Source organism: Panthera pardus, unplaced genomic scaffold (genome assembly GCF_024362965.1).
Source record: "Panthera pardus isolate Hobbes unplaced genomic scaffold, ASM2436296v1 HiC_scaffold_21, whole genome shotgun sequence".
Lineage (NCBI taxonomy): Eukaryota > Metazoa > Chordata > Mammalia > Carnivora > Felidae > Panthera > Panthera pardus.
The window spans coordinates 51,824,343-51,968,521 of NW_026526777.1; the positions used below are offsets into that span (position 1 = coordinate 51,824,343).

The window sequence follows — 144,179 nt, forward strand, 5'->3', positions numbered from 1 at the left end:
TGAGCACCTGCAAATACAGTCAAGAGGGCAGCACCTGAGGCACATGTCATGGAAAAACTCACCCAGATGACTCAGAGAGGGCCCCTCCAGGGCCAGGTCCTGGCATTACCCCTGTCCCCTGCCTGCCCCCCAGTAACCTTGGAGACACTGAACAAGCTCCCTGCCACGGGTCACCAGAAGCTTCGAGTCTCGAGTCCCTCACCCAACATTGGCATAGGCCCTTTCATTTTCTAGCGTTCCAGGTACTCGAAACCGGACCCATGGACGTCAGAGTAAAAACTGGATGGAGGGCAACTGAGGATGAGAGGGAGGAATCTCTGAGAATTTTCTGCAGGCAGTTTCCCCCTCCATCTCTGCTCTGACAACTCGTGATGGTGCAGTCTTCCTCAACGTCTTAATCGAGCGGCCCAAAGACTGCGTACACCCTCTCCCACCAAGCACGCAGCGATTGATTAGGGCAGCCGGTTGCTTTGTTTGTCCAGATAAGGCATGGGAGCCTTCACCCAGTCTGTCCCAGGGCCTCCCTCCCAGATGCCTTCCACCCCCCCTTCCAAGAAGGCCGCTCCCTTAGGCAACACTGGGCTGTCTTCACAGCAGCCCAAGTTCCCCACCCCCCCCTAAATCCCTGAATCCTCTCAAGTCCCCGGGAACCTGGTGCGTCTGAGAAATGGACTGGGGACCGGCTCTGGAGGAGAGCGGCGCGTCCCGTAGGAGGCGTGTTCCGGAACCGGTGGGGCACCCACACGTAGTGGCGGGGCGGGGGCCGCGGGGGGAGGGCGCGTCGGGGCGGGGGCGCCGAGTCCAAGGGCACCAGCGGTCTGTGGGCCCCGGGCGGGGAGCTGGGGCCGAGCCCAGGCGGCGGGAGAGAGGGCGCGTCTGATTCAGGAAGTTGTGTCTCTGACATCAGGGGCAGGACGGAGTTGGAGCGAAACCTCAGAAATGTGAGGCTCCAGACTCGGGAGGGCAAAGAACGCACAGGGGGCTTTCCTCGCGGTGAGGGCAGGTACGCGCGGCGCCCGGCCCCCACCTACCCCTCAGCGCCGCACCTGGCTCCGCAGGGGGGCGGGCTTCCGCACAGGGACCTTGACCTCCGCCGGGACCCCTGCTGTCAGACGGGCCGCGCCAGACCCCTGCGCCACCGCGCCTGTAGGAAGCCCTCCGGTGGACTGCGAGGTAAGTCTCCAGACTGTGTATGTGTGTCAGACTGTGTGTGTGTGTGTGTCAGACTGTGTGTGTGTGTGTGTGTGTGTGTGTGTGTGTGTGTGTGTGTGTGTGTGTTTTAAGTTGCCCTCTGTTTGGAAGGGAACTTCCCGCTCACTTTCGTTCTTTGCAAGGAGGAGACCAGCCCCAGAGATCAGGGAGATTCCAGGATCGTTTCTAAATAGCCTCTTGGCCCTTCACAACTTCGGTTCTAGTTTGTTTCCCTTCTTGGGAGGATTCTCAGCAGCTTGACATCTGCTTCTGGGCTGAGTCCACATGGGTTGGGGGTGGCGGTTGGGGTGGAGTTCTCTTACTCCAGTTGACAAAGCTGCCGGTAGGAGCTTTGGGACCGGGGACATTCTATTTGCTACTTGAAAAAAAAAGTCAAGGCCTGAAACCCACTAAAACGCACTCACGCTTAGATGTTTCTAAATTATGCTAAGTGAAGCCAAATTTTCAACGGGGCTAAGAAACTGGCCAAAACGAAAATATGGCGTGGAGCCAGGTGTGGAGTGGGAACCTGGCTGCTAGTCTCCAAGCCTCCAGGGGATTTACTGTGACACAGATTGCTTCCTAATTTCTTTGAGTCTCTAAATGGTCCTACTCCCAGCACCCCATCCCCCCCAGACCACCCATGAAGGTAAAGGACACAAAAAGACCTGTTTCCCTAGTATTTCCAAGAGCTTCGCAGGAATACATTGTGTAGTGATTGAGTTAAATAAACTATAGATGTTTTGCTGGTGGGAACAGCAGTCCTGCCTAACCGAAAGGGAAACCGAAGCAGGCAAGAATTGCCCTAATTTCACAAAGAATGCTGGCGGCCCGCATTCTAGCTACCTTGCAGGACTGCTTCTCGGATTCTGTTCAATAAGGAAGGGGAAGGGGGGACAGGAGGTGGTGCCGGTAAATGCACTTGAGCATGTCAGCAGCACCTTCCTTCAAAGCTGGTGCAGTTCATTCACTCAGCTAAAGTTTGGAAGAATCTGAAGCTAATTTGAAGGAGCCCTCATTCTGAAGTCCGGTTGGTAATGGGGAGAGCCTTGAGTTCTAAAGAACAGGTCTGAAAAGTACCACTGATGCGTCTCGTTCCTAACCCTTTTACAAACGGTTTGTCAACTTCCACCCAAAGAGTTCAGCAAGGATCTTACCATCGACCTCCTAGTTTGATGTGCCTTCCCTTTGCCCAGTGCTGGCCAGCTGTGCAGGAAAATCTGATCAAGTCCTTCATTTCTTCTGAAATTCTGGCTCCCCATTCCCACCCAAGATACAATAGAGGAGAGGAATGCATGACAGAACAGATGTTTCTCCAGCCTCCATGCTTTGTCAATATCTAGCCTATAGAATAAAGTCAGAATGATTTCTGCCTGTTTCTCTGAATACTTAACTCAAGGGAATAATGGGCACCCAGCAAGCTAAGTTACTGACCTCATCAAAGAAGGATGAACATCCATTCCCCTCCCCACCCATTCCTGCAGCAGTTTCTGTACCTACTGTGTGATAGGCAGTGTTCCAGGACCTTGGAATCCAAAGATAATGAGATAGTTTCTGCTTTTGAGGACCCACAATCTAGTAAATGCCACGAGACACAGAAACAAATATGGTTCAGAATAATACACATTATAGTAACAGTAGCTACAGAACACTGAAATAACCCAAAGGAGAGAGTGATAAACTCCCCTAGGAATTATCTGGAAGTCAACACTGCAGAAGTGATGGTTGAGCAAGGTGTTGGAAATGATTAGGAGTGATTAGGGAAAGGGTATTTCAGGCAGAGGGAAGAGTATATTCAAAGTCAAGGGCATGTTGGGGGAACTGTGAGTAATGGGACTTACACTACTCTACTAAGGAAGTCGTGGTTTTGGTATTTAAGCAGAGAAAGGGTGTGGTCAGATTTGTGTTTGGAAAGAGAACTAAAGGCCAGATGCAAGCTAGCTTGGAGAGATGGGAGGCAGAGATAAGGAGGACCTCGACTAAGATCATGGCAGCGGGAACTAAAGGAAGGGAATAGATGCTAGTGATGTTTACAAAGTTAGAGTCAAAGTACATCCTGACCAAGTGAACAGGGTAGAGGAGGAGTGAGCGGAAAAGAGGATGATTATAAGGTGTGGAGCTGGGGGTGGGGGGGTGCACTGTGATGTCCAGAATGGAAACCATAGGAACTAAGGGAGCAGTGGACTTGAGAAATGGATTGTGGCAATTAACACTTCACACACATTTAGGACGGATGTACCCAAGAGATGCCCAGGAGGTGCCCAGGAGATTTCTGGTAGGCAGTAGCTATTCAGGTCTGGGGCTCAGGGAGAGATGGAGGCAGCAGGGTGCCTGGGTGGCTCAGGAGATTAAGTGTCCAACTCTTGGTTTCAGCTCAGGTCATGATCTTCCAGCTTGGTGCTTCAAGCCCCACATCAGGCTCTGTGCTGAGGCTGCTTAAGATTCTCTCCCCCTCCCTCTGTCCCTGCCCCTCCCCCACTCACACTCTCTCTCAAAATAAATAAATAAGCATAAAAAAAAAAAAACTAACTATCCCTGACTTGCATAAAAGCAGTGTTGAAGGGTGGCTAAAGGAGCCTGTAATAACGCTATCCGTGAAACCATGTTGACACTGAAGAATCTTGGATTTGGCCAGTACTCACTGGCCTGGAGATACTATTTTTATACCATATGGTGACTTGCTGGTGACTCTCTAGACTTCTAAGGCCTTCCCAGGATGCCTTGCAGGTGATATCTAAAATTCTAAAATGTTGGAGATGACCCTGCATTAGTGGCACACAGATGCATTTAACCAAACAAGTGAATCCCTAGAAATCACTTCATCATATGAAAAATGAACACTTTAGTTCAACTGTGAGATCTGCCAAGACCTCTCCAGAACTCATACCCCAAGTTTAGTAATACACCTATGTGGGAGAGTCCTACCATCATTAAAACAAGAAGGATGACTTTGCCAGAGAAAATTTTAAACCCTTATTGAACAGTACTTGAGGTCTGACTGCCATGGCTCAGATCAGGAAATTATGTGACCCAGTATGGAAGGAAAAAAAAAAAAAAAACCTTGAACTTGGAAGTAGACAGACATGGATTCAATTCTTGTCTTGACCACTTATTAGCTGACCTTGGACAAGTCTTTGAATTTCCCAGCTTCGTTTCCCTTATATTTGAAATGGGAATAATTATTACTCACCAGGGCAAATTGAATCAGAAATCAGAATCAAATTGAAAAAGAAAGTTACATTTATTGTGCTCCATAAATTGCAAGGTTCTATAAAAATGTAAGTTGTTTTATTATTATTACTAATCTTCCCTCTTGAAACTACCAACTTACCCTGGACTGTGTAGGTGTAAGATCTGGGGAGGATCTTCGGCCCAGACTTGCAGCTTTTTAACTGTATGAAATATTTTAAGGCAGCAATTATAAAAGCCTCCTTCCGTCATATGAATGGCATGCATCTACTCTGGCTACTTCTCCTTTTACTCCTTACCTACAGTGGCCAGAGCCCAAAGAAGTGAATGTTTATGCAGGTCGTGCACAGCACAAGGATTCCTGGGAGCTCATGGCTGAAAGCAGCCAGTATTCTATTTACCGGGCCACGGACCTGCCCCGCTTGCACTGGGCCCACTCAGAAAGGAAGCTTTCTTTCCAATCCTCACCAAGGTGCTGGTTAAACCAGCACTGACCCTGAATCTGAGCATCGGTTCATGGCTTGGGTGTATCTGTGGTTTTCTTCTGTCCCGACTAAGGAACCCTAACGTAGTCCCAATACAGTAAAGCCGACACCCAAACTTTCAACTAAACAGACTTCTGAGAAGGGATGGCTGTTGATGAGCAAAAGAAAAAAATAACCACAGGCTCAAAAACTTCAAATGGAAAAACACTTTGAAATAAGCCAGCCCCGCCCCTTACTTCACAAGTGAGCGAACTGATGTTCAGGGAGGTGAAGTGTGTCCCCAGCTCAACAGCTGATTAAGGGAGCGACCAGAACCCAAGCTCTGTCTCTCTCTGTTCAGGAACAGCAGACACTCTCTAGGGTTTCCGTCACCTGGACCTTCTGGACCTCACACTCAGGCACCCAAACACTGGCAGAGATGCAGAATGAAGAGGCTGGAAGGCTAAGCCCTCCCCAAGCAGCCTCCAGCAGGCTCCAGCCACCAGGAGCAGATCTTCCAGAGATGGGGGCGGGTCTCCTCTTTTAAGGCATCTCCGTACCATACCCAACACTTCTGTTTGCTCAACTTCAATCCTTAACGTTTTCTCAAAAATTCCCAAACACCTCTCAAAAAAGGGAGACCGCACTGGGTGTCAAAATTAACTGAAACCCCTTTTGTGTGTCATTAAACTTGTCGTGAGGATGGTTTCAAGACCATCGGACAGGTCAGCACTAAACATCCAATATTGATTTACTCTTTCCCGTTCCATGAGAAAGTCTCCGGGGTGAGTAACAAAAGCTCATGAGACTCATCACGGGCACTGTAAGAGAGAGAAAACAGAGGCAGATAGACTTTTTCCCTCTTTATGCGGCAAGAGGAAAATCAACAGCCAATTCTTTGAAGGGCAGTCCCCAGGGCCACAGACCAGCTCAGGTTTCTGACTTTTCCCCCCACATGGGCTTGAGCCATCCGAGCAGAGCACCGCCTGGGGACATGAGTGGGCCTCAACTAGCCTGGTTCCAAAATGAACCTCACGCAAACACAAGATTTCTTTCTCGGGGCAACTCCCAAGGGGCCACAGCAGTGTCCAAACCAAATCCCAGCCCCTGGCAAAAGACTTGCTCCCACGATTGTAAGCAAGCTGCTCCATGGAGTTTGTTGCTAAGAGATGAAAGAAATCCTAATCATCGCTGTCGTTCTTGGTCAAAATTGAAGATTGTGATTGTAAACCTTTATGAACTTGCCTTTGCTCTTAACCATCTACAGTTTCTTCCCGTTAGGATGCCTTTCAGTTGACTTTTATTCTCCTCAGATACACTCCTGATTTCAAGCTGGATAGGCTTCAGGAAAGTGCATCAGCAACTTCTTTAGTTTCCCAAGCGAGTCACAAAAGAAAAGTGGCAGAAGACAGGGAAAAAATATAACGGCAAGAAGGGTAGTTGCATGTTATAGTATTTTTAGTCTTCACGTTATCCTGAGAAGGTACACAAGTTTAGAGGTGGTGCGGAAGCTGGTTAAGTAAGTTAACCCCTTAACTGGGGTTAAGGTCAGTGAAAGAAGCGATGGAGGACGCAAAGTTGTCTTAGCCGCTGTGTTATGGAAACAGAATGGCACACAGCGGACACGTCTTAGCCTACGTGGCATGCGGCCATGGCCCCCGTGGAAAGAGAAGAGAATGCTTCAGTGCAAGCCAGGAACCTGTTTTTCCCTCTCCAACCTGAGTGAGGACCTGAGTCTGCCCTTCTGGCCCTGGTTTCTAATCTTAGAATCTTCTGCCGCTCCACCAGTGGGACAAAGTGTGGGCTCTCAGAAGCTCTTCTGCTGTAAAAGCCCTGGCCATAGCCTGGAGGCTCCATCGGGCCACTCGTGTCCAGTGGCCTAACATCACCCAGGAACCATATAGGACAAAGTAACCTTCCCGATGATTTGGGACTGGGAGAAAACACGTTCATCCAACCTTTGTCGGTTCCTTCAGATTTCTAGTGTGCATGCTAGGCTCTCAGTAGCCATTTGTTCAACAGTGGTGCTAAGAATTTGAGGCATGCAATTTGACTGTCATGCTACACTCTCCCTCCCCCCCAACCCCCGCCCCCACACCCGGCAGGTTGTTTTATGAGCACATCGCAATTGTTTATTCAACACGATGTGACAAAAAGTAGCAAAGCTGAAAGAGAACACACCGCTCTTAAGGCCAGCCTTGCAGACTTCCCCCATCCATGGAGCCCCTTTCTTGTAAATGACTGAGGCTTGCACCCTCCCTTCTCTCTCTGCCTTCTACTCCTGACCTGAAACTTTCCCTCCCGCCCAAGGCCCACCATCTACTGAGTAGCAATTGCCAGTACAGCACAGCGGTGGTCTAGAGTAAAACCTCCAGGCTCATCACATGTGTGACCCACACTGTCCCAAAATGAAACCTCCTCTGGGAGAGGGGAATACGTTTGCACCCCGCACCGTCCAGACATGACCTGCCCGGTGCTCTCCTGGTTTCTGAATTAGAAACTCAGTTCCTGCTCTGTGGGATACTTGGCCCAGAGCCTTCCCTCATTCAGAAAAAAGACAATGATGTGCTGAGTGCCTTAGGATACTTTGCTGATTTCCAACTACCGTGCTCTTCATAGGTTTTCACAAGGATATTATTGACCCCTCTGAGGAAAAGATGATTTTTACTGTGTTTCCAATGGACAGATGGCACAGATTTTCACAGCTGGCCATGGAAGGAATATCTCATTTCCAGACAGAGGCACTGAGTCTTCCCTCCACCCTGTCTGGGACAAGGGACAGGGACTCAGTCACAGAGCATGTGCCACATGGGGAAGGAGGTCTGATGTTCCTGACTGACATTTTCCAGGAATAAGTCTTCAGTGGTTTAAAAACATTATTCCTGGGGCGCCTGGATGGCTCAGTTCGTAAAGCATCTGACTCTTGATTTCAGCTCAGGTCATGATCTCATGGTTTGTGGGTTTGAGCCCTACGTTGGGGCTGACAGCCTAGAGCCTGCTTCGGATTCTCTCTCTCTCTCTCTCTCTCTCTCTGTCCCGCCCCCACTCACACACGGTCTCTCTCTCCCTCTCTCAAAATGAATAAATAAACTTAAAAAAAAAAAACAACAGTATTCCTTCAATAAGGAATCTCCACCATTGAAATATGTGATCATTCAACATTTGGTATTGTAATGAATGAATAAATACACACTAAAAAAAGAATCAATGCCATTTTATACATCTTAAACAATTAATAATAGGAACTATATCATTGTTTTCCATTTACCATCTATGAGCTTTCAAGAAATTTTGCTTTACCTCCCCACCAAGTTTTTATGAAGGTGAAATTCACATGACATACAATTAACCATTTTATTTTATTTTTCAATATTTATTTATTTATTTATTTATTTTCACTTTAGAGAGAGAGAGTGGGGGAGAGGGGCAGAGAGAGAGAAAGAGAGTGAATCCCAAACAGACTCCACACTGTCAACACAGCCTGAATCAGAGCTCGAACCCACAAACTGGGAGATCATGACGTTAGTCAAAATCAGGAGTTGGTCGCTTAACTGACTGAGCCACCCAGGTGCCCCTCTATTCGTCTGTTGGTAGACATTTGGGTTGTTTCTGTCTTTTGGTGTTGTGAACGTGCATGTACGAGGATTTGTTTGAGTGCCTGTTTTCAGTTGTTTGGGGTACACACCTAGGAGTATAATTGCTGAATCACATGGTTATTTTATGTTTATCATTTTGTTTTTCCTTTTCCCACATTTTGATCAACATCCTTTCTTGATGATAATATGCATATTAAGTAAGCATACTGTCCTATCCCTAGTCTTTTATTTGTTACCTTTGATCTTATGCTTTAATGAAGGATATCAAACTCTGCTCCTTGTTGTCCTAGAGATGAGGTTATTTGTCTGCTTGAGAAAGAAACTGTTTGGACAAACGATAAACTCTCCTTGGTGTGACTGAGTAGGAAGTAACATAACAACAGCAACATTTATGGAGCACAGTCTGCATCGTGCCGGGCATTGCATTAAATGCTTCATCTACTTCCTCTCATTTAGTGTTCAGGACAGTGCACTTACTCTCCTTGTTTTACAGATGAGGAAACTGAGGTCTCTATTGAAAGCTAAGTGCTCTTCGCTTGGCTCCAGAGGGTCATCCATTAGCCTAGTCTACAAAGAAACTCTGCAGCTGTCACCAATAATGAATCGGGAGCTCACAGTCTATTTTGGCAGACGGATAGATAAAGAGGCAATTATGACACAGTGTAGGAAATGCTATGAGAGGTGTCACAACAGGGACCCACAGGACCCAGAGGGAAACCACTTAGCCCAGCTTCAGGTGACAGACTTCCCAGAAGAGATAAGATCAAAGTGTGTTATTTTATGTATAAACTTTTGTGACCCTTGGTAAGGTCTGACCCTCCGCCATCACCCTTGGGCACCACCACTTGGTCATTAAATTCCCACTGCGCGGTCACTGGCACATGGTAGCTGCTCATCAAACACAGGTTAATAAACATGTGCTTCTGCAGCTGGAACATCCAGCCCCTGTCACCCTGTTAACACGACTCCAAAAAGGGCCTGCATTTCAACTCATAGGCTTTCTCAATTCAGATATGGCCCGGGCATCAGAGAAAGAAGGTGAGAAAAGGCCTACAATGGTTTGTGTGGTTCTCTGTGATATCTGCGTGGGCACCATGTACATGAGAAGATGGGAAGGGTGGGGGGAGGGGCGGGAAGTCATGCAAAGGGCATTATGAGGAGATCTTGGCATGCCCAGGTGAGGAGGCCCTAGGGTTGCATGGGATTCTAAAGAAGAAATTAAATGAACCCGGTAAGCCACTTTCTAAAATCAAAATTTGTCCATTCATCTTGAGATTGTATTGTTGCTTCAGAGACTCCTAGCGTATGGCCATGCTGGGTCTCAGCCAGCAGGTACAAGAAACAGCAGCTTCATGGGGAGAGATCTAGACTTGCCCCTCCCCCCGCCCCCAGTTGGTAATTCTCACTCCTCTGTCTTGGAGATCGTCAGTGAGATTTGGCCACCTTCAGTTGCCTTTGGTCAGGCACCTTCAGCTCCTTTTTGCAAAAGGAAAATTGTAAAAAACTCTTAGGAGGCTTGGAGGCCTCGATTTAGAAGGCAGAAACAGTCCCAGTGTGCGTCTAGCTGCATTTCCGTACACATTTCTCAAAAACTCTGTGTGTGTGTGACACTATATACACTAGAGGCCACAGGGAATTTAAAAAAAAAAAACAAAAAACAGCAAGTCCAGATCTACCTTCCATCTAGGAACCTGTGAGCACCTGCGAGCAAATCCTGCCCCTCTCATGCAGACCTGGGAGAAACAGCCTCTTCCCTGGGATTAGAGTCTGTCCTGGGATCTCTGCTCTTGAGGGCCACCAGCTCTTCACCCATCGCCCGGACCACGCCATTCTCAATATTCTGCCACCTCCTCCATCCCTGGCCGGTTGGCTGTCCAGGCTCTGACCCACTTGCCTAAGCTGGAAACCACTGCTTTGGGCTCCACCCACTGCAAGACCTTCCTGTTCCGCACAGATCTCGGTCCTGGACCCCTCAACCTGCTGTAGCCCCACCTGCTATGCCCCTGGATGGTCTGGCCCTGCAGAGGCCTGTGCAAAGCTCATAGGGATACCAGGGCTCCAGTGCCAGTGATGAGTGTGGGCGCCTGGGCCCAGAGGAGATAACACCTTAGCCTTCACACAGGCGTTCTTAATTCTGGTTCTTTTCCATCCTCCAAAATCATAACCAGTCAGTTTGTTAACCATTCGACAAACGCTGAGCACCTACTATGTGCTAACACTGAGCAGTGGGGACTCCTAGAGGAAAAGCTCTCAGATAGAGAGCTCAAATACAGTCACGTGGGAAAGCAGACGTAGCACAGCATCTGTACAGAGTACACGATCATCTCCACTGGTTGTCAGGCAGGTGAGGCAGCAGAGGGGGGAAGACATAGAGATATAGATCTCTATATAAACCAGGATTCCAGAAAAGCCCCCAGGCCACCAGAGCCTCCTTTCTGTCACCCCTCTCCCGCAGGGGCTACACACAGGTCAGTCTTTGCAGTTTAACAGGCCAGAGTGTTCCTCACTGGCTCTACCAGAAATAGCAAGCGGTGCTTTTCAATGCTACACCGTGGCCTGCGTGTCCCTCCGCACCCTTGAACCCCCCACCATTGAATCATTGTGGGGATCACAAGCTCAAATACCTCCAGGGCCTGGTGGACAAAGCTAACACTTATTGAACATTTACTTTGTGCCAGGCACTGTTTTACACGTTATACAGATTATTTAACTCATCCTATTTCCACAGTGGACCTATGAGCCCAATTCTACTCTTACCCTGTTTTTACTGCTGAGGACTTTCTGAGGTCAGACAGCTAGTGAATGGAGGAGGGGCAGACTTCCCTCCAGATGGGTCTATCCAAAAGAGTAGCGCAGGTGGCATGGGGGTGGGGGGAGGATGTGATGTGAAACTAGAAATCCAGTCACTGGTCTCTGGTCACATCTACCTCACGGGCTTCCAGTTTGCAGCCTGTGGCTTGGGTTTGGCCTGCTTGGGCAAAAATCCCACTTGGTTTCCACAAACCTTCTCTATAAATGTTTAGCAGTATTGGGTTGCCTGGGTGGCTCAGTCGGTTAAGTGTCTGGCTCTGGCTCAGGTCATGATCTCACAGTCCGTGGGTTCGAGCCCCGCATCAGGCTCTGTGCTGATAGCTCAGAGCCTGGAACCTGCTTCGGATTCTGTTTGTGTCTCTCTCTCTGCCCCTTCCCCACTCATACTCTGTCTGTCTCTCTCTCTCAAAAATAAACATTTAAAAAAATTAAACATTAGCAGAATTGCTACAGGGGTAGGCTAACTACTAAGTGTGTGTGTGTGTGTGTGTGTGTGTGTGTGTGTGTGTGTAGGGAGAGAGAGATAGAGAGATCCCTTTGAACTTGGGCCAGCTGGAACTGGCTTTGGTTACCTTGTGGCTCCAGATTTGAAATCAGTAGTAGTACCAAATTAAAGAATATGGAAAGGAATAAATTGTGTCTGGAGTAGAGAGTCTGGAGTGGAGAGGGAAGGAGGCCGAAACCCACAAGCCACATCAAGTTTTCTTACACAACAATCTGCCTTCGTGGTTGAACTTGGAAAACAACCCTTGGAGGTCCTTGGGCCCAGCACATCATCGGCCACCCCCAGCGTTGCCCTTGGGCATTCAAGCCATAATAGGTGAGGAGGTGTGGGATGGAGAGAGTAAGTTTCCCAGTAGGCAGCCCTCCTCCTCAGGCCGCAACCCCGAGGAACCCTCACCTTGGGCCAGGCAGCTCGCTGGCATGGCACCCACTGGAGCTTGGAGTGGCTGGCCCGGAAGAGCTCTAAGGGAGGGAGGGCTGGAATGAGTTGTTGGCGTGTTGCCGTGGTAATGGGGGGGGGGGGTTGGAGGCTCCATATCTGGGCCACCTTGATTAGATTCTTTCAAGAGCAGCTGGAATCCCTTTACTCCCATTCTCCCTACATTTTAATCATCCTGTTCTCCCTGTAGGTGCCCACCCTGATCACCCCTTCTGTGAAGCCTTGCCTAGATCTCTCACTGGAATTAACAGCTTCCTCCTGGCTGCTTCCATAACCATGTGTTTGCATTTCCCTTTGGACACTTAACTAGTCATGCTTCGTCGTTCTTCTTTCATGTTCCTCCATTTCCCCAACAAAAAATAAATTCCTTGAGTTCACAGTCTACATCTTTAGTTCAGTTTGGAGTTCCTTACCCAGGTAGTTGGCAGGTTTCTGTTTCTTACTAGGCAGCATTATCTGGGAAAGCCTTAGAACAGAGAGAAGGGCTTCAGGCACCCAGTGGTTACTCAACATACTTGCACTGAGTTGGATCGTCTGCTGCTCCACTGCAGATACTGGAGATGGCAGCTCTTGGCCCCCTCAGCCTCAATTGTGGCAACAACCCAGGCTCAGGGAAGAAAGAAAAAAGCGAGCCAAGGGAGTTCCTCCCTCTAGGAAGAAACAGGGAGAGACCTTTGCAGCAATAACAGTGATGTATGTAGTGAGTGCTACACACACGCATACTCTACTCAGTCGGCTCAGCAACCAGAAATTACCAAACAAAATGGTATCAATTCATGAACACCAAGACGTGTCAGAAAGACATCTAATCAAGGCTTTTCCAGAGCATGGTGGCAGGTCATTACATTCAATATGGTGCCCTGTGAGAACACGTGCAATCTCCATTTGAGGCCAACGATCTTTGGAAGAAAGCTGTCACTGCTATCATCGCTGTTTCTTGGCACTTACAGCCCAACTGGAGGTTCAGAAATAGCCAGTCACCAAAAGAGGCCAGCAGAGTGTGCCGATACTCTGGAATGCCCAGGAGTATCTGGCATGGAAGTACACTCTGAGCTCAGGTTGAAAGAGTTCTCCAGACCCAGAATATTGAAAATCCCGCTGATGGATTTTCTTCGGAGCATCTTCTTCCATCTGACCACAGTGCTGTGTGTGAACCCAGAAATCAGCATGGCAGTCTGGAACAAGCACTGGATATTTAGGGGAAGAAGAATTACCACATCATTCTTGATCATCTGTGAGCCCTTGGGTGTTTAACTTTGGTGGGCCTGATTCCTCATCTATAAAAATGTCCATTTATTAATTCAACAAGTATTTTCCCAAAGCAAACATGTCCCAGATGCTGGGGATGCTGGATGGGAATAGATTCTGTCTAGAAAGGAAGAAAGGTGATTAAATAAACAATTAGCCTCAACCAGGTATGGGCTATGGTAGCAGTGTAAGGACAGTGAGGGGTACTGGGCAGGGGCTCTTACATCAATGAGGTCATGGAAGGTTTCCCAAGGGGACCCATATTTCTCTGAGATGTAAATGAACAGAAGTCAGGAGATTCGGTGGTAGCGTTTGGATTGGGGTTAGGGGAGAGCTGGGGGGTTCCAGACAGAGAAACCTGTAGAGGCCCCAGAGCAAGAGAGGGACCACAAATCTCAGGGAGTCTGAGAGAGTAAACTGCAGAAGTGACGAATTGCCATTATTAGCTCCTCTTTTGTTGCTTTGTAGAAGTTAATGTAGTGAAGACAACATTGCACTGGGGAACCAGATGACTAGAACCTTCTCTGCCCTTGGCCACTAACCAGCTTTGCAATTTTATTTTTTAAGTTTATTTATTTAAGAGAGAGAGAGTATGAGCTGGGATGGAGAAGAGATAGAATCCCAAACAGGCTCAGCACAGAGCCTGACGTGAGGCTCAAACTTACAAAACTGTGACATCATGGTCTGAGCTGAGACCAAGAATCGAATGCTTAACCAACTGAGCCACCTAGGTAGCTCACGAGCTTTGCAATTTTAAACAAATTTTGAACAAATTTCTTCTCCTTAGGTCATTCATCTGTGAAATAGGGTGAGAAACTTCTCCCTTCCTCACATTATGGTAGACCGAGTAAAGAAATGTTTGCAGAAGCCCTTAAAACATTAACATGTGTTATGAGGGCAAGGTCTTCGATCAGACATCCCCCAATCATAAGTAAACGCAAGCCCATCTGGGCATCTGTTAAGACTGGAGAAGTGATTGCATCAGGGTTTTTAGCCTCTGCCTGCATCCTTCCCAAAGGATCACGAGATAAATAGTAGTTTCTTTCCGACTGGGTTGATGATACTTCATTTCAGTTCATAATCAGATTTTGTGTAAGGAGGCAAGAGCGCTATTAATAAAATTTGTGTTTTTAGTTGTAAGGTTTGTGATTCCTGAGCCTGGCTGGTTAGGGCAGAGTGCCCCGAGCCCAGGGGTGGGGGCTTGCTGCTGTATAAACGCCAGCTCAGGCCAAGGCACACTTGGAATTACAAGAGGGATCAGGTTAAGAGTATGTGGCCTCTGAAACAGTGACGCTGCTATGTCTCTTCTGTTCGCCAGCTTTCAGGGCCTCGCTGGCACCTGTTACACCAAACCAATGTTCAGCCTTCCAAGCCCTGTGTAATCTCACCAGCCCTGCCTGTATTACCTCGGTCCTCACTCTTCCTCGGGAGGTTTCTTCACTGCTACCCCAGGCCCAAACTCTGCATGTGCTGGCCTCTGACCTGCACCCTGGCTCCCCATCCTATCCAGCTCACCTCAGCTCCCCTTTTCCCATCCAACCATCCGACCTCAGACTCTGCCGTGCAGCCTCCCACTTAAGTCCCAAGGCAACATTGATTCCTCTCCTTCCTGATCGTGTGTGCACTTTGGCATTTTCTGATATTTACCTTAGCCTCTAACTGCCATGATTATTTTTGAAAATTATACTTGGAAGGGCATTTTCAGTTTATAAAGAACTCTCCTGTATATTGTCTGATTTCCACAGCAAGGCTGAGGGTGATGATGTCAGTGTGATTATTACCTTCCCATCTTAGAAGGGAGGAACCTGTGGTCTGGCCGGGGAGAGGCAGGGACCCGCACTGTCGTCTGGCAGGACCTAACAGCGTTCCATGTTCCATGAACTCTCCCAGGACAGGAACCTTCTTACACTTCTGGGCTCCCCCTCAGCACCAAGTTGACCACATAGTAGTTCCTTAACTAGTGTTTCTTGAAATGAAACCCACGTGCTACTTCAGGAAAAGTAATTCAAATGGCAGGTTTTATTGATGGAAATCGTTGTTGTTAGTTCTATTAGCTTCTTCATATACAAAGAACGATAGCCTGCAGCATGGCTTTTATTATGGTGACCCAGTAAACAGCCTAAGGGAGACTGGCACTCATTCTGTATAAACCTCCCCACCCCCACTCCCAGCCAGGGGTCAGTCACAGGGCAGTCATAGAGGCAGGTACCACTCCCGCAGCTCCCACCAGGCAGCCAGGCCCCACTGCCTCCTGGCAAAGGATGGAATGTGCTTGTCAGAACTCGCTCGGCAGGGTGGACATGCTCGGCTAGCCCTTGAAAAGCAGGGGTCATTTGGGCACACGGGGGATCCAGGTCTCCCAGCACCACTGCACAGCCAGGTGAAAGAGCCCTCTCCCCCCTGGGGGAGAAGGGGTGTGGGGGTGGTATCCATCCATCCATCCACTCTGGGTTGGGGGCAGGAAAACTTCCCAGCATGGGAGCAAATTAAGAATTTCAAGCCACTCGCTACCTGGAAGAATTGAGGTGTGACATTTTTTGCCATGTCCCTACATCTGCCTAGAATGATAGTAATTGTGACTCTAAATATTTGTACAGTTCCTAAGAGCCTAGGGTCATGTTCACATGCATTGTCTGCTTTGACCTCAGGACCCTGCAAGGCGGCTGTCCACTGCTAGTTACTCGTTTCCTTCAGAAAGTATGTGCATGTGACCAAGCCTTCAGAATAGTACCAAAGGAACGAGACAAAAGCCAGTCTCCCAGCTCTGCCCCCAGTGTCCTTCCACAGAGGCAACACATATTATCACTTTCTTGAGTATTTGTCCAGATTTTGCCCCCATTTTAGAGATGAAGAAACTGAGGCCCAAAACAACTGAATGACCTTCTCAAGGATGCACACGAAGTCACAAGTGAGAATGTGAGTTGACTTCTCATACCACAATCTAGGAGCTTCCCCTACACTCTCAGTCTGTCTTCCTCCCAAGAATTCAGCTCATATGCAAACCTACAGGAGCATAAATAAATAAAACCACCTAAAAGTCAAAGCCAGAACTGGAGCCCCACAGGCTCTCCACTGAGGAGCAGAACTGCCTCCTCTACAAGGACCCCTGCCCCCCTCTCTGGCTGCTCTGAGCCGGCTCCTATCCTGGGGAGCCCTCTCCTCCTTTCTCACCAGCAGAGGCATGGCCAAACATTCAGGTCGTTTTGCTCTATCAAAGTGTTTCCACGCAATGGCCTATTTCTTCAAGACCCTGACACTCTGAGAGTTAGTCTGATTTTTTTTTTTTTTTTTTTTTTTTTTTTAATGTATTCTGGGCTGCTTATGGGAGATGAGGCCTAAAAGCTGGTGTGGAGTCTGCAAGCCGCCCCGCCCTGAGGACACAGGTGGAGAGCTCAGAGACAAGGTCTGAGGTCCAGGGTCTCTCCCACCAGTCCTCCGCTCCGTCTTCCGTAAAGCTCTGAGGTCTCCAGGCAAGGATGGAGCAGAGGTGGTGGATGGGGAGGAGGGTGGAGGTGGAGCCAAGGGAAGGGTGTGTCTGTGCGCATGCGCTTGCCGTAGTATCTACTGGCATCCCCCACCCCTGGCCAACAATCGCAGCTTAAGCCAGTGTCTTAAATCCACGCTCCCAAATGACATATTTGTAGCACCTGTAGCCTCCCTTACGGAGGGCATTTCAGGGACGGAGAGAAAGACATTTGGGGACGAGGGCAGGCAAATTGAGAGGATTAGGTGTGGGGTGAAGCCATCGTCGGTTCCAGAATTTCTCTGTAACAGGAGTTTAGGAGTAACAATCTATTTGCACAGAGGCACCCAAGCCGCATTTGATGAGACTTGGAAAATGTCATCTGGATCAAAAGAAGAGGGTGCCACTTGCCTGAGTGTGTGCTCCATAAATATATGAGCAAACTCATACATCCTCTGCATTCACCAAGAATTATTTAGCAAAACTGTACAAAAAAACCCAAAAAACAAAAAACAACAAACAAAAAAAAACAATGATCCCCGTGACATTGGGGATGCAGATTTAAGCCCCTGCAGACAGGAAGTGAAGGTCAGCCCTCCAGGAGTGTTAGTGCCTCTGTATACCCCGCCCTGCGGGCAGGAGCCTGGGGCCCAAAGCCTGGCGAGTCTGAAATATTCCACAGTGTGCATTCCGCAGGGGTGAGTTATGATTGGAATGAGACTATTTCTGCTCACTCCCTCTATGACTCGGCCTTTATGTTTTAAGCCTTAATATTATGGTAAGGTAGCTTTTGACTTTTAATTGCCCTGAACTTCTGTCAGCATCCTATGAAAGGAGAAAATGGAAAGGAAAATAAAATCATATCCGTACTGCTTTTGAGTTGCATCCCTGTGTATTTTTGCCACCCCATTAGTTTTCAACTATTTTAGCCTATAAACTTCTCTTGCCCCACCACCGAGAAAACCGAATCAGTCCGTCATGCAGGTATGGCTGCGAGGTGTGAGAACACTAAGTTCTCTAATATTAAAGAGAATTACGCAGCTTTCGGGCCTATTTTTTGATTGCCACCTGTGTGGGAGACCCCGATTCACACAAGTGCTGGATTGTCTTCCTGCTTTTTCAAGAAACACCCTCTCCCTCGGAGAGGATGTGACGTTTGAGGACTCAAGTGCCTGTTGCCGGGGTCAGCCACAAAGTGCTCCCTTCATCTGGAGGACAGAGAAGGCACCGCCCTCCTCAATGGCCCCGAACTTGAAGATGACCTCAGACCCCAAGCTCACACTTTCCAAAAATAAAACTGTACCTATGTGCTTTACCACACCCACAAAGATTGGCTCCAAAATCGTGTACCAAATAGTTTTGGCAAGTGAAAATGGGAGCTGAGTAAGCCAGGTATTTCACAGTAACTATGGCTACAGGTTTTATTAGCACTAATACCAGGATGTGGTCAGATCAGATATATTCAGGCAGCAAACATGAATGCGGGTGTTGTCAGTGTGTATGCCCGTAAATTCTCCAAACTGGAAACACAGCTCCTAATGACTGATTCAGGAAGGATGGGGCCAGGGTTGGGAGGGTGGAGGGCTGCCTCAGGAAGGGAAGCTCAGGGGTTCTCACTTGAGCTTTAATTCAGCTCTCCAGTCTGATCCTTGCATTTCGATTGCAAGCCTCCCTTCTCAGTGTTCTTTCACATGCCTGGCTATTCTCCACGACAATCTTGAGAGATATCTGGGACAGCTCCTGGCCTCATTTCTCAGATGAGGAGAGGGCTCAGAAAGCCTGACTGGTTCACTCAAGGTCAGAGGGTTGGAAGACAACTGAATCGGGACTAAAACTGGGTCCTCTGGCTCCCAGCTTGATGTTCTCTCCACTGCACCCCTCTGTCGGCCTTTTGTATTGTGCGTGGAACATTTTGAGACGCATTAACTCCTCTTGCAGACAGCCCTCATCCTTATTATTTGTCTGATTAGCCAAAGACCAAGGTCAGTGGATCCAAATGGTGGTTTCAGCTGGAAAGGGCAGCTTTCCTTTTGCCTTTTGTCCTCACCTCTCCTTTTCAAGCCCCCTGCCTCACTCTCCCCTACGTAGACTACCGTGCAAGACTAGGGAACCTAGTCCCTACTCCGGATGCAGTTTGTAGTCTGGGACCCGCAGGCTTTAAATGCAGTGACGGGACTGGGTGAGGCTGGCAGGGTGGGGAAGGCTGTGGGATGGGGGTTAAGGAGGACACACAGGCCCTTCTAAAGCCCCAGCAGGTTGTGGCTACGCAGGAGGATAGGTTGGTGGCCAAATCTGGGGACTAGCTAAAAATTGGTAATTGTACATGAAGTTAGAGGAGGGGAAAAAATAAAATCATAATGAAAGTGCCTATGGGTTGGTTATAGCTCTTGGACTGCCAGCGAGCACTCAAAGGAGTTTTATGCCTTTGGGGTACCCGCTGCCGTATGTGATATCGCATTGTATTCCTTTTCTTACATTTTGGGTCCTATTAAAATGTGAGCTCCCTTGGTGCAGCCACTCTGGAAAGCAGTGTGGAGGTTCCTCAGAAAATTAAAAATAGACCCAGCAATAGCACTGCTAGGAATTTACCCAAGGGATACAGGAGTACTGATGCATAGGGGCACTTGTACCCCAATGTTTATAGCAGCACTCTCAACAATAGCCAAATAATGGAAAGAGCCTAAATGTCCATCAACTGATGAATGGATAAAGAAATTGTGGTTTATATACACAATGGAATACTACGTGGCAATGAGAAAGAATGAAATATGGCCTTTTGTAGCAACGTGGATGGAACTAGAGAGTGTGATGCTAAGTGAAATAAGCCATACAGAGAAAGACAGATACCATATGGTTTCACTCTTATGTGGATCCTGAGAAACTTAACAGAAACCCATGGGGGAGGGGGAAAAAAAAAAAAAAGAGGTTAGAGTGGGAGAGAGCCAAATCATAAGAGACTGTTAAAAACTGAGAACAAACTGAGGGTTGAAGGGGGGTGGGAGGGAGGGGAGGGTGGATGATGGGTATTGAGGAGGGCACCTTTTGGGATGAGCACTGGGTGTTGTATGGAAACCAATTTGACAATAAATTTCATATATTGGAAAAAAAAAAAGGAAACATTCATTAAAAAAAAAAAAAATGTGAGCTCCTTGAAGACCCAGAAGACACCTTAATCAGTCAAGAGTGTACCCATAGGGTGTGACACACATGGCAGGCTTTCAAACATTTGATGGATGACTGATTCGGTAAACACCCCCTCGGCTGAGAAGAGAATGTCCAGAGGTGGAAGGCGTCACCTGAGGATGGCAGCCGTACAGCCTTGTGGTCACGTGCAGGATCCTCTCACACTCAGATAGGACCAGAGTCCAACCTCTTCTGACTTTAGGAGCTCTGTAGCCTTGGGCAAATTACTTAATCCCTGATAGACTCAGTTTTTTCATCTGTGTCCTGAGGATGAAAAGACCCACCTCCAGAGTCGCGGCACTTAGAATATAAGAGACGGTGACTTTTTGATACAACAGATCACCCCGTTTCTGTGAAAGGTGATAAGACATTTTGCCAACCTCTTTTTGCGGCTTTGGCCTCCTAAAGTATCTATGTCAAAAGAGGCCAGTTAAAGAAAAACAAGTGAGCATTCTAGCTGAATGAGCAGGTGAAAGTTGATAGTGATGGACAAAACAAGGCACCCCTAAGAAACTAGATCCAGGAGGTCAGAAAGGCTGAAAGCGGGAGATGCAGCTGGAAATGAATGGAAATCAAATTCTCAAGAAAGCAGGAAGACGGTGAATGTGTCTGCCCCAATTCTTCAGGAATCTAAATCTAACTAAATCTAAAGCTAACTCGCTTTTTAAATCCATTCAGGGAAAAATTGACCAACCTCTGGTTAGAACAAAATAAGTCTTTTCTTTTTTTTTAAGAGAGAAAGAGAGAGAACGCAAGTGGGGGAGGGGTAGAGAGAGAGGGAGACACAGAATCCAAAGCAGGCTCCAGGCTCCGGTCTGTCGGCACAGGGCCTGACGCGGGGCTTGAACCCACCAGCCACAAGATCATGACCTAAGCCGAAGTCAGACACTTAACCGACTGAGCGAGCCACCCAGGCACCTCCAAAATAAGTCTTTAACACAGAGATGTTTTTCACATTTCACACAATATGAATAGTATCATAAACACAGAGCTGCATGGTTCTCAAGGCAATTTAAGGTGCCTGCTGTGTGAAGTGTACTTAGGGCTACATGCTTTGCACACATGATATCTTATTGCTCCCAACAATTCATTCATTCACTCATTCACTCATTCATTCTTTCACTCATCCATTCCACAAATACTTATTGCCAGCCCACTGTCTACCAGGCACTGTGCTAGGTATGGAAGGTAAGATGATGTAGCACAGTGGATAAAAATGTCTAACCCTCTGAGAAATGTGCTAACATCTCTGTTTATAGAAGAAAACACCAAGATCAAAGAACTTAAGTGAATGCCGCCCAGACTCCACACCAGTGGAATCCTCACAGAGGAGGGCAAAATCCTTCTCTGTATGTTTTCTAGTTTAGGAGAAGAAAAATCAGAAAATTCCCTTGTGATCTCAAGGACATGAATATGTAGGAATTTGTTGACTTGCTAACAGGCTGGAGATATGATATTCAATCCATTTAGCACAGTTGGAATTTTCAGAGAATCAGAGAGACAGGACTGCTGGTATCTAATCCTAAGGGGTGACTGAAAAAGACTAATTAGGGGTCTACAGCATGGACCCTTTGGAGACAGTGTAATTAGCCATGAGAAGAGAGAAAAAGAAGGAAAGAGGGAAGAGAAAGAGCAAACGAGAATAAAGGGGCTAAAGATTCCAGGCATTCCCTAACAGAAAGCCAGAGAAAGCCCAAATGAAAACCTTTTTAAACTCTTTTCATTGTTCTTAAATTATTTTCTAATTATTTCCTTGGTATCATCTTTGAGTAGAGAGAGAATTTCTATCTCCCCTGTATTTCCTGGCATCGCTTAATTAATACTTGATTGATTGAAAGATTGACTCATTTGAACCTGGAGTGAAATGGAGCTTTTTAATTGTCTTTTCTGCTGAACCTGAAATAGAGCATATAGTAATTAGGAAAGGATCCCTTGTTATCAGAAAGTCCCAGCTACAATGAGCTCTTTGTAACTAAGCAAAAGGAAAGTAGGTGATAATATAGGAGCTGATAAAGCACACACCCCCACACACATTCCCAACTGCTTTCAGTGATATGAAATTTTCTTGATCATTATTTCCTCCTTAAATGAGTTAGTTGGCTGGAGAATGTGGCTGGATTGTGGGCTAAATGGTGGGTAATTGCCATCAAAGTCTGGCCACAGATGTGACTGATGGTCATGTTTCTATGCTCTTCATTGCTCCTTGTCTCTCTCCCTAATGACCAGGGCTGAGTGATTAACATTTTTTTCAAAATCTCTTTTCCTTTGGGACACTTGGGTTAGCCGGCATGACTTCATTCATTCATTCAACTACATGCCAGTCTCTGAGCATCCAAACAGAATAAGACAGGCAAGGGCCCCATTCTTATTAGGCTCATTTCTAATGCAGGAAGGCAGTCAATAAATGTGTAAATAAAGTGACCAGAGCATCATATATCGAATGAGAAATTTAGGAGTGGGAAACACTACAAAGGCAGTAAGACAGGATGGCGTGGTAGAGGTTGATTGGGGGTTGGGCTTCTTAGTTAAAAAAGCCTCCTGCTGAGGTTATACTTGACTGGAAATGCATTTGAGGTAAGCCCTGAGTGTTATGAAGTGGTCAATCACACCAAGATCTGAGAATAAATGTACCAAAGGGGCAAAGAAGTTCATGAGGGGAGTGGACAGTCCTAAAGTAAGGTGCATCCAGGACCTGTGAGTGAGAAGGGGGTACAAAATGAGATTAGAGGAGGCAGGGCCAGATGAAGGAGGCATTTGTGGGATATGTTAAGGGTTTAGACTTTACTCTGCAGGCCTTGGGAAGCCAGGTGGGGAGTGGAGGTGTGAGGCTGGGGGGTGATATCATCTGGCCTGTGTGAAAAGAGCAGCCTGTAGAGACAGAAGCAGAGAACCAGACACTGGTTGGGCAGCTGTCACATAATCCAGGTGAGAGATGATGTTGACCTCGTCTTGGAATGGGGAGAAGTGACTGGATTGGGCACATATTTTGGAGACAGAGCTCATAGGACCAGCTGATGAAGAAGTGGGGGGTGAAGCAAAAGGGACCTCTTAACCTCCTGGGGCTTCCATAGCAACGCACAAGCTGGGTGGCCTACGCAGGAGAAATGTATCTGTCTCATGTTGTTCTGGAGGTAAGAAGTCTGAAATCAAGAGGTTGGCAAGGTCAGATTCTTCTGAAGGCCACAAAGGAAGGATGGGTTGCAGGCCTCTTTCCTTGGCTTGTAAATGGCCATCTTCTCTCTCTCTCTTCCCGGTGTCTTTCCTCTGTGCATGTCTGTCTCAATGTCCAAACTTCCCCTTTTTATGGAGGACACCAGTCACATTAGATTCTGGGCCCACTTCACTCCAGCCTGACCTCATCTTCACTAATTACATCTGCAACAATGCTGTGTCCGATTAAGGTCACATTCTGAGATACTCGGGGTAAGGACTTCGACGTAAAAACGTGAGGAAGGCGACACAATTCCACCCTTACCTGGGAGAACCACGGATACGGTCAGTCTCCTGCTTAGCCTGAGCATTGAAAGACATCATTCATTCACCAAACATTTATTAGCACCTATTGTGTGATAGACATTGAATGACGGTGTCAGATTACACAGATGAGTATGAATCCCTGCCATACAGGAGCTTGCAGTGAATGTGAGAGAAAAGAGACAACAAGTACCATATATATTAATATATGCATATAAAGTATTATTACATATGACTTCTTGTACTTTTCTGTATTCTTATAATTTTCTCAAAAAAAACCCCAAATAATTATAATATAGTAAGATAAGAACTATGGGAGGATATTGGCCCTGTGAGAACTCAGAAGAGAAAGAAATTGCTGTGGGGAAGCTTGGGAGTAGAGAGCTGATAGTTCCAGAAGGCCCTCCCCCACAGAGGAGGCTTGAGGGACAAGGAGCTCTCCCGTGAATGGACAGAGGGAAGAAGGTGAGAAGACATTCCAGGCAGACAGAACAGCATGTGCCGAAGCATAACAATGGGAGGGAGCAGGAATGTTGGGGAGAATTCTGGAAAATGTAGTAATAAGGGCGGTGGTAGGAGATGAGCCTGGGATGATAGGAGGCGAAGGAGTTATGATTATCCTGCAAGCGATGAAGAGTCAAAGAGGGGCTAAGCAGGGGGACATGACCACTTCCAGACTTTGGAAAGATGAATTGGAGGAAGGAGAAACTGGACAAATGTGACAACAATGGGGACAAAGAAAAGGGCGTCTGAACTTTTCAGGTCCCTTTCTTTTCTTCTCCACCTTTTGTCCTCTGTACTCACTGCCAGGGCTGCCCAGCTTAATCCACACCTCACCTTGGGTGCTCACAGGCCCCTGGGCACCGGCCTCCTCCTCTACTGGGATCAGCCGAGCTCTTCCCCCTTCAGAGCCTTAACCCTGCTGTCCTGCCCCTCAGAAGGCCCTTTCCTAAGCTCTGCACACAACTGGATCCTTGCCATTCTTCAGATCTCCATTCAAAGTCACCTCCACACAGGCCAGGCCAATTATTTCCTTAAAGTACTAACAACATACTTTGCCCTTCTCCTCATGGAAAGTAAATAGCTTGACCACATCTGAGTTATTCATGACTGTATCCACAGTGCCTAGGAACATGGTGCCTAGGACTAGAATATGCTAGGAGCTCATTAAATACACTGGCAGAAGGAAAGAAAGAGGGAGGGAAGAGATGAAGGATGGTTTGGTGTGGGGGTGAGGAAGGAGGCTCGCATCCCACTCTGCCCCATGAGGTGGGATCCATGGAGAGAAAGTGAATAGACTGTATCCACATCCTTATGATGCTGCTTCTGAGTGATGCCTGTGCATATTTTAATTCTGAAATGGTTGCTTTGAAAAAGAAGGATGAGTGGAATAAGTTAGAAAGAATATCTTAGGGCACCTGGGTGGCTCAGTCAGTTAAGTGTCCAACTTTGGCTTAGGTTATGATCTCGTGGTTTGTGAGTTTGACCCCCGCTTTGGGGCTGGAGCCTGGAGCCTGCTTCAGATTCTGTGTCTCCCTCTCTCTCTACCCCTCCCCTACTTGTGCTCTGTCTCTCTTTCTCAAAAATAAATAAACATTAAAAAAAATCTCTTTACTACAGGAAAACTAGAGAAAAGATGGGGAGAGAAATGCCTCTTAAAGGAGACCTATATAGTCAAAGTCATAACTTCAGAACCGTTCCCAATTCTAAAAAGACAGACAAAATCATTATTAGCTGAGGAGCTGAGAGATGTTTCTTTTGGCCAGCCTTTGGTTTGGGGTCGAAAAATAAGGACTCACATTTATCACCAGGCTCAGTTCTGAGAGGCTCTATCTACCTCTACTGATTCACTTAGATTTCACAACAACCTACTATTGTGAACTCCATTTGACAGATGAGAACACTGAGGCCCAGAAAATAACCTTCCCAGTGTGGCACAGTCAGTGGGTAGCAGAGCCAGGATCTGAACACAGGGTATCTGGTCCCAGAACTAGCACTCTGAAGTGCTTGGCTAAACTCCTTTCTGGTCAAAGCTGCAAACTCTCCAGGAGAGTTGTTGACCTCACTGCATATTTGTTATAATCATTACCCCAACGCTACCTTTTTGTTGCTCGTATTAGTCAGGATAGGCTAACAGGTTTAGCCAATAATCTTCAAAATCAATGGCTTTACCCAACAAAGGTTATTTCTCACTTACTCTACTGTTCAGTGTGGTCAGTAGGGGTGTTCTGCTTGTGGTCATTCTGAAACACCTTCTCCTGTACCATCCCAGCGGCCTTGGAGTCCTCTGCTGGGTCCTTTGCACCTAGCCAGCCAGTGAACAAGCAGAGTGAACGTGGAGGATGTTGGGACAGGTTTCAGGAGCCAGGCCCACGTTCCCTCAGCCACAACTCAGTCACCTGGTCCCACGACTATTTAAGGGGGCTGAGAAGGGTAGTCTAGCCTCAGCCCAGGACAAGGATATGGTGGGCATGTTGCCAAGAGCTGCCTTAATGCTTATTCGTGAAGACTTTTGTAAGGGAGACCTTGGCAGGAGGTGATGCTGGGAGTCAGAAGACATTGATTGGGCCCTGATTCCACCAGTTGTCAGCTGTGTGACCTCCAGCAAATCACAGCCCCTTTTGGTCCCACATGCTTTACAAATAAAGTGAGGATACCCAACCAAATGACCCATATCTGGATTCTTCCAGTTCAGAATGTCTATATGATAAAGCATCATTTTATCATTTCTAATAATCATAGTGCCTTAATCATTTTTATATTGATGACCTATGTGTGCCCTTGTTCAAAATTGCACCCATAATTATAACATTGATTCTGAGGAAAAATACTATCTATTTTCTTCTAATACTTAATATCTAGTTACATACCATAAATGTATACGTTGGGGGAAGAAAAGAGCCTCCAACTTTGCATCAGAACTAGGTACTTGAAGCCATTAATTACACTGGGGAAAATACAGATATCTGTTTCATCATGCCTGGAACCACGTTTAAGTTATAAGCACAATTTTCCACTAGCAGATTATTGCTGTGATCTGACCATTTTTGTACAAAACAGTACTTAAATCTGTTAGAAGGCATCTGAGCATGCCAGGTGAGCAAGGGGAGAACCGTCAAGAAAATCTGTATCCAGAGCAGCAGAGTTAATAACTACTGACTGAGGTTCTACTCAGTGCCCTCGCTGCCAGCACACCTTGGTTTCTGAAGTGTGTGACATTATTGTAACCATAGGGCTTTTGCAAGAACTGCAGGGGCAAGGTTTGGGCAGGCAGGGTTGGAGAGGCTGGGACTTAATAAGATGTTCTAAACCTCCAGGAGAAATGGCAGGGAGTCAGGCAGAGACGGATGAGGTTCCCATATTGAAAAAAATAAAACGCGGCAGACTCGGAGACCTGACCAGGGACTAGGGGTGGGCGTGGAAAAGCAGAGCACGGCCTGGGACACTGCCTCATGCCCCTCTGCCCAAGAGTTCTCCCACCGTCCATAGGAGAACGCCCCAGTCAGCCCACCTGTCCCTCCCTCCGCCACCACCCTCGCCCTCATCCCTGCTGCCATTTTCCCTGAACAACTGTAATCTTGCCTCCCACTCTTGTCCCTGCCAGCCTGTCCCCTCTCACCTCAGCAATACTCTTCTTTGCAGAACACATATGGATTATGTCCCCTCGTTTGCTTACCCCCCATGGCTCTTGCAGCATACACCAGCCACTAACACGGCTTACAAGCCCTGTGAGTGTGGGGGCCGCATGCCTCGTGGGCCTCATGTCACCCCACTGTCACCCCCACTCGCTGCTGCTGACTTCAGCCACACTGTCATTTCACGTCCTTTTCAGAAGAAGCAGTGGCTCCAACTGTTTGACTGAGAAAAGGCACAAAACACATATTTCCCTAGAAATACACATACTTCTAGACTTTTGGGGGACACTTTATAACTCATTAGCAACTGAACTCATGGCTTCCAATTTAGAGACACTTCACCTGCAAAGGTAGCTGAGGGTTGAAGAAAAACCTATCAAGCATATTACTTGAAGATGCTTTAAATGAGTTTACTCTATGTTTCAAGACTTTATAGACACCCTGACCATGTGTTGCTCTTGTAATTGACCATGTTTTTGCTCAGATCGTGGTTGAATCCTCCCCACCCAGAGCCCGCCCCACCTCCTTGAAAGCATCATGGGCTTCTCCTCTGTCACACTTCCCGTATGCTATTTTCACACCTGTATGTGGGGTTTTCTGATGAGTGTTTGCTTCCCACACTAGACTTTGAGCACCCGAACAGGGACCCAGTCCGCTTGTTCCCGGTCACCCAGGACCCAACACAGTTCTCAGCATGAAACAGGTGTTCCATACATAGTCGTTGAAGGAATCACTGAGCAGACACCTGCCCTGATTATAATTTCCTTTTCATTTCTTTCCTGTAACCCTCTCTAGACCAAATTGTTTACTCCTTTCCCTGGGCTGTCTTCATGTCCCTTTACACAGAACTTGACCACAGGACTCATCACATTATACTTCTGCTATTTTTCTCTCTCCTCTTTGCTCAACTGGAAAGCGCTCAGGGCTGGTGACATAGTGGGTGTTCAATGAATGTTTACCGCATTGAATTGTGACCTCTGGGAAAGCAGTCTTGGCCCAGATGCTCTGAATACACGAGAGCAAGAGGTAATGCCTAAAGAGGCCCCCCCACAGCAGGCCACCGTGCTGCTGTGCACAAACATAAACCTCATCTCCACCTCCTCTCACCCATGACCCATTCCTTCATTCAACACAAGGCTCCTATGCTGATGCAACAACTTGCTTATACAACAGCTTTTAAACCTGACAATTGTCCAGAAACCGTCAGGCTATTTGTTACAAGCATAAACTCCAGGGCTCACCCTAGATCTACTGCATCAGTGTCTCCAGGAGCAGGGCTCAGGAATCTGCACTTAACTAATGCCCTAGGTGACTCTTAAGCAGCCAGCCTGGCTAGCAGTCCATCCTTGGGTGAAGAGTTAAAGCAACACAGTGATATCCACAGCATGAGGTAGAAAAGTCAATGGAAGCATTTGAGGAAAGGCCAAGGAGAGGTCTTTGCTGCCAACTTTCAATTATAAGACGCCCCCCTCCCCACCCCATGCACACCCTGGAGTCAGCAGCTGAGCAGAGGAATCTTTTAAGGTTCTGAGAGAAACCTGAACCTCCCACCTCACCCTACCCCTTAAAGGAGGCAAAAAAATTGGACCATTTGGAGGTCACTGTGGAGTTGCTCTTAGGGATTTTAACTGGGTACTATCATGATCTTTATCATTAACATTTCTAGAAAGCATCTACTACCCCACAGACACTATTCTACAGCTTTACATGTATTATGTCATCTAACAATCAGGAACAAAGAGAGACTAAATGCAAAGTAGCATGCTCTGCCCCCTGCTGGGGAGCTCCAGAAGGAAAACCAGGCTCTTGGCTCTCAGGGATGGATCAGATCTCTCTGTGGAAAGACCCATCCCTGTACACTTCCAGGGATTCCAAAGCCAGGGAGAGGGGTTGGGCCCACCGAGGGCTAGGTATTTTCCCCAGGCCTTACTTTATGAGATCAATAATCCTCTAGACACCAACAGATTCCCTCAAAGAACCCTTCTCCATCCCTCTTGACGGATGCCAGAGTCTAGAATTACAGCCGCAGACCTGCTGACCGCCATAAGCAGCAAGGTTACCTGTGAAGTTCTCTTCATCTGGATGGGGTGGGGGCCTATGGTTCTTTGATGATGATGATTGGGTATGGAGGTAAGGGAGGGAAAAGGAAAGCTCAAGGCTAGAATTAATCCATTGCTATCTGGAGATAACTCACTATTTCATAGATTATGTTCTATAGTATTTTACAGTTTACAAAATGCATTAAATATATTGAGCTCTTTTAATCCTCACCACATCATTACGAGGGAAGCTCATTAGCTTCATTTTGTAGCTAAGGTTCAGTAACTCACCAAGGTTACACACATTGACCCAGGGCTCAAACCCAGGTCTCCTGACTTTGGGATCATTGTTAGCCATCAACATGGACAGATCGAAGCTTCTTGGGAGAAAGAATGAATGAATGACTCTCTCTCCAGTGAGATACTATGGAGAATATAAAGATGAATAATTTTTGGTTTTAAGGAAACTGAAAGTAACTTTCCCCCCTTCTTTTTCCTCTCACCAGCCCTCATAACAACAATCATCAAACAATCGTGTTTGGTTAATGCCTGTTGTTGGTTTTATAAGAATAGATGAATTATCTTTCAAACAGTGTCAGCAATACTTGAGATCCAACAAAATAATGGTGCCTCCCAGAGAGCATTTCTAAGGCCCGAAGTCTGGCTCCTTTTACAAAACATTCTGTGGAAGCTCAAACTTTTAATTCATACCACCAAGGAGATATTTGATTGTTTCCTGGAAATGCTAACAATGAGAGGCTCATAAATACTAATGAAACAGTATAGATTAGCAGAGCTCAGCAAGTAACCTGGGGGGCCTAGAAGAGAATTCTTAGATTAAAAAATATAAAGAATACCTTTTTAATTGAATTTTCCCCAGACTGGGTTCCCAAATGTTAATGAATACTCTTTTTGGCTATATGGAGAGTAGACTCAAATAAGTACCTTCAGGAATCCAAAAGTGAATTATCGAATTAGCTTTCGCTGGAAAAGAAATCTATTTATTCAAAGGCTATTTTAGGTGTCATAGGATGGACGAGCTTGAGACAAAGGTTGGGAGGGGTAGGAGGGCCTGAGACATTGAGATAAACATAATTCAAATGCATGCTTCTATTTCAGCCAACTAAGCAACCTAAGTTGAAATTTGCTTATTTGTCCTTTATGACATGATTCCTCAATAATAACAACTTCCTTGGAATATACGAGGCCCCATGTTACCAGAAACCATGTCTTTAGCTTTCCTCACTGAATCCTAATACCTAACACAGTGTGGGGCATGTATTAGGTGCTCAATAAATGTTTGTTAAATGGATGAAGAGCTCTCTTAAAACATTTTCCAGCGCTTCTCAGGCCCTTATCTTTTCTTGAAGGGCATCCTACTATTATAAAGACACCAAGGGTGCCTGGGTGGCTCAGTCGGTTAAGCTTCTGACTTCTCAGGTCATGATCTCACAGTTCATGAGTTTGAGCCCCACATCAGGCTCTGTGCTGACAGCACAGAGTCTGGAGCCTGCTCTGGATTTTGTATCTCCCTCTTTCTGTCTCTGCTCCTCCCCCGCTTGTGCTCTTTCTCTCTCTCAGAAATAAACATTTAACAACTTTTTTAAAAAGGAGGAGGAGTCAAGATGGCAGAACAGCATGGAAGTTTTTTTTGTGTCTCACGTCCATGAAATACAGCCAGACCAACACTAAACCGTCCTGCACACCTAGAAAACGGATCTGAGGATTAACACAACAATCTGCACAACCTGAACCACAGAACTCAGCAGGTATGTGGTGCGGAAAGGTGAACTGGGGGAGACAGAAGCTGCGGAGGGCAGGGGGCCACTGTTGTGTGCGGAGAGAGGATGGAGACGGGGGCGGGGGGATACAGGCAAAGCACCCCCCCCCAAAAGCAGCTGGAGAGAAAGTGGAAAAGTGGAAACAGCCACAGGGACTGAACTAAAAAGGCAAAAAGGAGAAAGGAGAGAGGAGAGGGTTTAAATTCCATTAAGACTGTAACAGAGGGAGCGCAGAGGCTGAAATGCCACAGCTCCATACCTGGCGGTGCTCGGGTGGGAAGGGCGAATCCCCAGGAGCAGAGTGGAGTCCGGGGGTCTTCGGGCCACACGGGGAGAGGCGGTTCCCCTGCTGGGAGGACACCTGGTAGAAGCTGTGTGAGTCCCCAAAGGCAAGGCGCCAGTGGACCCGGGAGAACAACCACATTCGCTGGTGCTGGAACAATGTCATTAAGGGTGAAGCCTGGTGCCAGATGCGTGTTGTGATTTTCCATAATCCCCAAAACGCTGCTGCTACACTATCTCGCGAACTTTCTCTGGGGTGGGCTGGCACCCGGCATCAGTCTCTGGGTGTCGGCAGCAGCACGGTCCCGTGAACGTTCCCGGGTGCGGCCAGCACCCAGACGTGGCTCAGTGAGACCCTCCCGCAGACGGGCAGAACGGATCAAAGTCACAGTCCCTCAGAAATAACGGGTTGGGAAAAACAGCCGCATCTGAGACAAAACCCAGGAGGGAGGTGCTGTTTGGTCACGGACAGTGTAAAAGCAGGGAGTAGACAGAAGCCGAAGACAAAGGACGGGTGCGCGATTGCCGATCGGGGAGAGCAGGATTCCGACACGAGACCGGGTAGCTGGGTTACTCCATTGTTACCATTCCCGCTCATGCGCATACGCACCTACAAGGGCCACAACAACCCACCCCAGGAAGCTAAGCAGCGCCATCTAGTGGAGAACAGAGCCGTTACCCTAAGCCCCGCCCAACTGGGCCAACCTCGCTCTTCAGGAACACGGCTCTCCACCTACTTATTTTATGGACTATAAGGCGCTTCATAGTTCGACTTCTAGGGGAAAACAAAGTAATTTGAGTCTTATTTCAGTCTGTTCGCTGGTCCATCTATTCAGTTTTCTTTCTTTTTCTTTTTTCTCTTTTTCATTTCTTCTTTTTCTTTAATACAGAAAAAGAAAAAATTCATTTTTATTTTCAATTTTTATTAAAAATATTTTTCTTTAATTTTTTTCTACTTATTGTTTACTCTTGTGTAAATTTTTCATTTCTATTTTACTTCTATCATTTCATTTTAGTCTACTTCAGTGTATTCATTTTTTCAAATTTTCTAACAATTTCCTTTTTTTTCTTTTCTTTCCCCCTTTTTTTTCTAATCTATCAAGCCACTTTCAACACCGAGAGCAAAACACACCTAGGATCTAGCATCATTTATTCGATTTTTTTTTTGCGTTTGAGTTTTTTTTCCTTTTTTGTTTTAATATTTTTTTATTTTAATTTTTTTACCTCATTAATTCCTTTTCTCCCTTCAAAATGACGAAGTGAAGGAATTCACCACAAAAGAAAGAGCAGGAAGAAACGACAGTCAGGGACTTAATCAACACAGATACAAGCAAGATGTCTGAACCAGAATTTAGAATCACGATAATAAGAATACTAGCTGGAGTTGAAAATAGATTAGAATCCCTTTCTGTGGAGATAAAAGAAGTAAAAACTAGTCAGGATGAAACAAAAAAGGCTATAACTGAGCTGCAATCTCGAATAGATGCCACGGTGGCAAGGATGGATGATGCAGAAGAGAATCAGCAATATAGAGGACAAACTTATGGAGAATAATGAAACAGAAAAAAAGGGGAGATTAAGGCAAAAGAGCACGATTTAAGAATTAGAGAAATGAGGGGCACCTGGGTGTCTCAGTCGGTTAAGCGTCCGACTTCAGCTCAGGTCATGATCTCGCGGTCTGTGAGTTCGAGCCCACGTTGGGCTCTGTGCTGACCGCTCAGAGCCTGGAGCCTGTTTCAGATTCTGTGTCTCCCTCTCTCTCTGACCCTCCCCCGTTCATGCTCTGTCTCTCTCTGTCTCAAAAATAAATAAATGTTAAAAAAAAAATTAAAGAATTAGAGAAATAAGTGACTCACTAAAAAGGAACAACATCAGAATCATAGGAGTCCCAGAAGATGAAGAGAGAGAAATAGGGGTAGAAGGGTTATGTGAGCAAATCATAACAGAAAACTTTCCTAACCTGGGGAAAGACAAACACATCAAAATCCAAGGAGCACAGAGGACTCCCATTAGATTCAACAAAAACTGACCATCAACAAGGCATATCAGAGTCAAATTCACAAAATACTCAGGCAAGGAAAGAATCATGAAAGCAGCAAGGGGAAAAAAGCCCTTAACCTACAAGAGAAGACAGATCAGGTTTGCAGCAGACCTATCCACAGAAACTTGGCAAGCCAGAAAGGAGTGGCAGGATATATTTATTCAATGTGCTGAATCAGAAAAATATGCAGCCAAGACTTCTTTATCCAGCAAGGCTGTCATTCAAAATAGAAGGAGAGATTAAAAGTTTCCCAGCCAAACAAAAGTTAAAGGAGTCAAGTCTGTGACCACTAAACCAGCCCTACAACAAATTTTAAGGGGACTCTCTGAGGGGAGAAAAGATTAAATAAATAAATAAATAAATAAATAAATATAACGACAAAAGCAACAAAGATTAGAAAGGACCAGAGAACACCACCCAAAATTCCAACTCTACAAACAACATAATGGCAATAAATTCATACCTTTCAGTACTCACTCTAAACGTCAATGGACTAAATGCTCCAATCAAAAGGCATAGGGTAACAGAAAGGATAAGAAAATAAGATCCATCTATATGCTGTTTACAAAAGACCCACTTTAGACCTAAAGACACCTTCAGATTGAAAGTAAGGGGATGGAGAACCATCTATCATGCTAATGGTCAACAAAAGAAAGCCAGAGTAGCCATACTTATATCAGACCATCTAGACTTTAAAGTAAAGACTGTATCAAGAAATGAAGAAGGGCACTATATCATAATTAAGGGGTCTGTCCACCAACAATACATGACAATGGTAAACATTTATGTCCCAAATGTGAAAGCACCCAAATATACAAATCAATTAATCACAAACATAAAGAAACTCGTTGACAGTAATACCATAATAGTAGGGGACTTCAACACCCCACTCACAGCAATGGACAGATCATCTAATCAAAAGATCAACAAGGAAAGAATGGCTTTGAATGACACACTGGACCAGATGGACTTAACAGATATCTTCAGAACATTTCATCCTAAAGCAGCAGAATATACATTCTTCTCCAGTGCACATGGAACATTCTCCAGAATAGACCACATACCGGGACACAAATCAACCTTCAGAAAGTACAAAAAGATTGAGATCATACCGTGTATATTTTCAGACCACAACGCTATGAAACTCAAAATCAACCACAAGAAAAAATTTGGAAAGGTAACAAATACTTAGAGACTAAAGAACATCCCACTAAAGAATGAATAGGCTAACCAAGGAGTTAAAGAGGAAATTAAAAAGTTCATGGAAGCCAATGAAAATGATAACACCACAACCCAAAACCTCTGGGATGCAGCAAAGGCAGTCATAAGAGGAAGGTATATAGCAATCCAGGCCTTCCTAAAGAAGGAAGAAAGATCTCAGATATACAACCCAACCTTACGCCTTAAAGAGCTGAAAAAAGAACAGCAAATAAAACCAAAAACCAGCAGAAGACAGGAAATAACAAAGATTAGAGCAGAAATTAATGCTATCAAAACCAAAAAACAAACAAACAAACAAACAAACAAACAAACACCAGTAGAACACATCAATGAAACCAGAAGCTGGTTCTTTGAAAGAATTAACAAAATTGATAAACCACTAGCCAGTTTGATCAAAAAGAAAAAGGAAAGGACACAAATAAATAAAATCAAGACTGAAAGAGGAGAGATCACAACCAACACAGCAGAAATAAAAACAATAATAAGAGAATATTATGAGCAATTATATACCAATAAAATGGGCAATCTGGAAGAAATGGACAAATTCCTAGAAACATATATACTACCAAAACTGAAACAGGAAAAAATAGAAAATTTGAACAGACCCATAACCAGTAAAGAAATTGAATTAGTAATCAAAAATCTCCCAAAAAACAAGAGTCCAGGGCCAGTTGGCTTTCCAGGGGAATTCTTCCAAACATTTAAGGAAGAGTTAACACCTATTCTCTTGAAGCTGTTCCAAAAAATAGAAATGGAAGGAAAACTTCCAAACCCTTTCTATGAAGCCACTATTACCTTGATTCCAAAACCAGACAGAGACCCCACGAAAAAGGAGAACTACAGATCAATTTCCCTGATGAACACGGATGCAAAAATCCTCAACAAGATATTAGTGAACTGGATCCAACAATACATTAAAAAAATTATTCACCACGATCAAGTGGGATTTATACCTGGGATGCAGGGCTGGTTCAATATCTGCAAAATAATCAATGTGATTCATCACATCAATAAAAGAAAGGACAAGAACCATATGATCTCTTGATAGATGCATAGAAAGCATTTGACAAAATACAGCATCCTTTCTTGATAAAAACCTTCAAGAAAGTAGGGACAGAAAGATCATACCTCAAGATCATAAAAGCCATATATGAAAGACCCAATGCTAATATCATCCTCAATGGAGAAAAACAGAGCTTTCCCCCTAAGGTCAGGAACAAGACAGGGAAGTCCACTCTCACTACTGTCATTCAATATAATATTGGAAGTCTTAGCCTCTGCAATCAGACAACACAAAGAAATAAAAGGCATCCAAATCAGCTAGGAGGAGGTCAAACGTTCACTCTTCACAGATGACATGATACTCTATATAAAAACCTAAAATATTCCACCAAAAAACTGCTAGAACAGATTCATTAATTCAGCAAAGTTGCAGGATATAAAATCAATACATAGAAATCAGTTGCATTCCTATACACCAACAATGAAGCAACAGAAAGAGAAATCAAGGAATCAATCCCATTTACAATTGCACCAAAAACCATAAAATACCTAGGAATCAATCTAACCAAAGAGGTGAAAAATATATACACTGAAAACTATAGAAAGCTAATGAAAGAAATTGAAGAAGACACACAAAAAATGGAAAAAGATTCTATGCTCCTGGATAGGAAGAACAAATATTGTTAAAATGTCAATACTACCCAAAGCAATCTACATATTCAGTGTAATCCCTATCAAAACAACACCAGCATTCTTCACAGAGCTAGAACAAATAATCCTAAAATTTGTATGGAACCAGAAAAGACCTCGAATAGCCAAAGCGATCTTGAAAAAGAAAACCAAAGCAGGAGGCATCACAATCCCAGACTTCAAGCTACGCTACAAAGCAGTAATCATCAAGACAGTATGGTACTGTCACAAAACAGACACTCAGATCAATGAAACAGAATAGAGAACCCAGAAATGGACCCACAGATGTATGGCCAACTAATCTTTCACAAAGTAGGAAAGAATATCCAAAGGAATAAAGACAATCTCTTCAGCAGGTGTTGCTGGGAAAACTGGACAGCGACATGCAGAAAAACTAACCTTGACCACTTTCTTACATCATACACAAAAATAAACTCAAAGTGGATGAAAGACCTAAATGTAAGACAGGAAGCCATCAAAATCCTCGAGGAGAAAGCAGGCAAAACCTCCTTGATCTTGGCTGCAGCAACTACTTACTCAACGTGTCTCCAGAGGCAAAGGAAACAAAAGCAAAAATGAACTACTGGGACCTCATCAAAAGGTCCCTGCACAGTGAAGGAAACAATCAGCAAAACTAAAAGGCAACCAACAGAATGGGAGAAGCTATTTGCAAACGACATATCAGATAAAGGGTTAGTATCCAAAATCTATAAAGACCTTATCAAACTCAACACCCAAAAAACAAATAATCCAGTGAAGTAATGGGAAAAAGACATGAATAGACACTTCTCCAAAGAAGACATCCAGATGGCCAACCGACACATGAAAAAATGCTCCACATCACTCATCATCAGGGAAATACAAATCAAAACCACAATGAGATACCACCTCACCCCTGTCAGAATGGTTAAAATTAACAACTCAGGAAACAACAGATGTTGGCAAGGATGCGGAGAAAGAGGATCTCTTTTGCATTGTTGGTGGGAATGCAAGCTGGTGCAGCCACCCTGGAAAACAGTTTGGAGTTTCCTCAAAAAATTAAAAATAGAACTACCCTACTACCCAGCAATTGCACTACTAGGCATTTACCCAAGGGATACAGATGTGCTGTTTTGAAGGGACACGTGCACCCCAATGTTTATAGCAGCACTATCAACAATAGCCAAAGTATGGAAAGAGCCCAAATGGCCATTGATGGATGAATGGATAAAGAAGATGTGGTGTATATATACAATGGAGTATTCCTCGGCAATCAAAAAGAATGAAATTTTGCCATTTGCAACTATGCAGATGGAACTAGAAGGTATTATGCTAAGAGAAATTAGTCAGAGAAAGACAAATATCATATGACTTCACTCCTATGAGGACTTTAAGACACAACAGATGAACATAAGGGAAGGGAAGCAAAAATGATATAAAAACAGGGAGGGGGACAAAACATAAGAGACTCTTAAATATGGAGAACAAACAGAGGGTTACTGAAGGGGTTGTGGGAGGGGGGTATGGGCTAAATGGGTAAAGGGCACTAAGGAATCTACTCCTAAAATCATTGTTGCACTATATGCTAACTAATCTGGATGTAAATTTAAAAAAAAAAAATTTTTAATAAAAATAAATAAAGACCCCAAATAAATACACACCCTATGGAGGCCCTCTCTACCTTGGCCACAATCTACAGTCCTCCCCTCTCCCACCCTGAACCCCAGGCTCACCAGAAGACAGCCTGTTCTCCTGCCATATTCTAGAAGTTTCTCTGCCTAGAATCTTTGAACATCCTTTTACCCATGTTTCCCTGTCAAGGTCCTGCTCATCTTTCAAGGTCCTCCTCAGGTGGCTCTACCTTCATGAAAACTGCCCTAATATTCTCCAAGGGCTCAAAGCCCTTCCTCTCTTTCCCTAGATGAACCCAAAAGTGGGCTCCTAATGCATTTACGTTCCCTGCAGGGACCAGCATGACATCTGACACAGAGTAGTTTGTCAACAAATGTGGTGGTGGTATCTAATGTGAGTCCTAGAAATACGGTATGAGGAGCATTTGGTCCCAGGAAAATATATGTGTGGATCAAATTAGTGAAAAGCCCCCAAAGTCTTCCCTCAAGAGAGCATGGAAATCCCTCCAGATAGGCCAAAAAAAAAAAAAATATGGGGCCAAACAAGGGCTGAAGTAAAAGCAAAGGTGACCACAAAGTAAGAAGGGAAATCCAGAGACCCAAGTGTGTGAGAAGGAGCAAGTCAGTGGATTGGCCTTGATGGCAGGGGGCGGGGAAGATACCCAAGGGTGCTTTTTCTCGACAAAGAGCCTGTGGGCTTGATGGCGTGTGAGCATATCCACGGCACGTGATGTTCCAGGGCTTCTGAGGGGCTCACACGGAGCCTCTGGCAAAGGGGTGTGACTTCTCAGAATGTTTCTCTTTGTTGCGAGTTGAGTTTATGTTCAGGCAGTCATATGCTTTCTATAAACCTCCCCTTGAGCAGGACTGGATTTTTATTGTATGTATCTTCATGCATTTGTGAAGTATCTAACAGTGGGAAATAAATCACTGTGCAGTCTTCTTCCACAACAGATTGGGATAAACGTTTTTAAGTCAATCTGGGGAATAGCCAAGTATTGTAAGATTCTATAAATCCTGGGCTACTTGCCAAAACGGGTTAATTCTGCACAAAGGAATAGGAGGCTCAGAGCGACACCTATGAAGGGCTCGCAACGTGGGGATCTGGAGTCAAACGCCCCAGAATCAGTCAGGTCAGCTCTGCCACTCACTCACTGTGTGACCTCTGCCTCTGTCTCTCCAGCTGTAAAGATGAGGAAAATACCTGTACCTACTTCCTAAGGTCGTAATGAAACAAAATGGGCCAATAGGTGTAGAGTGCCCAGGATGGTGACCGGCATATCAGGGCCATTATATAGCATTACTTCACTTTCAAGGACCAAGCGGTACAGCAGTAGGCACCCGTTTATACAACTGCGTAAAGTGTGTAGATAACGTCCTCAGGGCATGAGCCCAAATGCCAGCAGGCTAGGACTGAGTTCGGGTGGAGTTTGAGTGAACACACAGGCATGTGCGGAACTTACAGAGTGCTATCCAAGGAATTAGACTTCTGTGGACAACCCCTGAGTATAACACACTCCCCAGGAGGGGCCACACATTTATGTCCCAGTGACAGAATGAAACCTGGACTTCATAATGATTGTGAACCTGGGTCCCCAGCAGTTTTCTCCATAAACATCCTGTTCTCTCTTTAAAAACATAACTCATGTGAAAGTGGTTAGAAAAGTATCAAGTAAAACACAAATATAAAGTAACATCATCCTGGTTTTTCTGATTGCCCAGCAGCCTTGGAAGAGAAACTGACCCATTATCCCCAACTCTGGGTGTTTGTGGCACCTCTGTGTGGCCTTAGGCATGTCCCTTCCCCACTCTGGGCCTCAGAGTCTTAATCTTTCAGTGAGAGCATTGGTTGCAATGATCTCTAAGTTCTCCAGCTGAAAATCAACGGGTCTTTGATCTTTGGGTCCCAGACAATGTCTTGTACCAGAAGGCCTCTTGAATTGCCTTGAAACATGTTACCCTCCAAGTCTTGTTTACACATAGGAACCTGTAGATTCCAGAACTGAAGGAGCTTGTAAGGCCTTACACTTGAGAGCTGAGGCTTAAGATACACGTGGAGAGGTGGAGAGGGTACCAGTGGAAGAAGGGCCACTCTGTATAAACAACCGGAACAGTCCCGGCTATAGTTGAGCTGCGGGTGGAAGTATGGACCCCCATCCCAGTTTTTAAACACCATTGCTGAGCAGCCTGCGGGACTCCTTTTCCAATGCCAAGAACAGGCACAGGCAGGGCAGGAGTCTTGGGAATATTCAGCTGGGGGACAGGAAGCAGAGATGAGAGCGATGAGGGAGACGAGGAGAGAAACAGAGGGAACCAGCACATGGTCCCCCACCGCAAAGCTCGGTGAGTCCTCTTTGGGCACAGGAGCGGGATGTGAAGAGGGAGGAGACGGAGCTGGGAAGAGAGCGTGAAGGGACAGTAAAGAAGTCAGGGCTGAGGCAGGACAAGGACTGCTGACCTCATAGCCTGGGGAAGGTCCAGGCCCCTGTGACAGGCGGCAAGACTCAGATATTCCGTCCTGTGCTTAAGCTTCAGTATGTGTGGAAAATGGCACGTGTGTTCACAGAAAGTGAGACACAGCTGTCCTGTGAGGAGTATGGGTTCAACGCCCATCAGATGAGCTGCAGGGAGAAAAGATGGAGAACCGCTCCTACAGAGGCGCCAACCCCTACCCGGAACGCTGAATCCGCACGTTGATTCACGTATCCACCAAATGCTGAGCACACGCGATGAGCCAGGTCTGATACACTATCAATTCTTATCCCCAATAGAGTGTGTACAAGAATAGTGAGTACTTACTTAAATGTGTGCATTTATTTTGTTTACTGGGTTTCAATACAATTTCAGCGAACTCTGGAAATCTTCAATTCCGTCCCTTTTCCTAAGCCTCAAAAATACGTCGTTGTTAAAAATTGTAGACCGTTACCATTGCGTTTCTCTTGAATTGTCTGTTTTGCTCTCTTCAGCTGGTAACAGGTGCATGCCCAAGCCCAGGGCTCGAAGAGGAATAAATTGCAAGTGGACAAGGCTGTCTCAGCTTGAGCCCAGGACTTTCTAGTGAGCTACGAGTTTCCTGTGGCCCCAGCCTAGCCCGGCGCCATGGAGAAGATCAGCTCTTTCTTCAGCATCATTTGGGACACCATCTTGACCAAACACCAACAGGGCCTCTTTAACACCATCTGCCTGGGCATCCTGCTGGGGCTGCCACTACTAGTGGTCATGACATTCATCTTCATCTGTTGCCACTGCTGCTGGAGCCGGCCAGGCAAGAGTGGCCCACAGCCGGAGCGAAACAAAGGGAAGAAGAAAAAGAAGAAGAGGAAGGCCGAGGAAGACCTCTGGATCTCTGCTCAGCCCAAGCTTCTCCAGATGGAAAAGAGGCCATCACTGCCTGTCTAGTTAGGCAGGGAGCAGAGGCGTCCTTCCTCGGGGACTAAGCCACCTTCCAACTACACACGGGCTAGAGAGCAGCAAGGCCCAAAGTGATGCACTCGTGTCCACAGAGGAACTAACCAAGGGACGAACCTCAGGCTGAGCGTCCCCGTGGAGGACACCCCAGAAAGAATATGGACAGTTCTTGGGCACTGTCTTGGCAGCTATGTGTCCGATAACAATGCTCTTTACCACAGACTCAGGCATCCTTTCCACCTGCATCCCGCAAGCTCCATCCACAAAAGTACAAGGAACGTTTGTCCATACATCTTGACACGTCTCCCAAATGCACACACATGCCCACCATGCACACAATAGTGCCCCCACGCACACACATATACACACGCGTGTGAATTCAGGCAACAGGTACCTGGGCAAATATATTCTGTTCATCAAATGGTCATTGACGACCTACTTTGTACAAGTACATCATCTTCTCTCCCAAAAATTTCTCATAGGAAGGCCTGGCCGGATTCGGGCACACGTGCACAATTACATACCCAGATAAGGTACCTGTCCACTGTCTACTCCATACGCCACTCAGGCTAGAGATATGTGTTTTCCTATTCCTATCCCCACACAACCTTTTACTGGAAATCCTCGTATTTGGGCACTCCAGCAATATACAACTGTATCAGGTTGTGCATCGATACAGACACGCCAAGTTCCTGTGTTTCTCACATGGGAGAAAAAGTTTCAAGTGAGGTGGATCAAAATCCATTGAAAGCTGTATCTTGCAACTCATGACAAGGTCCCCATCACCATGGATCAGTATCGAATGCTGTCTAAGACCTCTTTTTGAGACGCTACCCCCAGAACCACTCAGCAAGGTGCCCCTCTCCAAGCACAAACTAACAGCTCTTGGTGGTGACTTCTAGAATGTTCTGGAAACCAAGGATACTCCATTCACTTCCGTGAACTGCAGTTGTGAGCCTGTGCAATGTTTTACAGACGGGAAGGAGATGCTACATCTGACAGACACCTGGCCTAGGGATTTCCTATGTAACCAAAGCTTCTCAGCAGGGAAGGAATTGAGGCAATATCCGGTACAGTCTCACGGAAGGCACACTGGAAACAATTTCATAAGGTTGTAATGGATGTGTGGCATGTTGCAGATGGGATACAGAAGTTACAGAGTTTAAATGAAAGTATAGCAAAGCTATATAGAGGTTTATTAATATTTATCTTGAAGCTCAGGCAAGTGCCTTGCACACAGTAGGTACTCAGAACTGTCTGTGGATGCTGTTGGATACGTGATGATGTTGAGGGCCAACGTGTAATACCTCACCAATCCCCCCGAGTGACCTTCTGTTCTGAGCCCACTAATTGCTCCAACGGATGGAAGTCGGGTATTGAGTGCCTCACAGGCATGCGCAGAACTGACAGTCAGGTTGGCCTGTGCGCCCCGAGATCCCCCCGAGACTGAGTTGAGGCGAGTGTCTCCCCACCAGGCTGAGGTTGGGAGGCCGAGTTAATCCACATATGTGAGGAGATGGTTGGTATTTTGATTGTATTGTGACTGTATGACAAAGATGTATAATTCCCAAATTGGAAGCGGGTTGTGCTCTGAAAGGTCACTTGCAAATCTGCTGGGTAGCTCTCTTGAAATATTTTCCCACAGAAGCAGTTCTAGGAGGCAGTAAAATTGCAATTTAATTAACAATGTAGCTAAACTATGATATCTATAGTAGCAAGAAGCTAAATTCTGCAGGATTGTGTTCATGGCAAAATGTCCTCCGTTTGCTCTCTTGGGCTGCCTGGTACTCACCTGCCCTCCAGGTATTCTCCAGGCCTGTGGGGGCAGGCGTCTCACGGCGACTGCTGCATCCGTCTTCTAACCGGCGACCCTGTGAGGCAGAATTCAGGCCTTCCCATGTTTTAAAACCAGTCGCATCCACCTTCTCACACCAGGTGGCCCCAAATGCCCTGGCTGCTCAGACCCCCTAGTCATAAGCCCCTTCTAGCAGAGAAAGAAGCACTCTCTGGCTGGCTGTCCCCTTGTACACGGACGGCTCGTCATGGAGCAGCTGGCTGTCCCCTTCCCATCACAGGACGATTGCTCATCGCCCCACACCAAATGCACATGCCTCCCCACGCCCTTCCTGCACCCCTAAAACGGATGACCTTGGGGAGACACGGAGCTGACGGCTGAGGCTGGGTGTCAGATGTGATCTAGGAGAAAGGATCGCTCGGATCCGGGACCACACAAATAACATGGTTGCCATGGCAACTGGCTGCTAGCTTGAATTAAGACGGCAGTCAGTCAGTTGTCATTGCCGGGACGAGGCCTCCGTGTCCAGGTGCAGCACCCCACTGTCCCCTAATCAAATGGATTTGAACTACCTCCAGGCGCGAAACACCCAGACGCTCTCTTCTCACTTGTTTCCATAGCCCAGGACTGAGGAGACCCAGATGCTGAATGAGGCTTATGTTTTCCCCACCCCCGCTGCCTCCCTGATAGCCTTCACCAGGGTCCCCCCAACACCATCCAGGGTGCCATAGGCCCCCAAACTTCTGTTGAGTAAGTGGGTCCATGAAAGGAGCCCCGTGAAGTCACTGGAGTCACTCCCTGTTCTTCCCATCATCCTTATCTTCCTCTCCCATGTTTCCTCGTCTCATTCCTGCTTCTCCCGGCACCCCCACCCCGGGTCCACCCCTTATTCCTCTTCACTTTTACTCCTTCTCCCCAACCAGCACAGGCTTGGGGAGGAGTCCCCGGGCCGAGATCTGAACGACTCCAGCCAAACTCATCCACCGTCATCAGAGAAGGCCTCCTCCCCGCTGCTCAATGTATTCTGGTGGCTTTTTTATTTCTTGGGGGGGGGGGGGGGCGGGGGAGTGGGGAATGTAGAGAAAGGGCAGTCACCTTCTCAAGAAGAGTATAAATGGTCCAAGCGGTATAGTGTTTGTCAGAACTTTTTTTCTAGAAAATTCAAACACATGCAAAAGAAAAATTTATTTAAATAAAATATTTGGAAGACAGCAGCGCCTGGCCTCCTTACCTGCTGGCATCAGTTACTTTCTTGACAGTAAATATTTCCCTCTCCCAGACATCACTCAGAAATGACAGAGGCATGGACTCCCGCTAGGACACAAAAGGCCCAGCTGTCCCTGGACACTGTCTTCCCCCTGACAGAGTCATAGGTCAAAGGACCAGGACCAGGCTCTCACATCACTGCCTCCAGAGAGGACACCTCAGAGACTAGACACCCTCGGAGGTGCTGGCTGCAGGAAAAACACTGACGCTCCTTGGCAACTCTTAGAGAGCGTTCCCTTCGATGAGGTCAGTCAATGTCTTCTTAAAGGAAAAGGGAAAATAGCAAAAACTAAGTAGAAATAGACCTCTAAGTTAAATCTAGTATTGGGAAGGGGAGAGATCAGAAGTCTCTATAGTAGCTGCTGGGGGGATAGATACATACATAGTTAGGTACATTCATTGTTAAATACGTAGGTACCTACACACACACATACACACACACACACACACACATACATACGTGTATATACACACATTGTTAGATACATACATGGATACATAGATATGTATTTACATTATTAGATACATAGATGGATAGCCAGATAGGAAGACACACACACACACACACACACACACACACACACACACGTATGTCTGTATAGTATGTATGTATAAAACACATATCTTCTTTTCAAGTGGACAACGGCTTTGCATTGGTTGTGAAATGGAATGATTCAGATGCTCCAGAGTCCTCCCTTGATGCTCAGCTGGCCGTTCAGCAGAAGCCCTGTAGAACAGGGCTGTCCGACAGAGTAGATAAGATGGAAATGTCTCTATCTAACATGGTACCATTAGCCACATGTAGCTATTTAAATTAATTAAAATTCAATAAAATTAAAGGTGCAGTAGCTGAGTCACACCAGCCATAGTTCAAGTGCTCAGTAGCTACACGTGGCTAGCAGCTACCATCCTGCAGAGCACAGATCTAGAGGCTCATGGGGGAAGTGGTCAAACAGGCTGCTAAAACACCGTATTGACTCCATTTCAGCTAGGGCTTAGGAAGACAGGCCTATGGCACACGCTCCCCCTTCGTCTTGTTTCCCCCAAGGTAGGCTGACATTTCTGTAGTTTTAGTTGGTTCCTGGGCTCCCTTCCCCATTGCCACACACTCCATGACAGCCCAAGAAGAGACTCTTCATGCAGGTCTCTGTTCTTTCCAGGACTTCCAAAACTTTCCAGTGTCGACCAGGGACCGTTGTCCAGCAACCAAAGGCAGGGGCAGCCGCTGCCCACCTTGGTTGGGGGGTGTGTGCCAGAGCCAAAGCCACCATCTGCATCTGCTCAGGCTCAGCCCTGCCAGTGGCGGTGTGCCTGTGGACCCAGAGAGTGCTATGCGCATTCTCAACTCACCACAACACTCTGCGCTGGCTCCTTGCCCTTTGATTTTAGTATCTTTCCCAAATTCGAAGTCACAGGATTACAGAACTGGGCGGGGGGGGGGGAGAGTCCCTTCAACACGGCTGTCTGTCCCTGTCATGGGTTCAAAAGGATGTTTTCAAATACCTGTGATCGTTCCTTCGGGAATGGCCCTGCATGCATGTATCTAACTCCCTCTTTGAGGCTACTTATTCCATTAATATTTTTGACTCTTTACCATTTGCCAAGCACACTAGGTGCCAGCAACACAGAGTTGTCCCAGAGGGGCTGCAAAGCTAGCATCCGGACAGCCCGTGGGGGATCACCCAGGAGCCATCTAGAGACTTACAAGGGAAGAAATAAGGACAGGAGGACCCCGTTTGTATTGCCTCCACCCAGAGGGTGCAGCCTGCAGCAGTGATGCAGAGGACAGCCTGGTGAAGGCCACCATGAGTGTGACAGGTCAGGACTCAGGGCTAAGGGCTTCCCGATTCCGATGCTAACTCCAGTACCCACTGGTTAGAGAATTCAGGCTGACGACTTAATCTCCGTAAAGACTTACCAGTATGGTAGAGTTAATGACCATCCCTGTCTCACAGGGACACAGCAGTAACGAGATAAAGCATAAAAAGCATTCAGCATCGGGCCTGGCTTATAGTACATGCTCAGTAAATGTTAGTTGTTGTAATTAAGGGTAGAAGGAAGATAATGAGAGTGTTGTGTCCTCGAAGCCAAAGGAGAAGAAACTTTCAAGAAGAGTCAATAGAGTCAAATGATACAGACAGATCAAATGAGGTAGGGACTGAAAATACTGTGCATTTTCTTTTTTATTTTTTTATTAAAAAATTTTTTTTAATGTTTGTTTATTTTTGAGAGTGAGAGAGACAGAGCACAAGTGGGGTAGGGACAGAGAGAGAGAGAGGGAGACACAGAATCCCAAGCAGGCTCCTGGCTCCGAGCTGTCAGCACAGAGCACGACGTGGGGCTCAAACCCACAGGCCATGAGATCACGACCCGAGCCGAAGTCAGATACTTAACCAACTGAGCCACCCAGGTGCCCCAATACTGTGCATTTTCTATTCCTCCTTGTGTGATGTGGTCCATAATTTCAGCATACACTGCACGGTCTACAGTATTACCAAAACTCCCAATTTGCATTTGTGACGGATGGGGTAGGTACTCACCCCTGCCTCAGCCTCTTCTCCACACCAAGCCACCCTGCGTGACAGCGCCCCCTGGTGGCCAGATCAAGAAAGACTTTGAATCCACATTTTCCCACCTTCCTGGGAGTGTTTCCTTACTGGGCTTCCAACTAAATGGGCTCAGGACTCACTGGGTTTTATGTGATGCTGACAAATATGTCAGGGTCAAAATCGTCATGCCCATTTGACAGATGAGGGATTTTCATAACTCTAAGTCTTAATTGTCATTACAAACAAATTTGGGGTGAAATGTTCCATGTGTTACATCACTGCCTCCAAGAAAGCTTCCCTAACCACGCAAGTCTTCTGGATCACAGTAAGATCAGACTATGTTGCACTGTGGGTGTTCCCGTCTCCCCACCCTTCCCTGCCATCCCCTCATTAGAATAAGCCTTTGTGAGGCCTGAAGAGTGACTACGTCACTCACCACCCTATCTCCAATAACTAGTGCATCCTATATGCTCAATAATGCGTTGACTGGGGGGAAAAGGGAAAGGAAAAGAGATCACTGGGGGGTTTCTCACAAGTGCAGATTCCCAGTCCCTCTGCCCTTCTGACAGATTTGTTAAGTCGAGGGTGAGTCCAGACAACCCGCTCTTCTAACAAGCACTCTATGTAATTGCCAGCGGTCCCTGAACCACACCTTGAGAAATATTAGCTACTCAGAACACAAGAAAATCCTACATTCAAACAAGATTGCAAACTATTGCAGCCCATGACTTCCCCTCTCTGCCTCCTTGAGATCTGTAATCACGCATCACATTAAAGGTTCTAACGGGGACTTTAGTAAAGAAACTAGTATAACTCCACTTACCTCAGAGTTTTCCCAAGTTTATTTGACCACTAAACCTCTTCTTTTAGGAGATCTGGAGGAGCAAGGATTCTGAGGAATATCATTTTGGAAATGCTGCCATGGAGGGTTCATGTACAGCTCAATTCATATCATCCCCAAGGAAACCCTTTCCAAAACATAGATGGATCCCCCTTTACCTTCATTAAGCTTTTCTTTCCCACTCTGCCTTTTCTCCTTTGTCTGTGGGTTAGCTGTAATAATCCCACTGGTGGCTATCCATAGCACATACACCTTAGAGCTGGCTAGGGATACACCTCTATCAGGGGGAAAAAAAGGGGGGGGGGGAGAGAGGGAGGGAGAGAGAGAAGAAAGAAAATCCAAACGTTTTGATTGAAGTTATCAAGACTAGAGATCCAAGCCCTCTTACCATTCCAGAGTGTTATATATATAAGAGTGCTTTCGGTATCTTATTTGATTCTTGCAGGGAGTACCTCGGGGACTGATGTCATTTCCATTTTATAAACGAAGAATATGAGCCCCACAGAAGGTAAGTAACTCACCCAGACCCGAGATGGAAACCAAAGTCTTCAGAATCCCATCCTAGTGGCCCTTCACACACCAGCCATCATGATCCAGCCTAATCGGATTTGGGTTCCTCAAAGACTTGTTAACTTGCGATACCTACTTTGAGTCAGAAACCTTTTGAACACGATCAAGAGCTATGCCCACAAGGCTGTAGAGCACCCAGATGTCTCCTTCAGGTGCTCCACAGCAAGCCTCACCTGCCTCCTTAGCCTTGTCTAATTAAACCTGATTTTCTTCACTTACACAAATAACCATTTCCATTGCATTTTGTTTCCTTCCCTTGTTTAAATAACAACACTGCAATACCAGTGTTTTCTATTTCTGTCATCATACATGCCCTGAAATTGGTCTGCATTATGGAATAAACAGGCATTTATGGGCTAACCTGGGAACTAACTTCTTTATATAACGTGGCAAGTGGAATTCAACCCATTCCACATTTCCCCCACAGAAACAACCGACTAACAGAAGGACTTTGGGAAGTAGATTTAATTACACACTAGGAACTGCCTAAATCTCTTCCAGGGGTGCCCCCTTCACCTTTCATCGTGCCAATGGATCCATCTTCTTGTCTCAGCAACCGGCCAGGTAGACCAGGTCAGGGAACAGAATCTAGGTTTCAGTAGGTAATCTCTTCAAGGTGTTTCCCAGTTACCTGTTTTGTGCATTAGGCCAACAGCAACACTACCTGCACAACCACCAAGCACGGGCTGGATGCTGAGCCGTACCCCATAAGCTGATTCTCCAGGCCGTGTTACCCAGGAAGGAAGAAAAGGAAGAACCTCAGAACACCCCTTCAGAGAGGATTGGAAAATGGCCTTGAAGGGAGATGCTCCCAATGGGACAACACTGCCATCTGCTGGCCTGACTGGGTACAGCATGTCTGCTGCAGAGGGCTGCGGGCCCTGACCAGATTGATCTGCACTCTTTATTGACAGAAACTCCTTCCTGATCCTTTTCACTGCCCTGGTGGAAGACTTAAGGGAATGATTTGGAAATTTTTTTTTAGCAGAGGACTTCTTCCAGCAAATGACTGCGTTTTGCCTAGAGCTTTCCGTTATTTATACTTGTTTCGCCTCCTGCTCTGCTGTTTGTCTTCTCGTCCACGAATTCTCTTTTCATGCACCACACCTGGTCCTTGTTCTTCCTGACATCCCCTCGCTCAGAATCCCTTGAGTCATTCTTAGTCCTTCTCCCTGGCTCATTCAGCATTTTCTGGCTTTACTGATCCTTGAATCCCTGAGAGTTCTAAGTTCAAAGGCAGAGCTTGTGATGCCTTGTGACAAACAAACTCTGGGACCCTGTTCCCGGAGAAAAAACCAGCTCTAAACTCAGCCATGACAGGATTCTTCCCTTGCCTTTACCACCCAGCCCCCTCAGTTCCTGCTGATTCTTCCTCCTAAATATCTCTTTAATCTGTGCCCTCTCCCCCGTCCCACCATTTCTGCCACAGACCAAGAGAACCATTACCTGTTTTCTACTGCAATAGCCCTAACCTGTCTGTGATTCTCCACCCTCTCCTAGGAGCTTCCCTCAACAGCTCCCCACAATTCTCTATCCTGTCTCCAGACAGATATTTTCAAAATGCAAGCTTAACTGTCAGTGTGACTGCAAGATTCAAATACCGCTGAGCGACCTCTGCTGTCCAACTCGTTCATCCTAGCAGAGGTTGTCAGGACTGGTTGCATGTTAGCTTTGAAAGGCTCCAGGCACAGGGCTCAGCTGAGACCCACTGAGGCAGAGTCCCTGGAGGTTAAGCAGGCACTGAGCTGAGGACCAGCACTCACAGGGCCAAGTGTCCCTGCCATCTCTCTAGCCTCCCCATCAATCACTCCTCTCCCTCCCTCACCCACACCACACCCCACCCATTCCCATCCTTGCCACCAAGTTCCCTTTTCCCAAGGTGCGCTGCCCCCCTCAGGCCTCTCTTCTCTCCCTGACACACTCAGACTCTTCCTACCTGACCTAATGCTGATGTCACGTCCTTGACACTTGCTCCACAGTGACAGTCCATACCCCTGTTGTCTCACTCTCGACGTGCTACCGGCTGCCCTGGTTTGTCCCCACGGCTGTCCAACCGTCAGCACCACGCCACGGGCTCCTGGAGGGCAGGGCCTGTGCTCTGTCCATGACCGCTTAGCTAGCAGTTTGCGTGGGACAGAAGACGGCTTGGGAGCTTTAGCACGTGCTTGGTACTTCCGTCCTTGCTTCTGCCCTCTTGCCTGGCTTGCAGCCTGGCCCTGCAGTGACAGACTTTGTCTTCTTTGGTTTGTCCTAAAGGGTAGGGATTGCCCCTTAAGCTTCAAAACCCTGATGGCTCATAATCTGACTCTGAGGAAAACGGCCTCTGCAGAGCAGGTTTGTGCAGGAACCCATTCCCAGGGGCAGGGGCTGCCAGAGCTGGTCTCATTCCAGTGAGGCCAGGCACAGACATTTAGGGCTAGAACGTTCTCCTTGGTCAGATGAACAGCCTTTAAAAATGAGCTCATCCCGACTTCTTCTCTGCCCCATGGAGAACCCTTAAGGGTCAGCTGAAGTTTCCCCTGCCAGTCCTCTGGGCGGCACGGCCCCCACGGCAGTTTCCAGGTCCTAGTAAGTCCTCATCTTGGCCGGTCGTGGAGAAATGCTGCGGTCAGGGGACACAGAGGTGTGTGGGGGGCATCACAGGTCCAGAGCAGAGAGACCAGCAGCAGGCGACCCCTACGCCAGAGCTTACTCCAAGAGTGGTCAATCTGGCGGCAGCCCCAGCCCAGACGACCTACTGAGTCACAAGACCTAAGGATGAGGCCCAGCAACCTGCGCTCTACCCAGCGCGTTTACCAAGCATTCACTAACCCACGTGGGGAATTTTTGCCCGCCACGCACCAGCCCCAGCTCGGAGTCACCCCGAGGTTCGGTCCACTGCGCCCACTGGGTTGAGCGCCAGGCTCCTGAACCGCCAAGGTGAGGGCGGGACTAGTGCAGTTTCTTTGTTTCCGCGGCACCAGTTACTTACAGCAGAAGCTGGCTCCCAACAGGGCTCCGTCAGCTTTTGTGGAATCAATGAGAGTGAACGAATGAATGACAGTCCACACGCCGTCTGGCTTGCTCACCTCTGTGTCTCACCTGTGTCCCCCTCCCCCCACCCAGGGCACAGCACACACCCTGGCGAGAAGCAGGCAGACACACACTCTCACCGAATTCCTGTTTAGACCGCCCTCACCAGATCTAGCAGCACTGCGGCACGGTGCGTATGGGGGGGGGGGGGGCGCGGGTGGTGCTGAAAGCCTACAAGGGGGACATAACCCGTTTGGGGAGTACAGCTTGGCCTTCGGCCGGAGGTTAAAGCCTGGACAGCCTGAGGCAGTGAACAACTCCCCGGGCCTGGGGCGGCGCTGAAGCTTTTAGGGCACATGCCTCCGCTCCCACTCATCTCATCTCTCCGGGTTCCAAATACCACGATTCGCCGTCTCGCAAGTATGAAACGGCAGGCCGACCGCATTCCGTGTGATGCACAAGTTGTACCTTCACATGCACTTGGGTTGAATTTAGAATTCAGGCGCACTGATGTGAGTTAAATAACACAAGGCAAATTTTTTAAAAACCAGGTGGTGTTGTTTTTTTTTCTTGAATCAGAATGTAAGTTACTTTTAATAATGATCACTGACTTCACTACAGAGAAACTTTCCAAAGGGGTAGGAAAGTAAACCCAAAGGATCCGACCTGCCAAGTGCCTGAGCAAACAAGAAGCTTCTGCTGGGCACCTTCAGAACACCCACAGGCCCAACAGTGTGGGGGCCCAGGGAAAGGGGCAGGGCTGAGGACTTGAGGGCATGAAAGAGAGTCACTGAAGAGTCTTTGGGAGGGACCAATCAACAAGAGTCCAGTTATTTAAAGCTGAAACGAGTGAGAATTTATTCACAACATATGCAGATCTCTGAAAGTGATTATGCAAATATGTGGGAAGGGGGAACTTGAAAAGGGGGGTAACACGGAAGCTTGGTTCCCAGACTGCTGGATACTGGTCACAACTTAGCTCGATGTGAATCAGTCTTGGTCCCTTTATTCTTTCTCCTGATCTAGCATTTTTCAAACAGGTGAAGATTTATACCTTTTTCCTCAAATCCCAGTGGTCATGGGAGGTAACAAGCATCAGACTACGTTAAGTCCCTTGGTCATCAAATAGAACCCCTCCTTGGTATGGCTTTCTAGAGAAAAGATTGTATACACACACACACACACACACACACACACACACACACACACACACACCAACTGGGGAAGTGCTAGATGATTCTTTTCCCTTCCCCCTACTCCCCAATCCCATATATTTGCTACTGAAGACAGACTGACGAACTTGCAGTCCGGTGTTCTTTCTCATATATACTATTGTGTTGATTTGCAGGTCCCCAATACAGATGGGCAGAAATGCAGGTGACAGAGACCTGTGTGGTCTGAAGTTTGGTCACACACTTTGTCCTGGAGGTTACCCAGCCATCTCAGAAACCAGAGGCCAGGAGTATCCCTCAAATTTCCATTAACCAGTCACCACTACCCACCTTGCCCCAAGCCTACATAGCCCCAACCCTGGGCTGGTCTTGTCTCGTGTGATGACTGTTCAAATAGGCCATCAGAACATTCTCGAATTTTCTCCTAGTGTCCGCTTCTTTCTCTCCAGGATGTGCTCTCCACTGTAGCCATGAGGGCGGATTTTCAACTCCACATAAGGAATGGAGAATTCATGTCCTTTCCATGGCTCCCAGTTCACCCCCTACAGAGAGAAAGAAAGAAAGAAAGAAAGAAAGAAAGAAAGAAAGAAAGAAAGAAAGAAAGAAAGAAAGAAAGAAAGAAAGAAAGAAAGAAAGAGAAAAAAAAAAGCCAACATCAAGAAAAGGCACTAGGGAGGAGGGTGGGATGGGTTAAGGTACAAGGTACAAAGGAACGCTTCTTTGCAGGGAGGGGAGGACCACACCCTCTCTGCTTAAGGAAGACAGGTGGTTACTGGGGTAGTTATGATAAGGGAGGTACAGCTGAATCTAGAAACATGTGCCCTCCCTGTTGGGATGAGCACTGGGTGTTGTTGTATGGAAACTGACTTGACAAATTATATTTAATATAAAAAATTAAAAACTAATAAAAAAAATAGAAACATGTGCCCTCTGCTGAAGTTAGGCTGATGACTCAGAAGCCCCCCACCACCTCCACCTGGTGGTTGGAAGGATAGGGTGTGAGGATAGGGTGTGAGCCCAGGGGGCCGGGGAGCCCGAGGCAGCAAAGCTAACACAGGGTCAACCTGGCCAGCAACAGGCACAATATCTTTGCCTCACTCTTTTCCTTTCCAAAAAATTAAAGGCAAAAATAAACATATTAATTGGCCAATCGTGTAAAATCATTTTCAATTTAAACTGTTTAGATACTAGCTCTGGGGTAACGAATAGCCTGCTGAAAACTAAATTTCATTTTATGTCTTTTGACTGGTGAGCGTAATAATATTTAATTCACTTAATAACCTTGCAACCTGGCCAATAAAGAGCCCAAGTGACCAATTTTATGTATTTTAATTTGTGAGGTAAATAATAAACAAGAAGCTAAATGCCTTGCAGACTGTGAAAAGCACATTAACCAGATGAATGTCTTTTATTAGCAAATATGGGGATGGTTTAGGGCATGCTGGCTGCTCATTTCAAATATTTGATCTCTGATCACAGGCTTTCTGAGTCAGCCCACATGCTGCCACCATGATTCATGGACCTACCCTCCTTGGCCTCCCTGGGGGAACATTTCTTCTTCCCTTTGAAAAATCACACAAGGATTGGGAGCCCCCCCCCCCCGCCCCCGGTCTGGTCAGGGCCAAAGTAATCAAACTGTACCTGGACTTGAGATGAGCTAATATTTACAGTGACACCGGTTATAAGGTAAGTTCTGGGGAGCGGTGGCTTCCTGAAGGCTAGAATAGACCCAGGGTGGGAAGTTAGAAACCCAAGGCGGGGAGAAGCTCATGGCAACAAGACGCCATTTTCAAGAAGATGTGTGGGAGCAGTCAGGAGATGCCTGGCAAGGAGTCGAGATGATGTCCACGGGTCATGGAGGTTTGAGAAATCACTGGTAGGAAAGTTTCAGAGCAAGGAAGGGGAGAGAAGCCATCAAGAACTCAGTCTGGGTGCACCTCCTGAAACGGAGAGAGAAGTTTAGCACAACACTCTGGGTAGACTCTGAGTGGCTCTGGATGAAGTGGACCCAAAAGTGGGTCAAAGACAGAAAAAACTTGTTTTCCTGGTGATCAAAGGACTTGAGGCAAATAGTTGTGGTTTCACTGGGAGAACAACTAGAAAGAATTCTGAAGTTATGAATAGAATGTTAGTCCCCACCTGCCCCCAAGGCATATGTTGAAGTCCTAACCCCCGAAGTGGTAGTCTCTGGAGGTGGGACCTTGGGGAGGTAATCAGGGTTGATGAGATCATGAGGGTGGGGTCCCCCATGATGGGATTAGTGCCCTTGTAAGAAAAGGAAGAGAGATGAGAGCTCTCTCTCTCTCTCTCTCTCTCTCTCTCTCTCTCTCTCCACCATAGGAGGACACAATGTAAAGGCCACCATCCGCAAGACAGAAAGAGAGCTTTCACCAGGAACCGAATCTGCTAGCAGGCAACTTGATCGTGGACTTCCTACCCTCCAGAACTGAGAAACAAATGTGTCTCGTTCCAGCCACCCAGCCCATGGTATTTTGTTACGAAGACAGTGTCCATGGGTGGCCCGGAAACAGATGGTGCATAATCCATGTCACCTGTCTCTGTCCAGCAGTGGGCAGCCTGAGCTCCCACCCACCTACACTAAGTTTGCAGCTCTGGTAGGAATGCAGAGTGGGGAAGGGCTGCAGCGGGTGGGCAGGGGAGGCCTTGACCTCCAGGCCATAGAGCCTGGAGAACAAGCCCCACTGCCCCGACTGGGAGCATCAGAAGGAGAGAGGTAGCCAAACCAGCGTGGAGAGTGTCACTTTGGGAACGCAAAGCTTTGGGCAGAGCTTGGAACAAAAAAAGTGCACCTGTCGCCTACCTCACTGTGTTTGGTCTCCCCGTATCTGCCGTTGGGGTTGGCCAAGTGGCAGTTCTTATACCACCAGCCACCATGATGTGTCAGGGCACAGTTGCTGAGGGCAATATCGTTGTCTCTGTCAAAAGTTGTAAACTTCCATCCGTTGTGGTAAGTAAGAGCATCCCCTGCAGGAGAGGAGAGATGAGGGGTGAACGTTGAAGTTCGGCCACTGAGATGGTGATGGAACTCTGGGCTCAGCAGGACAATCTCTGGGCATGAAAACGCCAAAGATCTGGCCATTTATGTCATAGGTAAATCACTCGTCTCTGAAAATGGCCAAGGTGAGGACATGATACAGATGAAGAGATTCTCCTTCCTGGCCTGTCACCCAAACTTCAGGCCTGTTTCTCCAATAGCTTCCAACAGCTTGCTCCCCTCCAGCATTTTCACTCAGAGGCTACACAGTCATGTAAAATAACCAAACATCTGAAACCAAACTCGTCGGCTCTCCTCCCAGCACCTGACCACCCCTCTCCCGTATTCCCTGCCCTCACTCAGCCATCCTCTTAGCCACCCCAGCCTCGAACTCCGAGCCACATTTGCCAATCCCATGTACCCCTCTACGGAGCCCTTCTTCCTGAGGATCACTCACAGATGGCCTCACTCCCGGGGCTGCCACACGGCCTGCTCTCCTCTCCTCGGGCCTGCATCAACACGACAACCCTCCCGGCCTCCTGAAGCATAAGTGTCCACTTTCATGCTCTCAGGTCAATGTCCTTCCCACCACCCACCACAGGGAAGGAGCCGCTCCTCCTTGCTTTGCTTTGCAGCCTGTAATTTGGCTTGTACCCTTCGCACCATCTCTTGGCCCGCTGTCCCCACAGGCACACACGGCTTGTGCAGCAGACAGGTCTGCCCTCCATGCCTCTGCCCTCCCCGGTCCAACTCCTAAACGCCCCTCAAAGCCCAGCTGGACCCCACTCCTGAGGAAGGGTCGGTCTCCTTAATAATCCTCCCACACCCCCTCCCAGCACACACTCCCGAGTTTCCCAGGCCCTCCTGGCACATATATACAGTTCAGTGCTTCATTACATCTGTCTGGAAATCCGCTTGAATCATCTGACTTGTATTTCTACCATTTCCCCCAAGGTACGTATCATCTTTGTATCAGTTTACTTCCTAATTCAGCTCATAAAAGGTGACAAGGGCCTGAATCAATCCTAAGTTGTGTTCTTATCATAACAACACTTAGGTTTTCATCTGACCCCTGAGCTACCGACCACCTTCACATCCGTATCCTCCCCCTCTGTCCCCACGACAGCCTACAAGGTGGGCCAGGCGGCCGGCGGTCCTGTGAGGAGACAGACTCACAGAGGTTAGACTCTGGGGACTTGTCAAGGTCCCACTGTCCCCAGATAGTAGGGCCGGGACTCAAACCTCAGTCCTCAGATTCCCAGTCCAGGGTCCTCCCTGACACACCAACTTGCCTGCGGCTGCCTTATTTCAATAGAGACCTTTAATTAATTACGCGAACCAGAGCGGGCCGTCTCTGGTTCTCCCGGTGTGGCCCCTGGACCAGCAGCATCAGCAGCACCTGGGAATTTGTTAGAAAGGCACATTCTCAGCTCCACCCCCACCCCGGATCCACAGAACCAGAAACTCCGAGGTAGTACCCGCCTGCAGTCTGCATTTTAACAAGCTCTTCTGAGGACAACCAGCCCTTCAGAACGCCAGTCTGCAACTTCCTTCATTTATTCAGGAACCATGAGAACACCTGCCGGGCCCAGCACCACGCTCGGCTCTGGGAAAACAGATGGAGGAGGTCCCCGCCCTCAAGAACTTAGTTGGGGGAGGAAGGGAGCAGATGTATGTAAAGAGTTAACAACACATTATGAAAAGGGAAGGTCCCAGATTGTCCCAGATTGTCCGTCTGACTTTGCAGCTCGAACAATGGCTCCTTGATGGCTTCCCCAGCGAAAGCAGGGGAGCGAGAGCAGGGGACACAGGCCATTCCTGCTAAGACAGCTGAAGGGCCCCTGCCCCCAAGAGTTTCCTCCAACTGAGGAAAGGCGTGTAGTCGCTGGATTCGTACACATCTCTCTCCCCTTCAGCTCTCTTGCAGACAGTTAACTACAGCTTAAAATAACACGCGATGGCTCCCTTGGTGACACTCTTTTAATGAGCTCAGCTTACCGAACGCGCGTCTAAAGTTCCCAGAGCTGTTTCCTAAGAATCTGTGCGGAGGCTGTTTCTTAACGATTTGTTCACAGTTATCGAACCTTAGGCACTGGGATCAAGGAAAGCAAAGCAGGTTTTGGACTAAGTGTGGCAGTTTATTCCATGATGGATTTGCTCCCTTCCAGAAAATGAAGCCATGCTGATGTTCAGAGCATAGACAGCGAGGATAGTCATGAATCAAGAAATTGCTTTGCTCTGGTCGTCAGGCCCCAGCCAACACGGTGTTCTGATCTATTAAGCTTATCTCCCTAAGTAAGATAAAGTAGAAAAGCCAGTGGTGGTCAGACCCTCTCTCTTCTATCAGAGTTTGAGGAGAAAACATTGGATGAGAAATAAGCAGCCTTAACTTCTAGTATAATGGCTTTGGGTGGGCGGCTGGCTCCCCTCAGGAGGTGCGTGTGGGGTTGGTGGCGACCCCATAAGAGCCCTGGGTGGGGCCGCTGAGCTGGTTATCACCCATCTTGTCAAAACATCACTCCAAGATCAGCTCTCCTCCTGCACCTCCTGAGTCGGGAAGGATGACCCAGGCAGCTGAGCCACCTCAGACCCCAAGAAGCCATCGACATCACATCCCTTGTAAGTCACACAAGACTGTCTGGACCTTGAACCCTGGGAACAGGAACGGGCCCGTGGAAGTGGATGTGTGCCATTTCTAGCTTTCCCTTGTGTCCACAAACCCAACACTTGTTTCCCCTTTAAGTACCAGTATTTAAGGGGCGCCTGGGTGGCTCAGTCAGTTAAGTGTCTGACATTGGCTCAGGTCACCATCTCACGGTTCATGGGTTCGAGCCCTGCACTGGGCTCTGTGCTGACAGCTCAGAGCCTGGAGCCTGCTTCGGATTCTGTGTCTCCTTCTCTCTCTGCCCCTCGTCCATTCACACTCTCTCTTTCTCTCAAAAATAAATAAACAGTTAAAAAAATTCTAAGTACCAGTGTCAAAGAATCTGTTTCAAAGCAAGAAAGGCACTGGCATTTGTGTAGAACAATTCCTCACCGTGGACAGTCAGCATCCCTGGCCCGGGCCCACTGAATGCTGGTGGCGTTCCTTAGCCACGCTTCCAAGTGCCCCCGGGGCGTGAACCCATCCCTGGTTGGACATCCCCTAGTCTCGTGTCGATGGGATTGAACCCAGCTGTAAATGATGGGTCAGCCCATAGAAGTCGCTCTGCGCCACTCCAAATGTCTGTGTTTTCACCATCACCTCTCCAGAGACGAACAGCGTCTTATAGGCAGAGCTCATTAGATGTCCTCCCTGCCCTGCTCCAAGATCCAGAATCGGAAACTATATTCACCTGGCACTTCCTTGCTGGGCTCTCCTTCACGGGGGAATAATGGGCTCTCTGACAGGACTTCAGGGAAGCAGAAGCCGGGGGCCCACCTGCACAGTGTGAGTCAGCATGGTCCTGACTGACACGTTTCCCCCAGGGTCCCACATGCCCAATCCTAATCAGAGCTCCAATGGGGACAGCCAGCACGTGCACAGAGACATCAAACCCTTCACCTTCTATTTGAGTGCTACGTCCTCTAAACAGCACCTCATCATTTAGGATGTGAGTGGTCAGAAGCTTCCTAAATTTCAAAACTCTCCTGGGGACAAATCAGCCTATACAAGGAAAGCTAAAACTCCACTAAGCCCACCACTCAATTTCAGAGTGTCCAAGTAGGAACGGCACGTGTGGGGAGACCAGAGTGCTGCCAAAATGTGGTGTGATCTAAAAGTCTCCCGAGGCCTCCTATTAGAAAAGGCATCTTCCGCTGACCAGCACTGTGGGTCTGAACAACCTCAGAATGGCAATTATCCCCTAATCACACTTAAAATGCAAACAGAGTCCCTGGGAGGAGGATCACGTTAATTCACGAATATATTGACTCCTTTTCACTCCTTTCCCCATTAGCATCAGTTCATTTCCCGGTGATTTTAGGGCAGGCGTCAGAAAAGGTCTACGAGTGCGGTAGAAGAGAGGAGAATGGGCAGCCCTCGTGGGCAGGCCTGAGTGATGTCCCCAGTTGGGCGCTGGGGGCACTGGGATTCCGGGAGAGATGTAGGAACTCTGCAACTTGTCCAAGGAAGATCCCATGAATGGAGTCTCGGGAGGCTGGGAATCTTTAGCCCGAGAAAGGCAGACCGACTTGATCTCCACGGCCAGTAGTGAACGGCAAGAAGAAGGAAGACCAGCTATCCTCCATGTGGACTGAGCAGGGCAGGAGGGGCCCGAGGGGTCTCAGGGAGCCTGTGATGTGTGCACCCCTCACACCTAATGGTTGGAGATCCAGGAATGAGCCATCAGCAATGTGGTCTGATTTCATCCAGAACTGGGGAAAAGGTAGGCAGAGTGCTGAGTGGTCAAAACAGCATCTCTCCATCCCCCCCCCCCCACCCCCGATTCGGTTTTATCGTCACAACCCCAGGAAGGTCCATCTGTGTTTCCCAACTATTTTAACTGCCTCGTTCCTATGCCTGGCTTTCACGTTTCGTACTGTACTGTGAGCAGATGAAGTGCAGCGTACCCAACATCCAGAAACTGTATAGCAAGTAGAAAAGGGTTGCCCAGCCTGTTTCACCTATGGAGACCCCAGACCCCCAGAGAGAAGTGACAGCTCTTCCAGCAATGGTCCATTTTTTCTTCAAGGATTTTCCCTGAAACACTGCACTTATCTTTGCACGCTCCCCCCACCCACCCCTCGGAACGCTTGAACAATTCTGCCGTGTCTGTCACCCAAACTCTTCATGCGCTAGTAGGTGCCTACCCCTCCCTCTTTGTCTCCTCCCACGTCCCCATGTCAGCAGACCCACCCCTTCACCGGCCCCTGTGCAAACTCCCTGGGTCTCGGGGACTATCCTCTACACCATGAGACATCCATAACATCGCACTGAAAGATCTTGCTAGCAACATCACATTTTAGCAAATGCAAAATTCTTGTGATTAAAAAAAAACAATTAAATTATAAGACCTAAAAGTAACTTTGCATTAGCTACTGGCCACTTCGGATCACACTCCAGAGGCATCTATTCACAGTCCTCCACCGTTAGGGGGTTCCTGAGTGGCCTCAGGCTTCAAGGGCACACCCCAGTACCCTTGCTTCTGCTCGGTCCTTGCTCGCCATGGACTCCCCCGGACCAGGGAGCCCTTCTTTGTTTCCCATCTAAGTCCCACCCTCTCAGACCCAGCTCCTGCCTCCTGCCCTGGGGAAAGCTCCCTTCAACAGCCTCAGTGTACCCACCTTGTCCCATCCTGTAGGTCCTTATTCTCCTCACCACTAGGTGACACTTTGCAAAAGTTACTTTACATTATTACTTATCTATTTACATGACCGTCTAAGGGGACCAACCAGGTCCTATACAGTCAGTGGATCCGGCTGGTAACACATTCCTACAGAGTCACACCAAAGTCAAAAACGTGCAAAATCAAACGACTTGTTAGGGAATTTTAAAAAACTATAAATGTAAGTTTAAAATATATTAAAATAACCACCATCTTCCCCTCTTAAATAGAAAACTCAACAGTAAAATCCCAGTATTTCAGTCATGTTGCTTATGCTGTTCTCTTCCTTCACAACCGACCACACCATCGACCACACACACTGGCTTGCATCCAATGAGCAGCTAATCAAGGTTAGAGATTCCCTGCTTTCGGCTGAACTGCTAATTTCTGGGTTGTCACAGTTCTATGAGGTTAATGAGACCTTCCTTCTTCTTGTTTGAATCAGCCCTGTCATTTTTCTCTTTACTTATGGTAAAGTACTGCAAAATATTCAAATAACACACACACACACACACACACACACACACACACACACACACACATTCTTCTGTGCAAGGACAGCAGCCATACCGCTGAAGCCCAGTGCAAGGTGGGCAGGCACCATGGATCACTCAGGATGCGGGTTCATTGGCCGATGCACAGCAGCCTGAACCAGGGGAGCGTAAGAGGAGGGTTTTTACTGGTGGGGGGATCAATGTGTAATGTACAAAATTCCCAACTTTCAGATGGTCAAGGATTGCTTTAACATACCTGTTTACTGCTCACCCCCTGTAGGGTCATCATGCCTGAGGGGCCTCGATCATCAATGATCAATGAGGACAAGTCACCTTCACAGAGCAGTATCACATCCCCCAGATCCATGGCCGGTGGCAAACCGATCCTCAGACCCACGGGCTCGAGCCCGAGACCCTGGCAGGGGGGAGATGTGTTTGCTTACCGGCCGTGCCTCTGTATTTCCCGACTGAGAGCTTGTACCGCTCCTTGCTGGAGGCCACCTGGAAGAAATCATACACGGCATAGGCGGACTCGTTGGCTGTCTGTAGGTCCACTCTCACCTCATACCGGGTGGCAGTGCCAGTGGTGAGGTTGTGCAGCTGGTCGAGTCCTAAAAATAAAGCAGGCAATCCCAATAACCAATCAACCTTCGTGTGCAAGTGCCCGCCTACCAGCAGCTGAGATGTTCAGCACCAAAAGTCACCTTAGCCGTCACCACCTCTGCTAATGGGCACTTCCTCACGCTATCTCTTTTGGGGGACCCATTTTCTCATCCTATTAATTCTCTGGCACAGCCATATTAACGAGTGTGGAAACCACGTCCTGTGAGAAAGAGCGGTGGAGGGTAATCACGTGGTGAACCTGCCCCCTCACTCCTTCTCTCTAAAGTAGATGCACTTCTACTTATCATCCCCTTATCTCACCAAGCAGAAGAGGGCATCAGATGCCACCGTAAGGTCTCTGGAGGAATTTTGCACCAAGAGAACCACATCATCATCTATTCTACCTGACACTGGGTCTCCAGATTATGATTTTTTCATTCTCCATTTCCCAGTGGGTGCTTTTGGCTAGTTCACTCTCTATAAGCATCTGCTCCAGAAAAGAGCAGAAGGGAAAGGGAAAAAACAATCCCCATAATGATGGGCATTACTAGTAGAATTTCAGGGACTACTGGTATGACCTCCCAATAATAGCCCAGAATCCCAATCGGTCAACTATTTTTCTACTATGGTTTCTAAGATGTGCAGGCTCCAGGCAGATCCTGTGGAGCTCAGATACAGCATAAAGACCACCTGTGACAGCCACACCCTCTCACAATCCCAGCACATGAGAACCTTCCTAGCAACATGTCCCCACCAACACCTTGGTGGGTAGGTTCCTCAGGGTATCCTGTCCCTGTCACTGAGACATCTTCCTGAACGTGGGGAGCCTTCACAAGCCACCCAAGCAGCTTTTGAAGGGAGATGTCCCTTCCACAGCACAGCCCTTCCGGAATCTCAGAGTTCATACCAAGCCAGAACTCCTTCATGGGGTCCCCAAAGCCTTCCACGTAGGTCCGCCAGCGCTTGAAGAAATCCAGCTGTCCAGTGTTGCGCCTTTGGAAGACCTGCAAAGGGAGATGGACCTTTCACTCTGACGCACTTGGACAGATGTCACTGAGCGAAGGAGGGCAGCAGCTTGGACTGGGGCTGCCCCGAGGTCAGACAGAAGCAGAGAGAAGGTCACACTGACGGATGTGGTGACAGATTGAAAGTGGAGCTGAAAGAGAAGTCAGGAGTGATTCTTGTGGTTTGGGCTTGCGGCACTGGGTGGCTGTTCACTCAGCTATTGGCGGAGATGGGGGCTCTGAGAGAAGACAGGTTCTGCGGGTGCATCACGAGCTCACTTGGGACAAGGTAAGTGAGGGTCACCCCCAAGGTGCCCTGGCGAATGGGGAGGCCATAGTGGCAGATGAGTGTAGGACTAGGGTTCTGAAGAGAGATCTAGGCCAAACTTACAAAGGTAAGCATATGTCTCAGATGATGCTAAGTGCCCACCAAGACCCATTTCACTTTCCTCTCCCCAGAAACACAGGGAAGCTTCCTTCTCCAGGCTCCCTTGCAGTTAAGCTGGAGCCATGTGACTCATTCTAGCCAAAGGACCGTAAGTGGGAGTGCAGGAGGCCAGGAGGGCTCTCCATGCTCCCTCTTCCATTGCCGTGTGTCACGGGGCCTTGGTGAAGGCCACATGACCACAGAGCAGAGCCATGAGCTGGAATCAGCCTGAATCCCTGAGTCACCACTTAGAAGTGACTGCCAAACCCCCAGAAGACTGCACACATGGGAAGAAACTTTTTATGTCTCAAATCATTGGCATCTGGTGGTGGTGTTTACTGCAGCAAGGCCTGCTCTATCCTAATGAATACAGAAAGCCACGGGGACACAGATCGTAAAGTGGAGCCACTGGAGAGGATGAGATCACCTGGGAAGAAAGCGGGTACCTAAAAAGAGAAAAGGGCCTAGAATCAAGACTCGGGGACCACCAATACGCAGCAGCCAGGTGCAGAAGGGTGTGTTCATTAAGGAGAACGTTCATGAAGGACAATGAGGAAAGCATGGAACCACAAAGACCACAGAGAGAAAAGTGTGGTCGATAGTGTCAATGGCAGGTAAGCAGTTAAGGGACACGTGGCCTAAGGAACACGTCCATAGAATTTAGTGAGACAGAAGTCGTGAGTGACTCTAGCAAAGGCTGCACTGGAGACAGACAAGGGCAGAAGCCAAAATGGAGTGGGCTGAAGAGTGAGTGGGAAGTGAGAAAATGGAGACAGACTTGGGTACTATTTCATGAAAATATGTGCTGCTTTCTCTTCAAAAACTCCTCTCTTTGGGGAAGGAAGGCAGTTCCTGTCAGAGTAAACTGGACTCGTTTATATGAGGTAAACCTGAAAAGGAGCTACAAGCTAAACACACCTGTATATGCTACGAGAAGTGATACTAATTGATGTCATTCCTCGTGACCTTGAAAGACAGCCATGCTAACCGCCATCCTAGCTAACCTCAGAAATGATTCTGGAATTCTGGAAGGCTGGAATGGCATCTTTGTCTCCACCTACTTTCCTCTGTAGTCATTCGAATACAGAAGCCCCAACACATAACCCCATCTCCCTCCTTTCCACCATGCTTCACAGTGGGTGCCTTGATGTGAAACACAATTATTTTGAATTTGGTAAGGTACACCTCCTAATATTTCTGTGTTCTTTACATTTTTCTGGGAGGGAGGGAGAACAGAACAGGGGTCCCGCAACAGTGCTGAAATCTCCTCATGGGAGCTCACATTTAACTCCTTCTGAAGCACCAACCCACCTCTGCTGGCCCAGGAAGCCCTCAACTAGGGCATCAAATGGCGGGAGAGCCCTGGGCTCTGAGGCAGACCATGGCCACTGCCTGGCCAGGGGCTGGTGAGTCAGTCATCTCTACCACTGAGCCTCGGTCGGTCAGCTTGGTGACAAACAGGGTTAGAAGCGGGAAGGAAGTGTTTATCTCACAGGTGCTAGGAGAACTCAATGAGATGGCAAGTGTAAAAACATTCTACAACAATACCCAGGTGCTGAGCAGGACTTAGGGAATGATCGGGCCCATAATTACATACTGCATTAACACTGTTGTTCCTGTCCCCTTTTGTCCTTATTTTAGAGACTGTCACTCCTCTCTTGGCTTCCTTCATTTCTTTACTTACTGACCCACTTGTGTAACTACCATTTACTGAGCATGTTGTTAAGGGCTGGATACAGGGCGAGTATATATGATGCCATTATACGGATGTGAAAGTTCAGAAAAGCAATTAGCCAGATTAAATAATAATCAGCTTATTATGTAATGGCTGATGCAAGGATAAAACATTGATCTCATCTTTTATAAGAACGTTTGAAAATACCAGCTTTTACTGAGTCTATTTTCCAAAAATCATTTCTTAAGATTCTGGGGAGCTAACTGGTCATTTCCTAGCATGGTGCCTGTTCCAATACCTTCCCGGGGACCCTTCCTATACCATGGACAGTGGAATCTCAGGGCAGAAGTGTTACCAATGTTTGGTTCCTTGTACACTGGGTCAAATTACATTCCCACTAACATAATTAGTTATGGTACAAGATCAGGCTCAAATTTGATTCTGTCTTCCTAGGAGAGATGCATTACAAAGGCATTCTCCAATCAATGAATAGAGTACCTAAGTATGATAGGGGTTTTTCCCACTGATATATATATATATGTATATACATATATGTTTAATAATGTTAATAATGTTAATAACGTAAATAATGTTACTAATGTAAATATATATACATATATATTTAATAATGTTTCAGCTTAGTGAGGAAAACTCCAAAAAAATGGTTCTGATGCTCTCTCCATCGCCATTTAGACCCAGCTCTGCCCTTACTAGCTGTGTCCTTGGGCAACTTAGTGAACCTTGACAAGCCTCATTCTAAACTATTAGATCAAGATGTTAATAGCCCATTTGTCATTCTCTTAAACTGAGGCTGTAGCAAGATCATTAATCATGATAAATCATGAAAGTGTGAAGGCCAGAGACTGGCACATACTGATACAAGTTATTATTATATCTCAATAAATGTTAGTTTGCATTTTATTGTGTCAGATTCCAAATGAACTGACCCACCATGAGCATTTGCACATCTTGATCAGGCAGCCTGACTGGACTCCCAGAGAATCTAGTCCATTCCCATTCTATGAGGTGAAAACACCTGATAATGGACTGTCTGGGATAACAAGAGCCACTCAGCAAAGAAGTCTCGAGGCGGGCAATATGTCTCAAGACAGAACTGTCACTGCACTCTAGAACTTACTCAACGTCCTGACTCAATTGGGAGAAAAAAATGAAAATCTCATTTAATTGCCTATGGAAATAGCTTCTTATGTAGTCCTTAAGACTTGCAAGATGGAGAACAAAGATGGAAATACCTGAGGCACCTAAGTGCTCCTGGATTGTCTTCATCCTGGCCTGCCTCCTGTGGTATCAGCTACCACGGGGTAGAGTTCTTCAGGCCTCTTAAACATAAGGAGTTCCTGCTGCCCCATGGAGGAAAATTTCCTTAAAAGGATTTTAGGAGCTCAATTTAAAAGAGCCACATACTGAGGTCATCTCTCAGTGGCAAAAGATCCTTGAACCCCAAATCAGGGACAACGCCAGTAAAAGATTTGGTGCAGAAGTGCTCAGGACTCCGCATGTTTTCTGGACTGTGATCGCTTTGAAGAGGGCCCTACAGAATCTCAATTCGTGTATTATCTTCAGGAGTCTGGGTCAGAACACAAGACTTGGGAGGGGGTGAAGGACCGGTATTGGTTAGAACATAGAGGGATTTTATTACTTCTGGAATTGACCTCAGTTTCCTGGTAAGGGTCCTTGGCGTGAGCAGTCCCCAGAAGGCAAGCTCCTTGAGAGCAGGGATTCACTACTGGTTCTTGAGTATATAAAACAGTGCTTGACACACAATAGGCACACAATAAGTAATTTTGGAAAAAATCTTGGGGATTCCCAGGTGGACACACCGGCAGGTATCTTTCTAGAGGTTGCCCTAGACAAACGTCTCCTTCCCGATGGGAGGCTGGCTTTCAAAAAGGCCACACTACACAACACAAACATTCTGCCAATGGTCAGTTATGGACACAGACGCAGAATAGTGGCTTCAAGCATGAAGAGACCCGACGCTTACAACCGTGCTGATGAAAAGCAGCAGGGACAGCTCTATGGCTCTGCTCAGGTAGAAAACCTTCCCGTGCTACAAGGTATTCGGTTATTTTTACAAATCAATCAGGAATTTCTCCCATCCAATCCAGTTCCTGCCTTTCAGCCATCAGATGCAGCTGTGCAGATAATAAGTTTTCTTCACTGCTGCTGTGCGGATGGTATCATTTTACCCGTGGCTGCTCAAGTGTCTTTGGTCTCCCAGGCCCCTGAGCGAACGTGTAAATGAATATAGTCTGAGCACTAGGAGATCATGCTTTCTCCTTCCCAGAGTGAGCTCCGGATGCACAGCAGGTTAAGGCCGCATGCTGGTCTGGAGTGGTGAGAGCCTCTAGCTGTTCAGGCACTGGGAGAAGGGGGTGGGGAGAGAAGGAAGGATCAGATCGAAACCCTCAGAGACAGCTCATCATATAATTGGATCAGGCTGATGCAATCAAAGTAGGTGCCATGTGGTGTGAGCAGACAATGGCCGGAGGGAATAAACCTCCACACAGAAGGACCATCAGCACGTTGCCAAGTTGCCCTCTTTCAGGCTTTAGCCTTCAAAGCAAAGTCCCCAAGGCCTCACTTCTGACCTGCACAGCAGGATGCAGAGCTTGGACGAAGGGCTTCAATCCAGAGGCCCAAGGCCCAGGGAGGTCATGCGTTTCCATGGCGGATGGCCTTAGAGGACCCACAGGGAAGGCCAATGATCTGGAAGGCGGGAGTCCTGAAATCTGGCCCCAACTTTTGTCATTAATTCTTATGAAGGGCCAAGATACTTCTCCTTGTGGCCTGAATTTACCTATCTATAAACTAGAAATAATAACTGCTATCACTTACTTGAAAGATTTTGTGTGAGAGTCTCGTTTATGAGAGGGCTTTGAAGAGAGTAAAATGTAGGATTATACAAACATAGAGGGCATTATTAGATGCTGATAAACCCACGAGCCCCCACAATCGTTAACCTTAGTTTAACTCAGCCTGCTCTATCCTGGCCATGAAGTACTTCAGGCTCTATTCTTTTTTTTTTTAATTAATTAATGTATTTTGAGAGAGAAAGTGAGAGGGGAGGGCCAAGGAGAGGGAGAGAGAGGGAGAGAGACAGACAGACAGACAGAGACAGAGACAGAGAGAGAGAGAGAGAGAGAGAGAGAGAATCCCAAGCACAGCCCACTCTGTCAGTGTGGAGCCTGATGTGAGCCTCGAACTTACCAACCGTGAGATCATGACTTGAGCCGAAATCAAGAGTCGGAGGCTAGGGGCACCTGAGTGGCTCAGTCAATTAAGCGTCCAACTTTCGTTCAGGCCATCATCTCACAGTTCCTGAGTTTGAGCCCCACATCGGGTTCTGTGCTGACAGTTCAGAGCCTGGAACCTGCTTCGAATTGTCTCTCCCTCTCTCTCTGCCCCTCCCCAGCTCGCTCTCACTCTCTCTCTCTCTCTCTCTCAAAAATAAATAAACATTTAGGAAAAATTACAAAAAAAAACAGTTGAGGGGCACCTGGGTGGCTCAGTCGGTTGAGCGCCGACTTCGGCTCAGGTCACAATCTCGCGGTCTGTGAGTTCGAGCCCTGCATCGGGCCCCTGTGCTGACAGCTCAGAGCCCAGAGCCTGTTTCGGATTCTGTGTCTCCCTCTCTCTGACCCTCCCCCATTCATGCTCTGTCTCTCTCTGTCTCAAAAATAAATAAAATAATTAAAAAAAAAAAAAAAAAAACAGTTGGAGGCTTCACTGACTGAGCCACCCAGGCGCCCCCTTCAGGCTCTATCCTTACAGCCCGGGGCAGGGGAATCGGAGAACAAAAACAAGCCACCCAGCCCCTCCGTCCCGTGGATAAAGACTCACAATCCAGCCACCTCCGTCCGTGTCCATATCACAGTACACCTGCAGGGGCCGGCTGGCATCACCATGCAGGTAGATGGTATATAGACCACTGGCGACATTGCTGTTCTGCTGAACTTGACTGCAGTCGGAAGGATGTGGAAAACGGGCACCAACTGGGAGTCAAGCAGAAAGATAGCGTCGTTAGGCGAAGGGCAAGGAAGAAGTAGGGGGGCTGGTCCCTTATTTCCAGATAACTTATTTTGTTCAGAAATTATTTCATAACCTCCTACTACTTTGCTTCTTCCGACCCTTCGCAAATATCTTATTTTTCTCATTCACCCTGCTCTCATCAAACCCTTCAAATGTAGTAGAAATAAGGTCAGGTTTACATCACTTCCTACCCTGATGCCCTCAAAATAACATTCTGTTCTGCTTCCCTCTTCAGTCTTTCTACCATGAGATCAATTTTGTTTGAACCCATAACCCTATTGCCCCGTTTCCAGAGAAATCCATCACTCTGTCCACTCGCTCCTCCTTGGACAGCTTTCTTGGCTGTCCGATGCTTGTCCTCTAACACATTCTCGTTCAGAGAACATTACCTGTGGAAAGGGTGGTAGATACACTCCTGCTCCGGCGATCACCCTTAAAGGCAACCAAGGAGACTGGGTAGGCGATGCCCTGCTCAAGGCCTTGCAACTCAAGTCTCTCGTTCCCTCTTCCAAGCTGTACCTCCTACCAAACAAAGGAGACAGTAGACAGTCACTCAGTGTGTCACCCCCAGCACCCTAGCTGTCAACGGCTTTCCCCGGTGCTAATGACAGGAGCTCTCTGAGAGCACAGTGTTTGGTTTCTTTCAGGGCTTAGTGGCGCCCAGAATATGGGTGGGTCCCAGCAGCTTCGCTGGGGGGCAGCACCATGGAGATTCAGCCCTGCTGGAGTGCTAGCACAGAACTGGCACCACAGACCGCCCTGGAGGAGCACCCACCAGGTCTCCTGGGACCCTCTGCCTCCAGGTACATGCTGGAACACCAACTACAGCCACCAAGGCCAGTGGTGCTGGGCTGAGGAGCTAATAAGGGCGATAAAAGTGACTGCTGATAACTGTGCAGCAGGGCCATTGCTGGCCTTTCAGGAAACGTCCTTCTGAACCTATCTTATTTCCTCTACAGACATAGGGCTAACTTTCCTTGAAGCACTGTCATAAGCAACCATTAAGATAATGAATAAACCAAAGTGCCCTTCCTTTCCCTCTTTGTCCCTTCTCTCTTGCCAACAAGAAAGAGGAAGAATTTTCCATTGGAACAAGCTACAAAAACTTGCTGGCCTTCAGATTCCAGGTGGGAGGGATAACTCCTGAAATAAGGTTTAATCAATCCATTCAATAAATATTTAGTGAGCACGTCTTGCGTGCCAGGTTGTAAGCACGTTAGATACAATGATAGATACAACAGACAAATTGTCCTTGGAGCGAACGTTTCCTGAGAAAGACAACAGAACAAAATAACATGGGGCGGATGTGCAGCCCGCAAATACTCAATGGATAGCGAGGAGAAGACACAAAAGTTAGTCCTCTAAAACGAGGCCACACGTACGATGTCGGCAGACAACTAACTGTGTGCAGCAGCTTCGCTAACACAGCAGATGATCAGTGAGGCTCAACTCATTTCTTAGCCAGTGGCCATGACACCAGCAATCAAGCCGGTGGGCCCGGGTCAGCTGCTTCATTTGGAGGCTGGGCATGGGTACCAAGAGAAAAAGCAAGAAGTATCCAGTACCTTAACGGTGCCATCTGGGAGTTGGTAGGTCAGAATGTAGCCATCGATCTGAGCAGAGGGGGGCATCCAGGTCAACACCCCCCCGGACTGTGTAACGGCAGATGGACGAAGGTTTTTGGGAGGGTCGATGTCTGTATACAGAAAGTCAGGTAATTATTATTAGTCGGTATTTCTGCAACCGAGGCAAGATCATTTTTGATGCGTTAACATATTTTCTACCAACTTATCCTTCCCATGGCAGCAGGCAGTTCCCAGGCAGTTCCTCCCTAGCAGCAGGCATGGTCTCTGCTCTTCCTTGCCACCAGCCCCTTATGACCTTGGTTTCTAAAAGCACACTCCAGGGGCACCTGGGTGGCGCAGTTGGTTGAGCATCTGACTTCAGCTCAGGTCACAATCTTGCGATCCGTGAGTTTGAGCCCCGCGTTGGGCTCTGTGCTGATAGCTGGGAGCCTGGAACCTGCTTCGGACTCTGTATCTCCCTCTCTCTGCCCTTCCCCTGCTCACGCCGTGTCTCTCAAAAAGGAATAAATGTTTAAAAAAAAATTTTTTAGGGGCGCCTGGGTGGCTCAGTCGGTTGAGCAGCCGACTTCGGCTCAGGTCATGATCTTGCACTCCGTGAGTTTGAGCCCCGCGTCGGGCTCTGTGCTGACAGCTCAGAGCCTGGAGCCTGTTTCAGATTCTGTGTCTCCCTCTCTCTCTGACCCTCCCCCGTTCATGCTCTGTCTCTCTCTGTCTCAAAAATAAATAAACGTTTAAAAAAAAATTAAAAAAAAAATTTTTAGTAAAAGCACATTCCACACCCGCTGAGGACAAGGGGACTAAGGAAGAGGGGAGTGGGTAGGGCCGAGACAGTGCATCTATGCTCCCAGGTTCCCCACAGATTCTCCAAGAGTGGTGGGTATGAACAATCCAGATCATCCAGATCAGCAGGCAGATTCCCAGTGACGGCAGGGCTCCCGAAGTGACCTGGAGTGCGGATCTGAGAGGAACCTGTGCACAGAAACCACATGTCCCTGCAACCACCTACCTGGAAAGATGACCACAGAGCTGGCACTGGGAAACCACCCAAGACTTTACACACAGCCCTGGAGAAGGAGCATGCCCCCTAAATCAGAGATACCGACCCACCAGCAGAATGGGGGCTTGCGACAAACATTAAGTTGGCGTAGAGATTTAAAGTTCTATTTCCCACCTAACTAAACATATGGCCTTAGATGCACACCCTGTACAGAAAGCGTGGGGAAGGCGTGATGGTGGTGGTCTTGTGCAAAGGAGAGAAAGAGAGAGAGGGAAGAAGAGGCAGAGAAAAAGCAGAGCCTTCCTTGTGGCTCTGAATGTGCGATGGGGAGGGAGGGGAGGGGGAGGAGTACACACTCTGGAGACCGGGAAACCAAAACTCAGCAAGAATTCTAGTCAAAACCATATTAATTGGTCAGATGGCTCGTTTTTTTAAACCAAATAAGATATTGAATGAAAAATTTCCATTTTGAAAAATCATCATAGAGGGTGATTTTAATTTAGAAGTTCCCAAAAAAGATGTCTCCAGGCTATTTTCTCCTCAGTAGCATTTCGGCCGAGAATGGAATTGCAATGTTTTAATAGAAATCAGGCAGCTGTTGTTTTGAATTAGGATGTTTTGACAAATTTTGAGTTTCTGTAATATCAGCTCGGTTTGACTTTCTAAGTGTAACATCTGGCATGGATTTTATTCTTTCCATCACACTACAGAACTAAATTTCCTGCTTCCAAACATCAAAGCAAAACCTTAACTATTTAAATATCTTAAGCTGGCCTCTGCTACTTCTTTGACTGCCCACCAATCCCCTGGTTATGGACTTGAGATGTCTGAATTACTTCCACATTTCTGTGAAGTACAAAGATGGTAATATTGTTGTCTTTTTTAATTATTATTTAAGAGAGAGAAAGAGAGAGAGAGCATGCAAGCACAGGAGGGGCAGAGGGAGAGAGAGAATCCAAAGCAGGCTCTGTGCTGTCAGCTCAGAGCCTGGAGCAGGGCTCTCGATCCCACAACCCTGGGATCATGACCTGAGCCAAAATCAAGAGTGGGACACCCAACCCCCTGAGCCACTAAGGCACTAAGGCACAATAAGGGTATTGTCTTTAAAAATGGGAAGAGTGAGAGGCACTTGGGCGGCTCAGTGGGTTAGGTGTCCAACTTCGGCTCGGGTCATGATCTCATGGCTCGTGAGTTCGAGCCCCGTGTCGGGCTCTGTGCTGACAGCCTGGAGCCTGCTTCAGATTCTCTCTCTCCCTCTCTCTCTCTCTCTGCCCCTCTTCCACTCATGCTTTGTCTATCTCTCTCTCAAAAATAAACATTAATTTTTTTTAAATGGGAACAGTGAAGCAAAGAGAAGATAATGAAGGAACAGAGGGAGAAAGGAACGAGGGCGACAGAGAGAGGAGAGAGGGAGGGAGGGAAAAGGAAAGAAGGAAGAAGGGAGGGACTGGCTGCCTCTGGGGAACAGCATTGACTATTAAGGAGTCTGGGCTGTACAAGAGTTTTTCTTTCTATGTGTTCCTTTGAATAGTTTTAATTTTTTTTTTTTTTTACCGTAAGTATACTTTACTCTTTTAATTAAAAAATCCTGCTAATTGTAACTAATAAAGAAATTCAAGGCACCTCTAACTCCAGTGGCCACACATGGTGTCCCCCGCCACAAAGGGGATGGCCAGCCCTTGCCCAGATGTCCAGAGAGACCCGAGGACGTCAGGGTGGGCACAGGGAGTCTCTCAGTCCCTGTGAGGCCCCACCACACATGCAAAACACAACAGCCCAGGCCCCTCTGATCACTAACTGGAAAGGGACAGCGAGGGAGAAATACACTCCACCACCGCCTCCAATCCAGGACATGGACACAGAAGTGCTACGTTGCCTCCCTCTTCTCCAAATTGGACTCAAGGCCCGCCAGGTTCTAACATCCAGGTGGAGAGCCTGGGAGCTGGGCAGGGTGGAGGACAAGCTGACGGAGGCCCCGCACAACCACCCGGAAAAGCCACACACTTCCACTTTCACACTGCCTCCTCTACACTCTTCTTTTTTTTTTTTTTTGAAGTTCATTTATTTTGAAAGAGAGAGAGAGAGAGTGCACAGCAGTGGAATGAAGGCACAGAGAGAGGGAGAGAATCCCAAGCAGGCTCCGCACTCCCAGCACAGGGCCCAACGTGGCTTGAACTCCTGAACCACAAGATCACGACCTGAGCCTAAATCATGAGTCGGACACTTAACCCACTGAGCCACCCAGGCACCCGTCCTCTACACTCTTCTCAATCAGAGCCCTCGTATCCACGTAAGGTAAAGAAGGAACCACTCTGAGGCATGTCCTCAGGTGAAACAACGGCCTTCCCTACTCCCCTCTGCACCCCTAGGTACAGACGATGACTGCTCTGATGGGTGTGCAGGGTCCCCGGTCCCAGGCCTTTACAGTACCTGTCAGGGCCGTGGTGTCCGCCTTCTTGCTCTCCCGGGCCCCCTTCTGGGCCCACACCTGGACCGTGTACTCCACGTCCGGCCTCAGGCCCGTCAGCACGGTGCTGCTCTGCTCCTTCCCCACCGGCACCTCCCCGGTGTCTCCATCGGCGGACGTGTAGCGCACCATGTACCTGTCGATGACGGCCTGCACCGGGTCCCAGGAGACAGTGGCCGTGTTCTCTGTCACCCGGTCGGTCACCAGGTTTTGGGGGCTGTCAATGTCTTTTGAAAAAGGAAAGGCTGCATTTTAGAGCCAAGGGAGACCATCCTACTTCCCGACCCTGTCTCTAGGAGCTCTCCATTCAAGTTACCTTTAATAATGATCCAATTCCATCGCAACCAGGAGTGAAAGGCCCCTGGTTTCCATTTTCCAGGGAAACAAACCACTGGACATTAATATGGAAATTTTCTCTCTAGCTTCCATAAAAACAATAAAAGTCTCCCAAACAACAAGACAAGCCACCCAAACTGCTGTTCGAACAACCTCTTCTTGTTATCTCCACATTATGTGGTGGTTTTGTTTTACAGAGTCTCAGAGCTGAGAGGTCAGATCTTCCCACCTTCTTGTCTCTTACAAAAGGGGAAGAGAATGGAGGTCCAGAGGAATGAAAAGGCTCGCCCAAGATCCTGCCATTTCCCTGTGTTAAAACGCAGACAAACCCCTCTCTGCTCTGAACTTTGAAGCCTCCCGCCTTCTAAAGGACTCTGCTCCTTTTCATCTGCCCTCTCTCCAGCACCATCAGCCTCTCCCACTCTCCCGCCCCTCTGCACGCCTCAGCCCACGGGCTTCTCGGGAGAGCAGTCTGCATGCCTCCACTATCAGTCCGCCCCTCACATCCACTCCTCGAGCAGTGAAGTTTGGCACTTTTTGACACCACGTCACCGACCCCACCAGTATAGGTCACCACCGACTCTGCACTGCCAGATCCGACGGATGCTCGCCACCCCCAGAGGCGTTTGGCAGAGCTGATCCACTCCCTCTGTCTTAAAATGCTCTCGGCTCTTGACTGGCGTGACTACACCCTCCTCTGGTTTTCTCCTAACTGCCCGACCCCTTCTCCATCTCCTTTGTCGGCAACCTGGAAATGTGGGGCACCAAGGCCCCCGTCCCGTCTTCCTCTCTACACCTCTCCCTAAGCGAACCCATCCACGTCCGTGGCTCTGAACGCCAACCAATGCTCTCGGCTCCCTGATACACGAGCCCCTGGCTTGCATCCGCAACCATATACCCAGCACAGCACCTAGCCTGTGTTGGACGCTCGACCAATATTTGTAGGATCGATGAATAAATCAATTAGCCAAGGAATCGCACAAGTTTCTCCAGCTTAAATGTCTAAAAGTCTTAACATCCCCCCCCCCAAAACGAGCCTATTTATCTCTGAGCCTCCCCTCTCCGAAAATGATGCCCCAACCTTCCATGTTGCTCAAGCCAGAAACCCCGGTCTTACCTGATTCGTTTTCTTCCTGCCCCACACCTCATCCATCAACAAATACTGCCATTTACAACTCCAAAATATGTGCTCAGATACCCCCTCTCCTCTCTCCCAATGGCCATCGCCACCCCTTGCCCGGATTTTACACTAGAGTCTTCATTAACCCTCCTAACGCTACCCTTGTCACGTCCTCTGTTTATTCTCTTCACTGTGGCCTGAATAAACTGTTTTAAACAAATATGACATCGTGTTGTTCTTCTAACAAATGTAACCTTCCTTCAGGCACGTGGGGTCCTGTGTGAGTGACCCTGCCTCCTTCCCACCCGCCCCACATCACCTCCTCTCTCGCCCTCTGCGCTCCAGCAACACCAGCCCCCTTGCGGTCCCGTGTCCATCTCAGCTGCTGCAGCTTAGGGCCGTCAGGTGCACTCTTCCCTCGGCCAGAAACGGCTAGTTTTCTCCAATACCCATCCTCTCCTTCTTCCGTAAGCATACTGTCCAGTGGATCTCTCTGTAATGATGGAAGTATTCTGCCCTGTCCAATACAGTGGCCATTAGAAACGTGGCTCTGGACCATCTGAAATGTGGTGAGTCCAACTTTGAAAATAGTTTAGTTGCTTTTAATTAATTAAAATTTAAGCTGCCACAGGCAGCCAGGGGCTACTGAATTGGAGAGGACGGTCTAACCGAAGGGTAAGGTGGGCACGTGATCACCCAGCTGAAGACTCCGTTTCCCAGCCTTTCCTGTAGTGAGGTCTGGCACCGTGCCTTGGGTCTGGCCAGTGGAACACGAGAAGAACTAAAGGATGTGTGCAGTGTTCCAGTCATGTCCTTCCCTTTCCCAGGTCCCTTTCCACTTCTGGAATGAGGACAGATGACCACATAGACGAAGGCAACCCCCTAGGGATGATAGAACACAATACCAAAGGAGCCGGGGTCTCCTGTGCCATGGGGCTACCTCATCAGCCCTGGGCCACTTCTACTCTGCCCACTCCACAAGAGAAGAGTAAGCTTCTTTCTTGTTTAAGGATATGTTATTTGGATGTTTCTGTCTATATGTATCTTAACCAGGATTTGTTCCATCCCATCTAAGAAACACCCCTACCCTGCTATTCTTTATACCTGCGCCAGGTACATCTCCTTCATAGAACTTATCATAATTATAGTTACAAGTTGGTTTCCTTGTTGATTGTCTGTCTTTCCCACTGGACTGCAAGACAGCAGCAATCATATTTGTTTTGTTGCTACTGGATCGCAGGCCTGGCCCTTGGAAAATGCTCACCAAAACTTAGCCGTAGGCCGAAATGAACATAGAGCCCCAACCTCCAAGGAAACACTTATTCCTCTAAACTACGCACCATCTATTAAGGCAAACCCACAGAAAACAGCTTTGCCACAAAACAGTTCTCTAATCCAGTGCTTTTGCGGAATTTTATGTTGTTTTTGCCATTCTATAATTTTTTATCACTGAGAAGCAGAGCTGTTAAAACACAAGCCTGGGGAAAGAGTTTTAAGACCTTCACAGGACTGTTCAATATGTACCCCATAACTATGCTTTGATTTTTTTTTTTTTTTTTTTTTTTTTGGTACGGGAATGAGGTTTTTTTCCAACAAACCTGCCTAAAACAGTCCCTGAGTCACAGACCTAAAAGGCAGCAGTGGCATAATTCAGCAGCAGCATCAACCCCTAGTGATGACCCCAGTTTCTGTTCTCCTCCCTCCTGTTACCTGTGGGGGCCATGGTGTCCGCCTTCTTGCTCTCCCGGGCCCCCTTCTGGGCCCACACCTGGACCGTGTACTCCACGCCCGGCCTCAGGCCCGTCAGCATGGTGCTGCTCTGCTCCTTCCCCACCGGCACCTCCCCGGTGTCTCCATCGGCGGACGTGTAGCGCACCATGTACCTGTCGATGACGGCCTGCACCGGGTCCCAGGAGACGGTGGCCGTGTTCTCCGTCACCCGGTCGGTCACCAGGTTTTGGGGGCTGTCAATGTCTAAAAGGAAAAGTACTCATCAACGTGCACTAGTTATAGGCCACAGAGTGCAGAAACTCACATCGTTTTGCTTGGAGTGAGGCCCTTTCATGTTACGTGGTCTTTCCGTCACCTACACTCTAACTGCTTCACTAACGTATGTCTTCTCTCCCCAGACAGAGTTGGGCTCCTCAGGCAGAAAGCACAGTAAACCAAAATCTGCAAATCTACACTATTACCTTTACCAAGAGTGTAACAAAACAAATCTCATTATTGATTTGGGAAGCGTATATCAAACTCCCACTATGTGCAAGGCATGGTGTTATGTGGCGTTCAGGGTTCAGTTGAGGACACCGTCCATGCTCACAAGCAGTAATCATTTTGTTTCTAGCATCATGTCAATGGAGACTTCTGATCTCATCCAAGATGATTCTAATAACTAGATGCAAATGTCGGCTCCTAGAGGAAGAGGGCAGCGACCATATCTCCTCTGGGTTGCCACAGCCTCGTAGAGAACACAGCACATGGTAAATGCTCAACACACATTGCTGAGTGGATCAGCCAAATGAAGACCAGTTTTAATATGCTTTACACATCATAGATGCACTTGTAACACTGGTTGGCTGGTTAACTCACTACAGAAATACGGCCAAACATCTCTTTCCCAATAAAATTAAAATAGAACATTTAAGTTATCCTTATCCTCAAAACCAGATTATCATGATTCATTCATGCTAAAGCACACCACATAGATCAGCTTGCTCTGGTAGTCTATTTTATAAAGTTGAGTTATCAACATATTATTTAATAATACTAACAACATTTGATTTTCATTTTCTCCTCCCACTCAAAACACAAGGACAGACCCTTAATGCTGTCCACAGTGAAATATCCACGCACTCAGAGCAGGAGCAGCTGGACACGACCATCCAATCACGGCAAAACTGCACTTTGGAAACTGCCACAGGGGACTGACTTGTAAGGAAACCAGTTAAAGGGACGTGAGAGGCAGTGTGTGCAGTCTCTTATGAAAGGACACTATTCTGCTCTTCTATAAGTCATTGATTCTTCCAGGGTCAAACAGGAAAACAACTCTTGACCAGCCACAGGCTTAGGCCTTACATTCTCAAAGAACAAGGCTCCATTACCTGTCGGGGCCATGGTGTCCGCCTTCTTGCTCTCCCGGGCCCCCTTCTGGGCCCACACCTGGACCGTGTACTCCACGCCCGGCCTCAGGCCTGTCAGCACGGTGCTGCTCTGCTCCTTCCCCACCGGCACCTCCCCGGTGTCTCCATCGGCGGACGTGTAGCGCACCATGTACCTGTCGATGACGGCCTGCACCGGGTCCCAGGAGACGGTGGCCGTGTTCTCTGTCACCCGGTCGGTCACCAGGTTTTGGGGGCTGTCAATGTCTTTAAAAAAGATATTTGGAAAGCCTAAGCTTTGAAGCCATGGAAGAGATACCCACCACCCACCACTCTCATTTCATCTTCTAGAACTCTCTTAGCACAAGGCAATGGTATTCCCATCCAGAATCTGCTGGGAGTCAAGGGAGAAAGGAACCCCAGTTCCCAATTTCAAAAGACTACACATCGTAAGCTTAACATACTTTTGGCTTTTAGCTCCCTAAAATATATGAGGAACGACATCTTCTTAACAACATTATGTCACATCACAACAATCATTAAACATCTGCCATGACGTTCAGGGTACCTAGTTTATCATTTTATCATGGGCTGCTTCACGGGCAATCATTCTGAAAGTATTATCACAAGCATTGCAACGATCAGAGCCTATAAACATCTTTGGCGAGTCCGCTGAAAACATGGCCACCGCATAGCTTTATTTCTCCCTTCCTGTGGACTGAGTGGTTTCGTGAGCAGCTCACCACGACCAGGCAGAGAGAGCTACCAATTACCACCTCACTGAGGTCACTACTAGGACTCACTGTCCTTTTTGGTCTCTGTGACTTTCTCTGCAAAGTCTCTCATCTCAGGCCGCCTCTTGGGTATCATGCACACTCAAATCCACATGCTCAAAATTCAATTCTGATTGATCTTTTTCTTATTACCTGTTGGGGCCATGGTGTTGGCTTTCTTGCTCTCCCGGGCCCCCTTCTGGGCCCACACCTGGACCGTGTACTCCACGCCCGGCCTCAGGCCCGTCAGCACGGTGCTGCTCTGCTCCTTCCCCACCGGCACCTCCCCGGTGTCTCCATCGGCGGACGTGTAGCGCACCATGTACCTGTCGATGACGGCCTGCACCGGGTCCCAGGAGACGGTGGCCGTGTTCTCCGTCACCCGGTCGGTCACCAGGTTTGTTGGGCTGTCAATGTCTGAAAGGAAAGTTAAAGCGCACCATTAACGAGCACCGAAGAGGGAGACCGTGTTGCTTGAAGGGAGGCAGTTTCCTGGTCTTGTGGTTTTCCCATGTCCTGTCAGTTTTCAGGTGTTTCACAAAGACCGAACTTCTCTCCACAGCTAGACTCTTGGATCCTCAAGAAGGCAGCACAGGATAATGGAATGAGCAGGAGTATCCAGAGTCAGAAGAGCTCGTTTGCAGTTTTAGCCCAGAGATGCAGAGCAGAGGGACAGGAAAAGCCCTGAGCAGAGCCAACAGACTGGGGATATAGGCCCAGCTCTGCCATCAGCCAGCCATGGCCCTGGACAGCTAGCACTGCTGTCCCCAGCTGAACCTCAGTTCCTTCTTTGTAAAATATGGGCCTTACTAAATAGATACGAAAGTACCATAATATGCAATGAATATGCCACAAATCTGACTCCATGAATCATCAGCTGACTTTGTGACTTGTAAAGAGCATTCACTTCTTTGTATTTGAGGTTTCTTAACTATAAAACGGGGATATTGATTCCTGCTCTACCCATCTCACCAAATGCCTCTGAGGACGAAGCAATTGAAGAATATAACCCTCATTCATTGCTGGTGGGTATATAAAATACTGCCACCATTCTGGGAATAACTTGGCCATTCCTCAAAAAGTGAAACATAGAGTTATCATATGACCCAGAAATTCCACTCCTAGGTATATACCCAAATGAATTGAAAGCATATGTCCACACAAAAAGTTGTATATAAATGCTCATAGTAACCCTATTCACGATAGCCAAAAAGTGGAAAAAGCACAAATGCTTATCAAGTGACAAATGGATAAAACAATGTGTTACATCCATACAATGGAATATTACTTGGCAAGAAAATAAAGTACCCATACATGCTCCAACATGGATGAAATTTGAAAATATTATGTGTAGTTAATAAAGCCAGTCATGAAAGACCACATGCTGTGTGAATCCATTTATATGAAATGTCCAGAATAAGGACCTTCTGTCTCTATAGAGACAGAAACTAACAGTGTCCTAGGGCTAGGGGGAGTGGGGGCAGGAGGCACTATTAACGGACATGGGGTTTCTTTCTGGAGTGATGACAATATTCTGATTAGATAATAGTGATGGTTGTAGGACTCTGTAAATACACTAAAAACCACTGACCTTATCCTTTAAAAGAGTACATTGTATAGAAAGTAAATCATATCTCAATAAGTCTGTTCTTAAAAAATGAGGACACAGAGATGAATGAGCTTTAAAAATTATGAACTGTTCCAGGATGTAAGTATAACTTTAGGATCCTGAGAACGGAGCACACAGTGCTTCAGAGAGGATTTATCCCCTAAGAAAACAATAACCCTTCCTTGCTTCAAAAAGATCAGAGTGAAAAAACACTTCCCTAAAGTACTAGGCTCGCAGATCCTAACATATATGGTTTCTTTATATCTTTTCCCTCTTAAGACAAAACATTTCAACGATTGAGTACAAATCAGAGGAACAGTGGGTAGATGGGACCGATCACCATCTATCTTTATAAGACCAAAGTATGAGGCCAATATGAGCTCCTTATTTGGAGGTAATGTGTAAAAGGAAGGTGAGGGATGGTGTGTGCAATCTCCTACAAAGGGACAATATCCCGCTCTTCCATAAATCATCTAGTCCACCAGTGTCAAAGCAGGAAAACAAAACTTGATTAGCCATAGGTTTAGGTCTTACATTCTCAAAGAACAAGGCTCCATTACCTGTCGGGGCCATGGTGTCCGCCTTCTTGCTCTCCCGGGCCCCCTTCTGGGCCCACACCTGGACCGTGTACTCCACGCCCGGCCTCAGGCCTGTCAGCACGGTGCTGCTCTGCTCCTTCCCCACCGGCACCTCCCCGGTGTCTCCATCGGCGGACGTGTAGCGCACCATGTACCTGTCGATGACGGCCTGTACCGGGTCCCAGGAGACGGTGGCCGTGTTCTCTGTCACCCGGTCAGTCACCAGGTTTTGGGGGCTGTCAATGTCTTTAAAAAAGATATTTGGAAAGCCTAAGCTTTGAAGCCATGGAAGAGATACCACCACCCACCACTCTCATTTCATCTTCTAGAACTCTCTTAGCACAAGGCAATGGTATTCCCATCCAGAATCTGCTGGGAGTCAAGGGAGAAAGGAACCCCAGTTCCCAATTTCAAAAGACTACACATCGTAAGCTTAACATACTTTTGGCTTTTAGCTCCCTAAAATATATGAGGAACGACATCTTCTTAACAACATTATGTCACATCACAACAATCATTAAACATCTGCCATGACGTTCAGGGTACCTAGTTTATCATTTTATCATGGGCTGCTTCACGGGCAATCATTCTGAAAGTATTATCACAAGCATTGCAACGATCAGAGCCTATAAACATCTTTGGCGAGTCCGCTGAAAACATGGCCACCGCATAGCTTTATTTCTCCCTTCCTGTGGACTGAGTGGTTTCGTGAGCAGCTCACCACGACCAGGCAGAGAGAGCTACCAATTACCACCTCACTGAGGTCACTACTAGGACTCACTGTCCTTTTTGGTCTCTGTGACTTTCTCTGCAAAGTCTCTCATCTCAGGCCGCCTCTTGGGTATCATGCACACTCAAATCCACATGCTCAAAATTCAATTCTGATTGATCTTTTTCTTATTACCTGTTGGGGCCATGGTGTTGGCTTTCTTGCTCTCCCGGGCCCCCTTCTGGGCCCACACCTGGACCGTGTACTCCACGCCCGGCCTCAGGCCCGTCAGCACGGTGCTGCTCTGCTCCTTCCCCACCGGCACCTCCCCGGTGTCTCCATCGGCGGACGTGTAGCGCACCATGTACCTGTCGATGACGGCCTGCACCGGGTCCCAGGAGACGGTGGCCGTGTTCTCCGTCACCCGGTCGGTCACCAGGTTTGTTGGGCTGTCAATGTCTGAAAGGAAAGTTAAAGCGCACCATTAACGAGCACCGAAGAGGGAGACCGTGTTGCTTGAAGGGAGGCGGTTTCCTGGTCTTGTGGTTTTCCCATGTCCTATGTCAGTTTTCAATTGTTTTAGGGACGTAGACCTTCTCTCCACAGCTGGCCTCTTGGATCCTCGAGGAAGCAGCACACGACAGCAGGATAAGCACTAGATCCAAGTCAGAAAAGCTGTGGTCCTGCACATCTCAACGGTCTCTGGCTGGGCCTCAGCCTCATCACCTGCAAATCTGGGGTTCAGGTCGGATAGACTTTAATGTTCTTTTGAGCACTAATGTTCCATGCATACATCTAATTTCATAAATTACTAACTTGTTTCATGACCTTGGACGGCTCACCTCACCTCCATGCATGGATAAAATAGGACTGTTAATAGTTATTGTAAATATTTCACTGGATGGCTCTGAAAACCAAGACAAAAAATACCATGTAAAAAGGGGCCTTGAAAATACTTAAGTATTACAGTGTCTACAGAATAAAAAAAGCAGGACAAGATATTAGTGTATACCCTAGAAACTAGCTGTATTAAATGAGTTAGCAATACGCCCTTTGTGACAACTCTTGGCACAGAGTAGATGCCCAATGACCATAAGCTATTATTGATATCACCTTGCTGATATTTCATGAGTGAAGAAGATTATGCTCCTCCAAACTATACACAGAGAAGGTATTCAAAAATGCAGTCACCAAGAAAATAACAACATGTCTTTGTTCCAAATAGTTTATTGCAAAAGTCGTTTCCCTAAAGTCTTTGCTTCTAGGTCGTGTCTCATATGTGCAATGATATGTTCAAGCAGGACTCCTCTTATCTTGGTTTGGGCTGTGACTCCAAGAAAACTGGTATCTACATTCCAATCTGAAAGCCCACAGTTAAAGTAGGACGAACAGTCTCGTGGCCCTTGGCTGGCCAAACCATCTCCAGACAATGAAAGAGGTTGGAGAGGCCAAAGGGATGGGACTTCAAGAGTGGATTTCTTTGGGCAGAGTTACACTGAGTTTCATGGGTGAGACCCAAACCTCAAATGAGCAAGTGTTCTCAATCAGGAATGATTGGCAATACCTGGAGACCTACTTGGTTGTCACAATTCGGTGTGGGATGCAGAGCCTACTGGAGTCTAATGGGTAGAGGCCAGGGATGCTGTTAAACAGCATACAGTGCCTGAGACCGACCCCTGCAACAAAGATTTCTCCAGCCAAATATTTCACTAGTGTCAAGACTGAGAAACTCTGCCCAATGCTTGGGGAACACCGTAGGCTGGTGTCTGACATGTATCTAAAATACCTAAGGGGTGAGAAAATGGCTGTTTGCTCTGATAGAGAGCACTGCAAAAGAACCATGTATCTAGTTGAATGGATAAAGGATGCCTGCATATGCCCTATAGACCAGACATGGACCAAGGAAAGAAGAGCCCACCTGGGATTATTTTAGAAGCTGTCCAAGACACTCAGCTAGAGGGGTGAGGTGATGCCACCAGAAAGGCACTGGAGTGCACCCCACATGTGTAGGCAGAGGAAGGGACCACCAGGAGAGATGCATCTGTCACAGGATCACTATGATGACAGCTCAGAGTGTAAGAGGGTCCCTGAAAATGCACAGAAGTGCTCCACGAGGGAAACATTAGCTTTAACACTGGTCAGGCCCCATGACAGGCTCAGGGCAGCTGTGAAGGTTATAGTAAAGCAGGACCCCTTACCTCTCCTTCTCCTGACCCCTGGCCTCTCTCCAAGCTGTACCAAACATAAATGGGCCAGAAACTACAGTTAGCATGCTAGAAGGAGGGTGTCTGAAGTATAAGAAGGGAAATACAAGAGCAGTCGAGCAGACCCCCTTCCCATGGCAGATAGTTAGCCCGCAAATGGCCCACGCCAGTGGAGAGGAGAAGACTTAACTTTAAATGCAGTATTGATATAGACATTTTAATTACTAAAATGATATGTGTTGAGGACTAAAAATGACTAGATACTTGCTTATTTTTAGCTAATAGAGCATTATTATTATCTCCGCCTAAAACATTCATCTGAAGGGCAGAAATAAAAAACAAGCTCCAAGAAAGGGTTTAAACAGGTGAAGAGGGAAAACAAAGTTGGTTTGGGATCACAGTCCAGCTCCCCCCACATGGAAGGCACTTGTGCTTTCATCCCGTTTAGTCCGTATCAGGTGAGGCACTTCGTGTGTTCACAACACGGAAGATGCACAGGCAGAGAACAAAGGACCACAAGCAATCACATCAATCTTTAAAGACCAAAGTTTGAAGGCCGCAAGATGAGCTGTGCATTCTACGAGAAGCCATCAAATAGAAATAAGGCATACAATGCACTCTATAAGCGCACCATTGCACTCTGTAAAACCTCCCTTTCTGCCAAGGTCACAGAAGGAAAACTCAACTGAAACAGACATGAGTTTAGCAGTGACACAGGGATGATGCACGCTCCGTTACCTGTCGGGGCCATGGTGTCGGCCTTCTTGCCCTCTCGGGTCCCCTTCCGGGCCCACACCTGGACCGTGTACTCCACGCCCGGCCTCAGGCCCGTCAGCACGGTGCTGCTCTGCTCCTTCCCCACCGGCACCTCCCCGGTGTCTCCATCGGCAGACGTGTAGCGCACCATATACCTGTCGATGACGGCCTGCACCGGGTCCCAGGAGACGGTGGCCGTGTTCTCTGTCACCCGGTCGGTCACCAGGTTTTGGGGGCTGTCAATGTCTTTAAGAGAGATGAAAGAAATGTAACATTTACCAACTCTCTGGTTCCAGAGAGGCCAGCACATACACAGACAAAATGATGATTTCAACAAATTTCAGAATCTGTTATGTGCCAGTGATTGGGATAGCTTAAGGGTTTAATTAAGCAAGTGGTCTGAAATTCCAAGAATGAGCTAATAGCATGTAAGGAGACGTAGGGTTTTCAGACAAAGCCAAAACAGTCTCAGCTCTATAAACTTTACCCACAAGTAGACTCTGGATTTTAAAAAAATTGGTCTTCATATACAAATTTCTCCATTACCCTGGGTTTATATAATACACTCTTTGAGTTCTGATTCCCTGTACCTGAAAGCAATTATACTTCAGTAAATCTCTGCAGTGGCTCTAATATTTTATTTGGGAATAAAAATATCCTGAAAGTAGGAGCTGTTAGTTCTTTCCATATAAAACATTATGCCTACAGCCAGAGCACCAGAAGACTTCAACTGATGGTCTTTGAGGTCTGGGCTGATAAAAAAAAAAAATAATCCTACTTGGGTAGGAATCTGTCTGGGTTTCAATACAGTTAAACTGGGTTGGAATCTGGGCACCGTTTCTTAGTTGCTGACTTTGGACAGACTCCAAATTTAAGTCTCCGTCTCCTCATCTCCACAAAGAAGGAAATACCAGTACCTACCTCACAGGTTATGACAAATCACAGATGAGATATTCACATGGAAAAATGCTTGAATATAAGCTCTTTGTTATTACAAGTGTCATTCGAGGCACGAAATTCCCCCCTTTCTCCTTGAAATGTGAACCTCTGAGTCAGAAATCCAAGTAGTTGGGTACATGATTAGCAATGCCTTTATGATCCTGTTTCAAAAACCACTTCCTCAAAATGGCTGAGCTTTCCGTAACAGCAAGTGCATCTCAAGCCCGTGCCCCATTGCTCGACAAGCATGGCCAGGCCAGCTGGACGGAGCACACAGCCAAGGAGACAACTTGCCTTGAGGAGCACAGACATACAAGGGGGAGTTTCGTTCTGGGATTCTGAGCTGGCTTTGATGCTGCAGCCCCATCCTTCATGACTCCCCTCTGTCCACCACCAACACCACTTAAGATTGTTAGGAGACTTGCATATTAAAAATAAGACACAACCAGCCCATCCTATCCTTACATCTTATGCCTTATGCTGCTCCCACCGCTAACACACTCCAGTGCCCCCCCCGCCAGCAGCTGAGGTGCTAACTCACACCACCGCCACCTGAAAGTGGGGAAGATTCTTCTCTATTCCAACTTCCACCATCTTAAAAAGACTGACCCACAGGCCTCCCTTTCACAACACTCAAAATCCCAGAAAACAGAAAGCCTTGTGTAATAGAAACCAGGAGTTGGCAATTTACAACGCATGGGCCAAATCTGACCCACTGCCTATTTTTATAAAGTTTCATTGAACACAGTCATACCAGTTCATTTACATACTTTCCATGGCTGTTTTCACATTTCAATGGCAGAGCTGAATAGTTGTATCAGAGCCGGCATGGTCCCCAAAGCTGAAAACATGGACTATCTGGCCCCTCACAGAAAGTCTGCTAGTTTAAACAAATCTAGATCTCACCCTCCTTACTGGCAACTTCTCCTTCCCCTGGAGGAGATAAGGCCCACCTGGACCCAGGAGGCTACATGCCATTAAACACTTCAAGGGCTAGGGGCACCTGGGTGGCTCAGTCCATTCAGCATACAATTCTTGGTTTCAGCTCAGTTCATGATCCCACAATTCATAGGTCTGGCCCCCCCCCCAGCCCCCACCGCTGCCAGCACAGAGCCTGCTTGGGATTCTCTCTCTCCCTCTCTCTGCCCCTCCTTCACTCACGCTGTCTCTGTTTCTCTCAACTTTAAACAAACAAACCAACAAATAAATAAATGAAAAGATAACCAAAAACTTCAAGATCTGTTTGCTGATTAGCATTTGCTATGGACTGAATATTTGTGCTCCCCTCCAACTCCCAGGTTGAAGCCCTAACCACCAATTTGCTGGTATTTGGAGGTAATTAGGTTTAGGTGAGGTCGTGGGGGTGGGTTCCCTATGGTGGCATCAGTGCCTCACAAGAAGAGACCTGAGTTTCTTCTCTCTGCCCTATAAAGGTGTAGGAAGAAGGTAGCCATTTATTAGCCAAGAAGAGGGTTCTCACCAGGAACTGAATCAGCCAGTGCCCAGATCATGGAGCTTTCCAGGCTCCAAGATTGTGAGAAAGAAGCCTCTTTTGTTTAAGCCCCCCAGTCTATGATATTCTGTTATAGCAGCCGGAGCAGACTAAGACACGTTCTAAGAAATAATCACTACTACCGCTCACGTAGCCCTTGCTATATGTCGGGCACTTACATGAATTCACTCATGCAACCCTCACAACAACTCTTTGATGTAAATACTCATATGCCCCATTTTACAGACAAGAATGTGAGGAACAGAGGTCAGCTGACTTGCCCAAAGTCCCTCAGCTACTAAATGGCAGAGCTGGGATTAAAACTTGGACAGTCGAGCTTCTGAATCCACATTCCTAACTAATTAATGGCTTCTCTGGGCACCTCTGTACTAAGTGACTGTCCAGAACGGAGCCCAGTGAATAAGTAAATCCTTTTCTAGGATTCCTGTCAAGTGTCTGCAACCTCAAGCAGCCTCCAGGATTAGACTGCTCTGGACTCGGGGACAGTACCAGCGGAGGGTTTAAACACAAAACAGGTGTGGGATACGCTCCCCTGCAGCCTCAGGACATCTGCAAACCCAAGCTGGGCCAAAGGCGGGCTATATTTCACAGCTGGGTGAAATATAGGGACCCGTATGGTTTCTGAAAGCTTAAAGGCAGAATTGGTACATTCGGTGACTGTTGACTCAGGATGCAAACCATTTCCATGGTCTGAAAGAGAGCTCCAGATTATAAGCAAAGTGCCTGTACAGCCACTGCAAACTTAGATAAGCATTCAAATTCACTGTCAGCCAAATGTTTTGAGTTTCAACGTCCAAAAAAATGAAAATTAGGAAGTGTTACTCTTCTCTGAGAGAGTTGCATATGGAATTCTAACCCAAATAAGTATGACCTTCTGTGTAACGTAAAAAGGCTGGTCTCTTTTGTTTGAAGTTAAAAGGGGAGAAATCATAATTGTGAAATTTGAAATTGCTTTTGCAACCCCCTTCCCCACCCCTGCAAGCAAAAGAGCTGATGCTAGGTGGGCATCGGACTCCTGATTCAAAAATCAACCTCCTCCCTGCTGTGAGGAAATCTGTTTAGGCTCCCGTTCCTCTGTTACCTGTGAGGGCCTTGGTGTCGGCCTTCTTGCTCTCCTGGCTGCCCCTCTCGGCCCACACGTAGACTCTGTACGCCTCTCCCGGCTTCAGGCCCGTCAGGACGGTGCTGCTCTGCTCCCTGGGCACCGCCATGTCCCTGGTGTCCCCATCAGCAGAGGTGTAGCGCACCACGTACTTGTCTACGACAGCCCGGACTGGGGTCCAGGAGACTACCGCTGTGTCTTCTGTCACTCGGTCAGTGACCACGTTGGTTGGGCTATCGATTTCTTCATAAAAATATACGAGAAAGAAAAATTAGAGAAGACGTTTGGCTGGCCAAAATCACAGGAGCTTCAAGATCTAGTTCATCCAGGTGACCGAGTTCCGTGGTCCATACAATGCAAGAGGGTCTCTCCATCATCTGTGACAGGTAGACAGCTGGCCTCTACTTGAACTGCAGGCTGAGAAAGGTCTCCCTGATGGACAAAACAATCCCTCCCATTTTGAGACCAATGAGCACGTTAGACAAGACTCCTGCAAATGTAGTCACAGGAAATGGAACTCCTTCAAGAGGCATATGGAATACACCTAATGCTTCTTCTGGGAGACCCTCAAGCAGGTGTTCAAGAATAGTAACCATTCTCCTTCCTAACTCTCCTCAAGTCAAAACAGCTTCACCTCTCCAATGTCTGTATTTGTAGTTTATTAACTTTTGTACCATTATATCATATCATGCCATACCATGTAATATCATATTATACTTTCAAATTACAGTTTCTAGACCTGGCACTTACATCTGGACATGCTTTCTTTCCCTTGATCAAAGAAAAATCCCCAAAACTCAGTCCATTCATTCAACAATTCACTGACCATCCGTTTCATGCCAGGGAATATAATGGCACTCAGGAGTCACCAATGAATAAAACAATCAGAAATCCCTGCCTATGCAAGGTTGATGTTCTAGAAGGACGAACCAAGAACAACATGCCCCTCCATGTCCTAGACACTGTTCCCTCAATAACATATCTTCAGCCCACAGCCTCAGAAAATCCCTACGCTTTTCAACACGTGTCCCTGCTGACCCAGGGGTTGTCAACATTGGGCACCTCCTCAGTATCACCTGCAGAGAGCTCATTTCAAGTCTCAGATATGCGCTGACATCTCTGCTGAAAAAACAAATAAGCAAGACTCCGCAGGTAATTCTGATGCACAGCCAAGGCTGAGAATCCCACATTGAGCCACATCTTCCCCATTTAAGATGCATATAAAATACATCTCCAATGTTTATTCTTGTTATATTTCACCTTATGGACTTCATTTATAATTTAGTCTTTCACTCAACATGCTGATTTTCCTTTCTAGCTTATCATTTACAAACCTAATAGGTAAGCATCTGAGTGCAGCATCCGTTCAAGGTCACTGATAAGGGCGCTGCACAGAACAAAGCTGACATTTGGTGCCAAGACCCCTCCCCACCTGCGGATCTATACCCTTTTGGGTAAAGACACATGAAACAGGTTCCTCCTCTCAGAAATTTAAGCAGCTTTCCTTCCTCCCCATCCTGCCCTGGTTCTCTTGGCCAAGGGTCCTCCAGCAGAGAAGTTCCGACTCTACAAAGCTGCATTTTTTTCACATCAACTAGGATCACCTTTCTTGAGCACAATAGCAGTGTCTTCTTTGTGTGCAAGGAAATGAAATATGTTCTGTCACCAGAGACAGTGCATATTTAATAAACCAACTGTCATCAATTGAGTGTATACTAAATGTAAGATGCTTTTCACACATTACCCTATCAAACCTCATACTAACAACTCAAGGTTGTATCAGATTCCCCATGTACTAATTTCGAACATTAATAATGGTTATCATTTTTAGAGCACTAACCATACATACCAGGCTCAGAGAGGTTAGATAACTTAGCTAAGGTCACTCAGCTAGTAAATGATAGTCACACATTCTACAAACGTTCCCTGAGTGCCTAGCTGGAGCTGGGAATTCAATTTAACTCAGTTATTCATTTTCTATTTTTTTAATTTTTTGTAATGTTTATTTATTTTTTGAGAGAGAGCACGAGCAGGGGAGGGCCAGAGAGAGACAGAGACACGGAGCTGTCAGCACAGAGCCAGACAAGGGGCTCGAACCCACAAACCTTGGGATCATGACCTGAGCCAAAGTCGGATGCTTAACTGACTGAGCCACCCAGGCGACCCGGTTTAACTCAGTTATAAATTAAAGTGAGCCTGCCTGGAGCCTGCTTCGGATTGTGTCCCCTGTCTCTCCGCCCCTCCCCTGCTCGCACTCTGTCTCTCAAAAATAAATAAACATTAAAAAAAATTTTTTTAAGTGTGCCCCTCCCCCACCAAAAGCTTAGTCAACGTGCTAACCCTCCGTACCTCAGCATGTGACCTTACTTGGAAATAGCGTCTTTCTAGAGATAATCAGGTCAAAATGAGGTCATTAGAGTGAGCCTAATCCAGTATGACTGGTGTCCTTATGAAAGGGGGAGTTTGGACACACACACACACACACACACACACAGGGAAGATGATATGAAGAAGCCCACCATGTGCCTAGAACGCCGCATCTATAAGTCACAGATTGACAAGGATTGCCAACAAACAACTGAAGCTAGAGGGGTGAGGAAGGACTCTCCCCTACAGCTTTCCAAGAGAGAGCGGAGCCCTGCAGGCACCTTGATCTCAGACTTCATAGCCTCCACAGCAGGGAGACAATAAATTTCTATTGTTTTAAACCACCCGGTCTTTGGTATTTTGCTACGGCGGCCCTAGGATACGAATACCATTGACCCCTGAACAATGCAGGAATCAGGCACCTCAATTCTCTTCTGCTCAGTCAAAAATCCACGTGTAACTTTTGACTCACGAAAAACTTAATAGCCTGCTGTTGACCAGAAGCCTTACTGATAACACGAACATTCAAGTAACACATATTTTGTATGTTGTATCATATACTGTATTCTTCCAATGATACCTACTTTCCCTTAATTTTTTCAGGATTTCTAGGCTATATTTCTAAACTTTGTCTGAGTTTTTCCAAAGTGTCACGAATCTCAAAAAACTTTTCCAGTATATTTATTGAAAAAAAGCTGCACATAAGTGGACTGGTGCAGTTCAAATCCATGTTAAGGGCCAACTGTCTAAGCAATGAACAGAATAAAGACTCTGCTATGGAACTTACATTTTCCTCAAGGAGACAGACGATAAACAAGATGTGATAGTATTAGGAAGCCCAATGAGGCAAGATATAGGGTTAGAAAATGCCGAGCAAAAGCGGTTTGTGAGTTTAGACAGGGAGGTCAGGAAAGAGCCATCTCACTGGGAAGGTAACATTTGAACAAAGACCTAAACGAAATGAGGCAGTGGGCACGTACTCTCTGGGCACCTCATTCCACACAGAAGGAGCAAGTCCAAAGGCCCTGCTCCACATAGCCAGGGAAAAGCAACAGGACAGAGTCAGTGAGGAGCTGAGTGGCTGGAGGTGAGTCCAGGGAGGTAAGGGGCAAGTGGACCGTGGATGGCATCCAAGGCCACTATAATGACTGTGGCTTTTGCACTGAATGAGGTAAGAAGCCCCTGGGGGTTTTGCACAGAAGAATGGCATGATCTGACCTAAATTATCAAAGGGTCCCTCTGGCTGCCAGAGAGAGTACAGGCTATAGTAGGTCAAGAGTAGAGGTCACCTGGGAGGCTGTCCCAACTGTGCGAGAGAAGACAGGAATGTGAACCAGTGTGGCAGGGATGAAGTCACGAGAAAGGCTGCACTCGGGAGATTTCAAATGTAAACCTGTCAGAATCTGCCGATGGGGCTGATGTGGGATACAAATCCACCCTTCCATCCATCCATGTTGATTTGAGACCCGAGCGATTTGTAGAATGGGGTGACCATTTACAGAGATGGACAGATCTGAGGGAGGGCAGGATTTTCAGGAGAGGGCGGGGAGAATGGGACCAGGAATCTGCACCTGGACACTTTAAGTGGGAGAGCCCAGCTGTGAACCATTCCTATCTGCCGAAGACCCTGCCTGATACCACTGTGTCTCAGCAGCACTATCATCAGCCTTTCCTCATGGAAATAATCACAATAAATAAATAGCATCAAGTGTGATCTGAAAGGTTCCTGCCATCTGAATCCATACGCAGCAGGGGACTGGAGCTTGCAGTGACAGCTGGAAACAGTCTCCTACGGTTCCTCTTGGGAGACTGGCTGGGCAGACGTCACGGCAGAGGGCGGTGAAGTCAGGAGCAGACAGTGACAGGGTCTTGTCCCGGGCCTCTGCAGACTTGAGCAGGTTCTAAGAGGATGCTCAAGGGAAAGTGAGCACAAGAGAGAGAACTCGGTCCCCACCCTGGTGTGCAAAGCATGATTCTGCACATGACAGGGAAGGAGTGAAAAGAGCCTCCGAAGGTGACCCCTCCATCTGGGAAAATCTTGGTAGGTCGACCTTTCACTTGCATGTGTTAGAATAACGGGGAGCCCCATTTTGGGGTTGCCTGGGTGGCTTAGTCAGTTAGGCATCCGACTTCGGCTCAGGTCATGATCTCACAGTTTGTGAGTTCGAGCCCCAAGTCGGGCTCTGTGCTGACAGCACAGAGCCTGGAGCCTGCTTGGGATTCTGTGTCTCCCTCCCTCTGCCCCTCCCCTGCTTGTGCTCTCTCTCTCAAAAATAAACATAAAAAGTTTAATAAAAAATAAAAATAAAAATAAAAATGGGGAGCCCCACTCCAGAAGATCTACTCTACAAAACTGAGTATACAGAAGAAGCTAATTAAGAGCTCTAGGCTCAGCAGGAAAGTTTATTCCACTTGGGGTAGGGCATGGCGTGCTCAGTCTCTGCTCAAACACCAACCTCACATGTCCCTGCTCCAGCCCACGGCAACGGGCATTAGCACTGACTCAGGAATGGGGACATTTAGAATGGAAAGTGAGGACGGGGGAAAAGAGCTAGGACACCCTGACAGTCCTGCCTCTTAAAGTCCCTGGTCCTCATCCTCTCCAAAGTGACCCACATCTGCACAACTCAAGGTCCCAGCAGTGCCTCCCACCACCCCTCCCTGCCCCAGACCAGTGCTTGGCCCCAGAGATGCGGGACCCAGGACACAGGCGTATGCTTTGGGGGGTCAGGGCTGCCTTGTGCGTAGCCCTCTCAAGAGCCACCATGCCCATGTGAGTGTAACCAGCCTGGTGCATCTGGTTCCCTCAACAGTCCCGGGGCACTCAAGGAGTGGAGAAGAGCCAGGAAACGCATCTTGACTGTGAAGAGTACGAAGGTGGGAAAGAAAAGCAGAATCGTCCCGTGCCAGGGTCAGAGATGTAGCCCAGAGAGGAGATGTGACTTCTCCAAGGTCATGAAGCCAGCTAAGAAGACTGGCCAGCCTCAAACTCAGGACTCTGCCCTTTCTCTCGATCCCCTAACAACACCCTGAGTCAGAAGGAGGGGCTTCATGGGGCTGCTCCTCTATATGATAAATCTAAGGATGGGAACCAGATGCCACGACACAGAAGCAGGAGGACAGCCCTGGTGTTGGGACCCCGATGGGAGGCCACACTCCTGCTCCAGCTTAGCAGTACCAAAGCCTCCCTCTCTGCCAAGAAGGGATGTGAGGATCATAAGCAGTTTTTTCATGGAACAAAGTCCTCCAGCAGCTGCAGACGCTGGCTGAGTCATAGATGAGTCATGGTGGGAGCCTCAGTGAGGAGACTGGCTCTCCCACCCAGCCCCCAACTCCCTGCCCACCTACTGGATGCTAGCAGCCCTGATGGGACCTTTCTCAGGGTCGTGCAAGGTCAGAGAGATTTAAGACAAGACTGGGTAGACAGACTTTTAAGTTGCATGTGTTAGAATAAAGAGGAGCCCCACTCCAGAAGATCTAATCTACAAAACTAAGTATACAGAAGCAGCTAATTAAGAGCTCTAGGCACAGCAGGAAAGTTTATTCCACTTTATAATGAGATTCACCACCGGTTTGGGTAGGACATGGCTGTCCTCAGTCTGTGCTGGAACACCAACCTCATGTGTCCCTGCCCAGCCCATGGCCACAGGCATTAGGAACAGCTTTTTCCATTCACAATGGCTACTTCTGAATCATCCCTTTGGCATAGTGGAAAATGGCACTGCCAGAATCTAAAATCTATGGGCATATGAGCTTGGGGGCAAAGATGGGGGAAAGGGCCTACGCCCCTAGTTTGATAGTGAGTTCCTGGAAGGTGAGGCTTTCCTCCCGACTACCGTGGCCATGCGTCCCAGGATCTTGTTTTCTCAAGCCTCCCCTACTGCCTTCACTGTGGCAATAAAATTATTCCACAAGCATTACTTGTAGAGAATGTGCCACAGATGAATTCCTTTTCCTGCTCTCCTCTAGCTTTGCTTCTGGAAAGGTGGTGATTTGACCTCAAGCAAACCTAAGTTCAAATGCCATTCACTGGTTCACCCTGACTCTCCTAAATTCTGTAGTCTTCCATTTTCTCGCCTGTAAAATGGGAATAATAACGTTTACAATGCTATTATAAGGACTAAAGGTAATGTTTATCAAGCCCTGCAGCACCCAGAATAACAGTGGGTACTCAAATGACAAAAATCATTATTTTTCAGCCACCGGGTGTGCATGGGTGGCTGTGTGAGGCAGGAGCTCTGAATGTTGGCAGGAGTTCATCTTGAAACATGAAGGAATTTAAGAAGGCAAGTTTTAGGGCTGGGCCATTTCAAACAGAGCAGTGTGTTTGGAAAGCAGTAAAAAGTGAACAAAATCCTCAGTGAAGCAAAATTGTTATTTCATAGCATCATCAAAGGGAAAAGTTCGAAGAAAACTGTTAACACGTGAATATGCCAGGCTGTATGTTCCACTGCGCGTGGCAGCTTGTGAAATTACAACAAAGCAAGCAGTCCTTTGTTCCGTACCCACCATTGCAAAACGCATGCATCGGAGAAGTTATTAAGACTCATAATGATGTGAAAAAGAGGGACTTTAAACTTATTTAGTCTAACCTTTCATTTGACAGATGGAGAAACTGAGGACAAAGGGACAGCATCGCCTCCCAGTTAGTGGCCTGCTCGTCTTGTCATGTGACGTGAGGTGGCTGTGGAGGGTCCGGCAGAGAAGTCAGGGACACTCGCCGCTGAAGATGCTGGCCTGGCTGGTGTCTGCTACTCTGAAGTTGACCTGCTTCTGAAGCCTGGCCTTTGTGGGAGACGCTTCAGTGCACTCCGAGTGTCTTAACAGGGTGAGGATTTTCAATTGACCCCTTCCCTTTCGTGGATTAGTTCCACCGAGTGACTTGTTAAATGGAAAATACCTGAACTGTGTCATTTCCTCCCTGCGCACGGCTATGCTGTTCTTACATTCCAGGGTCTTCTTCTAGCTCATGAAATGCAAAACATTTTTTCCCCTTAAATTAATGAACAGTCTAGCCAGGTTTGAGAGTGTTTCCTGACCTCAGACATTATTGCCTCTTTTTTTTTTTTATGTTCATAGGGCACATGACACACATTTATTTGCTATCCAATAAAATATCCCATCCTGCGTTTAGAATATAATTGACAATAAAAACACTTCTTGAGTGTTCACATTCTAGTTGGGATAATATACTTGAAAGGTTAACCATCAATTCAAGGCCATGTGTGATTAAATGCTCCAAAAACTCAGAGGCAAAAATGGCTGCTATTTAATGTGGTCCTACAAGGCCTCAGTGGAGAGGCTAAGGTTGGAGCTGGGTCTGGAAGGATGAGTGATCTTATTGCTATGAGTCCCTGAAGGGCAAGGACCAGGACTTTCCAGCTGTGGAAGTATCTAAAGGGACCACATCTCTAGTGCCCAGCTCTACTCTGCAATTCGTGTTTGTTGAATCAACTGATGGCTTGTATTAACTGAATTCCCCACTGAATTAATGGATAGCTAGAGATAACCGTGGAGGGCTTCCTAGGCTGGGGTAACTACATGAACAAACCCATCATGATGTAGAGATAAGCTTTCTGTGTTAAGAAACCCCAAGAACAGTCCAGCAGCAAGAAGACTTCCCGTTCAGAAGTGGTAAGAACAACGACCCAGTTTGGTTGGGTCCCTTGAGGCCAAGATAGAAGGGTTTCTGCATTATCCTAAGGCAGTGAGGAGTCACAGAAAGTTTTCTAGTTAGGAGGTAAAAAGTATAAGGATTAACCAGAAACAATGGGTGAAAAGGTGAAAGTGGGATGCCCTTTAGTTTTGTGTCCACCCAAGAGGAACCCATCCTGGGTTCAAATCCCAGCTCTGTCATTTCTTAGCTGGGCGATCCTACACTTAGCTTCTCAGTTCTTGTGGTTTTTCATATGTGACTTAGAAACAATAATAGGACCTACCACATGGCCACAGGGAGAACTAAATGAGACAATTTTCCAGAAGTAATTGTTAGTATAATGCCTGATGCATCGTGGGCTCTCAAGTAATTCAGAGCTGACGAGAAAGCCCCTGGAAACAAGGACCTCCTTGCCATTTCCCAGCCCCTACAAGTTTTCCACGAGTCCACCATTCGGGCCAGCTCCACAGTCTGTACTGTGTAGTTCATAAATTAGGTTCTGTCTTCTCCTTCACAACTGGCCGACTAGAACTTTCACACTACTGATATGCAATCTGTTAGGCAACCGAAATAGCGAACTCAATTCTTGCACCATCTCACCAGCCCGACCAGCTCCTGCCAGGACTGCACTGAAAAGAACTAAAACACTTTTCAGGGAAGTCTCAGAATTCAAAAATCCCTTCTTGGCCAGCTTCAAGGATCAGCCTTCCCCAAGTGGCATTAGACTCCAGCTCACCGGTTCCCAACGTGGGCTGGCAGAACCACAGCTTTGCAGGAAACACACCATTTCATATGGACTCAAGCATCAGCTAAAAACTGAAAATTACGTGGACTATCTTGCATGTATGACTACAAGGATTGCAAATTCTTTTATGATTAATAAATCACAAACTTAGTGTCAAATGTTACTGATTTATAACGTTTGTCATTATCTGTTATCTCGATCCACAGATGCTAAATATACCACTACTCCCATGTGAGGGCCTTTAACATCTTTTGACATTTTTAAAAATATTTTTTAATGCTTATTTTTGAGAGAGAGAGAGAGAGCAGGGGAGGGACAGAGAGAGAGGGAGACACAGAATCCGAAGCAGGATCCAGGCTCGGAGCCCGATGAAGGGCTTGAACCCACAAACTGCGAGGTCATGACCTGAGCCGAAGTCGGACGCTTAACCGACTGAGCCACCCAGGCGCCCTTCTTTCGACATTTTAAAGCAGAGTGCATGAGTGTGATCATCAGGAAAAAACACAGGAATGACAAGAAAAAAATTTTAGAACAACTTTCTTCGGTAATACGGAGTCATGTGTCTAAGTCCAGGATAATGAATAAAATAACCCAGTGATTAAAGCTAATGAAATAAGCAGAAAGGCGTCAGAAATGGCCTTTCCCCTGGACTCCAAGATCCTGGGGGAGATTTTCAACAGTAAGAAACATTTCAAATAGAAGTGTTTACTTCCCTTCCCCTGCCCCACAAAATAGATGTCAGTACACAAAGAGACTCTCTCTACATCCCAGGGTTTTTATCCGGGGAGGAGTCAGCCAAGAAAAACATCAGGAAGAAAACCTGAGAAATGTTCACAGTGCCTCCAAATAGCTCCTACCTGTGCGGCCATTCAGGAGAATCGGCTTGCCCTCCAGTTCTCCTTTCATGGGGATGACAGTGATCCTATACTCTGTTCCGGGCTGTAGACCTGCAAACAAGCAGCCAGTGAGCGATGAGTTCCGGCTCCAGAACCTCGCCCCCAGCCCTGCTCTCCCCCAGGGTCTCTCTTGTGAGGGAGCTGAGGGGCTATGCTCCTCACCTGAAGGCTAATCTAAGGCAGAGAAAGGGCGGCAGGACCAGTGGGATACGAGGCGTCGTCGAAAGGCTTATGGGGGAGCAGGGGGCCAGAGCGGATGAGGGCCTGATGGAGCTCCTTCCTTGGGCCACCAAGCACAGATCTCCCAGTTTCATTTACAGCCCGAGTGTTTTTCTGCCCCCAGCAATCCTTTTCCCTCAAAAGTTTCTTTTCTAATTAGCCTCATTGTATTCCATTATTTTCTTCTTTGCTCTGCCTTTTGCTGTTGTTGTTGCTTGTTATTTCTCTGTAGCAGCAAATCTGAATGACTGTTGTTCACGGCACCGGCACCGATATCCAGACTGGGGCAAAGTGCAGACAAATAGTGGCACGTGTGATACACACCCACTGTTCTCCGCTCTACAAATGCTGGGAACCTCAAAGATGTCCTTTCAAGATGCAACTCACAGAGCGGACAGCAGAAGGAGGCCCCGGAGGAGAACTGAACCACAGCGCTAAGAAGCCTCAGGGCCCCCTCCCCTGCATAGGCCACTTCCAAGGGTATTCACACGGGTATTCATGATTGTGTGTTATTTTCCCTAAAGAGAGCCCTGAGAATTCTATAAGCTTCAGGAGCCACAAAACATGATCCAGCCCTGCAGGTCCCATTTCCTTAGCAACCACCAGATTTTCAGCACTCAGCAGATTCACTTCCTCAGTTGGGACAGGACACCCCCACCCAGGCCTCCCAGTATGACTCCCCATGCAACATGCCAAACAACCCAGTCTCTCTCTCTCATTCTCTCTCTCTCTCTCTCTCTCTCTCTCTCTCTCTCACACACACACACACACACACACACACACACACACACACACAGCTCTTCCAAAAGGAACATCTGTGCCACTATATCCACCCTGAGACACAGGCAGTTTTCAAGAGCACGTCGGGCCTATGATCTGTTGACCAGGTGCTCTGAGATTCCAGTCAGCTCTGGGATGCTGGAGCACAGTCTGCAGGCCTACAGAATGGGCTCACATCTCGTAGTTTCCAGGGTCAGAGTTCAAGTGATTCCTAGCGCCCCAGGACCCTCTGTGCACACTGTCCCCACCTTGGCATCCATGGCGAACATCTCACATGCCCAGGGTTGGCTCTTACCAGTGATGTCATATCGGCTCTTGGGGTCACCACTCCTGGGCACGGTGACCTCAGCCACCTCCTGCCCTGTCAGAGGGCCATACTGAAGCTTGTAGTAGTCCACCTCGGTCGGGGGGTTCTCCCACTCCACATCCAGGGAGCTCTCAGTCTCCTCTGTCACCCACGCGGTGCCAAGCACAGCCGGATCTAGGACAGGGGTCAAGGAAGGCAGGAGAAAGCAGTGAAGAGCAGAGGTCCAGCAGGTCTGTAACAGGCCATTGGCTACCAGGTCAGTGCCCTTTCTTGACACGTTGAGAACGTGCTTCAGCCCAGGACACAGTCCTTAACAGGTGTCTCAAGACTACCAAAGTAGCAAATAAACTATTGGTCCTCACATTATCCATGGAGGGAAGACTATCTTCTGGGAAAGCCTCCTGTCTCCCATCCCTTCCCATCAGATGCCAGGCTGCCCCCCTGCCCAAGCTGCTGTGGGCCAAGTCCTGGGCCACACCTCTCCAACCAGCCATCCAAACCTCCAGAACCTCCAGATCCCGGATCCAACCAGTCATCCAAACCACCAGGCCCTGGGGGCAGACTGCTCTGAATGAAACACCCCCTTTAGCAGAAGTGACTCAAGAATCACAGAAGGGTCCCTCAAAGACTGCACCCCAGCATGAGGCGCTCAGGCCCTCCCATGTAAAGTGTGGGAAACGCGTTTGAAATTTTAAAATTTTCTCGTCCTCTGTCTCCCAAATTATAGCTCCTTCCTCACCTCTCAGATTCTCCTATGAGGACTAACGCTAAGCCAAACTATATAGTAGTTTGGTGAACTTTAACTTGGTCCTTCTGAGGATCCTTCTTGCACTTTCTACCACAGTTTAGACCTGGTGCCCTCAGCTGACCAACCTGTCCAGCCTGCAAAGGAGAGTTATTGGGCCCATTTGTTCACAGCAAGTATTAATGGCTCAATGTTTCCCCCCTCCCCTAAGAAAACAATGGAATTATAATGATGAATACAAAAGAATGGATTCCTGGTGTGGCTCTAAGGGAAGAACTTTTGAGTGGTGGCTAGGGAGGGGACCCATTCTCTGGGAGCACTTTGCATTCCAAAGGCCGTATCCCAGGTGGATGTGGTCTGACCTGAAGTCTGGAACAGGGAAGACAAGCCCCTAGACTCCCCAGCTTGCCCTTCTCCCCGGTCACATGCCCACCTTCACCACCTTGGCGGTGCTCCCACCTAGGCCTACTGACCACTTGTCGAGGACATGGGACAGAGAATCTGTGCATCAGGAAGGGGGTGAACATGGTGTTCTCAAGGTCCCTCAGCTCTGAATGTTCCTGTTTCACTGTTATGAACAAAGAAGCTCACAGAACCTTTTCTCTGAAGAATTTCTTCCCACCTACTGGCTTCTACCTGCCAGCCTCCAGGCTCTTCCTTCGAAGGTGGGGATTCCTTGAGGGAACAGGTCAAGACGTGAGTAATGGAAGTGACTCAAGAATCACAGAAGGGTCCTACTCAGCTCACAAATGAAAAAGCGGAGACTTAATGAAAATATTCAAGATTATTTTGGGGATAAGTATCTCTCGGACTGAGGCTCCCCTGAGGAGCAAATAAGAATGGGTTTAACATGAATCAGATTAGACAGAAAGACAAGCTTCGCAGTTACAAGATTTTACAAGTCCCTAGAGCAGCAGCCAAGAGGGGTTACTAAGACTTTCAGAACAGATGTCTCTCCTCTTCATTGGGAAGCTTGGGGCACTGGCCTGTCTGAAGGCGGAGGCAGCCACAGACAAAAACGGGAGAAAGAGAAAAGCAGCCCAGCAGTGGGGGGCTGGCCTGGTTCTCACTGGGTTGGCTTAGGTGTGCTCCCATTGAACATAAATGGTTGCACAGAACATCAACATCAGACAAGCCACTGTGTGGCCATGACAGATCAAGACAAAACAGGACCATTCTGTGATCGTGTCTGAACACAGACAAAAATGTGAACAATGGTCCAAACCACAAAAACGACTAAATATTCTCTCTCCTGATATGAGTGACTACCCTTTCTTTATTGATGATGGCTTTAGCCTCCCTCTAGTCTGTTCTTTCTAGATAAGGTTCACTAAGTTACCATAGAATTAACTCCCCTTCCCGACAGCATGCAAGCCAAAGCAAACCCCTGCTGGCTTTGACTTCCCCCAAATCACCTAAATACAAGTCCCAATTGTATCCCAGTCCTTTCTAAAGCTCTTACAGAGAGGCTCACAGCCCCTGCAGTGAGCTGTCCCACCCCCAACAGTCAATAAACCCAACCTGCTCAACTCCAGAAGTGTTCCAAGGGGTCTATGGCTGGAGGGTGGTGACAAAAGCAATTGCAAATTGTGCTCCCAGGAGGACAGGTCCTTCATGGCCTTTTCCAACACAGAGCCATCCCTATCTCCACCGCCAAACAGGATAGGCAACTGAAATGTTTCTGCAGAGACATGTGCCCCAAACCCCATCCATCCAGGTCTTCCTGGATCTTTCCCCAGGAGTTTAGCAAAGGGTGGAGGCAGATGATTTTTATTAGCATCCAAAACACTACGCCTGGTACATAGTAGATGTTCAGTAAAACATGATGAGTGCATATATGGATCAGACTCACTCAAATAATAGGTTTCTCCAAGTCCTTGAAGATCTAAGAACTTTCACAAGAAAACAAGAAATTCTAAATAGTAAGCAGTGATGTCTGTCCTTCCAAACACTGTGGTAACATTAGGTGGTGTGCTGGAACCTCTGTCCCTCCAGATCCATCCTCTATCCTCCTGTCTCCCAGATTATGACCTCTATGAATTGTGTTAGTCAGATTCTCTTGCCCTCTGGATTCTAGTTAAGTTCAGCCAGTGAGTCACCAGGAGATCAGAGGGCAGGATAGAGAGTTCAGGCAACTGTTCTCCTCCCCTTCCCTCCCTCCCTTCCTTCTCCTTCTCTCCAGGTGGACTGCCTGCATCTCTACCCAAAGCACCTCCTCAGGCAGCCCTCTCCCACAGCTCTTTTTGGGTTCCAGTACCAACCTCCATCCCTGACCCTTCAGAATGAGGCGATCCCCACTGATGCCAGGCCTATGGTGTTTCGCCAGCCAAATCCTACCCAAGCCTCTTCGCTAGCTGTCTTCAATTACACTGTTTGTTCTCTCTCTTTCCTGCTAAGATAAATCTGATGCAGGGGGCTTCAGCAAATCTTCACCCATCCCAGCTTGAACTTGCTGAATGGCTTCAAAGGCTCAACGAGGGCTTGGGTGTGCAGATGTGCTCCTTGGCTGCTTGTGTGTGGTGCAGGGCAATCAGACCTTACTATTCTCAGGGGGGCAGAGAAGTGCCCTTGAGCCCCAACCCAGCAGGCTCTATCACTGCCTTGGAGGAGCAGAGAGAGGGGAGCAAGAACTGAGATTTTTCTCCAGAAACTAAGATTGCAGCAGCTATGCTTTTCAACCCCAAATCAGGGCAATGTTCTGAGTAGTTGAAGGGTATTTGCAGGGACAATGGAAGAAAGCATTTAAAATGGGGCCTTTCCTGGGAAACCTGGCCGCTTCCTCACCCGTGGTGGCAAGCAGATGCTGTGGGCGGCTGGAAACCTCCTTCTTCACGTTGCGCAGGGTAACCATGTACTTGGTGCCAGGCAGCAAACCAAGGATCTCATAGCTGTGCTGCTCCTTCGGCACTTGGATCTGCTTCCCAGAGAGCTCCTCTCCCAGGGGGTAGTAGCTGAGGAGGTAGTGGTCCACCTCGCTGGCCGGCTCCCAGCTCACCAGCAAGGAATCCTCTGTGCTCTTGAGCAGCTGCAAGCCCTGGGGGGCCACCACTGTATGCAGAACAGGAACAGGTGTGCAGAGGGTGAAGCAAGCGAGGGGAGGGGAGATGCATAGCCAGTGTGTATTCACTAAGCACCTACTATACACTTAACACCGTGGTGGCAGGTATGAGAGCACAAAGAAGCCGTGCTGAGCACCCCTCTGGACACCCCTCCCCACACACCCGCCGGAAGTTACGTGAGGGGGAGTTCACCCTGATCCGGTCATCAGCAGACACACACACACACACACACACACACACACACAGCACCATCAGATCACATAAGATCAGTGGTCCCGCAACCTAGAACTTATTAATGAATGCCCACCCCAGGGCCCCACTCCAGGCCCGCCGAATCAGACACGCAGGCCGAGCCAGCAATCTGTGTTTAATAAGCCCTCTGGGGGCTCTGGCGTGCGTGGGCTGGACTCCGAGTCCCCCCCCCCCCCCCCCCACGAGCACCAAGTGTAACAGTGTCTGAGGGTGCCCGCCCCCAGCAGGGAAAGGAGAGAGTCGGGCGTCGGCGCTCTCACCCTGGGCGCAGTCCGGTCCGCTGAAGCCCTCCTCGCAGTAACACTCGCCCGTGTCGCAGAAGCCGTGGCCGCTGCAGTCGCCGGGGCAGCGGCGCTCGCTGCAGTCCTCGGACGTGAAGTCCTCGTGGCACCGGCACGCGCCGCGCACGCACACGCCGTGGCCGCTGCAGTTCTCAGGGCAGGCGGGGTAGGCGCAGTCGACGCCCACGTAGGGCGCGTCGCACTCGCAGCGGCCGTCCACGCAGCGCCCGTGGCCGCTGCACGCCCCGGGGCAGGCGGGCCGCTCGCATGCGGCGCCCTCCCAGCCCTGCTCGCAGCGGCAGCCGCAGGTCTCGGGGGAGAAGGTCCCGTGGCCGCTGCAGTGGCCGTTGGCACCTGCCGGCGAGAGGAAGGTAGGCTGGAGGGGGTGCGGGCCGGCGAGCGGGCCTCTCCCTTCCCTGGAGCTCCGGTAAGAGCGGGCTGGTGGGCCCTGGGCACTGTCTTTGAAGGAGGGCAGGGCCCCTGCAGAAGACTGGGGTCCGCCCTTTCCGCCCCCTCTCCCCCCGACCGGCCGGACTCTGACCTGTGACATCCACAAACTGTGCCCTCCTTTTATGCCCCCAAAGCCACGGGAAGTCCCCTTCACCTCCCCTTCTGGTCCAAGTGCTCAGGTGAATTTGGGTTCCCTCTGCTCTAAACGGCAGTAATTACTTAGGACGTTTAAGAATGGGGGCGCGTTCAGGTCCCCATCTTGGGCGTCCTCGCACCAGCGCAGAAGCTCGTCTTGTCTTGGCTGGAGGTTGCTGGACCTAGCAAGGCCGGGTCCTTGGGAGATGAGCCCAAACTGAATCCTGGCAAAGGGGGCCTCCAGAAGCTACAAACCGGCCGCGTCTCACTACGGGGGTGAGGGGCGGGAGAAGGGATCACCCAGGCTCCCCTCTCTGACCCCAGGCAGCAAGAGGCAGTTGGAGGCCCTGGCCCTTCAACAGCCCGGCTCCTGCTTCTCAGAACACCCTCTCTCCTTCCTAGAAACTTTGGACGTGCAGGCTCCTCGGGGGCAATCCCGTGCTGTTTCATTCACGGCAGTGTCCCTGGTGCCTAGTTCTGTGTCTGGTACACAGGAGGCACTCTCAACGGTAGCACTAACTCCAGCCTGAACAGGTACGCCAGCATACCACTGGATACTCGGATCAGCTTTCGTAATTATCAGCTATGGGCCAGGGAACTTATGTACGGCATCTAGAGTCCTCAGAACTAGACTAGTGGATAGAGTTTTCCTAACTGGGCAGTTTAGAAAACTTCAGGAACTGACCCAGAGTCACACAACTAAAAAGCAGCGAAACCCATCTGTACCCAGTCCTGTCTAGCTCCAAGGCTGACTGTCCTTCCTGTCTTTCCCACTGCTTCCCCTTCCAGTAGAGATTGGATCCACAGGTCAAACAGCACCCAGAAGTGTAAACTCAGGAGTCCAGACTCCCTTTCAGGGTTGCCGGTCCCTCAGCACCTGGGTAGCTCAGTTGGTTAAGGGAGCGACTTTGGCTCGGGTCATAATCTCACAGTTCGTGGGTTCAAGCCCCTCGTCGGGCTCTGTGCTGGCAGCTCGGAGCCTGGAGCCTGCTTCGGATGCTGGGTCTCCCTCTCTCTCTGCCCCTCCCCGTTCACACTCTGTCTCTCAGAAATGAATAAACGTTAAAGATTTTTTCTACAAAGAGTTGCTGGTCCCTCTCTACTGAGGCTCGCAGATGCTTCCTGGAGCTAGTGTCGAAGATGAGACCCCCACCCCACCCTTAGAAAACCCAGAGGGAGGTGGGAGCACACCAGACTCCCACAGGACACCTGGCATGTGGAAGGCGCCCGTTAGTTGTTTGTTGAATGAATACCAGATGGTAAAAGCTCACCGGCAACTCCTCGGCAGCAGCGCTGAACATCACACCGCTCCTTCACCTCCGCCATCTCTTCCTCCAGCTTCTTCACTCGGGCCAGGAGGGCTTGGACGCTGCCTGCCAGCTCACAGTCCTTCTGTGGCGTCTGCAGGCGGATGTTGTGCCTGAAGATGATGTTCTGTTCCTCGGCCTCCCCTGAGGCCAGGAGTGAGGCCCCATCGTCACTAAGGGGCTGGGGGTCAGTCTCGACCTGGACCAGAGCGGACTTGGGCACATCAATCTTATAGGTGTGGCTGACAGTAACCTGTGGCTCCTTGTCCCTGCAGCCCTGAGGCTCGAGGGTGGCCGGGGCTGAGGCCACCAAAAGCACAGAGCCAAAGAGGAGCCCCAGGGGGAAGCAGAACATCCCCCGGAGACCCATCCTTGGGGAGACAGGGAGCAGATCCTCTCGGAGACCTGTATCCAGAAAAGATGCAAACGAAAGCCATGAAGATTTGCTGGTGGAAATTGCCCTTCATAGTGGATTCGAAGAGTCCACAGGAAGCTGAGAACCCAGCAGAACTACATCCTATATCTCCTGAGGATCCAAACTAAATTTTGTGTTCTTTCTCCTGCTTCCTGTCTTTGCTTACACCGTTCACTCCCTGGGAGACCCTCCTCTTCACCTCTAATTCAATACTCACCTGACGAATGGTGACAAGGAAAACAATTGCGACCAGGCTTTGATCTCCCCATCCCTGATCTAAACCACACACCAAGTAATACCCTCCCCGTTAACACCACCTACAGAACAGCCGCACCTAGAGAGCATGCTGTGTGCCAGGCGCTGCCCTAAATGTTCTGCGTTGATTACCTTATTCGAGCCTCACAACAATGCTTCGCGGAATATACTATTACTACCCCATTTTGCAGATACAGAAACTGAGACTCGGCTCCCTAAAGTGACTTGCCCATAGGCAAACAGCCAAGATGGCCGAATTTGAATCCAGAGACCATGCTCATCCCCACTTTGTCACGCTGCTTTGCACACGTGAGGAAACCAAGGCTCAAGGGACTGAGCAAGTTGTCCCAGGTGCCACAGCCAGGAAGGGCAGAGCCTGTCCTCAGACCCTAGGCCAGGGTCCTGCTCACCACCTCTGCCTGCGAGCCAGCAAAAGATGAGAGCTTCTAATACAAATAATTCTTCCATGAAGCCTTCTCTCATGCCCCCCCCCCCCCATCTCACTCCAGCTGGAAACTACTAGCTCTCCTTCTGAGCATTCGGAGAAATGTATTGGCTCCTCTGTGAGTCTCTTCACGGTCTACCTTGTGTTACAGTTACTCTTGTATGCAGTTTGTCTCCCCATGAGGCTGTCAGCCTCTTAAGGACAGGACCCAAGGCTGGTCCCTCCCGGAGCCCTCCCAAGGCAGGAGCAAAGAGCCACCCAAGCCAAGGGGTTCAGTCACCCTCAAATCCATGCTCAGTGGCCTGGTTTGTCAGTCAGGCCAGGCCACCCTGGCAGGAGCAGGCAATTAGGTTTCACCTCTAGTTTGGCCCCCAGGAGGTGTGAGCCTTCCTCCATGAGTGTGCAGAAGGACCCCTGTCTCCAGCTCCTATCCAGGATGGCATGTTCTTGACCACTATCAGACCGAGGCCAGACAGACACAGGAGACCTAGCCAGTGCCTCACATTCGCTCAGGGGCGCTCACTCACCAGAACACCTCTCAGCTGGGATGTCACAGCCCCCCTTTGCTAGAAACTGAGCTGCAGGGCTGCCTCTGGCCAATGGGCTTCTGTGACCAACTCACGACTCGTAAGCGTTTGTACCGAGACTGAAGTCAGGAAGCCTTGTCCTTTCCTGGAGGTGATGTCCCAGTCAAGCCCAGGCTCTCCCTCCCCATTATAAGAGGCAGTGGCAATGTGCTGGAAAAACAAATCAGGTCCTAGGTGTGTAGCCTCGCGAAGGCTCCTTATCCTCCTGTTACCATCATCCTCTGGTAAAGTGGGAATGATAACACCTGCTTCCCGCATCGTATGTGGAGAGCGCTTCGCGCCATGCCAAGCACACAGTAAGTGCTCAATAAATGAGGTTTGGGTTTTAATCAACTACTGAGTATGACTTCCTTTTCTTTCTCATCTTTTCTATCATGAAGGGTGATATCTATCCTGAAAAGAGCATGCAACAAAAATGGTGTCATTTTTAGTGAATCGTTACAAAGGCAACAGCCAGGGAACCACCACCCAGCTTAAGACCTAGAACGTCGCGAGCCTCCAGAAGCCCCCCACAGGCCCTCATCTGATCCTGCCTCTTTTCCCTATCAGTAGTCAGAGTCAACCATCAAAAGAGTTGACCTGGGCAGGTAACTCTGTTGGTCAGAAAAGGAAGAAAGCCTCGTTGAGCCAAATTCTCATACTTTGTATGAGTCATCTTTTCTAAGAGTCCTCATTTATTTAGTATGAAGAAGTGGAGAATGAAGGTCCCTGGCAGCATTATTATTAGAAGTGACAATAAAAACATTACAAGAATACTATATGTTATTTGTCACGTTGCTGCTTTGTGCCAGGCATTGGCCAGGTGCATTAATCCTCATAATTAAACTCCACAGCTGCTAAATAAGGTCAGTGCCAGTCTGCCTACCCTGGGTGAGGAGCCAGATGTGAAAGGCAAAGTCACTTACCGTGGGGTGTCCAACTAGTAAGTGGCCCAGTCGGGATTCAACACGAGGTCCATCTGATTGCAAGCCTGCACTTGCTCTATCAACATTCTGACGCTAATAACACGTGAGCTCAGGATGTACCTTCCCTATGCAATTCCCTCCTTTGGCCTGACACCCTGTGTGTTGGTCCCAAGGGACGTGCTACCACTCTGAACTAAACAGAGCAGCCCCAAAGGAGAGTTCTTCTTCATATCACCCCTTAGCCCCCCTCACTCCTTCTTGGCTCTTCCTATAATCCAAAGCATGCGTTATTGCTAATCATAATCATCGTAGCTCACCTTTTCTGAGCACTTACTATGTCCCAGGAACTGGACTCAACACCCTGCAGACATAGTGGTCAGTGGGACATTTCTTGTTGGCGTGGGATTTGGACAGTGGGTGGTAAGTGCCCACACATTTTTGTTTAAATTTTTTATGTTCATTTTTGAGAGAGAGAGAGGGTGTGCACGGGTGAGAGGCAGAGAGAGCAGGAGACACAGAATCCGAAGCAGGCTCCAGGCTCTGAGCTGTCAGCACAGAGCCTGGCGCGGGGCTCAAACTCACAAACCGTGAGATCATGATCTTAGCAGAAGTCAGATGCTTTACCAACTGAGCCACCCAGACACCCCAGTGCCCACACATTTTAAAGAGAGACATTCTATTGGAGCTCTTCTGCAGGCAGGTTGGTCTGAATAGGAGGTGGAGGGCAAAAAGACCAGCGCCTGCCCCTTGCCCAGAGGAATTCAGAGGCGGGGGGTTGCCTAGAACAGCCTGCATAGCAGAGACTGGAGGGAGGCTACGGTGGGAGAGACCTGCACCCCAGACTTTGGGGAGACAAGACTATGTTAAGTCCTGCCGTAGGTCATAGTCCTGTGTAAATCTATGCAACTTACTATGGGGTCAGAGCTGAGGGGCAGCCCCCTGGCTCAGCAGGAGTATGCTTCCCCAGCGGACAAACCACAGGAGGAGGTTCCCAGGAGGTAGAATGAAGATTGTCTAAAAAACCCAGGACAGAGTCGCACAAGAGGGAGCTGATGGAGCCAGCACTGGGAGCAGCTGCCACAAGGGCATGGGAAGGAGCTACGATGGCTCTAGGTAAAAATCCCTTTTCCCTTCTCTCTGACTCCCCTCCCTGCTGGTGACCTGGAGAAGCCAGAAACAGCCCAGCAAGCTGGGGGAGGCAGTGGAGGAAGGAAGCCACCAGGCTCACCACCTGCCCCCTGGTGTGTCTGTGGACTCAGGCCCAAGCTGGGTGAAAAGAAAACATGTGGCCTGGATAGGAGATCGAAGCTCTCATATTGGACGGACCTGCCCTTCACAAAAGGGTTTTCTTCCAATACCAAAAGTAACCAGAAAAGCTCTGGAATCTGCTTGAGATTTTTATCAGAGGATGGGGTGGGGGGGGGGGGTGAGGAGGGCCAGGAGAGCAAGTCGGAAGGCAGGTATTGGATAAAAATAATAATATTTCAAGGGGTGCCTGGGTGGCTCAGTTAAGCGTCAGATTCTTGGTTTCGGTTCAGATCGAGATCTCTCAGTTTGTGAGTTCGAGCCCCACATTGGGCTCTGCACTGGCAGCACAGAGCCTGCTGGGATTCTTTCTGTCTCTCCCTCTCTCTCTGCCCCTCCCCTGCTCGTGCTTGCTCACTCACTCTCTCTCTCTCTCAATAAGCAAAAACTCAAAAAAGATACGATATTTCACAATTGCTATCTTCAGAAGTTCAACCCAATGGTAGCACAGTTACACGCATAGCTGTGTGTTCACTCCCCGAAATGGGGACCGAGGCTCAGGGACATCAAGCAATGTGCCCTTGATTATGCAGCAGAAGTGCAAGGCTGCAGATTCAAACCGGTCTACACAGTGTCCACTAACTGAGCTTAAGCCCTGAGCACCTCTGTCACCCCCAATAACCACACACATTGATCTCAAACAACTTCTTTGAATGGAGTTTTCGCTGTCCCAGATCCCCTTCCCAGGCAACAGTGGAGCTAGAAAAGTAGACTGAGACTTCTCTGCCCACTCCTGCCATCCAAACCCCTCCCCCACCCCGTGGCTCACTATTTTCTGAGACGCAAATGGAGCGCAGATGGGTTTTTGAAGAAGTTCTGCACGAATGCAAAACAGCTACAGACTCTTGCCATAAACCGCAGCAAGGCTGTGCAAAGCCCAGTCTCACTGTGTTTGTTTTGGGAAGCCTGGAATATGAGAAACCCCAGAAGCCCTTGTATGAGCCCTCCGTGTCGCCCGTCCTTCTGCCGCCTGTCGCTTGTAACAAGATGTCCTCGCTAATTGCAGCCTCTTGGATTCCCCCAGTTGAGCTCAGATTTCCCTGGGCAGGGTGATTGTTGGAAAGAAGATGGGAGGGAGGGATCTGCGACCTAGCACTTCTGTCAAGTGTAATGAGCGAGAGGAGAAGCCTGCTGTCTTTCCTTCCAGCACGTGGCAGGAGAGACTTGCCTTGTGTAAGAGCAGAAGGAAGGGATGACCTCACCAAGGCTGCTAGCATGCACAGCCGACCACAGACAGAGCTCCGTCAGAGTGGGGAGGGGGCGGACAGGGCAGCAAATGTCACCAAGGAAAATGCAGGATAAGTTTCCGAATGGGGATGATTTTTCTGTTGAGGAATCATTTGGTAAATGCTGTAGGAATGTCTGAGATAAAGGGGGTTTACATGCGTGGAATGTGCCTGCAGGAAACCACGGGAAACCAGGTGTCCACAAGAATCAGTCTCATTGACTCCAATCTCGTCTTTAATTCTGGCTGCAGAAGGGGTGGGAGGGGTGTGGGGAAGTGGCAGGCAGAGACATATTAAGACTCAAGACAAATGCTGCCTGGCATTGCTTTTTCGAGAAAGGCTCTTTAAGGAGTGTGCTGCTACCATCAGCTGGATGGACAGTCCTGGTTCTGCCCTGAAAGACACACTGATGTCACAGGGCTCTACATCTGTGCTCTATTCATTCTCTCTTGATGACCACATCCACCCTTGTGACTTCAATTTCCAACCAAACACAGATAGCTCCAAAATCTATATGTGAGTTCCTCAGCCAGATATCCTTGTAAATCTCGGGCATGGTAGTGACCATGAATGTGTTGATTCCCTCTGTATTTTCAGCACAATCCTGACGAAGGTAATATTTTGTGTATCAAGTAGTAATCCGCCCCTAGGTTTTTTGTGTATGGGTTTATTAGACGGTGGTGACTGCCAAGTACTTTATAAATATTATTCTCACTTAGTCCTCAAAATCCTGGGAGTCAGTTGATACCATTCTTTGTAACACATGTTCAGAGAGGTTAACTAGCTTGCCCAAGGGCACAGAGCTAATAAGCAGCAGAGCTGAGATCAAACACCAGGTCTGTCCACTCTCCCTATGTTCTTCATCTTTCTACTATATGTACTGCCCGCCCCTCAAAAAAATCCAGTGAGAAGAATACCAAATGTGAAAAATAAACCAATGTCCTCTTGCCTATCATATTTAAGAGAGGGGTTCTTATGCTAGAAAGAAAGAAAGAAAGAAAGAAAGAAAGAAAGAAAGAAAGAAAGAAAGAAAGAAAGAAAGAGAGAAAGAGAGAAAGAAAGAGAAAGAAAGAAAGAAAGAAAGAAAGAAAGAAAGAAAGAGAAAGAAAGAGAGAAAGAGAGAAAGAAAGAGAGAAAGAGAGAAAGAAAGAAAGAAAGAAAGAAAGAAAGAAAGAAAAAAGAAAGAAAAGAGAGAAGAGAAGAGAGGAGAGGAGAGGAGAGGAGAGAAGAGAAGAGAAGAGAAGAGAAGAGAAGAGAAGAGAAGAGAAGAGAAGAGAAGAGGAAGAGAAGAGAAAAGACGAGACGAGACTCAGGGCTTACCAGGTGCTCATTTCAAAATGAACTGCCCAGTAACTAAATCCTATGCCTGCACTCCCTCTGAGCAGTGCCAAGGATGATCTCCTAGAAGAACAATTCGTTTTCCCCCCCGCAAGGAGGTTAAATCATGATCACTTCTCATGAAATTCTGGAGAACTTCCTTCCCAAGAAACACAAAGCAGACCAAGACTTGTCTGTAGGTGCAGATGTCAACCAAGGCTTGGCCAGAGGAGAAGGATGGACCCTCAGTCCCAGATGGTCCTCTCCTATCCTAAGGCTGATGGTCTCCATGTTACCTCATTTTCTCCAAAGAAGCACACACATCCTGGTCGGAAATAAAATATACGACTTACAACGAAGAGAGTGGCAGCCAATTTCTAGCCACCATTACAGATCTTTCTACTTAAATTCAGGGCTTTCTTTGGTTCCCTTATTACCTCATCCTGCTTTTACAATTAACCACAAGCAAATGAGAGCACTGCTTTGGGTTTTAGAAAAATCGTATCATCCATTTCCAGTAGAGTCACTTAAAAAGATATTCTGTCCCCAAATGACAGGGTGGACATCATTGAACCATGAAGGAAAGTGAAAGAGATGGTGGCTAGGGATACACTGATGTCACAAATGTCACCTGGCATTTGTTACTCCTTCCCCAAACTCTCTTGGGCATATTCTGCCAGTGATCTACAACCTGGACCTTGGGTGACCCCAAGGTCTTCTGACCCAGTACTCAGTCCAGGAGAGCAAGTTCTTGGGTACCTGGCTCAACTCGTCCTCAGCCTACCGATTTCACCTCTGGATCTTTTTCTCTTTTAGTAATGTGAGCATGTGAGATGCACAAGACAGTACTCTTTCGGCTAGGTCATACTACAGACAAACCAAATACATGTGAACACTTATTTCGAGGCCCTGTGACCCTGAACCCTCTGCAGAGGTATTCTATACAGGATAGAAGACACCAAGTGTGGGTGAGAATGAAAAATTGGTTTCATGGGATAAGGCTTAATATGGTGGCATTTCAGGCATCATTAGGTGCGCCCACTCCTCCGGGTCAGTGGACCACAACCAGCGAGTGCCCAAGAAGTCCTTGTAGATGACTCTCACTGCCACACAAGACCTCTTTTCCTGAAGAGCTCTTTCCACCAAATCTTCCCATACACCACAAGCTAGAAAAGCTGACACACGGTGTCTCTGATTCAGCTTCAACATTCAATCACCTTTTCACAGGTGGTCACAAGCTGCTGTGGTTGTTTTATTCCATCAACCGAATATTAGTCTACCTTACGGAGCTCAAATGGCTGGTGACAATGGCAGTTACCACTTTCTAAGCTCTTATGATGTGCCAGGCTCTGTGCTAAGCTCTTCTAAAGCTTTTTCTGAGCATCAGGCAAAGGCAAAGATGTCCGTTGACACCATGGGAATGAATTCCTTCCTCATATAAAGCCCTTCCTTTTACTTTCACTGGAATGCACAGGCTCGTGCATAGTAAGAAGATAAAATGGGCACAAGGGCATAAATTCGGAGACCTGCCTCCCCCACATCCAACCATACACCCAGTCTCCAGAATGCCTAAGCATCACGTTAGACACACAGGTGTAGGGGGCTTCACATGACAAACTCTGTTTCAGCTGAATGATAATGAAGAGAGGCGTATGATGAAAATATTGTTTTTCCTATCTTTGGTTTAACGTGTGGTTTTCCACAGATGGAAATAATTTTAAAGTTCCAGCCTTCTTCCAAAGAGGGTGAGTTCCATCCGCATGCTCTGGGTCTCTCCTTGAGACCAACAGCACTTATTCAGACAGTGGCTGGTTGACGTTAACAGCAAGTCTACTGTGGTGAGACCCTGCAAAGCCTATTCGGGGATCAGGCTTGAGATCTTAGCATCACCAGCTTGCTGACTGGTGGCCCTAGATGCTGCTACAGAACCTAAACCATGATCTCATATCTGTATCCAGATCCTATAGGAGCCAAGGCTCTGGAATGAGTGGTGGATGGACAAGAGTTTCCACTGGATCTGGGCATGATTTCTACAGGCCCCTTCTCAGGAGCAGACCTCAGTCTACCCTATATTTCAAACCACAGAACGGTGCTGGAATAGAAACCAGAAGCCACAAGACAATCTGAAGTCATCCTGTGTAATTTTCCCTCCTTTAGCAGTCAGCTGCAGCCACAAATTTGGGGACACAGCAGGATTCAAAGTTGCATGAAAGAATGTCTGGTTTGGGAGAGCAGGGGAGTACCCCTAGGAAAAAAAATGGTAACTGATGTTAATACTTTCTGTTTCTTCCGGAGATTGTCTCCCAGCATTATCACCTTGACTCTGAGTCTCCAACAAACATCTAAATGCCAAAAAACACCAATTCTTCCCATGCAGATCCTGTGCTTCGGCAGCCACCTGTCTATGGCCGTGGCTAAGCACGTGTCACCTGCTACCTCAGTGCTACTCTGGCTCCTGGAGGAGCCTATGGGCATTAGGCACTGTGGCTAACCTACTTTGTTATTTTTATGTTAGGATTTGTTCTTTTTTAAATGCTCATGTCAGCAACTCCAGTTTTGTGTTTTTAGGTGACTGTTCTCACTCATTCCTTCTCCATTTCCTCACGTCTCTCCTGACCACAAAAATAAATAGGTACATAAATAAAAAGACCCCGAGAACTAGTCCAGCACATAGTTTCTTGAAATGCTTTAATATGGGTGTTCTCAAGGCATTTCAAGGGTCATGGCATGGGAATTTGGGGGAAAGTTATAAATAAGAAATAAAACCTATAAAATAAGAAATAAATACAAATAAGGAATAAAACCTATAAAATTAAATGTTTGAAAAACTTCAAAGCTCTTAAGTGCATTTGCAAACATCATCTTATTTGGCATATCCAAATTTCAAAAAAAGGGGAATGTTAGGACAGTTTCCTGATCACATCGAAAATGAAAGCTTTGTTTCAGGATTTTATTAAAAAGTGAGATGTAAGACAACTTACCAAACAATGAAGGCTTTGACATTGTAATAAAGAAAAAAAAAAAAAGCCCGCAAAGAAACAAGAGATGAGGAGGCCACGAAAAACTTAAAGGAAATATCGTATGTAAAAATTTGTTACTCCAGGCAGAAATTCCCCTACAACACAGACTGCAAGTGGCCAGGTAGGAAGGTGATTGTACTCAGTCCCCGTCGGGTATCCAGTATACTGCTAACTAAGGACACGTTACTTGGGTCCTGGCAAATATTTCCTAATTAGGTTTAGGCAATGACATTGCCTAGGATTTTCAGCTCAGGAGCTCATGCCCAGCTGGCCATCACCCTCCCGCTCACAGGTAAAGCCCTCAGTACCTCTTACCTCAGAGGCTGCTGGGCACCACTTCCAACACTTCCCCCAGGGACTGGGCCCCTCGGGCTGCAGAGCTTGGTGCTTCTCTGTCCCTCCTTCTCTCCCCTCCTCAGCTTCCCTCCCTGGATTTAAATCCCGTCCAGGCCAGAGGAGGAGCCAATGGGGACTCCTGGGTGTTTCCCTGTCTTCCCGGCAGTGACTCGGTTAAGAGATAATGAGCAATTCCTTCTTATTCTAACTAGGGAAGAAAAAACGTACACATTTCCCCCTTCTTTTTTACATCCGTTACACAGCAGCTAAAAATACTGGTGACTGTTTCCATTTAAGTAGATCCAGAAAAAGGTTATTAAAAGAGTTTGCATGTCTCCTGGCCAGGAGCTGGCTCTTTGGATTTGCAAGAGATTTTCTAAAGTCTCTCTTTTTTTTCTGTTTCAAGCAACATGGGACTTAATTGCCTACCATTTTTTAAAATAGGAGAAGACCCTTGGCATAGGAAGAAATGAGCAGAGACCCTCAGGGACAAATCCCTCTGCCAACCTCTAGCCTCCTCCCACCATCAGTTTGCAGCTCTGAGTGGCAGGGCTCTGAGGACACCGAGAGCAAGAATAGCAGATCTAGGGCATTCTACTCCAATGCCCCCCTGTCCCACCCCTTCCCAGAGCCTCCTATACACAAGTCACAGGAGAGCCCCATCACCAGGAAAGCACCGTGGGCGCCCTTTGGTGCTGCCCTTCCTTTTTTGCCATCGGACGGACAGACCTTAATTCTTTCCATGAAACAGAATTATTCCAATGGGTCACTGCTGACACTCAGTGTTCCTTCTGCCCTCCACCCCACCTCTGCCCTGCCCGAAGTAGGTTCCAGAGTGCAGAACTATAATGCACTGGAAGGAGTCCATATGCTTCAACTTAGCAATGTAGGCATTGAATGTTGTTGGAAGGGAAGAAGGACCGAAGAGATGGGGGGTGGAGGAGTTGTCCCAGAAGCATGAAGGTGCATCCAGAGCCAGATTGCTGTATCTGAAGTTTGTGTCTGCTACTTGCAAGTGACCTTTGACCTAACCTCACCGTGCCTCAGGTTACTCATCTCTAGAAGAATAATGTGGTTACGGTAAGGATTAAAGGAGCTCGTACATGTAAAGAAATTCGGGGAGGGGCCCACATGGCAGAGAAGTGGGGGGATCCGAAGTTCCCTCATCTCTCAAACAAAGCGGTGTTGAAACCAAAGGACTTTGAACCCCAAGAGTCCAGGAAGCAAAGAGAGTCGCTTCCAAGGACCCACCTGGACAACCTGGTGGGCCATAGGTGTGTGATTGTGAACTGGAGGAGAGAAAACAAATGGAGGGGAGGGATCCCTTTCTGCGGAGAGACAAAGGGAAGAGAAAGAGGCTGGGGAAGCATAGGACTGTATCTGGATAAGAGAAAAACCATGAACTGGAACAGAGAAAGATCCAATATCCAACTGCCGGGCTTTCTCCAGACTGGGGCCGGCTGCCCGGATTGTACACCTGGGGAGGAGGGGAGCCAGCCCCGGGCTCAGTGGCTAGGTCAGGGGCGCAGTCCAGAGTGGGAGAGAGCGATCCCCTCCCTGGAGTGCTGTGGGACAGGACAAAGCCTGCCTGCACCTGCCAGCCAGGGACCACATATCGGATGGCACAGGGAGTCACTCCCCCAGTACCGGTGCGCGGAGGGAGAATTTGAATCCCAGCCCAGCACCAGGCACCGGAGTCAGGGGAGCGAGAAAAAGTGCCTCGTTTGCACCGTGGCACAGTGAGCACAGCTCGAACAGAGTAGCTTGGGACACCAGTCCGTGGAGGAGAGACTGGGGTGTCGCCATTTTTCTCCCCATCACCACCGAGGTGAGGCTTCAGGGAACAGTCAACAGGGCGCACAGTGGAGGTGGGACCTGCCTGCACCAAACCACACCCCTGCACACCTGGTAACTGCGTATCTACTAGAACAGGATAGACAACCAGACAGCCCTTCCTCCAGACCTGCACTGCTGCATTGCCTGATTTAATTCTCGGACAGTTCTAATTATGTAGATATATTCTTCCTTTTCTCCTTCTTATCTCTTCCCTCCTCTAGTCTAGTTACTCTGGTTGTTGGTTTGTTTAAGCAGACATATTTAATCCATACTCCTGATACCTGTTCTACACCTCCTTCTTTATTTTCCTTACTTTCTCTCTCTCTGGATTAATTAAGCCATATAGTTTCTCTGTCTGGACAACTTTATCTTCTTTTCTTTTTCCCCTCCTCCTTCTTTATTTTCCCTTCTCTGTGTCTGGATTAAGTCGTATAGTTTCTCTGCCTGGTCGATTTTTATTTTTTCTTTTTCCCCCGTCCCTGTCATTTCTCTCTTTGTATGGGATAGGCCTCTTCCATCAGCAATGTTTCCACCCTGTTGTTTACTTGCAGCTGGTGTTCTGGTTTTTTGTTTTTGTTTTGTCTGTGTGTTTGCATGTTTTTGTTTTCTGTTTGTTTTTTGGTTGTTTGTTTTCCTTTCCAGGGCTACTTCAACAAACAAATCAAAGCACAGCTGGTGGAGGGTCCAAAACATCACTAGGAGTAGGGAAATAAATTAACCAAAGTCACAAGAGAGAGCAAATAACACTCCCCAAAAAACACCTCCTGAAGGGCCAGGCCCTGGACAGTGAATGGCCCCTCTTTAATACAGTAGTGCTTGCAGGTTTAGGGCACATAACAAGCTTTTAAAACACATAAGGGACAGAAAACTAGGCAAAATGATGAAACAGAAGAATTCTCCTCAAAAGAAATTCCAGGAAGAAATGACAGCTAAAGAATTGATCAAAACAGATATAAACAATATAACTGAAAAATAATTTAGAATAATCATCATAAGATTAATTGCTGGGCTTGAAAAAAGCATAGAAGACAGCAGAATCTATTGCTGCAGAGATCAAGGAACTAAAAAATAATGATGAATTAAAAATTCTATAAATTGGATGAAAAATAAACTAGAAGCAGTCACAGTGAGGACTGAAGAGGTAGAGGGATAAGTGAAATAGAAGAGAAAATTATGGAAAAAGAGGAAGCTGAGAAAAAGAGATATAAAAAAAATTCTGGATCACGAGGGGAGAATTAGAGAACTAAGTGAATCAATGAAACAGAATAATATCCATATCGTAGGAGTTCCAGAAGAAGAAGAGAGAGAAAGGGGCTGAAGGTATATGTGAACAAATCATAGCTGAGAACCTCCCCAATCTGGAGAAGGAAGCAGACATTGAAATCCAGGAGGCACAGAGAACTCCCTTCAGACGTAACTTAATCGATCTTCTGCACAACATACCATAGCGAAACTGGAAAAATACAAAGATAAAGAGAGAATTCTGAAAGCAGTTGGGAAAAACAGGGCTTAACATACAAGGGTAGATACATATGGATAGTAGCAACCTATCTACTGAAACTTGGCAGGCCAGAAAGGAGTGGCAGGAAATTTTCAATGTGATGAACAGGAAAAATATGCAGCCAAGAATCCTTTATCCAGCAAGCCTGTCATTCAGAATAGAAGGAGAGATAAATGTTTTCCCAAACAAACAACTACTGAAGGACTTCATCACCACTAAACCAGCCCTACAAGAGATCCTAAGGGGGACTCTGTGAGTGAAATGTTGCAAGGACCAAAAAGGACCAGAGACATCACTACAAGCATGAAACCTACAGATAACACAATGAGGCTAAACCCATATCTTTCAATAATAACACTGAATGTAAATGGACTAAATGCACCAATAAAAAGACATAGGGTATCAGAATGGATAAAAAAAACAAGACCCATCTATTTGCTGTCTACAAGAGACTCATTTTAGACCTGAGGACACCTTCATATTGAAAGTAAAGGGATAGAGAACAATCTATCATGTTACTGGAAGTCAAAAGAAAGCTGGAGTAGCCATACTTATGTCAGACAAACTAGATTTTAAACTAAAGGCTGTAACAAGAGATGAAGAAGGACATTACACCATAATTACAGGGTCTATCCATCAAGAAGAGCTAACAATTATAAATTTCTATGCACTGAATTCGGAAGCACCCAAATATATAAAACAATTACAAACATAAGCAATCTTACTGGTAAGAATGTGGTAATTGCAGAGGACTTTAATACTCCACTTACAACAATGGACAGATCATCTATAAGCAATAAAAATCAATAAACAATGGCCCTGAATGGTACACTGGACCAGATGGACTTGACATATATTTAGAGCTTTTCATCCTGAAGCAGCATAATATACATTCTTCTCGAGTACACATGGAACATTCTCCAAGATAAATCACATACTGGGCCACAAAACAGCCCTCAGTAAATATAAAAGAATTGAAATCATACCACACACACTTTCAGATCACAATGCTATGAAACTTGAAATCAACCACAGGAAAAAGTTTGGAAAACCTCCAAATCCATGGAGGTTAAAGAACACTGTACTAAAGAATGAATGGGTCAAGCAGTCAACTAAAGAAGAAATTTTAAAATATATGGAAACAAATGAAAATGAAAACACAACAATCCAAACCCTTTGGGATGCAGCAAAGGCAGTCCTGAGAGGAAAATACATTGCAATCCAGGCCTATCTCAAGAAACAAGAAAAATCCCAAATACAAAATCTAACAGTACACCTAAAAGAACTAGAAGCAGAACAACAAAGAAAACCCAAATCCAGAAGAAGAAGATAAATAATAAAGATCAGAGCAGAAATAAACAATATAGAATCAAAAAAAAAAAAAAAAGAACAGGTCAATGAAACTAAGAGTTGGTTTTTTGAAAAAATAAACAAAATTGATAAACCCTTAGCCAGACTTCTCAAAAAGAAAAGAGAGAGGACCCAAATAGATAAAATCACGAGTGAAAATGAATTTATTACAACCAATCCCTCAGAATTACAAGTAATTATCAGAGAATACTATGAAAAATTATATGCCAACAAACTGGACAACCTGGAAGAAATAGACAAATTCCTAGACACCCACACACTACCAAAACTCAAATGGGAAGAAATAGAAAATTTGAACAGACCCATAACTAGTGAAGAAATTGAATCAATTATCAAAAATCTCCCAACAAATAAGAGTCCTGGGCCAGATGGCTTCCCAGGGGAAATCTACCAGACATTTAAAACAGAGTTAATATGTATCCTTCTCAAGCTGTTCCAAAAAATAGAAATGGAAGGAAAACTTCCGGATTCATTCTATGAAGCCAGCATTACCTTGATTCCCAAACCAGATAGAGACCCCACAAAAAAGGAGTACAGGCCAATATCCCTGATGAACATGGACACAAAAAAAATCTCAACAAGATACTAGCAAATTGAATTCAACAGCATATAAAAAGAATTATTCACCATGATTAAGTGGGATTCATTCCTGAGCTGCAGGGCTGGTTCAATATTTGCAAATCAATCAGTGTGATACATCACATTAATAAAAGAAAGGATAAGAACCATATGATCTGTTAATAGATGCAGAAAAAGCATTTGACAAAATACAACATCCTTTCTTCAATTTTTTTTAATGTTTATTTTTGAAAGAGAGACAGAGAGACAGAGTGTGAGCTGGAAAGGGTCACAGAGAGAGGGAGACACAGAATCTGAAGCGGACTCCAGGCTCTGAGCTGTCATCACAGAGCCGGATGTGGGGCTTGAACTCACGAACAGTGAGATCAGACGTGAGCCGAAGTTGGACACTTAACCGACTGAGCCACCCAGGTGCCCCTTACAACATCTTTTCTTAATAAAAACCCTCAAGAAAGTTGGGATAGAACGAACATCATAAAAGCCATATATGAAAAGCCCACAGCTAATATCATCCTCACTGGGAAAAAACTGAGAGTTTTCCCCCTAAGATCAGGAACACAACAGGGATGTCCACCCTTACCAGTGTTGTTTAACATAGTGTTGGAAGTCCTAGCATCAGCAATCAGAAAACAAAATGAAATAAATTCATCAAAACTGGCAAAGAAGAAGTCAAACTTTCACTTTTTACAGACAACATGATACTCTACAGGGAAAACCCAAAGACTCCACCAAAAGTCTGCCAGAACTGATACATGAATTCAGCAAAGTCGCAGGGTACAAAATCAATGTACAGATATCAGTTGCATTTCTATACACCAATAATGAAGCAACAGAAAGAGAAATCAAGAAATCGATCCCATTTACAATTCCACCAACAACCATAAAATACCTAGGAATAAACCTAACCAAAGATGTAAAAGATCTGTATGCTGAAAACTATAGAAAACTTATGAAGGAAATTGAAGAAGACACAAAGAAATGGAAAAACATTCCATGCTCATGGAATATTTAACAAATATTGTTAATATTGTTAAATATTGTTAAAATGTCAATACTACCCAAAGCAATCTACACATTTAATGCAGTCCCAATCAAAATTGCACCAGCATTCTTCTCAAAGCTAGAACAAACAATCCTAAAATTTGTATGGAACCACAGAAGACCCCGAATACCCAAAGTAATGTTGAAAAAGAAAACCAAAGTGGGAGGCATGACAATCCCAGACTTCAGCCTCTACTACAAAGCTGTAATCGTCAAGACAGTATGGTATTGGCACAAAAACAGACACATAGACCAATGGAATAGAGAACCCAGAACTGGACCCACAAATGGACAGCCAACTAATCTTTGACAAAGCAGGAAAGAGTATCCAATGGAAAAAAGACAGTCTCTTTAGCAAATGGTGCTGGGAGAAATGGACAGCAACATGCAGAAGAATGAAACTAGACTACCTTCTTACACCACACACAAACATAAACTCAAAATGGATGAAAGACCTAAATGTGAGACAGGAAACCATCAAAACCCTAGAGGAGAAAGCAGGCAACAACCTCTTTGACCTCAGTTGCAGCAATTTCTTGCTCAACACATGTCCAAAGGCAAGGGAATTAAAAGCAAAAGTGAACTATTGGGACCTCATCAAGATAAAAAGCTTCTGCACGGCATAAGAAACAACAAAACTAAAAGGCAATTGACAGAATGGGAAAAGATATTTGCAAATGACATATCTGATAAAGGGTTAGTATCCAAAATCTATAAAGAAGTTAGCAATATCCATACCTGAAAAACAATCCAGTGAAGAAACAGGCAGAAGACATGAATAGACACTTTTCCAAAGAAGACATACAGATAGCCAACAGACACATGAAAAGATGCTCAACATCACTCATCATCCGGTAAATACAAATCAAAGTTACGCTAAGATAACACCTCACACCGGTCAGAGTGTCTAAAATGAACAACTCAGGAAACTATACATGCTGGCGAGGATGTGGAAAAACAGGAACCCTCTTGCACTGTTGGTGGGAATGCAAACTGGTGCAGTCACTCTAGAAAACAGTGTGGAGGTGCCTCAAAAAAATTAAAAATAGAACTACCCTATAACCTAGCACTGCTAGGAATTTACCCAAGGGATACAGGAGTGCTGATTCATAGGGGCACATGCACCCCAATGTTTATAGCAGCACTTTCAACAATAACCAAATTATGAAGAGAGCCTAAATGTCTATCAACTGATGAATAGATAAAGAAGATGTGGCTTATATATACAGTGGAATACTACTTGGCAATGAGAAAGAATAAAATCTGGCCATTTGCAGCAACGTGGATAGAACCGGAGGGTATTACAGTAAGTGAAATAAGTCAGTCAGAGAAAGGCAGATATCATATGTTTTCACTCATATGTGGAACTTGAGAAACTTAACAGAAGACTCTGGGGGAAGTGAAGGGGAAAAAATAGTTTCAAACAGAGAGGAAGGCAAACCACAAGAGACTCTTAAATACAGAGAACAAACTGAGGGTGGATGGAAGGGGTGCGGGAGAGGGGAAAGTGGGTGATGGGATGGAGGAGGGCATTTGTTGGGATGAGCACTGGGTGTTGTATGTAACCCAATTTGACAACAAATTATATTTAAAAGATGAATAAATAAAAAAATAAAAATAAAAGGTATCAGGTTTTATTCTAACAATCCCCTAAGAAGATTCCAAGAATCGGAAAATCTTCAGTACAATAAAATTTCAGTATAGAGAGAGAATTCCTAGGAGGAGTCCTAGGAAGTATTTTAAAGGATTTTTGCTGTTGAACATGAGTACAACACAGGCTCTCTGCTGTCACTTAAAGCAAATGAATTCTTGAGCTCTAGATACTTAACTTGGTCTTCATTATCATTATTATTTTCAAACTGTACTTTAAAGTATTTATTAGGAGCATTTCCAATCAAAGATAATAGTGAAAAGGTTTTTCTACTCAACTCCCCTCTATAAAACTAATGGCTCCTGGGCGCCTGGTGACTCTATCAGTTGAGCGAACCACTTGGGCTGGGTAATGATCTCACTGTTCGTGAGTCTGAGCCTTCAGATCCTTTGTACCACGCCCCTCTGCCCCTCCTCCACTCTCTCTCTGTCTCTCTCAAAAATAAATAAACGCTAAAAAAACAAATACTAACCACTTCTGCCCTAAAACAGAACAATGAAAAACAGAGACTACAACTCCACCTTTAATGAAACTATCAAACAAGTAACTTTTGTACTGAAGGTGGTGAGAGGATGACAAGAACAAACCCACGTCTCCAATGCTCAATTAATTAAACGAGGAGGCCATTAGAGGGAGGTGACTCTAATGCCATGGTGGCCTTCATAAGCAAACCAAGATCTAAACCTACAAATGCCTCCAGGTTTGGAAATGGAAACCTAAGGACAACCAATTGCAAAACGGCCAGTAGGCTTTAAGCTAGAGTCAATCATTTCCTTCCTTTGCTTCCATACCTTCTCACTGTAAGTAGTTCCACTAGCTCCTCTCAGAGGTGCCCTTCTAACCATTTCTGGTTCACGCCTGCCCAATTCAAATTAATTTTTGCTAAAATAAATTATTAAAATTTTTAATATGCCTCAGTTTATCTTTTAACACTGTAGTCCAGGGCAGAGTTATGCAAAAGTCTGTGAAATGCTGTATCTTAAAACAGAGAATATATCTTCCTTTTAAGCACCTATGGATCTTTCAGAAAAATGAAATAAATCTTATAGGACCAAGAAAACCTAAATTCATTTCAAAATTTACAAATAGTATGGGTCATTTTCTCTCAACCAACATAATACTACTAGAAGTAGGGAGAAAATATTTTTTTTTAATCCTACCACCTGGAAATGAAAATGAAAACCTTTCAAATAATTTTGGATCTAAATGAAAAACAGCCAAATTGCATATAAAGTTTTAAGTGATGATAATGAAAATAATATGAACCCCTACATTCTCCTTCATCTCCCGTCCTGTGTTGTTCATACCATGAAATCTGCCTGTTCTATGAGGAAGCATCAAAGAAGGCTCTAGTGTCTGCCACAGCCAGGGACCACCCAAGGAAACAAACCCCAAAACAGGAAGTTAATCATTTTCAAGCAACAGATAAATCCTATTGTGATTAGTAGGGTTTGTCACTGAAATTGGAATGAGAGTTTCATGTGATGGTCATTCAATGAAATAAACATATCCACACAGTTGGAAATGAAGAAACAAGATTAATTTGAGCTCAAAAGAGAAGACGCTACTGAACTCCAGAATTATTCTCCCATACACAGCAGTATATTCACAATGGGAAAATACCATCTGGTTCCAGCACATACAGACTAATACTTGTGTTCTCACTCCAAATCAGAACCTATGAGATTTCGCTATTTAGCTATAACAAAGTATAGATTTAAAAAATCTATTATTTAAAAATAATTGTATATATTCATATATATATACATATTTCAAGCATTCACACTGTGAAGCAAATAATTATGTAATAATTTTTACATAATTAATAATTATGTAATAATTATGTAATCAAAGAAGTTAAAAATAACAATAAAAATTTTTTTAATTAAAAAAAAAGAATTTTGATTAAGTCCTGGGGACACAATGAGGACTCAGTAAATGTTAGCTGTTACTATTGTTATAATTATTATCATTTTAAGGATTCTTTTTTTTTTTAATTTTTTTAATGTTTATTTATTTTTGAGACAGAGAGAGACAGAGCATGAATGGGGGAGGGTCAGAGAGAGGGAGACACAGAATCTGAAACAGGCTCCAGGCTCTGAGCTGTCAGCACAGAGCCTGACGCGGGGCTCGAACTCACGTACTGGAAGATCGTGACCTGGGCCGAAGTCGGCCGCTTAACCGACTGAGCCACCCAGGCTCCCCAGGGATTCTTAAAGACTACCAAGTAGTCTTTGATAATCCCCACCTCAATCTAGATAGGTTCATAGTTCTCTTCCCTTCTTTATCAAAACCACCAAGAGTCCTGCTATCTGGCCCTGGAATTGAGGCCAGCTATACACAGAAGCAGTGTATTCACTGTGGTGAGAGTTAAGGGTCACCAGAAAATCCCATTGCCCCCAAACATTTCTCTTCTCCCTGGATATTTTTTCTCTGCTTCTTAAATAGGAAAGTCTCCCATAGAGTCTCCTAGGGCCCTGCTGTCCCTTCACATTGCTCTCCAGTTCTTAATTTCCTTTTGCTAATTCTCCTCAAATGGGTGATCTTCTCCAACTCACTCCGTTATCCCATCTTTCATGCCCTAAATAAGAATCACAAAACCAATGCAACGGGCTCCTAAGCGGCCACCTTCCTCCAGGCTTTCCCTCCTCCAGCCTGTATGAGTTAGGTGCAGGACACGTAGCTATAACAAAGAGCCCTCACACCCAATGCAAATAGCTCAACAAGATGGAAGATGATTTCCCCCTCACATAACAGCAGAAGGCTGCCCGGGACGAATAGGGCAGCACCACTGTCCATAGCACATGGCCACTTCCCTCCCAGCACTATCTCCCAGCCAGAGGGAAGAGTAAAGAAATTAGGGCAGAGGAAGTGCATGCCCATTCCTCAAAAACAAAAACAAACCATTTTCACTCTGTAATTGTTTCAGGCTTGCCAAAAATTTGCAAAAAAATATTACAAAGAATCCACAATCAATCTTCACCCACATTTTCCAAATGTTGACATTTTGCTATGTTGGCTTTATCGTTCATTCTTCCTATGTTTTTTTTTTTCTAAAACATTTGAGAGTCGAAGACATGATTTACCTCTTTACCCCTTTACCTCTAAATGACTTCCCTGTGTAATATTTCCCCCAAACTGGAACATATTCTTATATAACCTCTACACAATGATCAAAATAAGGAAATTCACATTGGCACAATACTATTATCTAATTCATGGACTATATTCAAATTCCATCAGTTGTCTCTCTAATGACTTTTGTAGTAAAATAAAAACTGTTTTCCTGATCCAGGATCCAATTCAGGATAACTCATTGCATCTAATTGTCCTGTCTTTCGAGTCTCTTTACTTTATTTTATTTTTTCATGTGTATTCACTTATATTTGAGAGAGAAAGAGAGAGAGAGAGCATGAATGGGGAGGGGCAGAGAGAGGGAGAGAGAGAATCCCAAGTAGGCTCCATGTTGTCAGCACAGAGCCTGATGTGGGGATTGAACCCATGAACCGTGAGATCATGAGCTGAGCTGAAGTTGGACGCTTAACCAACTGAGCCACTCAGGTGCCCCTGGAGTCTCTTTAAACCTGCAGCACCTCTTCAGTCTTTGTCTTTCATGACCCTGATATTTTTGAAAAATGAAGGTCAGTTATTTTGTAGAACATTCCAGTTTGGGTTTGTCTGATGCTTCTTCATGACTAGATTTAGGTTATGCATTTTGGGCAGGAATACCATAGAAGTGGTGTGTCCTCAGTGCATCTTATCAGGAGGCACTTGATATGCAACTGGCCCAGTGTTGGTGATGTGACCTTGGATCATTTGGTTAAGTTGGGGTCTGCCAGGTTTCCCCACGGTAAATAGGTGCCCCCTTTGTAACTGATAGGTGTCTTGTGAGAAACTGTTTTGAGATCATGTAACTGTCCTGCTTGGTGTTCTACTTTCACCAGCTAGTTTAGCACCCATTATTCAAATAGTTACTAAGATGGTGGCCATCAAATGGTGATTTTTCTTTTTTTAAGTTTATTTATTTACTTTGAGAAAGAGGTAGTGTGAGTGAGCGGTGGAGAGGCAAAGAGAGAGGGAGAGAGAGAACCCCAAGCAGGCTCCACACCTACAGCTCTGAGTGAGACGCTAGGCTCGATCCCAGGAACCACGAGGTCATGACCTGAGCTGACATCAAGAGTTGAACAATCAACTGAGCCACCCAGGTGCCCCCACGTGGTGATTTTTCTAATTCCATTACTCCTTATGTGTTGACAGATGGGATTCTACTATAAAGTAGAGATTTTCCTTTCCCTCCTCCCACTTTATTATTTTATTTATCTACATTAAACTGGTTCATGTATTCTTATATTTTATTCTATGAGTTATATTTCCTTTACTCTCATTATTCATTTCATTCTGCAAATATTCCCAGATTTGGCCAGAGGGAGCCCCTTTGGCTGGTTCCTGCACCCTTTTAACATGCCCTGCCACTCTTAGAGCATTTCCTTACTTTCTGGATTGCAAAATGGTCAGGCTCATCTTGCACTTCTCCTGCCCCAACAAATGGTCACCTTTGACCACAGCCTTCCCCGGTCCTGGTCCACATGACGCTCCTCTCATCCATGCCCCCTCTTTTTGAGGTCAAGCACATCTGCACCCCATGGGGTCCTCTCTCATTTTCCTACTACAATCACCTGAACCAAGGTGAAATCCTTACTTTTTTAACAGCCAGCCCCAGAGGTAACCCTCTTCATGTAGGAAAACACTTGGGATCCTAAAGGCAGACTTGCAAGGAAACTAAGAAACCAACCAATAAAGGCCAAACTGCTCTGCCTGGAATGGATAGGAATCAGCAAGGAGAAAACAGAAAAGATTACGGAGGTGGTGAGGGAGGAGGACTGAGGCTGGGGCCTACAGAGGACTGAGGCCAGTGAGATAATCTTTAGAATATGAATTATTTTTAAGAATGAGAATGTCCATTCACTATTAAAGAGTTTGCAGGGCACCAGCATGGCTCAATCCATTAAGCATCCAATTCTTGATTTCAGCTCAGGTCGTGATCTCATGGTTTGTGAGTTCAAGCCCCGCATCGATCTCTGTGCTGGCAGTGCAGAGCTGTTTGGGATTCTCTCTCTCTTTCTCTCTGCCCCTCATCCACCAAGATAAATAAATAAACTTTAAAAATATATATTAAAGGGGACACCTGGGTGGCTCAGTCGGTTGAGCATCCAACTTCAGCTCAGGTCATGATCTCACGGTTTGTGAGTTCGAGCCCCGCATCGGGCTCTGTGCTGACAGCTCAGAGCCTGGAGCCTGCTTTGGATTCTGTGTCTCCCTCTCTCTCTGCCCCTGTCCTGCTTCCACTCTGTCTGTCTGTCTGTCTCTGTCTCTCAAAAAAAAAAAAATATTCAAAAAAGATAGTAAATATTTATTATTATATATATTAATATATATATTAAAGAGTTCGCTTTGCTTTATATAAACTCCCATTCATGGCCCCCCCAAGAGTCAACTTAAGATTGAGTCTTCCACACCCATAGGTGCATTTTTTTGACTGGCTTCAAAGGCAAGAAGAAAAAACAAAGGAAAAACCAAAGATGTGTGGGTCACACATCTGGGTCAGCACCACACAAAGAGAAGGAAACAGCCAGAGGATTAAGACACCATGCAACAGAGTTCAAAGGAAGCAAGAATCCAGAACCAGACATGTCTGTTGGCCATGAGCCCCTGCACCCTGCCCAGCACAGAATTCAGAGAAACTGGTGATGGGAACAGGAGTGCTTTGGACTTCCCACAGGTCAGAGGTTGGAGGTTGGAGTTGATTATACTTAACTATCCAGCACCTGAGTTACAGGATACTTCCCCAGATCCCTCATTTCGAGACCAGTAGTGCTGGTTGGCTTTCCATGCGTCCACACAAAGTCTCCTTAAGTTCAATATGAACTTCTGGAGAATGAGTACTTTGTTTTCCTTTTTCCTCTTACCACCTATGGTAAAGCAAAGTACATAGTACATTACCTGAAATTCCATCATGACAGACTTATTCCTCAAAACACCCAAGAACAAAGCAAATATCCCAAACATATCAGGTCTAGACCATGTTGGCAGGTACTATAATGTCCGGCTCCCAACAGCCTCATCCTTCCTCTTTCCCAAGAGAGACCCCATTTTATTTAGATATCCACTCACCTCCTCCTGATCTTGGGCCCATTCCCTGCCCCATAAGTTGGGTTCTGACTGATCTAAGCCAACCCAGCTAATCCCACTGCCACTGACTGATCTAGACAAGATCAGGCAATATGTTCAGGGTCAGTGAGATGTAGGGAGAGGCTGCTGGCAGGGCTTCAGAGAAAGTTTCCTTCACTCAAAAGATAAATAAGCGATCCAAGGAAGAGGCAGATATTGTCACATTTTTATATAAGGGCTGATATTGTGTCAAATACCTTGCAACCAAACACAAGGGATACTAGCCAAAGATCAAACCTATCAAGGATGGCAGGACAGAAAGATGGAAGGAATCTGGAGTTTTGGCTATTGTGCTAAAGCTGCTGGATTAACAACCCCTCACATTTTACTCCTTCAGAACTTTCTTGAGTCAGGTCTTTATTTCTTACAGCAAAAAGCATCTAAGGAATTCAACACTGCTCAGTTAATGTCTTAGTAGCCAAGTGATTTATTGACATTCAGCTGAGAACACAGCAAGAGGTATATGTAGGGAACTCCTACGAGGAAACAGTCACAGCCAGCACAGGCCATGGCTTGGAGACTGCGAAATCAGTTTCCAAAGCTTTTGGTTCTGTTAGCTCCACTGTGTTGCCTTGAGGTTGGGAGTTTGTGGTAGACTTAAAATAGCCACAGATTCTTTGCCGCTCCTCCCCAGGAGAGGCTGAGTCTGTTTCCCCCCTACTTGAACCTGGCCTACCTTTGAGATTTCCTTTACCCAGTAGAATGTGGCTAAGTGACATTATGGTTCTGAGCTTGGTCCTCAAGTGGCCTTACAGTTTCTGCTATCACCCTCTTGGAATACAAGTGGCTTCTGGAGGATAAAGGAGTGCAAGAAGAAAGAAGCCTGGCCGTCCTAGCTGAGGCCCCAGACACATGAATGAGTCCAGCCAATGTTATGTGAGACACCCCAGTCCAGTCAAGCCCAAACTACCAACCCACAGAATTTTGAGCAAATAACTAATTGTTTTAAGTCACCATATTTTGGAGAGGCTTGCTATGCAACAATGGAAAAATGACACAGAACTATTCCCAAACAAGGGGAATAATTTAACTTGAAACTAATTTCAACTCATTATTTTGCCCAAATACTGTAACTCATTCCAGAACAACCTGGAAAAAAACAAAGCTACTGGTTCAAATAATGATTCAGTCAACATGTTATTATATCATCTTCTTCTATTCGAGAAAAATGTAGGAAAAAGCATTCCAACTGCGGTCATCTCCAATTCGATTTGTCCCACGAAATTACCCAAAACCCCATGTGCTGTCTCTGAGGGAGCCTGAATCAGTCGTGTCTAGTTTGGAGATCTGGAGCTGGCTTCAGCTGGTTTGGGTCTGTCTGAGCTGTTTGGAAGATATGTCTTAGTATTTTTAATTAGGATTCTGCTGAATCTGAAGGAACTGAAACCAAACCTAAGCAGCCCTCCACTGTCACCATCTTGTCTCAATGCGCTCACTCATTCTGCTATAAACTATACATTCTGTGCCCATAGGGTCGTCTCCCCGTATGGTAGGTTCTGTGGTAGATTCTCTGTTAGTGCTTGTAAGGATTTGCCATATTTGACTTCAAATGTGCAAGTGCCTGCAGAAATAGGCAACAGAATACAGCATTAGCAAAAGGCTTTCAGCGAAGCAAAAATTATTACTTCCTTCAAGGCATTGAAAGACCTTGATTCTTCTTCCATCAATATTTTCTTTTCTTGGGTCAATATTTTTTGAGATCCATCTCCGTAGAAGTCAATATCTTATTAATCTCTTTGGGCAATAACAGTTGCTATGAGCCGATGACCTGAAGTGTGTGTGGGATCAGAAGGCTGGATTTGCTGCTAGGGACCTGGAACCTTGTAGGGGCAGCAGTTCAGTCTTTAGGACGTTCTTCATACATCACTGTCCATAAATCACTGTTTTGTAGGTAATCAGTAATATTTCCATTTTAAAAGTTACTTATTATTGTAGACTAACTGCAACATGCAGAAAAATACAAAGAAGGAAATTAACATTTCCTGTAATTCCCACAACCGGAGATAACTATTGATTTTTTTCTACAAACGAATACGTATATGGGGAGATGTATGTATCTGCGCACATGTATAAAAAAAGATGAAGCGATTAGGATCATACTACATAGAGATTTTTTCCCTGCTCTTTGCTCTTAACTTTATAGAGAGGATTTTTTCCCTCCATTTTCTTACATGTTCTTTCAAGGACATAATTTTTAATGTTGTATAGTATTCTAGTCTATGCATCTAATACACGGGGGAAGGGATTCATTACAAAGGGACACAAAGGCATTGCGGGAATAACAGAAACGTTCTATATCTGGATTGTGGTGGCTGTCATAGGGCCTTATGCATTTGTCAAAATTCAGTGACCTGTATACTTCAGAGGGGTAAATTTTAATGTATACAAATTATATCTCAATAAACCTGACTAAAGGGGGGGGAAAATACTTAGCTCAAGAATCACCTTCTAATATGACCCGGTGCTGCCCAGATCTTGATCTACTATTTAATTTCTGAGGCTTGACAGCACACGGAAATCACCTGGGAGCATTTAATAAAATAAGAGGCCAGGATTGGTGGGGGAGGGGCACCAGAGACTCTGATTTAATTGGCCATGGTGTCGGGCCAAGGCCTCGTATTTTCTGAAAGCTCCCATGATGATTCTAAAATGTGCAACCAGGGTCGAGAACCACTGATTTGCACAATAAGTCATCTGGACCAAGGAGGCAGGAGGTGGTAAAATGGGATGTGTACATTTCAGAATCATAAAAGGGTTTTATAAATTTTGCAAACTAAACATTTATTAGCCCATTGATTTTTTTTGTCCTATTTCCCCCCTTGAGATATTTATATGAGATAGTCATATAAATACTTTTATTGCAACATAATTCACGTAACATAGAACTCATCCTTTTAAAGTCTACAATTCAGTGGTTCTTAATATATTCACAAGGTTGTACAGCCATCACTATTATTTACTTTGAGAACATTTTTTTCAATCTAAGAACAAACCCCGTGCCTGTTAATAGTCACATCCGATTCCCCCCGCCTGCAGCCTGTGAAAACCACTGATCTACTTGCTGTCTATATGAATTTGCCTGTTCTGGGTATTTCATATAATTAATATTCATCGTATGGAATCATACAATACATGACCTTTAATGACTGGCTTCCTTCACTTAATGTAGTGTTTTTGAGGTTCCTCCATGTGGTAGCATGTATCAGTATTTCATTCCTTTCCATGGCCAAATATTTTATCACACAGGTATACCACAATTTTGTTTATCCATTCATCCGTTGTTGGATACCTGGATGTTTCCCCCTTTTGTCTATTATAAATGCTGCTATGAGCACTTGTGGACAAGTTTTTTCTGTGCATATATGTTCTCCTTTTTCTTGGTATTTACCTAGGAGTAGAATTGATTGCTGGACCATGTGGTAACTTCATATTTTACTTTTTGAGGAGTGGCTACACTATTTTCCCATCGGCGATGTATAAGTGCTCCAATTTCTCTATGTCTTCTCCAGCACCAGTTATTTCCTGACTTTTTTTGTCACAATCATGCTAGTAGGGGTGAAGTAATAACCTTGAGGTTTTGATGTGTACTTCATTAATGATTAATGATGTTGACCATCTTTTCGTGTGCTAATTGTCCATTTGTATGTCTTCTTTGGAGAAATGTCTATTCAAATGCTTTGCTCTTTTTAATTGGATTATTTGCATTTTCATGGTTGAGTTGTAAGCATTCTTTATATATTCTGGATACTAAACTCTTAATAAACACAGGATTTACAAATATTTTTCCCATTCTTCAGATTGTCTTTTAAGTTTCTAGAAAGCATCCTTTGAAACACAAAATTTTTAATTTCGATGAATCCAATTTATGTTTTTTCTTTTGTTGCTTGTGCTTGAGGTGTAATATGTAAGAAACCATTGACTAATCCAAGTCACAAGATTTACAAGGTTCTTTCTAAGTCTTTTATAGTTTTAGCACTTACATTTAGATCAATGATCCATTTTGAGTTTGTCTTGGTATATGGTGTGGGGTAAGGGTCCAACTCCACTCTTTTGCATGAGGATATCCAGTTTTCCTAGCACCACTTATTAGAAAGACTCTTATCCTCATTGAGTAGTCTTGGCACCCTTGTTGAAATTCATAGTCAGGTTTTTTTTTTTTTTAATCTATGCTCAGCTGGAAGAAATTTTTACTCATTCTCTCAGCTGATTAGCAACTCTAAGTCCAAAAGTCCATGTCTACACATCAGTGGGCCCAGTGCCTAATAGTTGTGACCTTTAGGTGTCAGTTCCTACTGCTAGGTCCTTAACAAGTACTTTTTGATAAGTTATTCTTGAGGTTAATCAATTTAGTAAACATAGCAGAATTGATCAAATTGATTGGTCTGCTTCAAGTGGATCTCTCTGATCATCCAAAACAACCAAACTAACCTGTACAAATCAATAGTCAGAATGGTGTAAGAATCCTTGGGGTGACGACAGTTGCCTATTAACCAAGACCACAATTCTGTCTGGATGTTTACCTCTCCCCTATGTGACTCATGGTTGAATCCTGATTTATTCTAAACTAATCATGGTAATTCCAGTCTCTTTGACATGGTTTGATTTAGGAAAGGATATATGACCTTTGTCAAATGCGGATTCCGGAAAAGTTTTCTTTTATCAGAAGAGTTGGTCCTTTTCTTTCCAGTGACTGTTGCCATGCCTGCCTAGAATTTGACAGCCATATTATAACCATGAGGGAAGCTAAACAGGATAAAGGATGACAGTGCAGAAATATGGGAGGCTTCTGGGTCCTTAATGACATTCTTGAACCCCTAAACTAACTAACCTCGTTGCTTTCCTACCTTGGGACTTCTCATTACCCAAGACAGTTAGAGTGCTTTGTTACTTGTACTCAGATTATCCTAAACAATAGAGGCCTCCTAACTTTCCACAGAAAATGCCTTTCAGACTGAAAAACGTTAAGGGGACTGTAAGACTCAGCATGGTAACCCAGAGATTTGAAATTCTCCAAGGAGATTTTTCCAAACTTAGCCCCAGATGACGTTTCCTTCACATCTGCAAGGAGACCTGCCCTCAAGGCTGATGATGATGGAAAAGGTATGGTATGTAAGTTGAACTCCATCACCAACACTAAGTCCCTGGCTTCTTCAGAGAGAACAACTCATCTCTATTGCTTTTCTATAAAAGGAATAGAGTTTTAGTATTGATGTGTTTCATATATTCTTATCCTCCAAAAATGTTTGGATCTGGAGGAAGTGCTTTTACATTCTAAGTGGAATGATGTAATCTCAACATCTTTGGATTGAGACGGAGCCAGGAGAGGCCATAGATGTAGGAGTCTCCTCCCTGACACTAGTCACCCTTCCTATGATGGAGAACTCCAGCCAGAGCTGCTCACCACCTCGATAGGAGGGGAATTTCAGTTGTATGTGGAAGCCAGCATGGATGGGTTTAGGAGAGCCAATTACGTGCATCTCTCCCTAGCTCTTCCCAGCCCCGCACTCAGCGATGTCACATGCGTAGCTTAAAAATCAGCCATTGTGAGAGCAGTTATGCCGTGGAAATGAGGAAAGAGCTTTTTCTCTCTGGAGAGCCAGCTCTTCAATGGTACTAGCACACCACTGGAGATTCCTCTCTTGGTCATTCTTATACAACCAAGGTATCATGACATCTGCCACACTTCATGGCTGTAAATCAAAGAGAAGAAAGACCCCACTGTCCTTCACTGAAGATGACTGACTGCTAAAACATGACAGGAAAATACAATCTTTTTTTTTTTTACAAACTGAGTCACAGCCTCCCATCGCAAATTTCCAGGCTGTTCAGGCTTTTGGTTTTTTGTTTTTTAGGAAGGAAGGAAGGAAGGAAGGAAGGAAGGAAGGAAGGAAGGAAGGAGAGGGGGAAGGAAGAAAAATGCACAACTTTGAATCTTCCTAAGAAGCTAACTGCAAAGATTTGGGGTTTTAGTGGGGTTTTTTTTTAAATTGTTGTTTTTTTCAGAGTGTAGGGTTACAGCAAGGCTGGTGTGTGGTAACTCTTCCATTGCATGCAAGGGTAAAGCCACGGTAATGACAAGGTCTTACTGTAGAACTGCTGAGGTCGTCGGGCTGAGGCCATCTGTGGTATCTGGACATGAATCTATGGGCGGCTCCCTGAGTGACTGTGGGGCAGGGCTCCTACAAGGTACTTCTGCAGACTGCCATCCCTCTGGCCATGTGGGCTCCCGTCTCCTTCCACCTCTATTACCCCATAGCCTGTAGCCCACAGCCCATAACCAGCCAGGCTTTACAGGCTCTTCTTTCTCCCCCTCGCTCTTGTCAATTGCAAGTCTGGGAAAAACTATGGAATATTTTAGATATACCAAAAGGCACAGAGAAGAACATCATAAACACTCTTGAATCTCTACCCTGCTTAGGAAATAAAACATCATGAACACTACTAAAGTCCTTGCATATGCCTCTCTGATGCTATTCCCCTTCCTTCCAGAGAGAAACAGTTTCCGGAAATTGGGACTATCATCCCGGTGCATGTCTTCATCATTTGACTACATATGTCTACATATAAGCCTGAACAGTATGTAGAATTGGTACAAAATCTTTTAAGCTTTATGTAAATGCTGTATCTATTGCATGTCTCTTGCTGCAGCTTGCTTTATTTCTATCAATATTTTGTTTTTATTAATGTTTGTATTAGTTTTCTGTTGCTGCAGTGGTTTGAAATAACACACATTTATTATCTCATAATTTCTGTGGATCAAGGTCTAGGTGGGACTTAACTGGGTGCTCTGCTCAGAGTCTGACAGGCTCCCATCTAAGTATTGGGCAGAATGCATTCTCCTGTGTAGGCCTGACCGGTGAAGCATCTGCTTCCAAGCTTATTCAGGTTGTTGGCATAACTCATTTCCCTGAGTTTGTACAGCTGAGGGCCCTAGTTCCTAGAGGACACTCACCGCTTGCCCTGCGGCCCTCTCCCCGCTCCCCGCCCCCACCGGCTCTCCAGGCAGCTTCCATCATAGCAGCTCCCTTCTGTAAGGCCAGCAGAATCTCTCATTCTAGTCCTCTAAAATGAGGTTATACGATGTATCAGATTTATCCATCAATTTTGAGTGTCCCTGCACTCAAGGGGAGAGAATTTCACAAAGGTACCAACACCCACCGGTTGATGGGAATTATTGGGATCTGTTCTTTGGCCTAGGAAGTCTCCCCATTTTGCTGTTAATGATTATGTTAGTGTGATGCCAATTTCTTCTATTATAAACAATGTCATACTTAATAGTCTTAACAGATTTTTTCTGTGCATACGAGAAAGTTTCTAGGCCCTAAAGCACACCAAAAGTCTCCAACTTTACTAGTAATGGTCAAATTACTCTCCAGAGCAGTTACGGCCTATGTCCATGCTACCGGGAAGTATGTGACTTCTGCCATTCCACATAGTCTCTTACTCTCGAAATTGAAAGAATTATTTTTATATCTTTATTTTATGGGCAGTCTGAGAGCTGTGAAATGGTATCTCTTGGTTCTAATTTTTAGTTTTGGAATTACTAATGAGGTGAGTAAAAGGTAATGAGTGCCTTTTCATACCTTATTTTGTTTCTTTCTGGGAACTGTCCTGGACTGTTTGTCTACTTCTCTCTTTTGTTTGTTTCTTCTTTGTTTTTCTTGTCTATTTATAGTCCTTTATGTGTCTTTGTTCCTAAGTCTTTGTATTATTGCACTACTGGTATTTTCTTCTTGTGTTTCTCTACCAACCTTCTACCTTTTATTTTTATATGCAGAACTTTTAAACTTTAATTTGGTCAAATTTATCAGTCTTTCCCTTTATGATTTATTTCTTTTATGACTTATTTAAGAAATATTTTTCTATCCTGAGGCCATATCCTGAGGCCCAAAACATAGTCACGTATATGTTTGTATAAAGGTTTTAAAGTGTTGATTTAGGGGCACCTGGGTGGCTGGGTCAGTTAAGTGTCTGACTCTTGATTGTGGCTCAGGGCATAATCTCATGATTCATGAGATTGAGCCCTGCATCAGGCTCTGCACTGACAGCATGGAGGCTGCCTGGAATTTTCTCTCTCCCTCTCTCTCTCTCTGCCCCTCCCCCGCCGGTGCTCAATCTCTCTCTCTCTCCATCTCTCTCTTTCTGTCTCTCAAAATAAAGAAAATAAACATGAAAAAAAGTTTAAAAATTAAAAAAAAAATAAAGTGTTATTTAACACATTTAGTTTTATAATATACCCGATACTTATTTTTGTCCATAGCATGAACAAAGCATCCAATTTTATTTTCTATTTCTATATAGATATCTAGGTTTTTAGCACCAGTTATTGAATAAGCCATGTTGACCTTTCTAATATGCCATCTCATCACTCATTTACCAAGTTTTCACATATGTATAGTTTTGCTTCTGGATTCTCTATTCTATTCCCACATCTCTTTGCTCATTCCTATACTAATACGCTCTGCCTTAATTATTATAATTTTATAATAAGTTTTAATATGCAAACAGGTATACCCTACCACCTCGTTCTTCTCAACAATGTTTAGTTTATATTTGACCGTGGCTCTTTCATATAAACTTGGATTCAGATTATTAAATTCCATGAAAAGCCTTCCTGGGATTTGACTGGGGGAGTCCTCCATTTATACATTAATTTAGGGAATGTTATGGGTGTGAATAGTGTACCCTCCAAACTTATATGTTGAAATGCTTACACGCAGTACATCAGAATCTTCAAGGGGATGCTTCTACAGTTTCAGAGATGTCCATGTTTCTGAAGGGTTTGCCACCTGGCTATCTATTCTGAGCCCCGTGTCTTGAAAATAAAGTGAAATAATGTGGCGATTTACCCTGAGATGCTGAGGGTGATCGGTGATCAGATGGCACATTCACGTGTTGGGACAAAAGTCTAGCCCAGAGGAAGAAACGTGACTGTTGAGGCTAGAGTGTTAACATCTCCTCAGATCCCAGCAGTAATGGAAAACATCCATGGGCCTCCTTTCCAGCTCCCTCTTAAAAATAGCACTTCTGGCACTTACTCTCTGAGTGTTCAGATCAGACTAACTCAGATGGAAGCAGGAGAAATTCCAAAGGATGAGGACTTGATATGTCCCCTTATTTTTATCAAACCACTTCGGTTCACACCCCAGTTATGCGTTACCTATATGGCCTTGGGCGAGGTGCTTCTCCTCTCTGGCCTCCGTCGTCTGACCTGTCAAATAAGGATTCTGGTAGCACCTACGCATGTGTGGGATTAAGTGACTCATTCACGTAACTCATTGAGAATAGCGCCTGGCACACGGTAACACAGTAAACACTCGATAAATACTAATGAAGCCCATGGGATGGCCACCTTTGCACTGCCTTTCGGCTACTTACTGGGTTTTTACATCGCTTTAATTTTTCCTTAAAATCTCAAAATACGCTGCTTAAATGTTACTCTATCCCCCATATGTTCCACCCGGCGGCCTGGCATACAATACGTCTCTAGTTCGTTTGTACAAGTTTATCCAACCCAGACTGTCGACAATCACACTACCGCCCGCCTTGCCTTTTTTCCAGCATTTAGGGTCAGATGCCACTGGTTTCCAGGCCAGCTTTCCACAAGGAATGGAATGCTGAACAAGAAGCAAGCAATCTTGAAATGACCAAGCTGAGCCTGACCATAGATATGCCGGAATGCTGGGGGAACTCCTGGTTTATAGCCTCATCGGCTAAAAAGTCCGGTGCTATCCTGGGGGTCAGTGGGCCTGGTGAACTTGAAGACATTCATGCTGGGGTCTTAGGGAGTAGGGTGGGAACAGCGAATGAGTGGCCTCCTTTCTTCTCAGTAATGCCCATCGAGCAATGAGATGGCTAGGCTGTTGTCTGTGGTGGGGCAGAGGGCTTCCCCTCCTGTTCAACATAAAATCCCAATACCCAGCACCATGCCTGGGCCACACTAAGCGGTCAACAAATAGACATGGTACCAGGTAATTTTCCCTGGTACCCAACCCTAGTCAGGTTTAACGCAGGCTCTGGACGCACAACAGATAGTTAGTGAACATTGCCGGGTGCTCCAAGTGGTCCCTGTGCTTCAAAATCAGTGCTGGCCTCAGTGACCTGGGTCCCTACCTTTACCTTGTCTTGTAAGACTCTTCTGTTATATTTGCACAAGTGCACGCGTCCTCGAGGAATGAGAAGAAAGGAGAAGTCACTAGACAAACACAGCTCTAGCTACTAAGTAAGATGTTTCGCGCACAGTGATGAAGTATCCGGTGTCACTGTTATTCTTAGCGGCAGCAAACACATATTATGGAATCAAACCAGGCAAGGCACTGTGCAGGTCGAAGGTGCAGAGTCAGAGGCCGCCAGCCTGGCCGACAAGGGAGCTCAGCGAGGCTTCTGGTCAGGAAAACAGAAGCACTGAAGCGGAAGGAGACAGGGCGGGACAGAGGCACAAAGGCCGGCTCTCAGGTTTGCCTTTTAGAAAATCAGGAGCTTCAGAGCTTCCGTAAACCGCTCCTGCTGATCCCAGCTGCGTCAAGCACCAAGGTCAGACATTTGCAGAGGCCTACGCAGCCGCGTGTGCCTCCACAGGCAGGGAAGCGATGAAAACACTTCTGCCTCTCTTCCTCATGCCATATTTCAGGCAAATGCCTTTCTTAGGCAGAATCTAGCTGGGAATGCTGCCAGCGAAGAACGCTGGGAAGTGTCGTTCTCAGGCTTTCAACCCCTGGGGTACGGGTGGAATATAGCAGGGATGGGATGGCGTTGAGTTCTCAGCAGACAGTTCAGCATGAAAAGCTTCTAAGTGTAAATTTAGAAAAACAACATTCAAAGGCATCCTTAACCTTTGCGAAGGATCTGAGAAGCAACACAATCTGTGCTTGGAGACAAGCATTGCCATGAGAGTTGGAGCCTTTAAAGGAGGCTTTGGCTAGAGTCATACCCTAAGACAAGACTTTGTCACACAGATAACGGGGAAAGGAAGAGCACAAGGAGGTGAGTGCACCCACACTTTCTCACTCGCTCATGCATTTGGTCATCCATGCAGCGAACATTTATTGCTAAGTCCTGAGCTAGGCTCTTGGGCTCCTGAGCTGTGAGTACCCACCAATTGTTTTTCAGAAAGGGAATAATATGATGAGAGTTTTAGTGCGAGGAGATCACTTTGGAAATGCATGTGAGCATAGACCGATTGAAAAGGGCAGGTGCCTCAGGGTAAACAGTGCTTGTCCCTGGATGGTGAGACTGTGAATAAAGGCTATTTTCTCTTCTAAATCTTTCAGTATTTTCCAAATATCCTGCAGTGAATGTATATTGCTTTTTATCAGAAAAAAAAAAAGTTTTAAGAAAGAATTTGGTGGGGGGAGCACCTGGGTGGCTCAGTCGGTTAAATGTCTGACTTCGGCTCAGGTCATGAACTCCTGGTTTGTGGGTTCGAGCCCCGCTTCTGGCTTTGTGCTGACAGCTCAGAGCCCGGAGCCTGCTTCAGAGTCTGTGTCTTCCTCTCTCTCTGCCCCTCCCCTGCTCACTCTCTGTCTCTCTCTCTCAAAAATAAATAAACATTTAAAAAAAGGAAGGAAGGAAGAAAAAAGAAAAAGAAAGAAAGAGAGAAAGAAAGAGAAAAAGGAAGGAAGGAGATGGGGTGCCTGGTTTTTTTGTGACCAGGATACCTTTCCTTTCCCCTCACCTTCTTCCCTTTCACTTAATTGCCTCCTGTTCTGTTCCTTCCTCTGTTTTCAGTTGAAACTTTCCTTCCCCGAAAAGACTTGCCTGAGCTCCACATTCTATACCCTCAGCCCCTGGGTTTCTCCTACTACTGGTCATACTCATTGGATGTCTGTCTTTCGCACCAGAATGTAAGCCCCACAGAGCAGGTATCATGTCTGTCTGTTCACAGCTGATGCCCAAGCACATTGGCCACTCCATAAATCCTGCTGCAATGAATCAGCCACAGTTTTAAAGGATGTAAGATTGAAGACTGGCAGATTAATAAGGAGGGAAGTATGAGAGAGCCTGGACACAGGTTGTATGTAAGTGATGAGTCACTAAATTCTACTGAAACCAATATTACACTATATGTTAACCGACTAGAATTTAAATAAAAATGGGGGGGGGAATATATTTCTCATCAAAAAATATGTCGTCTAGCCCAAGTCACTACTGACTTGAAGAAGCTGGAGAGTAAAACCTAGAATTTCAAATGCTGTCATTACTTTTGCTTTGCTCTCATAGTCCCTCAGCAATAACAAAGGACAAAAAAACATTCCCCAGGAATCCTCCCAGTTTAGCCAACTCCAAAACCAAGTGCAGCTCATCCAATAGCCTCTCTGATGAGCCTCAGTGGCAGAGCTTTGGAGCCACAAGGGCCATGTGTTAGTTTATTTTCCAGAAGGAGTTACCAGACAATTGCAGGAAAATGTCTGTCCTCCTTTCCATTACAGTGTTCCAGAAGAAGAAGAAAATGGCCTGAGGCAAAAGGGGAAAGACAGGCATTATGACTTTTAAACCCTGGCAGCCTTACCTTCCACCACTGTGGTTTGAAGAGAGGTTTAAAGCTAAGCTTCCAGAATCATTGCAAATGGCTAAACATGGCTAAACACGATCACAGAGGGAGAGGGAGATGAACTGTGTCTTTGCAGAAGTCATTGGGGTGCACGGTGAGTCTGTGAACCTGAATGTCCAGAAAGGCACCTCAACAGATGCCTTGGTGGGTGGCGTGTGTCGGGGGGCATGCGTGTCACAAGAGGGTGAGCCTCTCGGGTGGACTGGACAGATGAACAGCCATTCAGACTGATGACAAGGGTACCAGGGATGGGGCACCTGACCAGCTCAGTCAGTAGAGCATGCAACTCTTGATCTAGGGGTTGTGGGTTTGAGCCCCATGTTGGGTATAGAGATTACTTTAAAAAAAATAAAAATAAAAATCTCAAAAAAAAAAAAAAAAAGTACCAGGGATGGTTGGTAGCTAGCAGCGTGTTTATGGATGTCTGCATGAGACTTCACTCGGCATAAACACTTTGCAGAGACACATTTTGCGGTTACTTTCAGAAAGCCCTCAGTTTCCAGCCACTGACAGAATCCAGAAGCTGCAGAGACTGGAGATGAGTTGGACAAGGGTGGTGCCCTCGGGGGAATGGGCTGGCCCTGAGAACTCTGTGCTCGGGAGCCTGGCTGGGGAGAATATGGAAGGAAAGAGTCAGGTAAACCCAGTTGGATGTGAGGTTCTTTGATCTAAGCTTTGGCCATCTCTACCCCCAGACCCCAGTTTCCCTCCATGCCAGGCTCCTCTTCTGGTGAAAGGTGGGTGAATGAGCAGAGAAGTCCTTGGAAAAGAGATGTCACCTCTGAGGGATGCGAAAGCCAGAGCTCGAGAAGCTGATGCCGTGAAGCACAAGGAGCTTACGGCTGATCCCTCTAACTTGCCTCAAGATGCACCTTGTTGGCGAAGACAGACCCCTTATTTCTCTTGGCTCACTGGTAAGACCCAATGTGTCCAGGGGGGGTTCAAGGAGGCAAAAAGCCTGAGGTAAAGTCACAGGTGAGGAGAGATTAAGAAGAGATCAAGGATGACAATTGGACTTAAAGGTGAGGGCTGAGGTTAAGGTATGGCATCAAAGCAAGGGGGTGGGGAGGAAGACACCGAAGAGGCCACCTCTGCTTATTCCATCCAGCCCTGTCCTGTCCAACAAGCATACTGAGCACCAAGCACCCTGCTCAGTGCTACAAATGCTAAAAAAGACAAGCCTTCTGCGCTCATGAAGCACATAGTTTTCTAGGCAAGCAGGCTATTAGAAGTCCACCAACATGGGGCACCTGGGTGGCTCAGTCGGTTAAGTGTCTGACTTCGGCTCAGGTCATGATCTCATGGTTCGTGAGTTCGAGCCCTGAGCTGGGCTCTATGTTGGTAACTCAGAGCCTGGAGCCTGCTTCTGATTCTGTGTCTCCCTCTCTTTCTGCTCCTCCTCACTCACACTCTGTCTCTCTCTCAAAAATAAATAAACATTAAAAAAATTTTTTTTAAAAGTCTGCTAACATGATGAGTGCCAGAGGTACAGGGTGCAGAGGAACAGCCCTACCCCTGCCTGGGGTCCCAGGGAAACCTCCCGAAGAAGAGGGGAATAGATGCTCTGAGAGCAGAAACAGTCCCATGTGTGT

The 144,179-nt window shown here is 46.6% G+C and overlaps 2 protein-coding genes and 1 long non-coding RNA gene across 6 annotated transcripts; 2 read left to right on the top strand and 1 right to left on the bottom strand.

Annotated features, from left to right (window-relative positions):
- Nucleotides 1-618: 618 nt before the first annotated feature.
- Nucleotides 619-50,381, top strand: KIAA0040 (KIAA0040 ortholog). Of its 3 annotated transcripts, XM_053909250.1 has the most exons (4): nucleotides 619-730; nucleotides 908-1,173; nucleotides 30,848-31,005; nucleotides 40,830-44,277. In XM_053909250.1, the coding sequence occupies exon 4, from the start codon at nucleotides 40,963-40,965 to the stop codon at nucleotides 41,260-41,262; it is 300 nt and encodes a 99-aa protein (XP_053765225.1). In that variant the 5' UTR covers nucleotides 619-730; nucleotides 908-1,173; nucleotides 30,848-31,005; nucleotides 40,830-40,962; the 3' UTR covers nucleotides 41,263-44,277. The 3 variants fall into 3 exon arrangements, 2 of the variants coding, with proteins under 2 accessions (XP_053765225.1, XP_019281093.1); XR_008424660.1 differs by lacking the exons at nucleotides 619-730; nucleotides 40,830-44,277 and adding an exon at nucleotides 48,168-50,381 and having other exon boundaries at nucleotides 782-1,173; XM_019425548.2 differs by lacking the exons at nucleotides 619-730; nucleotides 30,848-31,005 and having other exon boundaries at nucleotides 786-1,173.
- A 1,753-nt stretch (nucleotides 50,382-52,134) lies between these two features.
- TNN (tenascin N) lies at nucleotides 52,135-106,389 on the bottom strand. Of its 2 annotated transcripts, XM_053909252.1 has the most exons (20): nucleotides 105,984-106,389; nucleotides 104,107-104,481; nucleotides 103,320-103,583; nucleotides 99,779-99,964; nucleotides 98,446-98,535; nucleotides 88,800-89,063; nucleotides 85,249-85,512; nucleotides 82,502-82,765; nucleotides 81,580-81,843; nucleotides 79,564-79,827; nucleotides 78,641-78,904; nucleotides 77,250-77,513; nucleotides 74,047-74,310; nucleotides 70,599-70,729; nucleotides 69,423-69,555; nucleotides 68,845-68,996; nucleotides 62,782-62,878; nucleotides 61,715-61,882; nucleotides 55,298-55,461; nucleotides 52,135-53,018 (listed from the first exon to the last, which is right to left on the bottom strand). In XM_053909252.1, the coding sequence occupies exons 1-20, from the start codon at nucleotides 106,387-106,389 to the stop codon at nucleotides 52,878-52,880; spliced, it is 4,419 nt and encodes a 1,472-aa protein (XP_053765227.1). In that variant the 3' UTR covers nucleotides 52,135-52,877. The 2 variants fall into 2 exon arrangements, with proteins under 2 accessions (XP_053765227.1, XP_053765228.1); XM_053909253.1 differs by lacking the exon at nucleotides 79,564-79,827.
- Nucleotides 104,390-108,054, top strand: LOC109252995 (uncharacterized). Its single transcript, XR_002074199.2, has 3 exons — nucleotides 104,390-104,498; nucleotides 105,115-105,246; nucleotides 106,051-108,054. It is a non-coding gene; the product is annotated as an uncharacterized LOC109252995 (long non-coding RNA).
- Nucleotides 108,055-144,179: the final 36,125 nt, after the last annotated feature.

Excerpts from the sequence above, each read along its gene's own strand:
- KIAA0040 (XM_053909250.1), top strand. The coding sequence starts at position 40,963 with ATGGAGAAGATCAGCTCTTTCTTCAGCATCATTTGGGACACCATCTTG.
- TNN (XM_053909252.1), bottom strand. The coding sequence starts at position 106,389 with ATGGGTCTCCGGGGGATGTTCTGCTTCCCCCTGGGGCTCCTCTTTGGC. Across the intron at positions 89,064-98,445 it reads TCTCCTGAATGGCCGCACAG|AAATCGATAGCCCAACCAAC; the intron begins GTAGGAGCTATT and ends ATTTTTATGAAG. Across the intron at positions 55,462-61,714 it reads GAAATACAGAGGCACGGCCG|GGGATGCTCTTACTTACCAC; the intron begins GTAAGCAAACAC and ends CCTCTCCTGCAG.